This window comes from Squalius cephalus, assembly GCF_949319135.1.
Source record: "Squalius cephalus genome assembly, chromosome: 17".
Lineage (NCBI taxonomy): Eukaryota > Metazoa > Chordata > Actinopteri > Cypriniformes > Leuciscidae > Squalius > Squalius cephalus.
In genome coordinates, this window is record NC_137138.1 from 18,658,115 (window position 1) to 18,778,192 (window position 120,078).

The 120,078-nt window shown below is 38.2% G+C and overlaps 5 protein-coding genes across 36 annotated transcripts; 1 reads left to right on the forward strand and 4 right to left on the reverse strand.

Annotated features, from left to right (window-relative positions):
- Positions 1–398: 398 nt before the first annotated feature.
- Positions 399–64,083, reverse strand: slc8a4a (solute carrier family 8 member 4a). Of its 2 annotated transcripts, XM_079898264.1 has the most exons (10): positions 63,249–64,083; positions 62,894–62,983; positions 61,082–61,309; positions 40,543–41,902; positions 39,308–39,822; positions 11,638–11,744; positions 6,871–6,995; positions 6,347–6,446; positions 5,173–5,445; positions 399–3,154 (listed from the first exon to the last, which is right to left on the reverse strand). In XM_079898264.1, the coding sequence occupies exons 4-10, from the start codon at positions 41,842–41,844 to the stop codon at positions 2,775–2,777; spliced, it is 2,802 nt and encodes a 933-aa protein (XP_079754390.1). In that variant the 5' UTR covers positions 41,845–41,902; positions 61,082–61,309; positions 62,894–62,983; positions 63,249–64,083; the 3' UTR covers positions 399–2,774. The 2 variants fall into 2 exon arrangements, with proteins under 2 accessions (XP_079754390.1, XP_079754389.1); XM_079898263.1 differs by lacking the exon at positions 61,082–61,309 and having other exon boundaries at positions 63,249–64,082.
- A 2,447-nt stretch (positions 64,084–66,530) lies between these two features.
- bada (BCL2 associated agonist of cell death a) lies at positions 66,531–69,264 on the forward strand. The gene is made up of 4 exons (XM_079846725.1): positions 66,531–67,163; positions 67,336–67,476; positions 67,587–67,810; positions 67,918–69,264. The coding sequence occupies exons 2-4, from the start codon at positions 67,344–67,346 to the stop codon at positions 68,005–68,007; spliced, it is 447 nt and encodes a 148-aa protein (XP_079702851.1). The 5' UTR covers positions 66,531–67,163; positions 67,336–67,343; the 3' UTR covers positions 68,008–69,264.
- A 106-nt stretch (positions 69,265–69,370) lies between these two features.
- Positions 69,371–74,334, reverse strand: LOC307144388 (putative oxidoreductase YtbE). Of its 2 annotated transcripts, none has more exons than XM_079846723.1 (2): positions 73,037–74,334; positions 69,371–70,455 (listed from the first exon to the last, which is right to left on the reverse strand). In XM_079846723.1, the coding sequence occupies exon 2, from the start codon at positions 70,430–70,432 to the stop codon at positions 69,569–69,571; it is 864 nt and encodes a 287-aa protein (XP_079702849.1). In that variant the 5' UTR covers positions 70,433–70,455; positions 73,037–74,334; the 3' UTR covers positions 69,371–69,568. The 2 variants fall into 2 exon arrangements, with proteins under 2 accessions (XP_079702849.1, XP_079702850.1); XM_079846724.1 differs by having other exon boundaries at positions 73,041–74,174.
- A 1,740-nt stretch (positions 74,335–76,074) lies between these two features.
- LOC307144843 (uncharacterized protein) lies at positions 76,075–79,059 on the reverse strand. Its single transcript, XM_079847469.1, has 2 exons — positions 78,986–79,059; positions 76,075–77,834 (listed from the first exon to the last, which is right to left on the reverse strand). Exon 2 carries the CDS (start codon positions 77,751–77,753, stop codon positions 76,755–76,757), a length of 999 nt encoding a protein of 332 aa, XP_079703595.1. The 5' UTR covers positions 77,754–77,834; positions 78,986–79,059; the 3' UTR covers positions 76,075–76,754.
- Positions 79,060–80,868: 1,809 nt separating this feature from the next.
- On the reverse strand, positions 80,869–119,745 carry mark2a (MAP/microtubule affinity-regulating kinase 2a). Of its 30 annotated transcripts, XM_079847459.1 has the most exons (20): positions 119,566–119,745; positions 118,628–118,681; positions 105,156–105,311; positions 102,965–103,018; positions 102,545–102,593; positions 102,174–102,239; positions 101,379–101,449; positions 101,021–101,077; positions 100,655–100,891; positions 100,459–100,578; positions 97,725–97,863; positions 97,002–97,114; positions 95,933–96,053; positions 95,718–95,845; positions 95,531–95,619; positions 91,497–91,634; positions 89,368–89,622; positions 88,568–88,594; positions 85,063–85,101; positions 80,869–82,533 (listed from the first exon to the last, which is right to left on the reverse strand). In XM_079847459.1, exons 2-20 carry the CDS (start codon positions 118,676–118,678, stop codon positions 82,098–82,100), a joined length of 2,346 nt encoding a protein of 781 aa, XP_079703585.1. In that variant the 5' UTR covers positions 118,679–118,681; positions 119,566–119,745; the 3' UTR covers positions 80,869–82,097. The 30 variants fall into 30 exon arrangements, with proteins under 30 accessions (XP_079703585.1, XP_079703590.1, XP_079703588.1 ...); XM_079847464.1 differs by lacking the exon at positions 119,566–119,745 and having other exon boundaries at positions 85,063–85,098; positions 97,761–97,860; positions 118,628–118,825; XM_079847462.1 differs by lacking the exon at positions 119,566–119,745 and having other exon boundaries at positions 97,761–97,860; positions 118,628–118,825.
- Positions 119,746–120,078: the final 333 nt, after the last annotated feature.

A 120,078-nucleotide genomic window follows, 5' to 3' on the forward strand; every position in this document is an offset into this window, starting at 1 on the left:
GATACAAGGGCATATTTAATGAGCATCATTACTCGACACCAGAGTAAACTCGCTGAGCAAATTCAACTCGTGCTCTCGCGAGAACTCTGGATTTCCAGGGTACCTGAGGCATGCAAGTCCAAGCGATTGCCTATAATCTTTTAACAAGAATAAACACATATGAACAATAAAATTATTATTGTATTATTAATTATTTTTTAACTATCTTGAAACTATCCAAGCAGCTTTTCGCGCTCAGATGTGATAGCGGAATTAATACATTACCAAAATGTGATTATAAAATATATTTAAATTATCCATCAAATTGTCATTTTCTCCTTAAAGTAATGCCTGACCAGTAAATTACTTGGTGAACAAAGAAAACATTTTGTTTTCTAAAGTCATTAGTTAATGCCTAAAAATGTAAGTTTTACCTTATAAATAGAATTTAGTTTAATTAATTTTAAAGTGAATGGGAACATGAAAATATTTGAAAATATGTAAGTGGTTCTTAAGTCAATACTTTTTTAATGGCTTGTTAACTTTCCATTCCTCCACTGCATGATTCTAGCCACCACCGGATTGTTGTCAGCGTGAAACACATTTTTGAGCATGTGAATGCTGATTCTAGTCAGTGCTGGATTCTAGTCAGGTCTATGACAAAAGAAACGATACATAGCTTACATGTCGCATTAAACTGGCAGATTTTAGAATGTTGTAGGCAATAACTTTGCAAGTAATTACGTTTAATCTTGTCTTGCCTGGATCTTTGGTGTAAACTCGTGAACGCCCCCCATGAACACCTGAACGCCCCCCTTTCAAAAATCTTGCTTCCAACACCCGCCGTTGTTCTCTGAACGCCCCCGTTGAGAACCACTAGCCTAGAGATATTGTACTGTTGATATCAAGGCACCCATGTTGTGTTCACACACAACCACATGACGCAATGCCTTTGATAACGAATAAAGCTTAAAAGCTTGACACAGTGACGCTGTAGAACATAGTTCGGCACGACAGGACAGTCTGCTCTCTCACTGCATGATTTAGGACCAACATTATGAGAACGAATGTACCACATGGTCATGGAAGCTGCACCCATTTGTAGATTAATGGATGATGGGAAAAGATTTCGAAGCTCACATGATGAGAGCCTGAAACTCCTGAGTGTGGCAGTGACACACAAAATTCATACGAAATTCAACGCTTTCATACGTTAAGACACTCATATTCATATACAAAGACTCTGAACACTGTTTGACAGATTAGCACACAACACTCATATATTTCATCTAATCCGTTGCACTCGTCCTTTCAAATACATGCTCTCATACACATACAGCCTACATTATTTCCCCACATAATACGTAGTTGATAATAATAAATATCAATAAATATCACATGAATAAACACTAACACCTTGGTTCTTATGTCAATGTCACCGTTAAACTATTTCTTTTGGTCTCCATTCAACTTCTACCACTAATGATGTGCCATGCAAAATGTGTACCTCTTCTGGTTTTGTTCATGTTCAACAAAAATAGCCAGAAAAGCTTGAAAAACAAATCTTTCTTTTCTTCCTGCATTCCTTCTCTTGACTTCATAATTAACTTTCAGTAGCATGATAAAAATAAATAAATAAATAAATAAATAAATAAAAACACCAGCTTTACAACACCAGTATTTGACATAAAAAAGTAGATGTTAGAGGGCGTGACATGTTCTGTCAGGGGTGGGGTCATTTCTAAAGAAGGTGCTCTATATATAATATTGGGGTGGGGCTAAAGATAAAGAAGTGTGACTAAAGAATTGTGGGCAGAATCGAACTTGAAAAGAGTGTGGTGTAGGTAGTGATGGGTCAGGATGAGAGGTAAAAATGTGTGGTATTGATAATGTAGGGGAGGGGTCAGGAGTGAAGAGGCTGTTTGTTTGTTGTGTTGGGAGAGGGGTCATATGCAAATAAGGTGTGGCATAGATAGTTTGGGGGTGGAGCAGAGATGGAGAAGGCATAGCACATATAGAGGGAAGGGTCATATGTAAAAAGGCAGGGTCAATGATGACAAATCTGCAGTATAGGAAACACTGAGGCAAGGTTAGTAGTCAGGAAGTTATTATTGGGGGAGAGGTCGAAGTCAAAGTAGGTATCACTGTGTGTGGGGCAGAGTCAGTTTGGGAAGGCTCAGCCCTCGCCGCATCACTTGAGCTGAAATTATAGTTGTGAGAAATGAAAAGCGCTAGTGTGGTGTGAAGGTCTATGTGGAGCTGCAGAAACAGGCGAGAGAAGACAGATGAAACAGAGTGTTCATGTCTTAAGGGTAGGTAGAGGTGTGAAGCATTCCCAAATCTCTGCAGTGGGAATGTGTCAATTGACTGCAACTGGGAGGGGAGCAAAAAATTATAGAAGAGGGATTTCTGAGAGAATATCGAAGTGAGGCGTAAAGGACCATCCTTGGAAAAAAACAGCACTGAAGCAAGAAAAGCGCTGAGGTGGCTCTCTGGAGAGTATTCTGGAGAGTGTTGCTGTCTGAATATCCAGGTGGTGGCAGACACCATGTAAGAGAAATCCATCTATAAAGAGAAAGCTGTGCATGAAACCACACAGCCTCTATCATCCTTCACTGACACTCATCTAGATATTCACATCAGTGTGAGCGAAAGGATGCAAGTTCAATTTCAACAATGATAAATACCAGTAAGAACAGATGTAAACACTAATTTTAGACTTCTCATATACACAAAAGCAGAGAGGAAGAATGATGGGGGTTGTACAGTGGAGTACATTTTTCTTATGATATTTCTCAGAAGCCAGGCACATGGCAGTAAGCCTCCAGCGAGGACAGCATGATGTAGATGAGCCACATCACGAAGAAAAGGAACGCGGTGAGCAGCTTGGCGGTTCGCGGGCCCCCCAGCTCGCCCCCAGATACAGTGGGCCGGCGGCGGTACAGTAGAGTCACAACACACAGCAGTGCCATGATGGTGAAGAGGGTGACGGAGAACGCCAGCGACCCGGGCGGGACCATAAATTTTTTGCCCTGACTGTTCCAGTACACGGCAGCGATGGTCCACGCCACTCCGATACCCAGGAAGACGTTAACTGCATTACTACCCGTCACATTTCCAATGGATGCATCGGCGTATTGGTCCTGGATGGCTGCCACCTTGCTGGCAAATGTGTCTGGAGAGAGCAAAAAAAAGATGATGAAAGAAGGATAGTGAGAACTGGAAGAGCCCCGAAGGGCCATTTTAATGAAAGATGCTGCTTTCATAGTTCAGGACAGTATTTATCAACCCTGTTCCTGGAAACACACCAACAGTAAACATTCCAAACACTTCCTAACACACCTGATTCAGCTCATCAGTAGAGACTTCAAGACCTGAAATGGATGGGTCAGATAAGAGAGACCTTCAAAATGTTTACTATTGGTGTTCCTTCAGGAACCGGGACGGGAATCACTGAAGGGTGGTCGCAATTATGTTTAATTGAAGTATCAACTTTGTCTCGAATTGTTCTCCTAAAAGCCCGAATGAGAAATAAAAATAAAAACAAATGAGATCATTGTTGACCTACTAAGAGTATAGATGTACTACATGATAAAATGAATGTTAGCAATCTGGTCTGGGAAGAACTTGATGAGAAATGTTTGAGTGAGTTCATATTAAAATATCTGACTTTTGATTGTAGACTTTGGTATTTTGGAAAATCTGAGCACAGTTATTTAAGGTCTTTGGTGTTTTATGCCCCCAACGTCGCCTTCCAGGCAGCGAGGGGATGGGTAGGTTTAAGGTTGAGGGTAGGGTTAGCTGCCTCTAAGGAGCCATTGGGGGCATAAAACACCATCGAGCGTTATTGAACTCTTCTGAAACTCTAGAGAGATAAATATGAGATTACAAGGGTTTTTTTATTAGAAGAAATATCTGACAAATATAATATTGGTTAAACCAAAATACCGTTAACAAAGGAGAAAGAAAAAGTGTTATGAATCTAAGTTTTCAGTCTAACTTTGTTGAGTAAGCTGCATAAAAAAAATGTTCACAGCGCAGCCAGTGTAATTTGATTGAAAACTTTTAGTTAATCATTCAAAAAGACCCACGTACCAAGGAGTTACCAGTTTTACTAAATGCTTTACCAAATGAACTCAGTAAATCCATCAGAGCGGTTACTGAATCAACATCTATAAAGGTAAAATGCCAACAATTTGTGAAAGTGTAAGTAAAATTGCAAATATCGGGTTTTTTTTTACACTTGTAACTTCATTTACACATTTACAAAATGTTTTTTTTATATCATTTTACCTCCATAAAACATATAATCAAATTATAACTACCAAGGCTCTACCCTAACTTTGAAAAACCGACCATTATTTATTTTTTATTTGTTTAAAAATCACTTTTGCATAACAATGTGTATATTGTGATTTATACATTGATATATATCATTAGCAACCAAAATATATAAGAATAATGTGATATTAATTTGTACTTATATCACCGACCTCTTATAAGTTTTAGTGGTATGAAAGTTAAGCACAGTTTGCTCTCTATTTAAAGGGATAGTTTACCCAAAAATGAAAATTACGTCATAATTTACTCACCTCATGTTGTTCTAAACCTGTATGAGTTTCTTTGTTCTGTTGAACATAAAATATATTTTGAAGAATATGGGTAACCAAACAGTTTTTTGGTGAACTATCCCTTTAATCTCACTGCTGTCTAGAAGAAACAACTGAGATATGAAAGATCTCATGGGAGATTTGTCTTTCAAGTGGATCTTTTCATTATGTGTGTTGGAGCTTGAGGATGGTTTGACATACAGAGTATGAGTATGTGCAGAATCATTCCATCCAGTCTATTGTGGCTAATGCCAAGACAAACAAACAGATCCCCTGTAGCTCCAGAGCAAATCATGTCCTCTAATTAGTCCACATAATTAAACAGTCTAAAAAACCACAGCACTCGCATAAAAGCTGACTAGGGCCATAATGGAAATAGAAAATAGAAAAGATTTTGGAAGCAGTAACAACATTTTAATAGTACATATACGTATGTAATGCTTGCATATTTGACCGAATACTCGATTCTGATTGGTTTATCATGGCATTCAGGTTTGTCATGGTTTATTTTTTGATAATGACCCGATGACTGTACGTTATCTCTTACTAATCAGGAGGACATCTGATACAAATAAACACTCACCAGGCACAGATGTGCCCAGGGCCACAAACACCACAGCTGTGACTGAGTCCTTCAGGCCAACTGTACAACCAAAGTGAGATGCCAGATCTCCAGTAAGAGCAGTTAGGGCCCCAATGAGCGTGATGGAGACAATGAAGCAGGCCCAGCCGTTCCAGTATTCCGTGGGTGGAACGAAGGCAAACAGAACCTTCCAGAAAACCGTCAGGAAGTGCATGATGTAATCAAAGCATGAGGGCAAGCGTTCCTCCCCACTCTCTTCCTCATCATCATCACCTATGGAGGTAACCAAAAGTATATAGTAGGGTTGCTCGATAATAGAAAAATTTGTTTTCGCCATTATCATTTTTTTCAGTAAATATATATATATATATATATATATATATATATATAATTTTTTTTTTTTTTTACAAAAACAAAAAAAATTAAAGTAAAAAATAGAATAAAAAAAATATACACACACTCACACATACATTTAAATAAATAATAAAAATTACAAATTAAAATAAATTAGACTGTTATAAGGGTGCACCAAATTTATAACAAAAGACAAATCAAGAGCATCATTGTGAAACGCAATGAGGCACAATATTTAGTTTTTATCTCAATTGTCTTGTTTTCATAATTGTTGGAAGCCAAAATCATAACTGAAAATAAAATTTGATTAATCGCCCAGCAGTCTGGAGCAAAGTAAAATAATTAGGGGGAAAAAGGCAATCAATTCATAAGAATTTAGGCAAATAAAAGTTTCAGATTTTGAAGACAATTTTATGTCTCGCTCCACATAACTGTATACTGAAAAAAAATTGAAGGATTTACTTTTAATTTCAGGAATAATTACAAAGAAACAGCAAGCACTAAAATAAATGTGAAATTTTTACGTAAGAAGAATAAAATTAAACTAATAATCCAATGATAATTGAATCCAATAAAACAAATAATCTAATCCAATAATATTTGTTTTATTTACAACTTCAAAAAAAGTGTACATTTATCATTAAATATCTCCTGCTTGGCTGAGATTGAGTCACGTCGCACAGAATATTCACATTCAGTGTGGACAGACAAATTGGTTGTTGCTGGCAAGGATTTATACAAATCATTTGATTGAATATAAATCAGTTGTGTGGTCCACAGGCTTCTATTTGAGCATGTATGAGCACAGAGAGACACTGACCTGCACTGACAGTCACCGCGCTGACAAACTGTTCTCTCCAGCTACTGCTGCCCACCACCAGCGCCAGGTTAGTCTTCTTTATTAGCTTGTCGACGGTATTCTGCAAAAACACACAAATACACATACAACACCAAGAAGATCAATCAAACCTAAACTCACAAAAATGTGTCCTTGTAGTAGACAAGATTTAATATGACTCTGTCTCGTAGGCCAGTGAGCACAGAGGTCTCAACTAAACTGATTTCAGTGAGGTAGTGGGCGTCTATGCACAACCCCATCCGAATTTCATTTTCTCCAATGTCATACTGTCCTAGCCATTTGCTTGTTTTGCATTCAGCAGGCTGCGGATAATCTAAAAGGGAGTAACACAGTGTTTCCACCCCAAATCTCTTCTAAATCCCTGAGCTACCTGACCCCAGTGACCTCCAGTATTGAGGCTGTCACCATGGGAAGGCGGAGGTAAGGATTCAGATAAATTGAATGTGAGAAATTGAGCAGTATTGCTGTATTGTTTTTTTTCTTACCTTAAACTCATAGGATTCCTCTATGACCACCTCCAGTTTGGTGTGCTCTCCCAGACTTGGGCACCCCATCTTGGCCACCTCCTCTTCCTCAGCCACCACCGCCGGTTTGTTATCATTAGAGTCGCCTGTCAGCAGAAGACACATTGAACATCTACTGAGCTGTGTAGAGTTTGCAAATGTATTACAGAGCTGAAACAGTAGAACTTCACTAAAGGAATTTCGCAAATAAAGTAATGGTGCAAATGAGGCCAAAAAAAAATCAGTTTTAAACACAGTTTTCATGCTCATTTTTCCATCTTGCAAGCCGTAGAGGATGCAGCAGACTGCAGTGATCTGGCATACTTGGTTGTGACTGTACAAGTTTCCAAAATAAATCATTAACTTTTACTAAACTAAAGCCAAAATAAATTGTATGAATGTGTAATGCTTTAGTCTAGATGATGATAAAGATTCAAAAGGTTCCAAAACAAAGGTATTTATTATAAAAACAAACTCAAGTAATCCAGAGATGATGAACAGGTAACGTGACAGCGTGTAACACATGACAATACCGGACCATGAACTGCAAACGAAGAGGAACTTAAATATACAATGATAACGCACTAAATGATGAACAACAGGTGTGCAGATAATGAGTGTCCATAGAAACTGATAACTGGCGGGTCCATGAAAATGAAACTAAACCAAACAGAACGTGACTATTTTTTTGCCCCAAAAATCTATATTCTGATTAGATTTTTATTTCTTACTGTTATAAACTAGGGCTGTCAATCAGTGTTGTTTTATCATTATTATTAATATATTATTATCGTTTGTATTAATATTTTAAATGAGCTTTTATTTTTATATTTTCGTTTTTTATTTTTAAGTCTTCATTTTTATTAGCTTTACGGCCCTATTTTAACAATCTAACCGCATGGTCTAAAGCCTGGCTCAAGTGCACTTAGGGCGTGTCCTAATCCACTTTTGCTAGTTTAACAACAGGGAAAAATGATATGCATGTCCAGCGCATGGTCTAAAAGGGTTGTCTGTGTTTTGGGCGTAACGTGCAATAAACCAATCAGAGTCTCATCTCCCATTCCCTTTAAAAGCTAGTTGCGCTCGCACCATGGTGGATTGCTATTAACATGACGGAATTTGCAAGCGGAAAGACTGAACGCGTCTCCAGAGAACAAACGGAACTGCTCGTGCGCAACGTTAGACAAGCTACGGGACAAGCCGGATTCCCCCATATCTTTATGTACACAATATTAATCTTTTACATTGTAATCCTTTTATTTTTTTATATTTAGCTAGTTTGTGTGCTGCTGCGCGTCCCTGTGTGTGTAATAAGCAGAGTGTACGTGCGTTGTGGACTCGCCTAAAGGCTAGGGTTGGGTATTGGTTAGGTTTTATCCGATACCAGTACCTACTCGGTATTTTTCAAACGGTTCCGGTGCTTAAACGGTTCTTGAAACGGTACTTAAGAAAACTAAACCGCACACACTTTATCAAAAAAATAATACCTCTGTGTGTGTGTGTGTGTGTGTGTGTGATTTTCTGAAAAAGATTTTCTGATTTCTGATTAAATGAAAAATTGTGCCCTTTAAAAGGCTACTGATGTAGCACAAAACACTTGAGTTAAGATCAAAATTTTGTCTTCTCATATTATGACTTTTACAAAACAGAGAAATATCTGACACTGAGCAGAAATATTTAACACACAGTATAGCCATATAAATATACTTGATATTGATATACTTCATACTTGATATTCAAGATTTGCAGTTGGCATTAAAATACTAGACTTACCCGAAGAGGAACACTGGCAGCTGAACTTGAACTTTAGTCAAGCGTGTCAGATTTTGGGTTCTAATCTGCATTCGTAGTTTTTTATTTATTTATTTATTTATTTATTTTAAACCGATTATGCTCATCAGTGGTTGTATATCAAGCAGGGACACTTTGTGTCCATTATATTTTGAGATTTCACCAGAACGAATAGGAGATATGAGGCGCCCTCTAGGGCTTAAATCAAACTTCATTCATGCACATATGAAACCCTTGCATACACGTGTACTAGGTAGTCACACATACATGTATACTACTGAATGCTCAAACTAATGAAATGCACAACTTCTAAAGTCGCTCACGCACACACACGCAAACTCTACACACACGAGACGCGCAGAACTCTCCGCGCACATACTCATCTGAGACGCGAGCACACACACACACACACACACACACAAACTCTCCGCGCACATACTCATCTGAGACGCGAGCACGCACACACAAATTCTCCGCGCACATAATCATATAGACGGCGCCTCATAAATAGATCGATCTCCGCAACGTATTGAAGCGCGCGTCCAAGTGAAGACAGTGCGGGAGCCAAGAGAAAACACTGTATCCGCGCCACTGATCGCAGTGGCAACGAGCACTTTGATCACTTGATTTAAAAAACACATTTCAGCTAGATCTCTTATTTAACAAACGAACTAAATGAATGCTGGATCATTCGTGCAGGGGCGATTCCAGGATTTTATAAATGGGGGGGCACAGGGGGGACCAATAACCAGTGAGGGGGGACCCATGGGAAATCAGAAAATTCAACTGGAAAAACTTCTAAAGTAGAACAGTCTTTTTTTTTTTTTTTTCAATTAATGATTATGCAGTCTTTACTTACATACATCATTGTTTATTCTTTCAAGCAGATATATTTATTTGTATGAATGAAATATAATTAATCTTTATTAAAGCTATTATTAAAGAGCAGTGAATGCTTTTCTCTTTTTATTTTGTTGTTTGAACAATATTAAGTGTACAGAAGGCATTAGGTTTATTACGCACTGTCACTTTAAGACCGAGTGTGCAGATCCAATTGCACTGCTAATGCACATCCGATATTCTCACAACTGTACGTTCTGTAAAGACATAACCGACTGTGTTTACGTGAATACTCTCAAAAACGGACATGTTGTGTGTATTTGTCCATTCAGACGCGAAAGAGAGCTCAATTCAGTCCTTTGCGCGCAGCGCGTCTATGTGCAGGGCTGCACTCTTCGGGTCGCGTGTGTGTGTGTTCGCACAGAAAAACATACCGAATTTTCGTCTATTTTTTATTCGTTGACGAAAATGTCAATACATTTTCGTCATAGTTGTCGTCATTTAAAACTGTTTTTGATATAGTTATCGTCTCGTGTTTGTCTGTGAAAAAATGTCGTTGACGAAAATAATGGCGAACATTTTTCGTCAACGAAATTAACAATATAATATACTGTAATTGAGTGTGCATACCATAAACAGTGACATGTCGAGGTGTCTCTCTCCTGACTCCTGTTTGAAAAACGCGGACCAGAGATTCTGCTTTGCGAATCGCAAATCAAGCAGTGATTGACAGCGCTCTGATCCAATGGCATTGGGCATTGTCATGGCGACAGTAAATCTAGCCCAATGATGTTGGGGGGGCACCAGGGGGGGCCAATCATATTCCAGGGGGGGCCGGTGCCACCCCGTGCCCCCCCTCTAGACACGCCCCTGCATTCGTGCCGCGAGATGTTTTATAGGGGGCGGTAAAAAACGTCAGGCACCGAAATCAGGCACCGAAAGTTTCGTTCTTATTCGGTCTGGTTACTACCGTTTACGTCGGAACCGGTTCCCTATTGGAACCGAGTTTCGGTACCCAACCCTACTAAAGGCGCATATTACTAACGTGCTCTTTAAATAACAGAAAAAAATGATGCGCCATTGACTTTAGTCAGTCTATTTCAGTTGCCTTAAAATAGCAATGTGCCAACAATACGCCTGAACACACCTCGTTTTCAGACCAGCACGCCCATGGGCGCACAAATGGGCGCAAATGCATTTGCTATTTAAACAACGGGGCGCAGGACGTAAAAATGATAACTGCGTAGAGCTGAAACTAGCAAAAAACACTTGCATCGCACCTGGTGTATGATAGGGCCCCCAGTAATTTTAATATTTAAACTTCAATTTTAAGTCTTTCATCTAATATTTGTATTGTAATATAAATATTCAAATGTTTAAAATGTTTTCAAAAATTACTGCGTTAAACATATTTCATTTCAATTACCTTTGAAAGACCTAAAAAGGCATTTTGAGAGAAAAAAATATTTAAATAAATATCGCAAATTTTCTGTGGTCCACAGACTGCATTGTGAAAAAACAACAACACTGAACTAGATTGTGGATGAATAGTGAACAAGAATACTGCATATAAATGACAAATGTTTAGTGAATTCATTCCTTTGTGTTTATTATAATCAGTTGCAATGTATCATGTTGTAGTAGCGCTATATATAAGCAGGAAACAAACACATCACTTTGTGTGTTCTAGAGAAGCGTTGAGGAGACTGAATGTCAAAAATCATCAAAAAATGCTTATTCATAATTGGATCCCATAACAGTGCAACAATTTGAAGAGCATGGGGATGAACATTAAATTAGAGCAGTTAGTACATAATTAACGTGCAGAAATGGCCTAAAGATATTGCTTCAAAATGGCCGCTTACACTGCGACCAGTTAGTGCCTGTTCCTACTCTCCCGTTATAACAATCACTCATTCAATCACTCAAGACCACAGTCCACTGTCTCCCATTATTCGCTCAATTCGCACAAAGAAACCTTTCAATCAAATCTGTTCCTGAATTATTCAGGGATAGATGTGATAGCTATTAATACAATATTAAACAGAGACCCCAATCTGTATTCTAATTCAAAACCACAGAACTCTGCAGATGGATGTCAAAAGGAGATCCACTGACCGTGTTTCTGCCCGATCTCCAACAGCACCGGCTCCCCAAGGTGGATGGTGAAGGTTTTGTTCTTCTCATACTCCTCATCGTCAATGACCTTCACCTCAAGGATCTTCCTGTGTTGGACAAAGACAGAACATTTTGATGGCTCAAAGAAACTTTACAAACAAAGTGTGTTACAAACTCCCAAGTGAGTAAGTCAAAGTTGGCAGTGGCAGGAAAAACTACCTAAAATTGATAAAGCAGATTATTAAGAAACATTGGTATAGCTATACATTGGTAAGCAGCCATTGACAAAGACTTGGAGAAAGAGCTGAGGAAAGGCAGTGGAAGAAAGGGGCTCATTCATGAAACACAAGCAGAATGGTTTTCTGTGTAAATCGTTCGTAAAACCGTTCTTATGTAGATTGTCGCTTTCAGTTCAGTGCAACAATTGATGTAGGAATGGATTTATGAATGATTTACGCCTAAATTCATTCTGCTTGTTTTTACGCATGAACCCCAAAGAGTGTATGCAACATTCCCTAATATTCATTGAATGAGAAAATTATTGAAAAATGGTAATGAAAACTTTATGCAGTGGGCATTTTTGAGTTTCCTGCATTATAGAGAAGTGCAAAAGCAGAAGAGCTGATTCCCTCAGAGAGGCAGGAACATGCAGCAGACGGGGCTGCGGTACAATGGAAGCAGGTGGTTAGCCACGGCAAATCGCCATTTGTCATTATTAGCAATTAGAACAGTCAGAACATGGTTGATAAACACTGTCTACAGGAAAGCTTTACAACTGCAACAAGGGGAGAATTTAATTAATTTAGCAAAAAAGATGGTGGCACACAATCACCACAGTATATCATTGTAATCATGGCTGTACGCAGGGTTTTACAAATACTGAGGTCCAAAAACTGAGCTTGCCTTGAGGGTTTGAGCGCCCCAGAAAAAATGTTGATTTCCTTGATCTACAAATGTCTTTAAACCATGTCAGTCTTTTTTCATTTTTGTCTGTGTCAGTGAAATTTCATAATTTCATGAAAAAAATTGCATTTGGGTTTGGAATGACAACATTTTAATTGGTAAATGTTAACAGAATGAAAAGGTGAACTATCCCCTAGACGCTTATAGAAAGTAAAAAAGGAGACGCAAATATTAAGACTGTAGATTTCTCAGCTGAGTTAGACATTATTTTGCATTACTGTGCAGTAGCAGAAACTGAAAAAAAAAGAAAAGAAAATGAGTTTTGTCTGCGTGTATCCAGTCTAATCCTGGATATGAGGACATAAAGGAATAGAAGTGAACTGAACTCAAGACTGTTTGGGACAGAGCTCATGGATAATGACAAAGGTAAGGGACAAAGGTTCGTTAGGCATGCTCAGGTATATCTGCATTTGCAGTGTAAACACACGTTCCCACTGCTGTTTTGTACTGTAATCCCTCTATTACATGTTAGCACTAATCTTCTCTCTGCCCACTTCTCTGTGCTTTGCAGCCTTCATTGGCCAGACGTGTGTGTAATTAAATTCATTAGGACTTGTTCTTTATTAATTAGCCCACCGTGCTTATCTTACATGATTGTAACACGTGCATGCCTTAGCACATCCCATCCCCCATTTTTGTCTTTTTTCTCTGTATCTGCAGTTCTCCTGACTACATCCCAATCACCATGTAAACATCTTGTCTACACTATAGTGTGTGGCAGTGTCATACAATAAGCTCAAAAATACAAGGAATAGAAAATTGTGTAGGAAATAAGCAGTCGCATCATAATTTATTTATATAAAAAGCAGAAAGTTCAAGATTTCTGCCAGTTTGTGCCACTGAATCTATAAACATGTCCCCTTTCCAAAAAACAAAAGTGTGGTAAAATGTAAAAATTACCGACAGCTCCATTAATAATATATTATATCAATATAATATACAGACACAGTAATAATTATATATAAAAATATTCAAAAATACACAAATCAAAAATGAAAGTAATATAGTAATATTTCAAATAAATACAGCTCTTTTGAACTTTCTATTCATTGAAGAATCCTGCAATATCAGAAAGATTTCTGAAGGATCATGTGACACTGAAGACTGGTGAAAATTCAGCTTTACCACACAAAAAAAATTACAATTTTAAAAATATATTAAAATAGAAAACAATTACTTTAAATTGTAATAATATTTCACAATATTTTTGATCAAATAAATGCAGCCTTCCCAGACAGCAACATAATGTTGGCCCATTTCCATCTGGTACCTGTGGAATCCGCAAAACAATAGAAAATGGAGTCTTCAAGCAAGGATGAATTTCTCTCTTCTTAAAAAGAGAAAAAAATAGAGGAAATATTGGGTCCATCCAATCCTGAGATTGCTTAGAGAGGAAGGAGAGTTCCACCTCCTTATCAAGGAGCAGCGGGATTATCCAGAGCGATTCAAAGTTTACTTCATGCTTTGCTAGCGATACTGGAGCCACATATTAAAAAAAGACCATCAATTTCCATGAACCAATTGATCCTGAACAGTTCTGAATTTTGGCGTTCGCTTGTACGGTGGCTCTGAATTGTCAAAACAACTCTAAAAATGCTTGCTACGGATGCGAAAAACGCAGAAAATCTAACCCGATCTGAATTTTTTTTATGACGGACGAAATTTTCAGAGGCAACGTGTAAATGTGATAGACACAACGTAAGGTCGTATCTATTTTTTAACGTGCAAAATTTTCAGATGAGAATTTCGGAAACAGTGTGCAAGGACTACTGACCCCAAATCGTTGAAAGGCAGTATACATAAAATAAAATGTGGTCAGAATCAATTCAGATGTAGTTTGATTAATACTTCACTGCGTTTACAGCTGCAATTATAAGTGTAAAGATGGTTCTTGTGAGATGAAACTGTTTTTTATATTCTGGTTGCTTTGGCCTGGATGTTGGAGATAAGAAGATCCACACAAACAGCAGGATATGGACGGATGAGGATAACGGAATGCAGGAAGCAATTAACCATGACGCCAGGCATCCACATTAGCGTCATCTCTGTGACCAGGTAACTATGCTAGCTCTCAGCTGTAATTAGATCCATTACTCACTGATGCAAACACTCCCCACCAAAGAAAGAGACAGATGTGCATAAACAAAAAAATCAACAAGGGACCTTAATGCGGTCTGAAACTCACACAGCTGCTCACTTCCAAAACCTATCCACTTCACACTCACATGCACAGCCTGTACGTATGCTAACAGGCATGCATACACGCACTGCAGCCATTCAGCAAGCACTGAAGTTGTCATGGGTGAAATTCAGAAATTTACACACAGCCACACACATGGTGTCAACTCAATAATAAGTGAGCACATTAACAGTGTTTGCAATAAAAATATTCGCTCCATGCACTGGGATCTCTCAAGCTGAAGAGGGTCTTTATGGAGCGCGTGTGGGCTGCGGAGATGACAGGGCGAGCACAGGAGGCGGAACATTAAAAGCTCGGTTCTAAATGAGTCATTAAAAGCACCTTCAGCAGCGCGGCGCAGGTAAGATTCTCATGCATTCACACGGTAAGGCGAGCGCATTAGGCAGGTGTACACACTGCATTGTGTAGGACACTAAATTATGGGGTTGGCATGGCAACAGGTAGCTAGAGTGCGGGGAATGATAAAAGTATAGGCCTTAGGCAAAGGAAAGACAGAGACGGAGTCAGGGAGGAGGAGGGAGAAGTAGCGAGTTGGTGGCAAAGTTAAAAGGGAGGAGGACTTGCATTTAGAAACAGAAATAGAAAGGTGAGGCTGATAAAACAGCGACCTGTTTTCTTAAATGAACGTTAATGCATTCCTGTTCTGAAAGTTACAGACGCAGGGGTAAATACAGCAGCCAAACTATCAAAGGAAGCCCTGTAAGCATAAATGAGAAAGATCAATCTCACTTTCATTCTCTCTGAAAAATATATACACACACATTCACACAGACAGAATGCTTCACAAATTCATGAGACTGCATGGGGCGAAGGAAAGAGACAGAATAAAACACAAGGGAAAGCTCTATCATGCGTTCAGACAGATGTAGATGAAGAGAGACATAAGTGCAACTGGAGAAAGATAAAGGAAAGCAAGAGGAAAACACATTACAGGGGATAGTTCCATCTGATGCCGTTCCATAAGTGAACGGTGAACAAAAAATGAGCAGTTTTGGTTGCCTTTTCCCATGCAAATGCAATGTATAGGGACTTTCAGGTTTCGTAAAAGTGGTTCATAGGACACCTGCACTACATTCAAGGGTGTAAGCTCAGATTTTAACTTGCCAGCGTTCATATTTCTAACAGTCTTTGACATGGAAAAGCGCTACGTCAGGGTCTAAGCAGAAAAGCGCATTTTTCTTTGTGGCAGAATGAAGTAACCTACTGTAGTAATTTGCAATCTTGAAATTTGAAAGTAATTCTTGTCGCTCACCATTCTAAAGTAAAGGATTTGGACGTTGACTGGTTCTTTTTTATATGTAAATGACTTTAAAGGGATGGTTTGGAGTAAAATCAACCTACGGTCCTTTGCACCATGACCTCGAGCCAAACACCCCCCCCAGAAGCCTTTTTTCCCTTGGTTGAACATTATTAAAGTTAGAGCTTATTTAGAGATATCAGCCGTATGGCTTAGTGCAGGTGCTAATGGATCCAAGGTTGTATCTCGTAAATTACCCCACTAATAATGCCCAGAATGGTACCAAACTTCTACAGTAGTGCAAATAGGTTCTGTACTCATAAAACGAGTCATTGGAAAGTTTGTAAGTACATCAGGAGTTTATTTAAATAACACTTGCCTGATGGCTAATGCTATTGCTACCGCTAACCCGGACGTCGAGGTCACTTCAGTGATTAGGGAATTTTGTTGGAAGTACCAGTTTGCAACAATCATTAGTTAAAACAACACTTGTCAACACTTCGGAGTTTTTTTTTTATAAAAAATGTTGAATATACTGGCTTTCTGCCAGGACTTTTACGTGCTTTTCCCTAATCACTGAAGTGACCTCGACGTGCGGATTAGCGGTAGCATTAGCCATCAGGCAAGTGTTATTGAAATAAACTCCTGATGTACTTACAAACTTTCCAATGCCTCGTTTTACAGAACCTATTTGTACTACTGTAGAAGTTTGGTAGAGATACAGCCTTGGATCCATTAGCGCCTGCACTAAGCCATACTGCTGATATCTCTAAATAAGCTCTAACTTTAATAATGTTCGACCAAGGGAAAAAAGGCTTCTGGGGGGGGGGGTTGGCTCGAGGTCATGGTGCAAAGGACCCTAGGTTGATTTTACTCCGAACCATCCCTTTAATTAGGCTGCATTTACAAGGTGGAGATCTGAAACCATTTAACTGCGTGTAACCGGTTCTACTCGACCCACTCCGCGCGGGATCCGAACCGCAGCCTCCGTCGTGGGAGGCGGCAACTCTAACAAGGAGGCTAAAGACCGCAGCCTCTAGCGTCAGTCTCTAGAGCGCCTCTTTGAGATCAGGGTAGTGAGGTTTACAAGCACAACTCTTACTGGCCTACGACAGTTACACTCACCTCCCTAAACCTCACCCCCATCCGGGTTAACCAAACCAAATGTAACCGGTTCTACTCGACCTGCTCCGAGCGGATTAAATACATTTTTGTATCATTTTCAAATTTCCTATAAATTTCAGTTTGCTTCAATGTTCGCTTCATTAATGGTTTTATTAGTTTTTATTTTGTGAACATTTATATTTCGTTTTTAAATATTTAGATCAGTTTTAGTAATTATAGTTTAGCAGAGTTAACAGAACACTTCCAGGTAAAGACATTTAATTTCAGCAAAGTTTAATGTTTACAGTTAACTTTTGTGCAAACCTCTTAATAATAAAAAATAAAATAATTGTTTGAGATTGAACAAAGAACCAAACAATTGCAACTGAAAAGTATAAATGTAAAAATTATTAATTCATGCTCATTCACATTAAAGATGAAATCTTGTTAAATGTGTTGCATAAGAAAAAACACAGTCTTTTATGGTTATTTCTATGATTAATCCTTTCAAATTATTCTTGAATTGATCCACTTATGCTTTATGTTTATTGTATATTTTAATATCATATACTCATAGTTATACTCATATTCATGTGTTCTATTCAGACCAAACATTTAGTTTACTTCTACTCTGAAAATGTATGTCTATTTGTGGGCTAAACATGCTATTTGTCTTTTCCGTTTTCTCATCAGTGTGGTATCCTGTTTCATATGTGTTGTATCTTGTTGATTATTAAGTTTCACATGAGATGGTTATCTTACCTGGAATTAGTGCACGACTGTAGTACAGTTGTTGGACCCCATTGATTTCCATCATAGAAAAAAAAATACTATGGAAGCCAATGGGGTCAATCAACTGTCTGGTTACCAACATTCTTCAAAATATGTTTTGTGGTCAACAGCAGAAAAAAACTTGTACAGGTTTGGCACAACTTGAGGGTGAGTAAATGATGACAGAATGTTCATTTTGGGGTGAACAATCAATTTAAGCTTTTTGTTAATAAATTAACTCAAGATATATTCTCTTATTATCTTCTTACCTTACAATTATGCTTCTCTGGTAAATTTCTCTTGTTTTAAGGAATTTATTTTTTTTGCAGTGCAGAGAGATGGGAGCTAAAATTATTGAGAGAAATCGAGATAAGGACAAACAGACAGATGAACAGATACCATAAGGTAGAGGTGATTAAATGGCTCGTAGAGGAAGTGGTTTCTGCTGTGGGGCGGCAGACAGCTGCACTGGACACATGCTGGATGAAAGCAGATTGTTGTTTAGCTTCAGGCTGAAACACAAGCACCCATAACATCATCAATCCTCACAAACGGCAACACACAGGAGTCTTCATGCTGATAAAGGCTGGTTAGTGCTGGTTTGGTGCTGGCTAACCAGAATAACCATCCTGTTCACCAGGAAAATATAAATCTGAGTCTTTCAATAAAGCTAGTTATGTAGTCAGGTTGGGATTGAAGCAAAATTTCCACTTTTATGGTCCACCCCCCCCCCCCCCCCCCCAAAAAAAAGAAAGAAAAAAAAGAAGAAAAGATTTTTAGATTAACTAATCCTTTTAAAATTCAATTTCTCACACAAATACACAACAAAACAGCGTTTCCAGTACTTCAACCGCCTTCAACACCAATAGGAGATTAAACGTAGGGTAGGCAATGTTTTTCATAAACACTTTTTGTTATATTGGTTGAAACTCTTTTCACATCCTGATAGCAATCAATAATAGAAGTGGTCTTAAATACAAAATATTTTACATTTATCTGCTATGGAAATCTCAGGACCAAAAAAATATTCTACCTAATAGTCCTACCTGCCTGTCAACATATGTATTTCCATACATCCATACTCAGACATCACACGTCATCAGCATTTCATGCTATGCAGAGTTGTAGACAGACGTCAGTCACCGAGCGCCGCAAACAAACAGCAGCCACCTTTTACAGTTCCTCCTGAACCAAAACAACCAGCTTATGCAACGTTCACAGTAATTAACAGATTATTGGCGTAAGATTAAAAGATGGCAACCCGTGACGTTCTACTCGGAGAGGCTGAAGTTTCTATGGCAACACTATCAATGCAGAAATGAATCTGCATGTCAGGTGGTACTATGTTCATTATTTTTGTAATGTTATGTGTTTTGAGACATGAGGCAATTTATTGCTGTCTCTCGTCTCGTGATGCTTTGCAGACACTTCTCTGGCTGTGTTAGTTCATGTGTTTTGGAGGAGGTGTGGATTTGGAGACCCTCTGAAGGGAGGGTGGGATCTTATGCTTTCAAAGCTAGTTTGCTATCACTAGCCTCTCCGAAATTGCCCACCCTACCTTTATCAGTTTCCTTTTCACTTCCTTCATAAATTCTCCTCCATTTTCTTTCTTACAGAAGACTTTCTGGTCTGTGTGTAAGAGACAAAGGCCAGCATGGACTGAAGCACTGCTTTTTGATGCAAATAGAGGAGCTCCTGAAGGTGAGGCTAGCAGTAGGCTTGACCTGTAAATCCATTAGCATTTGACAGATAAAATAAAGTACAGACAGTGAGCACTCTCACAGAGCGGCTGGTCAAACATAATATGATGAAGCTTAAAAGTATTTATTTTTTTGGGGTCGTAAAAAGTTAAGAGCAATACAACAATTTGTAAATCCCTTGGTTTCTATTACATTTTTCAATGCAGAAGTAAACTATTTCCTGTTAATATGCGTGACTTTCAATTCATTAGCAAATAGGTAAATAAATGACTAAAATAATTTTGTGCTACAATTGCGTGCAACACCAAGCAGCATAACAGACTGTTTTTTTTGTGTGTGTGCAGCTAAAATAACTGAAATCGAATGACACCTGAAGCCTCACACATTCAAGTAACAAATGGCTGCACCCGAACTTATGTTAAAAACAAGGTGAATTTGTGCAGCATTGTGCTGCTTAATCCCACCCACTACAAAATCTTAGTGGTTCAAAATCCTTAACTTGACATTGGCCTAATTGGTTGAGACTATGCCACATTGCATGTTGTGTACAGATAAATGGCTTCTCACTGGCCGTATTTCAAGTGTGACCATAAATACATAACACCATGATTTTCCTGCTGGTAATTTACAACACAAAGCTCTATGAACTCATTTCTCACCAAGGCCTGCATAGCGAGAGCCGCTCAGAAAGTGTGCCAGACACTAATGAGAGGTTAAAAATGAATGATTTTACTAAAAAAACACACTCAGCAAATGTTTTGTCAGCACCTAACAAAGGCACTGGGGTGTCATGGCTTTCTGCTTTCATAAATACTTGACTGGTCTGATCAGACCCTTGAGAAATTCTGTCTGTCTCTCTCTCTCTGATCCCCCTTCTCCCCTCCTCCTTTGCGTCACAGTTCGATGTCTTTGATGTGCGCTTTAATGAAGCGCAGCTGGATTAGCCACCGCTCCAGAAGCTAGCTGCTATATATTAGCATGCTTATCTCTCCTTTCCTATCTCTCATATCTGTGAAACATTCACGTTCACACTGCTGATGAAAGTATGCCTCTCTGGTCTCATGAAATGATCAATTACAGGGAATGAAAGTCAAGATGGAACGTTTTCATCCTTTCCCTCATGCTACATCTCCTTTTTTCGTTTTCCATCACTCTACAGGTCTGATTAGGTCATCTGTTCCACTCATTCATTAACAATTGATTGTGTTCATCCCTGATCTTAATCTTCAGCACACTAGCTTTGCTTTTTGGCCTTGGTTTTGTTGTGAGAAGGCAGTGGAAAGTCTTTAATGAATATAAGTGACTGGTGTTGTAGATGAGCTTATTATGTCTGTGCGACGCCAGCATGGTTGATTTACCTCTGAGAAACAAAATGGAGAATTTCAGAGGTTCTCAAGGGATTCTATCTTTAAGGCAGCTTGGCGCAGAAGGCTAAGATGCTGTAGTCATACCACAGCTAAATATCACTGTGGATTCTTTCGAGGGGAGCTTTTTGAGAGGAATTTGAGGAAAATGTATCCTGTTTAGATGGTTAGAGCTGTTTCTACCTATAACCAGTGCTTAATTTGAGCTGGATCCTGTTCCGGAAAATGTCACATTTGGGATTTTTGTGTTAAGTTATTAAATGATCCGGCATGAGCAAGTGCATTACATTATGACAGTACGTGCAGTGAGACAGAGCGAGCACAAGTTTATCCAGATGTATTTGGAGGTTATGTTTTGCTATTGGCCCTCAACATATGTATTTTCGACCAATCAGATATCTTAATTTCAGAATCACTCTTGGGTTGGTGCTCACTGCTTATTGTTTTGCGCAAAGTGAGTTCTGATCAAAAAAGAATCCAGAGAAGCCGGAACTGCAACCCTGCTGGACGACTAATACTAATCAGGATAGCGGGAGACACAAGCAATGGGTGTTAGATCAGTTATAATTAAACGTAATGAAAGAGGCAATGACATTGTCGGTGAGAGAATATCACTGACCAACTAAATGATATTTGGACTTAATGTAGACAGAATACGTGACTGAATAATACACTAGGGTGTTGGGTCGTGCAGAAACTTGTGAATGAAGCTCTTATAGTGCCATCACCGTTTAGTCACATAATCGTATGTTCCGGGAAAACTGAAGTTGTATGGTCAGTTTTGGATGACAGGTCCCAGCGCAGAATTGTTGTTTTGGATAATTTACAAATTAAGCACTGCCTATAACCATATTCACTCTGAAAGAAAGACCAAGTTATGAACAGAGAGACGTCCCTCAGGGCCACAGTTCTCTGTGTTAGACAAATCTCAGTGTCAGTGGTGAGATTTCTTTCTTTTTTTAGTTCTGCTTTTTCAGTTCACATTCACCTCAAACAACCTCCTTGTATTGGCAGTCTGTAACTTGGGCAAAAGATGGAATCAAACATGCTCTATTGACAAAAATGGAATATTGAAATTCAAGCTGATGCAAAATACTAATAATTATTTTCATGTTGTGACCCATAACCGAAACAAGGCAGAAATTAGAAATCTACACTACCATTCAAATGTTTGGGTTCTGTACGATTTTTTGTTTTTGAAAGAAGTCTCCTATGCTCACAAAGGCTTAATTTATTTAATCAAAAATACAAAAAAACAGTAATATTGTGAAACATTTTTACAGTTTAAAATAAGTTTTCTATTTTATCATGTTTTAAAATGTAATTTATTCCTGTGATGGCAAAGCTGAATTTTCAGCATCATTACTCAAGTCTTCAGTGTCACATGATCCTTCAGAAATCATTCTAATATGCTGATTTGCTGGTCAAGAAACATTATTATTATCAATGTTGAAAACAGTTGTGCTGCTAAATATTTTTGTGGAAACCATGGTAATTTTTTTTTTAGGGTTCTTTGATAGAAATTTGAAACAACCTGAAACTTTTGAACAGTAGCGTATTTGTTACACTAAAAACAAAACACAATAAAAGTGAATTTAGGCATCACAACACGATAATGGACAGTATAAATTATGAATATATTCCTTTTGCAATGTGCTATTAAAAGTCTATACTCTTGGTATGAGAAAAAATAAGTGCTCATAGAGGAATAGAGGAAATACTTCTGGGATGCTAGACAGTCCCTGAAAAACTGGTTAGAGAATAGAGCTCAGAGAGTTTGTGTGTGTGGTCTGAGTTTGCTACCTAACAGTAATATTAATGAAGGTTGTTTTACTTTTTTAATAACTCAATAAAATATTAACGTACAAACAAACAGCCCTGCCATCCTTACAGAAACTCACATCTACATGCTCTTAAATAGAAAGCTTCCAAAGAGATAGTGCTCTTAAAAGAGCACTTAGAAGCAATAATCTAAATCTTAAAATAGTTAAAAATAATTCAATATGTACAGTAATATGACCAGATAACTAATAATAGTAAACAAAATAAAGCAAACGAAAAAAGGTAACACTTTAGCTTAGGGTCCCATTCTCACTATTAACTAGTTGCATATTAGTATGCATATTACTAGAATATTGGCTGTTTATTAATACTTAAAAAACACATATTAATGCCTTATTTTGCATGACCATATTCTACATTCCTTAATCCTACCCAATAAACCTAAACTTAACAACTACCTTACTATTAATAAGCGGTAATTGAGTTTATTGAGGCAAAAGTCGTAGTTAATAGTTAGTTAGAATTGGACACTAAACTAAAGTGTGTCAAAAAAAAAAAAAACTTTCCAGCCAATAACTGATGTTTTTATTTGTGTTAAATTTTCTACACTGAATAAGTTCTAGACATGGGGTGAATATACAACAATTCAATATAATTATCACATGTCAGTGAGAAAGAAAAAGGAAATTCTTTTTAATTATATTTGGGTCTAAAACCCTGTGAAATGGTTGCAGAAGAACAGATCCCTTTTCATCATTTGGTTTTAAAGTAGCATAGAGAACATTTGAGAATTGTATAACAATATTGCATGCTGCTTATTAAGAACTAAGAGAGGAGTAGTAAAAGAGGGAAGAGAGAGGGGGGGGGGGGGGGGCTTTAGGGATCATCTCAGTTACAGAGGCAAGACTCATAATTACAGGAGGAGTGTGTGTGAGAGAGAGATCTGAGATCTGATAAGATGAAGAATGTAATTAATTTTAGCACAGTTCTCTCTCTTTCACTGGAATCATATACTCCTGTAATCCCTAATTGTTTAACTTAAACCATGTGGGCGAAAGCCAGACGGGTTACAGAAAGAGCATGAATATAAAAAAAGAAGGGGGTAGAAGATGGGGTAGATGCTAGAGTTAATGTCTATCCATCTATCATTGTTTTCCTTCTTGCCTAGTATTACAGGAAAATGTAAATCACACGCATCTGTGCATGAGCGAGGCCTCATTACGGTGTCTAAGATTCTATAAGGTGCTGGAAATGGGGACTATATAAATAACCGTATGAGGTGGGCAAACCTATTATCACTGGGCAGTCTCACCACAGAATTGCACTTTATTGGTGGATTGTATGCAAATACATGCAGCACGTTAGCAAGAGATTCTTTCTGTTTCGGATTCAGCATAAATCTGCCTTAATCTCTTCCTTGCTTTCTTGTCTCCTGAAAATGTTCCTGCATCACAGAGGCCTGGAAGAACAGAAGCTTCAGAGTTCATGCTGACAGGCTCAAAAGAACCTGTGATGAAATAAAGATGATATGTGATGGAATAGTCTATATTTGACACATGACATGTTCTCGCATTCTACAAGACACAGCAGAGAAGAATGGAACAAAACACAGATGTGTTTTGAAAATTTGCGGTTTTTAATATTGATGAAATGGTGCTCTGGTGACCAGATTTATTACGCATTAAACTGGAAGGTATATACTCTGAGATTATATAGTACATGCACTACCATTCAAATGTTTGGGGTCAGTAAGATATAAGCCAGAATTGAATTTTGGCCAATAGTTAATTGAATAAGCCAGCAGCCATATCACCCTGTAGCCCAAGACTGGTTGCCCACTGAAGCTAAGCAGGGTTGAGCCTGGCCAGTACCTGGATGGGAGACCTCCTGAGAAAAACCAGGTTGCTGCTGGAAGAGGTGTTAGTGAGGCCAGCAGGGGGTGCTCACCCTGTGGTCTGTGTGGGTCCTAATGCCCCAGTGTAGTGACGGGGACACTATACTGCCAAAAGAGCACCGTCCTTCGGATGAGACGTTAAACCGAGGTCCTGACTCTCTGTGATCATTAAAAATCCCAGGATGTCCTTCGAAAAAGAGTAGGGGTGTAACCCCGGCATCCTGGCCAAATTTGCCCCTTGGCCCCTGTCCATCATGGCCTCCTAATCATCCCCATATACTGATTGGCTTCATCGCTGTCTCCTCTCCACCAGTAAGCTGGTGTGTGGTGGGCGTTCTGGCGCAATATGGCTGCCGTCGCATCATCCAAGTGGATGCTGCACATTGGTGGTGGTTGAGGAGATTCCCCCATCTATGTAAAGTGCGCTTTGAGGTCTCAGAAAAAGCGCTATATAAATGTAACGAATTATTATTATTATTATATGCATTTTTTAAAATTAATACTTTTATTCAGCAAGGATGCATTAAATTCATCAAGTTTAAAAGTGAAAATATTTACAATCTTGCAGACAAAATGCTGTTATTTTGAACTTTCTATTCATCAAAGAATCCTATGTTTTCACAAAAACAGCACAACTGTATTCAACATTGATATTAGTAAGAAATATTTCTTGAGCATCAAATTCACAAATTCAATGCCAATTCACTCTTGTTCCTTATGGCTACAAATGGCGCTGCTGGTTTCTTGTGATAGCAAAAGCCAAAATTAGAGCATTGTCAGTTTAAAATGTTTATTTCTAGCAGATCTAACGAAAACCCAAACCATCGCAACATTCTACTCAAAAAAAATGTGCGACTGCACATCTGTTCACCCATGCAAGAATGTGCTTTGTACAAACAAAACAACATTTAGTCAAATACGGTAATAATCCCTATTTGTGTGCAAAAGCATTTCATAACATAACAGCACTATGGCTCCGAGCTGAGAGGTATTAACCTAATTAAAGTATTTGTGTCTTATGTTTGTGTATGTCAGTGCCTGTCTGTCTTTGCAGCTTAAAGCAGCACCAGTGGCCTGAGACGGACGCTAGTCCCCAGTCGCTCATTACAAGCTTCTGTGAACCGCATCACAGCACACCGCACCGCGTTTCATTTCTGCACCGCAGGTTTATGCGCACATGGAGGGCTGCCACCAGGGAAAAACAAATAATGCTGGATAAACAACTGCGCCGAAGAGTGAAGGATACACAACAGTGTGACTCTGTTTCACACGTTGGCACGTACCGGCTGTGTCATAGAGGCCCAGCCAACGCACTGACACAAAAAGCATTTCTGTGCGTTAAATAGATGCGTGGGTGTCGGGATGTGTTTTGAAGCGAGAGTGGGCTACGGGCCTGTGGGCGAACATGCGAACGCGTGGGACGGTAATTTACGCCTGCAGTTTAGCCACACCCAGACAGAAAACAAGTGTGGTAAAATATGGTAAGAGCGGAAGATGAAGTACATAAGCAAAAAAGATGCCCTACGGTTACAAAGTCTCATGTACAGTGTCACAGTCTGTCCAATGCTCCCCTGTAGTCACGTTCCCTCTCTCTTTCTCTCCCTAATGAACCGTGGGAGGATGTCTATTTCTATCCGCACGCTGACACGGACACACACACGCAAAGCTTTGACTGACAAAAAGCACAAATCCATTTCCAGCTTGGTTGAATGTCATTCTCTTTGCTTGCACACATAATAGGATCATGCCCAGAAAAAAGAAAAAGAACGAGGGAGAGAGAGAAAGAAAGAGAGAAACTGGCATGTCTCTTGGTTTCTAAATGATTAATTTAAATTTTCAACTCACACGCATGCAGTCGTAAAGAAATGCTCCAGATACACAGACCTGGCATTAAAAATGTCTGTGAGACAAATCTGGCGATGACGAGCGGCAAAGAAGAGCTAAAAAATAAAAATGTCACGTAAGAAGATGAAGCAGAAGACTTGGATAAATTGAGAGAGGATGACAAGTGTGTGTTGGAGGAGTGGGACCATTTCTAGCTCCCAAACATTTCACCAAATTTAACATGCAGAATGCTAGAGTTTAGAAAATAGAAATATCAGTTTTCATAGATACTAACTGGCAGCAGAACCACATTTGAGGAGGACAGTGGTCTTACAGATGCCAGATGGCTGCTAAATAAACATATATAGCACTTACATTTCAGAAACTGCTTGAACAGACCATCACACTTTTATATAAGGAAATCCACACACTCACATTCAGGACACTCTATAATGCATGTCGGTAATACACAGGCAATGGAAGAGTGTAGCCACCTATTCACTCCAACAAACAACAAAGCGCTATTCATTCATTTCCAATGGAAAGTAATACAGGAGCTACATGGAATTTCAATCATGTGCATATGCACTATTTTCAGATCCGATTTTAGCTTTACGTGTGTTGAAATTTTAGTTTTAATTTTTACTTTTGCGGCTAGACTGTATGCAACCACAGAGAGCGATAAGTGAGAAATATAAATATTTTTCCACTAAAATGTTCTTCTTTAACACTATTTCTGTACAATGGGTGGTTATGAATATTTATGTCAGAAATAATTGTTTTATGATTGTTAAATGAATTTTAAACTTTCCCTGTAAAAAAATGAACATGCTCAAATCTATAAGCTTGATTTCATAAGATAATGGTGCTTCAAAGCACTGCAAAATCAAATTATATTTATGTCTGGGAAAATTGCTCGGCTTCAAATCTAAAATAAGACTCTAAAGTAATAGGCCAATTGAGGTAAGCCATACGATTATCTTCACTTCAAAAAATAGAGAGAGGAAAACAGAAGGATGATAACGTTAAATCTGAAACACTTACGCCATGCCCTTGATAAATTAAAATAGAAACTAAGCTCTCGCTGCATTGTTCTGCCCCCATCTTCAAAGTACTGGCATGGATATCATAATTGTGCCGTGCTGTTCATGATTCATAATTCAGAGCTGGGGTTGGTGGGAATGATGGATGGAGATAGGAGGGGGAAGGCAGAGAAAGGGAGGAAGAGAAGAAAGATTCAAAGGCAGGCATGATGGCATCGCTGTCATTGCCAGCTGGAATGTGGTCATTACTTAAAATGAGTCCTTTTCCTCAACAAGATATCCCCATCATATAAACCATCCAGCCAATCAAAGTGCTTTGTTCGCAGTGACACATATAGTTGCAGATGAACAGTCCTCAAACCAAACTGATGTCATAGTAAATATCCAGAACATCAGATGGTCACACTCGGGTGTGAACAAGGGTGAAAATGACAGCCGTAATGTTTCGGGAGAGGTGGCGGAAGAGACTCCATATGTGTGGGGCGCTAACTCAGGGTTTTGAGGGGACACAAGAGCAGCTGGGCTTAATAACTGGATCTCACTTCTTTGATCACTAACTCTCTCTCTCTTTTCACAGGAAACTGTGGGGTTATGGGCAGTTGCAAGTCGTTCTGTACAAGCTGCTCTTCTCTACCAGTGTTATCTTATGGTCACACGCACAAACAGATTCATAGAATTCAGATTCCTTCCTTTTATTTTTGGCCTTTTACAAAAAACAAAAAAAAATACAGTAGATACATAAGAAAGAAAGCTGGACTCAAACATGTGAGCATCAGCAGCTATTTCACACCTTCAGCCCCACATATACACTATCGTTCAAAAGTTTGAGGTCAGTAAGAGGTTTTTTCTTGAAAGAAAAAAAGAGATGAATGCTTTTATTTAGCAAGGGTACATTAATTGATCTAAAGTCACAGTGAAGACATTTATAATGTTACAAAAGATTTATATTCCAAATAAATGCTTTTATTTTAAACTTTGAAAAAAGGTAGGTTTCCACTAAAATATTAAACTGCACGTTTTCAACATTGATAATAATAAGAAATGTTTCTTAAGCATCAAATCAGTATTAGAATGCTTTCTGAAGAATCATGTGACACTCTGAAGACTGGAGTAATGATGCTGAAAATTCAGCTTTGTCATCACAGAAATAAATTATATTTTCAAATAAATTAAAAAATAAAACAGTTATTTTAAATTGCAATAACATTTCACAATATTACAGATTTGATCATATTATTGATCAAATAAATGCAGCCTTGGTGAAAATAAGAGACTCTGATTAAGCACTTAAGCAGGTCACGTGATCTCAACATGGCGGCCTCCATTGGGGAAATAAACTTTTAGGCAACCAATATGACTGGCATTTTGGGAGAGCGAACATGATTTTAACACATCTTTCAAGTACTCTTCTTTTATTTAAAGGTAAATCTTTTTTAATGATGAAAAATGACTGAGTGCCTCTTTAAAGATTATGATGTTCACCTTCAACAGTGATCTTTCTGAACAACACATTCATTCTCAAACATTCATTCACCTCGGCCCTCCATTTCCATTGATCTGATTCCCGCTTTGTTTATATCCTAGTCTATTTGTAGAGGCAGTGTGAAATTAAACAGCTCTCTCGTTCACTTTCTGATACCCATGGAGATGGAAGGAGTGATGAAAATATGCTATGGGAAGCATGAAAGAAAGGGGTAGGGGTGAATAACTGGAGGAAAATGCTTAGCGTGACCCTTTAAGATGACCTGAAATAGGGATCTAATGAAAGTACTGGAATTGGTTCCCCTAATAATAATCGCTATATTGTAATTCATTTTTATGCTAATGTTGCCATATAATACTTTGATGCTGACATTTCTTGCACTTTGCACATTCCTCAAATATGTCTCCTTCGGATCTATGAAACCACAGAAGACTTGGAATATATTTTCATCTTATTGGCTGCCCTTTGCTGATGGCCAGTTTCCATTAAAAATCCAGTCTCTGATTGCATATTAAATATTTTAAGTGAAAAATTTAAGGTGAATAACAAGACATTACAGGATTAAAGGGATATAATTTCATGTAGATGCACTAATCTGATGGTGAATTGCTGCGCCTGAAGGCTTTCTGAATTAGAGTGAATTTAAAGCCATAGCTTATGGTGGCAGCATTAGCAGAAACATTCAAACATTATGAGCTTGGCAGGGCTTCACCAATTTGTATGTGTGTTTGTGAAGAGAAGTGAGGTTGATGAAGTGGTACAAGAACTTGTTTTTCAACAAGAAAACAAGCAGCAAAATGCTAATCAGTGCTGTCACTATCTGGAGAAAAGATATGCTCCATTTAATCTCTATTTCCCCATCTTATAAAAAAAATGACACAAAGATGCTTTGTCTCCAGTTGAGCTTTCAGAGAAAAAGCTTGCATGCTTCATCCAATGGCAACAGAAATCGTCAATTATTAAACCGCAAACATGTCTGTTCGCATGAATACGCTGATGCATGTTCTTGCATGTGAGCATGCATGCACTTCATGTTCAATCACGTATAGAAATCTTCTGTGCAACCAGTTAACCCAAAAATGTTGCCATTTACTCACACTCATGTCATTATAAACCTGTATGAATTCTCTCTTGCATACACAAAATGCACAAGTAGTTCATGCGTATGCAAACAGACTCTTGCATACACAAATTTGACAAAATTTGCAAGTAGTTACAAAGCATTTTGAAAGTGACACACTTCCAGCTGCCAGTTGGTGGCATTATGACTCACAAAGGTTACATCCATGTGATCGGCCTCTTACAACAAACATACAGACAAACTTACAACAAACTACATCAATGTATGCAGAAGTTATAACACACTTCTTGTTCTTTGCCATAAATTTGTTGCCTCGTCACGGCTTAACCGTTCGAAATATCAAAAATCTAGCATCCTTTCAATTTAGCATCCTCAATGTCTTGGCTTCATGTTGATCGAGTTCGGTAGCAATCAGATGAATCCCCTGGGAGAAGTATATCAAATTCCAAAGCATGCGTTTTTCAAACAACCCATAATAGCCGACTTCCTGTTGGGTTTAGGGCTGTCAACAAATACTCTAAATTCGAATATATATTCGAATAGTTTTAAAAAACAGAATTTCGAAGGTGAAAATTAATATTCGAATGTGGAAAAACACGCCTGCGGTAGCAGAGGCGCGGCTGTTTGCTTTGCGAGTGGGCGCGCTGCCTGAGGGGTCAGGGACGGGTCATTTTATTTAACGTTAAACAGAAACATTACTAAAGTGTAGGCTACTGTACTGACTGAATAGATATTGCATGAATAAGGTAGGTTAGATACAGCAGTTTCATGCTCTGCAGGCTTCCACTGGTTTGATTATTTACCATTTCATGTCAAGGAAAAGTTCCATGTTTACCACAGCACAGCTCGCTCGCTCCGAGTTCAATGTCGGTTCTATACTGTAAAACTTCAATTAATGTTAATAATATTTGTTTCAATCATTGAATGAAGCCTGCTATATTTGGGACAAGATTTGTGACCTTACATTGCTTGCACAAAACTCTTGATCAGCACTCAACATTTGTTTATTGTTGTTGTTCATTTAAACCATTATGCACAGAGAGCGTGAGAGTGAGGGCGAGAGAGAGAAAGAGTGCCTGCGAGTGCGAGTGAGCGAGGGTGAGGTCTGCGGTCTTAGCCATTAGTTGATTTACTTGTTTTTGTGTAGGTAATACATTGTCAAATATGTTTAAACTTAAATAAACTACCTAAAGTAGTTATGTCTCTTTGTATTAATTTGTCCTGTTATTGACATAATGCCTGTTATTGTCCTGTTATTGACGCATTGACAAAATGCGCAACTAGATGTTCAAATAGTTCGAATATATGTGTTTTTGTTTTACAGGGAATATTCGAACGTCATTTTTGAGCAATTTTGACAGCCCTAGTTGGGTTGGTGTGCAAAAGTAGTGTGGTGGATTTTTAATAGATAAAATAGTAAACTGTATATTAAACTAAGCATGTTTCTAGCATCTAACCTTACTTCTCTTTTTGGGCCAAACATGATAACACTTTGAAACACAATGCACTAAGACGTTCTGTCCTGTGTTTTTGAATGTTGTATGTTGTGTTGCCATACCCCTTTGACTTTGGTTGTGTGGGTGTATAAATAACACATTTGGGAATTGGAACTAGACAGATGACTAAATTTGAACCTTGTGATTAACAATGAAGTAATCATTAAAACAAAGTTTGCTTTACCTGGTAACAGAAGGGTTTGTCTATGAAAACCAATCAAATTGTGGGGAAATTATGTAATGCAGTATGACATTTTTGCCATACCTCCTTATTCTATAAAAACTGTTGTATTATTTTAGTTGGTGGGATTCTCAATGGAATTTGTCTGAGATCCTCCGGCCTTGGTTCTTCTTGGGGGAGATTCTCTGAGAACTGCTCGAGAGAGCCTCCGTCCGTGACTAAAGCATTTAAAGGACATTTGCTAAGGTCTGTTTGTCGATTATTCCTGCGCAGGAAGAAAGCTAGTTAGGGAAGCAAGTTAGTTAGGTAGACTATATATTAAGCCGTCGATTGGAGACGGCCCAGGGGGATCGTCGATTGGAGACGGCCCAGGTATTTATTAAGCGTCGATTGGAGACGTTAGGGATTGTCGATTGGAGAAGACTTAGGTACTTAGTTAGGTTTAGGGAAAAATCTACGACAGTAGTTTGGCCCAATGAGATCTATAAGTGTATGAAGTTTGGTTACTGTAGGTGAAAAGGGTTGCACTACAGAGCCACTCAAATACAACCATATAAAAGGTTGTGACCCACCATTAATCCCACAATCTAGACACACCCCTTTTGCTCATGACCCTTGACTTTCATTAAATGGAAAAGAGCAGCTTGGACATTCAGATAACTATCTTCTTATTTGTTCAACAGAACAAATAAAGTTGGGCAGGGTATTCATTTTAGGGTAAGCTGTCTTTAAGCATTTTATAAATTATTATTAAAATGACCTAAGATAAATAAATGCAAATCTATAAAACCCATAAAAAGATTTAGCAGTCAATCTTTTAGGATGAAGATACATTACAGAATGTGTTTTTAAATATAGTCCTAAGGCTTTCCCACATGTTTAAATGAGTGGGAATGTTCAGCATGCAGATTGTTTGTGTCAGGAGGCTGGGTCACTATCGATTCGTCACACCCCACAAACTCTCAGAGCTGACAGATCCCGCTCATATCGATTCGCTCTTTTCTTTACTCATGCAGATCATCATGTAAGCCTCTGCAGCGTACATGTTTTCAGCTTTCTCTGAGAGCAACGCTTACATAAGCGCACTCATAGCCCACTTCACACCGCTTCAACTCAATTTTCTTTGGCATGATTCTCATCTTCTTTTGAGAACAGAAGAACAAACAGGAAAATAACACAAGCAGTCACATAAACATACAGTGGGTGCGGGGGAGAGGGTGAACTGGGAGTGTTTATAATTCTCTCTATATGTCATTCTTCTCTAATGGGAATGAACGCACACCAAAATGCACTCTTGAATTTCAGCCCAGTCCTTACTGATCCTCATTAGCAGCTTGAAACGCTGGACCCCTTTACTATCTCTCATACACACACATGTACCAAGAATCCCCTGGTCTGCTGCTGTCAGGTGTCAGCTCTCTAGAATTATGACTGGAGTGGGAATAAGAGTTAAGCTTCTGTTGTGCTGTTAGGCAGAGGCGGTTCAGCTGTCTGGTCAGCAGAAATCCACTGATAAACACACTCATATCCATATGCAAATGCACACAAATGCAAACATACAAATATAAACCAATTCAAAGCAAACGAAAAAGCAATAGATGAACTTCCAAGCTGCTAAAAACAGACGCTCACATGCATTTTTTTGCCCACACATGTGCAAACAAGCTTTGAGCATGAACGCAAGCAACCGAAATATATATGTACAAACTAAGAGACTCATATGTGCAGTCAGATCCACCCACACAGACTCACAATACACAATTCCACACCACCTCCAACATGCTCTCATGAGTGATCACACTCATCTAGGGATGGGAATTGTAAGGAATTTAACGACTCTCGTTATGATTCTGAACAATTCTGGTTTCTTAAAAGTTACATTAATGATTGAGCATTTCATTTTACATTCATTTACACAAAATAGTATAGAACTTTGACATCGACCATTTATCGGTTATTGGCCATACAGAGTTACAGACTGCAACTAAAATGGCTGCAAATGCACAACAAAATTTCAATTCAAGGTCTAACATATAGCGACAGATCCTTTCTTCTGTATTGTGACGTACATCTGAGTGAAATAGATCAGTCTATTTGCTGACTTTCTGTTCACATGACTGTGTAAATAAGGATACATAAATGCACATTTTGCTGTATAAACGAACAATGTTTTTTAATTCAAATTATTTTTCTTTTTTATAATTTTTTTTTTTATTGGTTACTGTTCTACATTTAAGGTAAAATTGATAGGTTTAATCAAGGTTGAAGTGAAACTTTGGGTGACATACGTATATACTATAATATAATTAATAATTATCAGTTTATCTGTATTTTAATATTGTTGCATCCCTAGTTATCATGAAAATCATTTGGTCCCAGTTTTTTCCAGTTCTGGTTCTCAGATTCCAACTCTGAACACATGCAAAAGTTTGTATACGGTACACGGTCATTCACCCACCTCCAAAAATACTCACACACACTCTTCAGAATCAACATACACTCACACAGGTCAGATCTTTCCATGATAGACAACGCTTTCAGTATGACACATTCATGTAAAACACACACACACTCCCACACGGTGCTTGACTTCTGTAACCCTCTCTAGTTGCCCAACACACTGAACAGCATGAGTGAACTGTTCAAACAAATCACCCTCATTCTACCTTCCCTTCCGCCCGCGCACCTGCCTCTCACCTCCTCTCTTCCTCGTTTTTATCTCTTTCTCCTCTGCGAATTATAGCTTGTGCTTTATCATCACATCATGGTTTAATTCTGTCCATCCCATGATGCCTTGCACATTATTTTGCCTCTCTTCATTTCGTGCTCTCTCACTTTTCAACTAATATCTTCGATCGAAGCTTCTATCCATCCCTTCTCTCATTTCTCATTCATTGTGCTCCGCTTCCATCATGTCATATTGTTCCCAGTCCAATCTTACAAACCAGAGGAATCAGGTGCGTCATGAACATATTGTTTTGGAGGGAGCACCAGTGGCAGTCTTAACTCACTTTGTGCCTTTGGCGAGATAATTTAGCATGCAAACGGAAACATGATGAAATATCAATCTAATGTTCAGATTTGGCCAAAAAGCAAGAATACACTTCTTATTCTGCAACACTTCTTTCTGGAAAGAGTTAAAAAATGGCCAAACAAAACAAAACAAAACAAAAATCTGTGAAATTTTGACACTTTAGCTGACATTTTTGCAGTACAAATACTCCTACAATGGCCTGGAAAATATTACTGGCACCCTTAACAAGTAGAGCAGCAGTTAAATTGGAAATGGTGTGTTATGATTCTTGGTTTTGCCGTGAGCAAATATGGGTGCATTTAGTTGCCATTCTAGAGCCATTCAAGTCAATTTATCCCCTGTTTATAGGAAATAATTCTATTAAAATGACACTTAAAGCAGACTATTGTCCTCTAATTAGCATAACCAGATAACCAGATGCCCCTGGGCTACAACATTACGGTCAAAGTAGGTCAACTTATGTTTACCACAGGCTTTATTACACACATACATTAAAAAAAAAACAAATTATTAAACCACATAGGAAAATCTCAAAGGAACCAGCGCTAAACTAGTCTTCTGGGTTCTGACGTCATACCTGCACTAGACATTATACAGAAGTAAGATGAAAAAAAAAGTGGCAACGAAACTTTCCTGGTCGAAATGTGACGTGTGTACAGGTATGCTATAAACACCATAAATTAAACATAAAGTAGTCATAATTCATTAGCAGTAGATCAAAGCAATCGCTTGGTATGAATGTGAATATGAACGTTTTTACTTTGAAACATGCAGTGCTCACGTTTATTTAGTCTGGTTAAATCATAGCCTTTTGAAGTTTATGTAACACTTTATTTCGATAGTCCACTTTAGACATTCTACTAACTATAAGTAACTTTGCAACTACATGTCAACTAACTGTCATTAGAGTATTAGTAGACTGTCTGCTTAATATCTGCTAACACTTTATTTTGTTGGTCCCTCAACAGACATTCTACTGACTAAGTAACTTGACAACTACAAGTCAAATTATTCTACTAACCCGAACCCTAACACCTAACCATAACCTACCAATCTACTGACAGTCTACTACAGCCTACTAATACTCAAATGAGTGTTAGTTGACATGTAGTTGAAAAGTTACTTATAGTTAGTAGAATGTCTAAAGTGGACTATCAAAATAAAGTGTAACCGAAGTTTATCACGTTAAACCATATCGCGATTCCTGTTTTTCCGTCAACAAGTTCGGTTTTGAGTCCTGAAAATGTACAGGTGTGTGAGTTTGTTTATAAAATGCAGATGTCACTGCTGTAAACTCCCATAAATATAAAAAAAATATTATTTTTGTGCAGCTAGTTGTCCCCTCCCCCGTGTAGGTCCATCAGGTTAATGCGCCGTGCTAATTAGATTAAAAATTAATTTTTTTACTCATTCAGTTTGTTAAAATGGTGAGAATTGCTACTTGTTTTTGTGACAAGAGTGGAAAGGTACCAATATTTTAGTGGATATTTATTTGACATATTTCTGTATACATAAATGTTATAGATTGATACTTTAATTAATCAAGGATGTATTCAATTGATCAAATATTATGGTAAAGGCATTTTAAATGCCTAAACTAAGTACTAAATAACTATTGTTCTTCAAACCTTCCACACTTCATTAAGCAGCACAACAAATCTCAACCAATTATAATAGTGATGAGAAATGTTTTTACCAAATCATCATATTATGGATCTATGTGGATCCAAAATTATTTGTATCTTTGAAATGTGAGTTCTGGATTCTAAGAAAAAAAAAGAAGAATAAAAAAATGTCTGGAACCCAGTTCCCTTTCACACTAAATATACCACCACTTTATCCTATCTTACACTTTTTTTGGAAGTTGCATTCAGTGAATATGTCAGTTTGGCTTGCCGCTTATTAAGATTGGAAATTCTCCATGTTGGAATGCATGAGCTTTTGTCTAATGTCAATGCAGTCCATCCATGACTCACAATGCCCCATTCACCCCAACATCTATTTAAGTTGTTTACCTATAACCTGACAAGCGGTTTACAACAACTGCCTCCCTCTCTCTGCTGCCAGCATGTTCTTTTCTACAGTTGACCTGCTCACCTCAGATCTGCAGCAGCGCAGTGTGCTTGATGTGCAGGTCAGTATCGATTTGGAGGATTGAGAGAAAACTCAGCAGCTCTATCATTCTCAATCTCCTCCTCTCTGGCTTTCTTCCAGACTTCACACATCTCTTCAACTTTATCCCTTGTTCATCCGTTTTCATGTGAGGCTTATAGATTTCTTTCTGCCTTGCTCTTATCTATTTGTGTTCCTTTTTTAGTCTCAGGGCCTGTAATCCATGCATACTGTGATCATACCAGGTCAACAGGGTACATCTTACTTTAACTACAGTCAAACACAGATGTACATGCAATCTACAAATAAAAATATTAAGCTATGGTCTGCATCCCATTTAGCATTTTTCATAGATACTGTGATGGACTTGAAATGAGGAGCCACAGTCCCCAAAGTTTGGGTTTTTAATGTAAATTCATGTTCCAGTTTCATTTAATGTTTACATGGTTTCTGTGTTAATAAAACACCATTAAAGGTGCAGTATGTAATATTGACAGCTAGTGGTTGAAATGGGTACTGCAGTCCAAATTCAAAACATTGGAGTGGGTTGTTTCTCCCGCCCCCTTCTCGACGCTCCAGTTTGAGAACACGCAACAAGAACAAGCGCAAAAATAGAAGGCGACGAGCCTTACACGGTAAAGCCGGGTGCACACTGTGCGATTCTGAGACAAATTTAGCAAATCCTAAAAGAATCCTCTGATCCTAGGCTAAAATATGAAGTCTTTGAACGTTAATTTGACATGTTCACCAACAGCCGATTAATGACCATTGCGATAAAATGTTATCCCCGACGAAATTCTGGCAGTGTCAGAAGATTTGACTCACAGTCCTGCAGTGTGGGTTCTCCTAAGACGACCGTCAAATTGTCTTCATTTTTCAAGACAAGCCGTGACCAAAATTAACATTAGAGATTTCTTTGTAGTCACCATTACTATCCCGCGTGTAACGCAGCTCACATCAGCGAATGTGTTATTGATTGATGATTGATTGAAATCTGGACAGGTTTTCTTGCGTGCGTCCGTTTTTAACGCGTCTTGACTTCTGAATGAAAGGGCCCTTCACAATAGATAATGCTTACAATGAATTACATATGGCAATTTATCTGTTAAATAAAAATACCTTACTCGCCTGTTGAGTGATAAAAACGCCATCTCCACGTTGCTTTTACAATATTTAAAATTTCCACCAGTTTGACCCCTTCAGGTTGATTTGCTGTTGTGAATAGGGATGTTGATTTACATAAATTCCCATAATCGATCATTTAAATTAACGATCAATTAATCGATTAACGACCAACACAAAATAGGTGTTGTTTTAAAGCTTAGAAGCATGGCTTTACAGTGAATATGGGAACATGACCATCACTTAACAAGAACATAACGCTATAGTCTGGTCTCTAACTGAAACAAATATGCCTAAGTATTTGTATTAAAAAGTGTTGCAGATGCACATGTAAATATTATGTATACACAATTTGTGCCACGTTTTTGTTTGTAACTTCGCAAAACATTAGTAAACATAGTAGATCGCATACCATTTCTTAGAGTCTCAAACAAGCCCAAACACAAGATAAGACAATGCGTAGATCACAGAGTGACATGACATGCTACTGACACGCTGGAGGTATGCTCCAATCGGACACTGTTTTACAGCTGGAGTGCGCTTGGATTGGTTTGATTGCTCAGTTTTCAGTCTTGATATCTTGATCATCACTTTTCAACCAGGATAATATTAGCCTATTTGTTGTTTATTCTATACTTTTATTGTGGTGTTTACAGATGTTGTTCGTATGTTCAGTAAAATAACTTGTTTGGGGTTTTTTTTGGACCCTTGGTTAATTATGTTTTTAAATAAATGCTAGCCTACCTAATCCATTGCATGGTTTGAAGACATTAATATATTTAGGATACATGCTCGCTTCATATTTCCTTGTGTGTCTGCTGCACGTGTTTTACACACTCTAATGGTGGCCTTGCTAAATCTTACATTTTCTTTAAATTCTTATCTACAATTAATCAACCTTTTATTAATCGTTAGCATCCCTAGTTGCGAACATAATGGGTGGGCATCACTGCTCATTTAGACTACTCTTAGTCTCCTCTAAGGTGACTTTTCACCTGTATTTCATTATTGAATGCCAAAACATAATTTTAAGATGTAGTTTGTCCCATCTCTAGTGATTAGAAGTATGCAAATTTGGATGCAGCCATGAGCTGACAAGGATGACTTGATTCAGTCTTGCCTATTAGAGGACACAAACATACGCTCTCTGCAAACATCTGGTTCAATCAGTGACAGTGACAAAGAGCATCTTGTCTCCTTGAAATCCTCCTGTGCACACTTGATTAATTATTAGTTAAACATATTCAGAGTTGGAAGTCCTGAAAAATATTTAACTTACATGGTCTCATCATTGAGGAACTCCAGTTTGCCAGCCACCTCTTCATAGTCTTCTCCAGCTTTGGCGGTACCCTCTGTAGTGTGGAACGGTACTGCCACCTTCCCCCTCGCTCCAGATGTTCTGTGCACCTTCACCTGCATGATGCCCACGCTTTCACTCACTCGTGTGGCATTGTTCTCGAACGTAAAGATACCCGCGTGGTCATCATCGTAAATGGTCACCGTGGCAGTGTGCGCGTTACCCAAGGCAGCTTTGGGAGGAACGTGGCTGGACCCTGTAATGCTGTTGCCTGGAGACACCGCATTAGGGTCAAGGATGGAGACCTCGGCACGGTGGACAACTCGAGGGTTGCTGAGATGTACGTAGAAATGCTCATCTTCTTCGAATATGTCATCGTCAATCACGCCGACGGTCAGCTCCTTCACCGTCTCACCCGGTTTAAAGACCAGAGTTCCCTCAGCGAATTCATAGTCTGATCCTGCGTTAGCAGTGCCATCCTCTGTGCGATAGTCAACCTAGATAGAGGAACAGTTGTCATACAGCTTTATTTTTTTTATATTAAGAAGAGTGACAATATATAGTGAGTAACAATAATTCTCATACATACAGTCTGTTAAAATGTAACTTTTAAGAGAGGATGTGATCATTAAATTCCACAAACAACAACAAAAAGGTTTTAAGCCAGTTATTTATATCTTTAGCTATAGTGTATCAATAGGAAATATCAGTTAACATTCCTTTTGCCATTAATTGTAATAATCCAGTGAGTCTTATTATTAATCATATCACATAATAATAACAACATGATATACATTTTTATCATTATGTTGTGTGTTATTATATTTAATAATAATAATAATAATAAATGTTGTTATTATTAGTCAAATAAAATAACATAATCATAATTTTTTTTATTTATAATTATTATGTGTTGTTAATATTAATATTATAGTATATTTTGAACTCTTATCAAAATCATGCAAAATAATTGAATATAACTTGAACTTCACAGTTTATATAATAAAAGGGGCTAATCTGAAGTCTGTTAAAATAGTGTCATTAAATTGCTTGTCTCCTAAGTGCTGTAATTATTTAAAATAGCTCTGAGAGTACATCCTCGCTGCTGGGACTCGTGTAGGTTTCTGGCCTCAAAATTATATCACATCCATATAATTAAAGTACAATAACAGCAATATAATCACAGTACTGTTGTGTATAGACAGTGGAACCATTACCTTAACAGTGCAGCCACTGTCTCCACCATGTCGGGTCACGGAGAGCTTTAAGGAGCCGCAGTTCTCAAAGCATTGATAATGGAAGGGCTCAAACTCCAGGTAGATGGTGTGAGGGTCCTCTTCCTGGGGATTAGCCTCATGGCAGCTCACCACCTTCCTGGCTTGGTCTGCAGCATGCTTCTTCAGAATGTTCCCCGCTCCGATCATCATGCGAGTGGCCTGGATGCGATAGAAAGCTCGACTCTTCTGCTGTTGCACCAGCACTTGATAGTTTGCCATCTCGATCAGCTGCTCCATGTCCTTCTCCGGGTGTCTCTGCTTGAGATCCTTCAGCGTACGAGCCATCTCCCTCCTGGCCTCCTCTTCCTCCCCTCCACCTCCTCCTTCCTCCACACCAGCCAGCATGCCATCAAGTGACTCTTTGTGGTGGGAATTGGCACCTTGACCGTCCATCTCCATATCCATCTTGCTGAACATGCCGTCACCCTCCGTCTCAATGATGATGCCACGGTTCTTGTCAGCACGGTAGCGCTTGTGGACGTATTTGTAAAAGAGCAAGCGACGGTCTGCGATCCAGGCCTGAAGCACACAGATCGGAAAGAAGAGAAACGTAAGGACGGCCTCCCAGACTTCCACCACACCAGGAGAGAAGACGGACAGGATCAAGTACAGCCAAATGTAGGCGAAAATGCTCCAGGCTGCCGTCACAAAGAAGACCCTCAAGTGCTTGATTTTTCGCACCTCACCGTCTGGGACCACGTAAACACAGATGGCGATGATGATGAACATGTTGAAGGCAGCGCTGCCCACAATTGTGCTCGGGCCCAGGTTACCAGCCTCAAACTTATGTCCGCAGACCTCAATCACGGATAACAGGATCTCAGGTGCAGACGATCCCAAAGCCATGAGGGTCAAGTTGGAGACGGTCTCGTTCCAGATGCGCACGGTTGCTGTGGTGGTCTCGCCGTTGGGTTTCTTGATTGTTATCTCTTTCTCTTGAGACGTAATCACCTCGATGGATGACATGAACCGGTCTGCGATGATGGACATGCCTAAGAACATGTAGATGAGGGCCACAAAGTAGACAATGGCACGTGCCACCTTGTCGCCCACTGAGGGATTCTGGGGGTTCCACACCGGCAGGACGACGCCCTCAGAGCAGCTGTCCTCCCCTGAACAGTTTCCTGTGCTGCTGTGGGATGTGTCGCCACTGGCCTGAGAGAGATGAGTGAGGCCCGAGAGGAAGATCAGGAGGAGGAGAGAGGAAAGGCAAGGAGTTGACGGAAGGCGCAAATGAAGCATGGTGGAAGTGTAGTGGTAACTGTGTCCACCAGTCGCAGAGTTGACGATCAATAAACCTCTGAAACACACAAAAGAAACAGAATATTCACTTTCCATGAGAATGATCATTTAAAAAATGACCTGTTAAGTGTCTCTAAATGTGACATATTAATAAAAGTTGATTCAAGCATCACCTGAAACACAGATATAGTTCAGGATCATGCAGGGAGAATGAAGTTTGCTGTTTGTTTCAAACAGAGTTTCTGACAGCACAAGACAGCTTGCATCATGGTGAACTCTTAGAGAGTGTACGTCTTAGAGAGCACAAGCTAGCCAACTCTATAAACAATAATTCCTGACAAATTGTACACATCTGTTTTGGATGTGTTTAGCAACGCATTTTCTTGATTATTACAAGAAAGGAAAACATTACAAAAACACACCTCATCCATTTTGCTCACTCAGTCTTTGAGTTTTGTAGATGAGAGTCACATGTGAATAATGCGAGAATAATCAGTTTCCAAGGTAAATATAAAATAAATGTTGTTGGCCTGTTTTATCAAATAATTCACAATTATATTTTGAATGAACGTTTTTATTTTTTTCCGATTTAAATCTGGTCTGCTTTTACTATTTTCTGCTTTCTCGCATGTGCCACCACTTCAGTGATCATATATAGACCTTCCACACATTAAGACATATACAAGCAAAAAACTGTTTGACTGCTTTATTGACAAAAAGGCATTTGACGGTTTGCACGACAAAAATGGCATCAGCGTGATGTAGGCGGCCGTGCGCGTTGAGTGCGCGAGACCCCATTTCGTGTGGCGGTGTGCACGTATTTTTGTAACTTTGCGTGCGGCTCTTCTTCCAAAGATGCACAACCTCATATTGAGAGATTGTAGTTTTATACATGTTCTTATAATCCATATATTGTCAGGGTTCTGTCACTTCTATCTAGTTTATTCTTGGTTTTGTGACAGAGCCCTAACACTACTGTCTTGTCTTGTCTTCTGTCCATGAGAATTGTATTGTGTGCGGGGCATGGTGTTCGGATCCCGGCACTTCTGTCTAGTTTGGTTTCGGTTCTAAGTCGGGATTCGGACATTCATGCTTCATGTGTTTTGTCTTTTGTTGTGAGCGCACGAGAACGAGCATGAATGTCCGAATCCCGACACAGAACAGAAACCAAACTAGACAGAAGTGCCGGGACCGAACACCATGCCTTGTCTTGTTGTGTGAGTGTGCGATTTCGAGTTCGCTTAGGCCGTACGCTCTTCTGTCCATGTGTGTTTTGTGTAGCATGCGGTTTATGTTTACATTCATTTTATTTAAAGTCCGCGTGAACCGGAAGTTGCAAACGACTTTTCTCCAGTGTTGTGACGCATTTCCCAGTGAAACGGAATATTGAACAGAGGGCAGGGTTTTACTCTAGCGCTCCTCCTCTCCAACGGTTTGAGGGGAGTGGTTAAGCGTTGCCCAAACCAATTCCTCAAACCTACGTCACCAGAGAAGGTCCTCCAATGCAGAGGGGAGGGGCATTTTCAGATTTTGATTAAAGATTACGAAGCCAAAAAAAATTTTTGTGTGGATTGACTTGCATGGATGAATTGTTCACCACAAAACGATCAATTTAGGCAAACAAAGTAAATATGGTCAATTTTGATTTCATGTGGACTTTAAGGGTGCCTTTCAAGACACTCAATGACACCTAACAAACAATAAAATAGATGAACAATGAATATAAACATGAACAAAAAATAAAATAAATAAATAAATGTCAATCAGAATAAGCTAATCTAAAAAAATGAGTTTAAAGACTAGAACTATTTTGTATGTCTTGAGGTAAGGTATTCCAAAGACTCGGAGAAGTAAACTAAAAGATCTACATCCCATGGTGGTCAAACTTACAACTAGAGTCATAGTAGAAGAAGACCTAAGAGATTGAGTAGGTGAATACACATGAAGTAGTTCACACAAATATGAAGGTGCTATATTATGAAAAGCCTTATAAGTGAAAAGTAAAATTTGCATTAAATTAATGCAATATGTTTTCTTTGATCACGCTGGTAATGAGTTCTCATTAGCTGTGTGTTCATGTCTGGTTTTGTGTGAGCACATGGCTTGTGATTGTTTTCACTGGCCATGTGCTTGTGTTTTAGTCATGCTTGTCATTTATGTTTCCTTGTGCCATGTGCTCTCATGTCTATTGTCTAACCCAGCCCATCTTGTTACCTGATTATTGATTCATTTGCCCCACCTGTCCTCCCTCGTTACCTGCCTTGTTTGCTCCCTATTTATTCTCCTTGTGTTTGCAGTCCTGTGTCAATTGTGCTTGTATGTACACCATCTCCAGTCCAGTCCAGTCCAGTCCAGTCCAGTCCAGTCCAGTCCAGTCCAGTCCAGTCCAGTCCAGTCCAGTCCAGTCCAGTCCAGTCCAGTCCAGTCCAGTCCAGTCCAGTCCAGTCCAGTCCTCTGGGTAGTTTGTTTTATTATTATTTATTTCATTATTTCATTATTATTATTATCATTAAAAAGCCCATCACTTCTACATGTTGAGTCCTCGCTTCATCCCGTCACCCTACTCTGACATATATTTTGTTCTAATGTCACAAAGAATAATCTCAAGATTAACACATTTCTTATTTGGTATCGTGGGTTTGGAGAAGTGTAATAAAAACAAACTTTGTCACGTGTGTACATTAATTCTTACAGCTGCTTCCTGATGGTTTAGAGAAGTGGTTCTCAATCCTGGTCCTGGGGACCCACAGCTCTGCACATTTTATATGTCTCCTTTATCTGACACACCCAGTACAGTTCATAGAACTCTTTCCTAACGAGATGATGATCTGAATCAGGTGTGTTAAATGAGGGAGACATACAAACTGTGCAGAGCTGTGGGTCCCCAGGACCAGGATTGAGAACCACTGGTTTAGAGGACAATTACTCCGAGTTGCCCCCTGTTGTTTCAAAAAATAGTACAACTGTGAGCGCGTCAAGTATAAACGCCTCGCCCGTTTGGGGAGGAGACCGCGCAGTCAGCAGAGGTTCGTGGTGTGGAGCTGGCAAAAATATCAACAAGGCTTAAGTTACACATTCACACACATTCGTATCTCTGGCTGCTTTGAGATATATGAGATCATCTTCCGCTAAGAGGATGTGTGATGATGCCTGGGTTGTCACGCAAAGTCTAGGTCACATCCAGGTCATTAATGTGACAGGATAATGTGACATAGGATCATCTTTGTTAGCTTATATGTGAGGAAGGTCAGACCCCACATTGCCCCTTTGAAAATGCAGATATGCACATGATACAGACGTGCATGTCTCAAACTATTAACTATAAGTTAATTTAGTGAAATATTAAAAAATTAACGGAATGAATCATGCCCCCTGACAAATAAAAATTACAAATATATTGAAATAGAAAAAAAATACTTTAAATGATATGGTAATATTTCACAATATTACTGTTTTTACTGTTTTTTGATAAATAAATGCAGTGTAGATGCATCCTTTTTGACATCTTTCAAAAACATTATAAAATCTTAACAACCTCAAACTTTTGACCGCCAGTGTAAACTTTTATGACACAAATATGTTCAAAATGAATATATTATACACAAAAGGTGTTTACATTTCTAAAGCTATGCATATGTAAATACACTTAATTTGCTGCCAATACATCCATATTTTATATTCAGAGCATATCCAAACATACAAAAATATAAACATTTAATTCAAATACCTATGAATACAAATGAGAACAAGCTGTAAAAACAGATTAAAACAAATTAAAACACAACAACCAAAGATGTCCATTTAGAGCATGTTTAATTAGCAACAATTAAAAAAAATAAGCACAGACAGAATCTGCACTGTGTGACTAGCCCCTAAGTCTAAGACTTATGGAAATAAGACAAATAATATAATATTTAAGATAAATACATAATAAGAGAGTTCTAAAGCCACTATGCAATTTCTGTTTAATGTATTCCTCTACCACAATATTGTAACATAATTTATTTATCTTTATTTAAGGCCTTTCTCAACAAATATTGCTATATGTGATTAACTAAGATTTATTCATTGCCATATGACACATTCAACTGACATTTTTAATCATCTGACAGCCCCGACACTGACACTCAAACATAATATGACACGTCTCAGCACTGCCTTAACGCTTTGATGACATTAGCGTGTTCACCTACCCTACCCCTTATGCACTTTCCTGGGCACAAATCATGCACTTGGCATCAAGCACGCTCCCCCACTATTGCCACACACGATGCCAGGCCTATAAATAGCACTGAGGCTGTTTCCTGAGTCTTTAGCATGAGCTCTCAGCCAACGGTGCCTATCAAGAGTCAGGGCTTATCTCGCACACCATTTGGACTGTATCTTATTAATTTCCCATGAGAGAGCATACAAGCAAGCAAATGTGAGAGGAAGAACAGAACAGAGCACTGCATGGCAGTGTATACCATCCTGCAGGCAGAGTGTTAGAGGGATCTACAATTGATGGACACATCAATCAAGAGGCTGATTGCATTAATTGGAATATGCAGAGCATCCACACCACAGCAGCATAGCTAGCGCGGGCCGCAAGGCTAAAGGAGCAGTGAGCAGCACAACAAAGCCCTCAGTTATATGAGCAAGCCTGAGGATAAGGAACACATAACCCAGTATGAGCTACTGTTGACAGCCTAGAGGATTCATGCACACTCAGAGGAAAAGAGCACACATGGATTACGATAGCATGATAATGTATGGATTCTGATGCCTCAAAAGATTGCCTCATTTAATCAGGTTTCCGGTTTCAAAGTATGTTTTGTTTTGGGTGCTGGTCCCCAAACTGACTTTCCTGGTCAGCCGGATTTATAAGAAAAAGCATACTGATCATAGTTTTGTTTGTGAACAGCATGGCTATTCCAACCTGGTCTCCTGAAAACTGGGCTGTAGAACGTACAACCTAAACCCAACCATGATTGTCATAGGATTTTTTTTTTTAGTTTCACATTTTCCCCCAATTCAAGTCGTACAATACAGTGTGGTTTCTTGAGTTATTACAAGTTGTCATAAGAGTGTTGATTCTTTTGCAGACTTACAAAAACAGACACATCTAATAGTTCTTGGCAACAAAAAAAACACCTCATGTACATGCAACAGTCTGAAACATTTCAAAGACATCTGTCAGTGTGTGTGTGTGTAGCCCAGTCTGATCTAAAAATGCAGTGTTTAGCTCTCTAGCTTTTATGATCTGCTGTGCGCAGTCTACTGGGGATTCATTCAACCTGTGAATCTAGCTGTGGTCAATTCCCATAATAACAAGACAGCTCTCCATATTTTTGCCCTGACACTCTATCTGCACACGCACTATGAACACACTATGTCACACTTGTGGACAGTTATAAATGATTAAACAAGCTCATCGGGGTCTTTCAGCTTATGGTTTATCAATATGGCATGTGCAAGACTACTGTCCTGAATGTCAACACTGCTGGGATTCAGCTACAGGTAATCACTGATATTTTGACCACTTGTAAGATAGCAAGTGTGATACTGTTTTTCATACAACAATTCAATAAACAAGAAGTTAATATCGAGTAACTGACATTTCAGACACAATATTGTGCTGTGTCATTAATGATGTAAAATCCCATCAATGGCGGGGGAAAGAGTCAACGTTAACCTAATTAATACTATTAAAAAATCGTTGATCATATTTAGTTCATAAGACCCAATGCATTAACCAATGCTAACTTTATTGTGAGGCGTTACCAATAAAGCGTACTGTATAACCGTCCTCAGTATGATACAGTGTTGCCCAAAGAATCAGTGAGAATGAAAACTATTTTGTTAAGAGCTCAAGGCGCTTCATTTGTATCTTTATATTTCTAGACACCAAAAAATATGGTTTCCCCTCAGTCATTTCAAAACTCATTTTCTTAGCACACATCCTGTAAAATAAGGCATATCAAAGTCAACTATAAGTAGTTTCATAAAACAACACAAGTCCTCCAGCTAAGCCTGACTGTAATAGTTTCTCTACTAAGACAAAACAGCACACGTTTAAAAAAGATCAAATTTATGTAACCGATAGAGTTGTTTTAAATATGCTGAGTGATTTTAGCAGACTATTAAATCCTTAATCTCGCTTAAGGCTTTTAGTGGTGGTAAAATATGAATGCTTTAGACCCTTTGCCCAGAGAGTAAAAATGGTCTTTCACTTTGAGGGAGAGAAGACATGTTCAGTCTCCCGAGGTGAAGGGTGTAGAGAGAAAAAAAGCGATAAAGAAAAAGAGAAAGACTGTTTAGTTGAAATAGGAGAAGATGGTAGACAGACTGACAGGTAACAAAGCTGGAGTGTCAGAATGGAAAGGAGGAAGAAGACAGATGAAAAGGGAACAAAGGAATAACAGAGGCAAAAAGTTTGAATACAGTATTGGTTAAGGTAGAACAGGAGGTAAAAACCCTTTCTATCTAGTCTCAAATCAAGCAATGTCAAAACTTCAGTACTGATGGATTCACTATCCACTCACCCCAGATATCTGCATATCTAAGCCCACAATATGCTTCCATATTTCACCTGCCTCTAGCCCACCATTTGATTACTATTCCACACACTATAACACATTTAAAAAGACAATTCATACACTTATACAGTTTTTTTGTGATGGCTCATCTGATGAAAGAATGTTTAGAAGTTATGACGAGTATAACAATTTCACTCAGAATCAACTCAAAAAATCTTAAAGGAGAACTCCGGTCAATTTTAACATTGAGCTAATTTTTTTGTACATTTGGAGTGCTGTCAATACAGAGAACAACGACAAAAAACGGTGTTGCCTACACCGAGTTATTCTATTTTTAAAATTTGCACCCTGTTGACTTCAATAGGGCAAGTAGTAAGCCTGCTTTTTAGCCTCTTAACATCCTTTAAGTGTCATTACAAGTGCACAGAAAATGTGAGTGATTCCTTCCGAGTGAACACGGGTGGATCTGACTGCAGTAGATGTTAGAGATATTAATAAAAACGAAGTTAATTCAGCCAGCGCTCATACCTTTGTTTACATCCTGTTTTCGGTGGAAGGCCATAGTAATCGATTTTCGAGTTCACGCGCGTGATCATTGGTAACTAAACCTATGCGCGTGAACTCGACAATCGATTACTATGGCCTTCCACCGAAAACAGGATGTAAACAAAGGTATGAGCGCTGGCTGAATTAACTTCGTTTTTATTAATATCTCTAACATCTACTGCAGTCAGATCCATCCGTGTTCACTCGGAAGGAATCACTCACATTTTCTGTGCACTTGTAATGACACTTAAAGGATGTTAAGAGGCTAAAAAGCAGGCTTACTACTTGCCCTATTGAAGTCAACAGGGTGCAAATTTTAAAAATAGAATAACTCGGTGTAGGCAACACCGTTTTTTGTCGTTGTTCTCTGTATTGACAGCACTCCAAATGTACAAAAAAATGAGCTCAATGTTAAAATTGACCGGAGTTCTCCTTTAAAGGTCCTAAAATAGTCTTCTGTTTCTTTAAGAAAAAAATAATGTCCTGTGTTTTCCTTGTGATTTTATGATCAGGACATGTTGTTGGCAGGTTTAAGGTGAGATTCACCAATAAAGATTTCTCAGTTTGAGACGATTATTAACAAATTTGTCAATATTTGTCCCTCCATCCTCCTCCTTTTCCTTCCACAGCAGTCAATATTTACCAGCCATCCCTCGATCTTAATTTAGCTTCCTTACAGGAATCTCCCCCAAAAACCTTCCCATTTGAGTGCACAAATGGACAGTTTAACAGTAGTGGATGTGAGGCAGGGCTAAGCTTATATTAAACACAGTGTCACTGAGGACAGCTGCTCGAAGAATCATTATGGCTCCTCATTCAGACCTGTAAATCAATGTGCAGAGCAGTTTGGGGCTTTATCCAGCTGGAATGAAATCTTTTCTGATGTGATATAAAGCTGCAGAGCCACATACGTAAGAAAGAATGTGTTTTCTTTAAAATGCCAAATTCGCAAATGGCAGTATGTGCAGCCATAACAAAGACATAACAATGATGATCAATTAGGACCAGTGGTGGCAGGCGGTCATGTTGCACTTCAGAGATGTGTGAGAGAGCATGACACATACACACACACACACACGGCCCAGCATGGGGAATCTGTGTCTCACTAGCGCACCAGACCCAATTAGGAAACAAACTGAGAAAAGCAGCAGGTCAGCTCGATGTTTAACAACACAACCATCATTTGTTCATCATTATTACCTCCCATGACTCCGCGATCAGGCCTGAGAAAGTCTTTCATTTCCATGCTCTCCTCTTTCATCTGTTCCTTTTCTCCTCTGTTGCAGGCCCTTTCCCGCTTCTTCGACAGGGCATGTCATAATTGGCGGGAAATTAAGCCAGTCTTTTCTAAGGATGTTTTAATGTCACTGGTGTCACATTTCATTGTTAAGCGAGTGCTCGTTCGACTGGCTGCGGGCGGAACGCGGACGTCCTGTATTCCCACATCATCTTTCTTATCTCTTCAGGATGAAATGAGAAGGACTCCTACAATAACGGCATAAGCTAACAGCATGATTTCATAAAGAAAAAAACTGTGGAGACAACCTGTAGTGTAGAAACGAATAATGTGCAATTATGTAATATCAACAATAAAAAGATTGATTCAATTCCTGTTAGATTCCTGTCTAAATTCCTGTTAAAGTTATAAAGGTTGCAAATGGGATGACAAATTGTAGTTGAAAAGAAGTTGAAATTCGAAGAAATTCATGAATCCTAATTGTAATTTTATAAATAGGCCAACTGAACACCCGATGATAGATAGATAGATAGATAGATAGATAGATAGATAGATAGATAGATAGATAGATAGATAGATAGATAGATAGATAGATAGATAGATAGAGATAAATTGATAGATAGACAGATAGATAGATAGATAGATAGATAAATTGACTGACCGACAGATAGGCCGATAGATAAACAAACAGATAGACAGACCAACCTCATGATGACAGACAGACAGAAAATAGACAGACAGACGATTGATAGATTCACAGACAGACAAAAAAAAATCAATTTCTGTTTTAATTTTTCTATTATGGCTTCTGTTAAGATTTATGCTTCACACTTGTCACAAATATATCTTAAAGAGTCTGAAAGACTCATAAAAGCCACATAAAAGCCAGTGCAGTTTCTCAAATTAAACACTGAATGAACAAGATTAGCAAAAATAAATCCAGTTGAGTCATTTGGTTAAGAATTATGCTACTTCACAAGCGTCACTGCACACAGAGATTCATTGACTGTCTGTGGACTGATTCAAACACCACCTTCTTTCATTCTACGAACATCTCTATAATCAAAGGACATGTTGCTTTTTATATGAGGTGTGTAGTGAGATGAGAAGAATGGAAAATAGGACATAAAGAAGAGGAAGCAGAAAGGATAGAGAGAGAAAATGAGGAAGTGACACAATGTGAGATGGATGGAAAGAGATCTTAGTGAAATCTCAAGCTTTGAAGCTCCTCATACTGGAGGGCAGAGATGGGGGAGGGTGGGCAGTGCAGTCAAAGAATTTACGGCTGTAATGAAAGCAATAACTTCAGTATCCAAACACTTAAAAGAAAACGCACAGAGGGCTGTAATTATGAAATAACACGATTATACAAGACAAAAAGTGCACATATTCTCACAAAAACACACAACATTTACATAATCATGCAAACCCCACAGCTCTACCATTCCTTGCATATTATGAAGTCTAATTTTATAGTCTGTGCAATCATTCTCCATATGTTTGCTGGAAACAGATCTCATCAGTGCCTCAGAGTGCCCACGTTTCCTTTTCCTTGACATAGTCTAGTAGTTTTCCTGCTATCTCACCCTATTGTGAGGCACCACACGCGTCGAATCTGCCATTTAAATGGGTCAGCCTCTTCTCCTGTGGACTGCAAAAAAGCATGAAGATTCTCCCACCCTCAGATCCCTGCATATTAACAACTGTCATGTAGCGCTCTCTCAATATGCCGCCCACATGTCCACGTACGCATTAAATATTCATGAAACGAGCAACATTGCTCACACGCCCTCTGTAATCTTAACGATGGACAGTCAAATAAACACGGCATATGTGTGAGCGGACCTTTTTGCGCTGCAGGTTTATCCAGATCGCAGTAGTTCAAGTAGCCTCTCGCTCTCCATAAAGCATTCATCACTCTCCTGGTGGCTTTGACAGGAGGGAAGTCGACGGGCCTAAACCAGCAGGGAGTCATCCAGTGCTTTAAATACATAATAAGCAGGGCTATAGCAGAGTAAGCAGGAGCTCTGTAGGGTTTGTGAGAATGATTGACTGTGCACCTCGGTGTGGAACAGTTTAGATCTTTGGTTAATGGTATGGTGTGGTTAAAAGCAAATATGCTTTATAGCATAACTCTTTGCTATTGGTGAGACAAATGAGGCCTAAATTACTTAGCACATGACCAGACATTGTTAAGCCAATCACCTGAGCTGTAAATGTCATGTGACTGATCACATTGGAGCCGCAGGAGAATGACATCACAACAATGCTGATACGGTGTTGATGGCACCACAAGATCCCAAACAGTGCAATTTTCGTTATCAAAAACTGCAATGAAAACTAAATGAACTGAAACTTTCAATCTCAGGAACCTAACAATGATAAAGTGAAAACTAAAGGAAACTAAGAAAATGAATAATCTAAATATAATAACATAAAATTCCAAACAAAATAAACTGTGATGTGAAAAGCGACTGGGGAAAAATGGAATGTAACACTTTTAACAGCCGTTGAAATAAAAGGAAGACATATCTGTGATTTATATGCTTATTTTGCTACTTTCAAATGTCAGTCAATGGAAAAGGATGCATTTTGGGTCCAGATGGTGTGTATGGCATCTGACAGCAGAGGCTAACTGGTCCAATGCTAACCAGCCAAGCTTCAACCCCTTCAGGCGAGACGCATTAAACTTTAAGGTGGGCCAGATGAAGTTTCTAGTGATTTTTAATGACGTGTCTGTCATAGTCTATTCAGAGCCAGATCCGTCAACAAAGTAATAAATGGTCAATGTTGTCATGTATTATTGCTATTGACTAGCCATTGGCAAATCAATGTCTTCCTCAAGTTGGTCTTGCATGACCGATCTATCGCCTCAGAGTCAGTTCCTGTGGATGGCATTTTCTGCTGGGTGAATAGTTTAATTCTCGTTAAAACCAATTTCCTGCACCTGTCATCTTTCTCATTTCAACCATGGGCACTCTGGAAAGGTCGCCTACTGTGGACCCTCAACAGGCAACATATGGCATTTGCCAGCCAAAAATAATGCCTGTGTCTCTTTATTCCTCCAGTCTTAGCTCCTTTCCACATAGTGACATTTGCCCCAGGCACCCTCTCTGCTTGTCTCATGGTGTGACAGTGTAGATGAGGCCGTATACCCACAAGCCCCCACAAGGCGACCCTCTCTCCATTCACAATCAATCATTCATACATAGACCAACATGCCACGGTTTGCTGCCAAATCTCCCAATGATAACATTCACACAGTCTGGATCTGGTTCACTTTTTTTCTTTTAGTGTCTTAAGTTTAATTGTGCAATTACACATCACTAGAGCCAGTGTGAGCTCATTTACACATGGCCAAGCATTTCGACTGGCTCTATTTTCAGATACTTTGTAAGATTGCGTCAGGAAGAATTTGCTCATGTGTTAAGACAGACTGGCATTTTCTCATCTGCAGTGATGTATTTTATATACAACACTTCTCTAATTTGATTGGTCAGGTGGTGTGATATTTAGTCCAACAGCACTGGGACTTTTCACTGTTTTTATCACAACGTTTGTCTGTGTTTGTTCCAGACAGACTGCCAGTCTGTGCATTAGTGGTGGGGATTTTCTTTTTGCAGGTTACATTGTTACACCAGTAGGTGACTGATTTTATATGCGTGTATGAATCATTTACTCAACTGATTTGTTCAGACACACTTATACATTAAGGAATGAGGTAACAAAACAGTATGTGAAAAGAGTAGTATGTCTAAATTCATAGTATTCATAAAATAGTAGGCACAAAGTACCTGGATGAGAGATTCTGAAGTGCACATCCAATGGACACTTTTTGAAGTGAAGTGAAGCAAATGGTAGGTCACATGACAATGGCAATATGTTGAATGTATTACATCTGGATTACATTCATGCTATACACATTCATACTACATAGAGCATATACTTTTTTCACAGCCGCAAAGAACTTATTCCAAAGAAGTACCTAATCAGGGACCAAGCAATTTCAAACGCAGCCACAGTCTTTATTAGTAAATAATTGAATCAATCAACCGAATCGATTCATTCAAAAACTCATTCATTTTGGAGACAGGTAACAGCTAATTCTTCGTTTAGAAGTATTTTCATTAGTGGAGCAAAAACAGACAAATGACTGTAAGTGTCAATATTGTGTCTAAAATGTACGTCCCTTAATAAAAGGCAGTTATAAAAAGATACCGTGGTTAATAAGCAATAGTCACACCTGTGTTAGTGCTGTAATCTCTGCACATGTAAATACAGCATTCTTGTTCATATAATATTGCTTTATCGAAGTATTTTTATTTTATTTTTGATAATGAATCCTGATTAACCTTGTAGAATCTGATTTCACACCAGTGGTGCTTATTAATTTCTGAAACATGCACATCTACACTGGACAGAGTTTGTCCAAAAAAATCGTTTCTCAATAAAAGACAGTATGTGTCCATTGCTGTCATGTGAATTCTTCTGTCTGGTTATCAGGAATTGTGAGAAAACCCACTGAAGGTGTCAAGTCAAGTGTGAAAATTTTCCCATAATTCCAGCACCACTGTCCATGAAAGAAGAAAAGAAAAAGGGTCCAAAAACCTGTTCCACCTCCTAATTTACATTCATGCTGTGGAATAGACAGGGGAGCACAAAAGCCCCGTATTCCATCTGAAAAACCTTTAGCATGCCATGGGGATAGAGAGGAGGATAGAATGAAAATGAAGTGATAGAAAACAACATCACAGTGCTTATTCTTTGAAGAATTCAGATTTAATTTGCACTTATTAATCTGGAGGTAGGAATCATTGGGCTCCTCAATTCCCTTGTTCCAACGACCCAGTGTAAAATCCCGGGTTTGCAACCAGTATTTTGACTGACGTGTCTCATATGAGGTATTTACTTATCATTCAAACTGTTCCCCCATCAGCCTGTTGCAACAGTTACACAAAGCCCAAAAAAGCTTTGAGACCAAATCACCTTACACAACCTTCAATACAGAAGAGCAAACCCAAAATGTTGGCAAATCTGGAAGAATTTCCTTTGAGAAACTTGGTTACACTTTATTTTTAGGTGTCATTGTTACAGTGTAATTATATATTTAAGTACTGAGTAATATTAAGCAACTACATGTACTTAGTTGAGGGTTAGATGCATGTAATTATGCATGATTTACTGTTATTCCTATGGTAAGTACATGTAACATTATGTAACAAGGGCACTGTAAAATAAAGTGTTACCAGAGACTTGTTTTTACTCTTGAGCAACATAAACTAATTCTAATGAGAATTGTTTCAGAATCATTTCCTCATATTAAAGGGTTAGTTCACCCAAAAATTCTGTCATTAATTTCTCACCCTTGTGTTGTTCCAAACCCGTAAGACATTCGTTCATCTTCGCAACTTCAAAATTAAGATCTTTTTAATGAAATATGAGAGCTTTCTGTCCTACTTTTCTGTGTTTTTTTGAGCAAACAAAGCACTTGCGTTGCTTCATAAAACTGAGGATAAACCACTGGAGTCACATGGATTACTTTTATGATGTCTTTACTACCTTTCTGGGGCTTGAAAGTGGTAGTTGCACAGCTGTCACTGGAGGGACAGAAAGTTCTCGGATTTCATTAAAAAGATCTTCATTTGTGTTCCGAAGATGAACAAAAGACTTACGGGTTTGGATCAACATAAGGGTGAGTAATTAATTTTTGTTTGAACAAACCCTTTAATGTAGATTTAGCACCACGGACAGCGACCACAGCACCAGATCTTCTTTCAATTTGCCATGGTCACATATTACAAAGCATATTGTATATAATACTTTGTAATATGCATGTAACTGTAAACAAAACTATTCTAACCATACAGGAACATTTCTTTTTACCATTTCTCCTGATAGTGTAATGTAATTATGTATGTAAAACTGGCCAGCATAAATATAACAGGTTAGAAAGGTATTTAAAGACTCTAAAAGCTGAATAATAAAAGGGCAAATGCAGTAGATATAAATAGTGTTAACACTAGAGGAGCAAAAGTGTACTTTTTTTTTTTTTTTTTGTAAAATCCAATTGCGTAGCTAGTCTTTGATGAATGGGACACAATAACTAGTCCACAATTATAGGAGCGCTCTCTGGAATGTTTGTTTTGGGTTACTCCCAAAGTCCCAATGAGTCAAACTGTATTTGATTAATGTTATTATTTAATTACCCAGTTTTAGCATTCATTACAGGATGTACAAACACAAACGTCACAGTCAAGCAACCGAAAGTAGGTTTGCTTAAAATATGCATGATTATAAACAGAACGAGGGAAGGAAGGAAGGAAGGACAAAGGGAAAGCAGGAGAGAAAGGATAGAGAGAGGATAAGCCTCATGAAGCAACTTCAAAATGCAAATAATTAGCAGAAACCTATGAGAAGTTATCATCAGCATCTTTGCAGAGACACCCTACAAACCCCATTCCCTGCGTCACAAATGCTACAAGCAAAACAGCGTGCTGATATTAAATCTAAATTGAAGTTCCTGGATGAGGGCTGGCACCTTGAAAACAAAGAGGTGGATCAAAGGCATTTTCCTCACATCCAGAATTATCTGGCTACATTAGCCGAGACACTTACAAACAGCAATTATTAATAGTGATGGAGGTCTTGATATATATTGTATAAGGCTGATCATATCAGTGAACCAATTTGATGTTTCCTGGGCAGAGAATATATAAACACCATACAACCAACTACAGAGGTGATATGAGCATTTAAATTAATATAAATACAAATTCTTGAATTATATTACATTATTTGTATAATATTAAGTATATAAATATATATTAAAAATAAAATATATATATATTAAAAATAAAATATATAATAAATATAAAACAGCTGGTGAGACAAAGCATATAAATGAATGTAAATATATAATATAAAATTATGTTGCATTATATTTTATTTATATAATGTAGATTTATGTAAAGTATTAACATGTATATAAAGTAGATACATGTATAATATACCTGTATTAAAATAAAATATGTAAAAAAATAATAATAATAATTTAAATGCATTTAGTAATTAGTAGACCTACATTAATTTATTCTAAAATGTGAGTTCAACAATGTAGTGAAGTGTGCAATTTATGCACCAAACAGAGTTGCAATCTGTTTGCTTGAAAGCCCTGCCCCTGATTGGTCCATGGGTGCAAGTTTAGAATGGGACTACCTGTTTAATAAACAATAAAAGACAAAGAATATATATAAGAGTTCAGATGCAAAAGCCTCTAAGTGCCATCTGAAATTTTCTTCTAGAATGATTTTATCAGGCTTGTATATTTAAGTTCATTAATTTCACTTAAATGGCAATGAAAATTATCTATGAATTGTCATTTAAGTGAAATTACTGAACCTAAATATACAAGCTTGATAAAAATGATCATTCTAGAAGAAAATTTCAGATGGCACTTAGAAGCTTTTGCATCTGAACTCTTCATATATATATTTGTCCAATTAGCAGAGTAGAAATTATACACTTAAGCTTTATTTTAAACCTTATATACGCCTAATCCACTTTCTGTGGTTCAAGTTTCTCGGCATGAACAGACTCTACATGAACAGTTTTAAATAAATTTCCTAATTACATGCTGCCAGAATCTTAAAAGCTAGAAGTCCCATTTGGTACAGCCAATGTTATGTGACTGGAATGAGGTGCTTTTGTTGGAAGTATTTTGCTTTTGCCAAACATTTTGGCAAATTTGAGACAGGCAAGAGTGTTCTGTAGGAGAGCTGTGGATTCCTCCTTGTTTTTTGTCCCAAGTGACCTATCTGTGTCTTGTGCAGCTCCTTCTTTCTTTAGCAAAGGTGAAAGATGTATACAATCTGACCAGAAACATGAGTGTACTCATTCATTCTTGCCATACTGTTTTTTTGCAACCTCTTTGAGGATTGTTGCTGTAGTAATTTTACTTTGTGAATGGTGTTGTGTAATCTTCAGGTACACATTTTCTAACTGACCACGGGTCCTTAGCAATGTTTTTACTTTTTGTAGCTTCTTTAGCATCAACTCCTTCTCTAGGGTCTTCAGACATTTCTTTTGATCATGCCATGAGTCTTGCTATGAAAAGGCACTCCTGAATAGTGAAAGGAACATATATTGCATACATTGTGTAGGTATGTACAACGGTCTGTAGTCAACCTGCCATATGGCCAAATAACCCGGTGAGGTAATATGGCAACAGAGGAAGTATTTTACACATAGGCACGTGACGTGAATGTTGTTCCAAATGATAACTATCTTAATTATGCAACTTTGTATTAAGAGAGCTTTGTAATAATGTCAAATTAAACGGTATACTTTAAAGTACATATTGAATCATTATGCTTTAATAATCTTGTCATGCTTTAAAGAAGTGCACTTATTTTGATGTGTTGACTAACATACTAAAGCACATGTAAAGTACTTGATTATAATTGAACTGTAGTGTGTTATTCGCTATTACATTTAAAGTTAATATATTTTAAATGTATTAAATTGCAACTTCAGCATTACAAATGTGTAATTACAAACATTTTAAATACATAACATTCAAGTTTCAATAGAAATGACATTTAAGTTTACTTTAGTTTACCATATATGCATGTCAATAAATTTGGCAGAACACTTTAACCATATTTCAAAGACAACAGAAGTAATTATGAAATTACATTACTTAAGTGTGTCAAAAAAGCACTCTTAAGTTAAACTATACTCTACGAAAGTTGAATGGGTTTTTGACACTGGAAATAGTCACAGTGAACAAGCTCAAAACATTTTAAAACACGTTTACACCTGTATTTAGCATAGTCCCCTTGTGATGTAGCTCACTACATTTTATAACAGATTTTAAGCAAACGAAAGGCCCTGTTTACACCTGGTATTGCGTTTTGATCGATCGGACCAGGAGACACGTCCTCGTTTACACCTGGTGTCTCTTTTGTCCACTTTCAAACATTTCTGTCAAAGAAATCCTGATTTATGCGAGGGGAAGGCCTATGGAGGGTAAATAAATGTATGGGCTTTTCAGATTTTTAGATCTAATAGACAAATGACCTCACGCAATTTATATATGAACGCGCCAGGAGACGACTGAAAAACATACGGAGAGCAGCAGCTTTCGTTTCTGCTCTGACAGCCACAAGACCAAGCCGAAATCAGGAATGGTGAGAGAACATTGCGCTTGGTACTTTTTCATCTTCAAACTAAACTTGGGTCTTCAGTCGACAAAGTTTAAATCCCATCTGGCTAGCGCGCTTCCCATGATGTTTACGCATTAAGTCTAGGCGGAGGAGAGTAGGCGGTCTTTTGCGGAAGTTTGAATGCATTCAACAAAATAAAAAAAATAAGCGTCTACACCAAAATAGCAATCCGGTCAAATGCGTTTTTGACTACCTCTAGAAGTGGTCGAAAGTGGACAAGCGCACCTGTATTTAGCATTGTCTACTTCCCACTTGTGATCCGATTGACCAAAACGCATCTTAAAGGGTTAGTTCACCCAAAAATGAAAATTCTGTCATTAATTACTCACCCTCATGTCGTTCCAAACCCGTAAGAACTTTGTTCATCTTTGGAACACAAATTAAGATATTTTGGATGAAATCTGAGAGTTCTCTGACCCCTCCATAGACTGCAATTTAATTACTACTTTCAAGGACCAGAAAGGTATAAGACAACAAACAAAAATAACGAAGATCACGTGAACAGCGTTGGCCAATAATGAGCCAGAGTTCTGACGTGGAACTCGAAAGCGCTGCACTGTATTTACAATGTGAACAGCGTAGGAGACTGACACAGACGAGAAGAAATTGTTGAATAAAGTCGTTATTTTTGTTTGTTTTTATGTTTGTTTAAATTAAAAAGGACCATTTTAGCGATGTCTTTACTACCTTTCTGGGCCTTGAAAGTGGTAATTAAATTGCAGTCTATGGATGGGTCAGAGAGCTCTCCGATTTCATCAAAAATATCTTTATTTGTGTTCCGAAGATGAACAAAGGTCTTACGGGTTTGGAATGACATGAGGGTGAGTAATTAATAACAGAATTTTCATTTTTGGGTGAACTAAACCTTTAATACCAGGTGCAAACAGGGGTGTCCAAACCTGCTCCTGGAGGGCCACATTGTCCTGCAGAGTTTAGCTCCAGCTTGCCCAGGAAGTTTCTAGGGCTGTGTCCAAAATTTCCCCCATACCCTTAAATAGGGCACTATTTGATTGGACGGTCATTTGTAATGGTGTCCGAAAACATAGTGGACATTATCAAGTGCACTCATTCAATCTCACAATGCACTGCAATGACGAGTGTACAACCAATGCACGCTCAACAGCTAGAGAACACCTATAATGCACTGTGAGAGTCGAGCACCAATGAATTCCACGTCTGACCAGAAGATGGCGGCCGCAGCTGAATCATCCATCCATCTATTTTCCAAACCACTAGTCCAATGCATAATTTCATACAGTATAAATTCCTTTTTAATTGATTATTGAATTGTTTAATTAAGGTTTATACACAGTTTCCATGACTGGATCAGCCAATTTGCAAAGTTTCAAATAATTATTAGCAAACACGAACTATGCAAATGCAGCAGCCCTTCTGGCACACTCAGTGTGCGAATTCACTCGCTCGTTTTCATTCACTCCCTCAAATATAATAGTGGACTAATGTAAAGTATAGTGAATGAAGGTATAGGGTGCGATTTCAGATACAGCCTAGGATGTCTAAGACTTTGATTAGCTGGTTCAGGTGTATTTAACTGGGGTTGTAACTAAACTCTGCAGAACAGTGGTCCTCCAGGAGCAGGGTTGGACACCCCTGCTCTAAAAGGACTGAGGAAAAAGCTACAGACAAAAATATCTCATATTAAGGCTACATACTTATATTATCTATAACACAGCTTGACAGAGCTTGCTTACCTCAATTGCGCAGAGAGACTTGAGAAGGGCAAGATATTTTAATGGTTCACTTGGCTGGATTTTACAGTGCTAATCATTTGTGAGAGCAGGCGAGCTGTGGACTGGGGTGAAATATGAAGGCTTTAGTGATGGGCCCCTGGCTCTACTTTAATAATGGTGGTTGAGCTGCAGGTGGAAGCGAGAAGAACGCCGTTTGGAGGCTTTGGATTCTCACTGAGGAGGGTGATACTAAAGGGATAAAACATAGACGACCGGTAGATATAAACACAAATGCACTAAAAGAACCTCAGATTTAAAACAGAACTTTAAGCCTGCACAAAAAAAAAGGTTTAAACATCCAATTTTCTGGATGTGTTGCAGACAGTTATACACATAATTCTTGTGCCATATATGGAGCTTTCTGGACAGACTTGCAGGCTTTACAATCCAATGGAAACTCATGCTTGCGACTAAAATGAGCTTTGAAATCTTGGCCGACATAATTCACATCTTCCGGAGCTTTCCGAGCAAGAGGATGTACAAATATTCAGACACGCCACATAATGAAAGGAGCAGCAGCAGGAGAAACAAACCACTTTCTAAATTCCGCCTTTAGCAAGAGTAGGATTATTTTCAGTTCGCCAGAAACATTAAGATTAGCTCAAGCTGTGAGTAATGGTTCCAGGCATTAGGGGAAAAGAAATAATACCATTGAAACCAAGAGCTACAACAGGAGAACACATAGCGGTTTACAACTAGAGAGATTCAGCCAGACCTGACTGAAGCTAAATAAAAAAAAAAACATGATATATATAGTTAGGATCACATGATGTTTTTTTTTACCACATGCATTGCTATTGACACACTAAGATTCTGGCACAAAATGACATATTTCAGACAATTTCACATCGACCTAAGTGAAAATGGACAGGACTGATTTGAAACACAAGCTGCAGGAGTATAATTTGCCTACAGTCTGTTTTGTTGCGGTATAATTATATAACAAAGGAAATTAAAGGCGTAATTGATTTCCCTTGTGAGGATGGCATTTTGTGTGTCATATGAGAGCAGGTCTATCAAATGCGTATCAAATCCTCTGTTTGTCAAAATGACCATCTGTTATATTTGCTTCTATGTTACTTCACACAAAAATAAAAATACTGTCATCATTTACTCATCAAAACTCGCATGACTTTCTTCCTTCTTCTGAACACAAAATAAGAAATTGTGAAGAATGTCTGTTATCTCTGTTCTGCATAAGAAAGTCATAGAGGTTTGGAACAACATGAGAATGAGTAAAAGATGACAGAATTTAAATGTTTGAGTGAATTATCCCTTTAAGAATACTTCAAAGCAACAACAACAACAAAAAACAGCACACTCCTGTACAAAAAAAGAGGAAAAACATGCCAAAATCATCTAGAGGTGTCTTACGCATCGCGTAAACACTGTGGGAGAGAAATAAACCTGCCCAGAGTAGAGGGGAAAATTTTCATTTACATGTCTCATTTCTACCCCACATGGGTATATGATTTTTTTTTTTATCTCAGTCAATGCATTGCATGTGGAAACTGAGGGCTTCCCTACATACCACAGCATACTGGTATATCATATTCTATGTTTATCTGAAACAGGTGGGCTGCCTCTGTAGTGAGAGTCGGAGAGCGTTTCCATGAGAACTGTGCCTGCTATGTATTCACAGCCAGTATGAAAACTATGTTCTACTAGTTATGCGGGGTAACTAGAAAACATTTAAGAGAGAATGACAGCAACGTACGCAGATAATAGTAACTCAATTGAACCGGTTTAGTACAAGAGTAAAGTCAATCTTACCTGCTCTGACAGACAAATGTACGTTAACAGAGGTTCATTTTGTTGGGTGGCTCCTGTATGGGCTGTGAAATATGACACGCAACTTTGTACCTGAAAAAAAATTACGCAGGTTGAAATTGGAAATGTCCTGAATAAATATGAGATATTTGAACGTGGGAGTTTCGTTTCATAGAATCGTCTATTTCATTCTGACATCAAGTAACCTGAAAACATGGAGGAGGATGCACGTATATTACTCATTTGTTGCAATCAGTTCGCTTCCTTTGTGTATTAAACCTACAGTCAGGTTGGTAAGAGCAAATAATACTGTATTAGTTGCATTGTAATGTGGGGTGGTGAGTAAATTCGTACTTACGGTGACGGTGTGTGGATTCCTGTGGACACTCGCTGTTGACTTGCTGTAGTTCGGTTTAATTCACAGTGAATGAGCTCGGTGCGCGCGACTCATGTCTCCATGGAGCAGCGGTGATGCGCGCGCGCTGTACAGCGGTGCTGTTCTTGATTTGACAGTTCAAACAATACAAAAAACTAACATAAACACCCACAATCCAATCAAGTTGTAGACTCGAGGCGAGACTGATCTTAAGAAAAGAGCGTCTTAAATTCAAGATGAGACGTGAATTAAAACCTCAATTTGAATTAAAAAGTGATCGACGAAAGATCTTCGAGCACCAACTGCAGCCCATTCACATAATTCCAAACACAATAGAAAAATATCAATCGTATGCTTCCAGCAATGGCATTTTCGGGGTAAAAAATAAAAAGACAGCTAAAAAATAGTCTTTCTAAAAAAAGGCGGACACTATATTGTACATTGGGGGGGAAAGAGAGAGAGAAAAATAGAACAATTATCAGAGCCGCACATGGACGTGTGGCGCCAGAGGGAGTGAATGAGAAGATGTTAACTATTCGCTCGCATCAGCATCAGCCTCGCCATGAGGATGGAGGAGACGGGCGGAGTTTGTTGGAAAAGGTAATATGGAAATCAACACTCTGTTTTTCTTTTCGGCGAACGGATTCAGCAGAAAAGCGCTTTTTTTCAGCAGCGCGTGGACTGCAGAAAGAGGGGAGGTGACATTTTCCTTTACAGCGCGTGCAGGTTTGCCAGTGTCGCTGGCAGGCATGGCGAGCCAACACCGGACGATAATTCATCAAATTGGCAATGATGTAGCACAGACAGACTGACATATTAGAAATGCTAATTATCTTGGCTAGAGTGTAAAAACACGTGCATATCAGAAGGGCTTCATTTAATTTGAATCAACGTTGTAGGCTATGATCCCTCTACTGGTGACACGTGATTCAATAATGACACTTAGCAAACAATAACTATAGTGGTTCAAAGGTGAACAGCAGTTTTATTGAATCTCGTCAGGTGTAACAAAAGTTATTTTTAATTTATAATGTTTAATGCAAAAATATCCTCTCTATACATATATTAAAGAATGATAAGGATGATTTGAATAACTACTCCTTTGGTACTAGAAATCCAATATTGGCGTGCTGAAGGGCCCACCAAAAACATCTTAAACCAACCTAAACTGGTTTGCTGGTCTTAGACGGTTTCCCAATTTTAGGGCTGATTTTAGAACTTTTAAGTCACCAATGTAACAGAATGGCCAGTTCTGTCAGGACCACTCTCGTCAAATACAATTGACAATTAGCATACAGTTTGGATTGGCGGTATGGTTCTGTTCTGGGCAAGAACTCCCTGTGCATCCATGCAGCTTAGCATGGAAAAGAGCTGGGATAGCAGCAATAACCCACCTTAGGGTAAACAGAACCAACATGAATGTATCACAGATATCATTAATGTCAATATTTGAATGTACGACATAATTCGAGAATTTAGTCTGATTCAAAGGGGAATACCAAATCCTGACTGGACGAGAAGAGGAGCTGGGGATGGAGAAGGGTAATTAGCACATGAATGAGCTTATATATGTATAAAGTGATAGGTGTCGTATTCCTATAGGTAGATGGATCAGCTGAGAGTCAGCTGATGTGAGCTTGACTAGCGTGACCTGCCAGAACTAACGCTACACTTGATCTCTAACCTGCTAAGGCCAACAAACCTGGTTTAAGATGGTTGTATTTTATTATTTCTGCAGCCGGGTCACAACGATAAAAAAACCTAACAGTATAAACAATAAAATAATCAGTGGAAGGACCTTTTATTTATACTCTGCTGTACCTGTGTGCTACCCTGGTAATCCAGAGTTCTCGCGAGAGCACAAGTTGATTTTGCTCAGTTACTCTGGTGTCGAGTAATGATGCTCATTAAATATGCCCCTCTATCTGAGCTGCACCAATCACATCGGGTTATCTGATATAGGCGGGCCAGAGGCGAGATGACGACAGCGCTGCAACGTCGAAGTCATTAGTAAACATTGCAAGATGGCTATGGATGAACACCATTTGTTTGAAACGGCTTTGGCCGCTACAATGAAAGATTTAGACTTTTTCTCGAAAAGAGGAGCAGAAGACGGCGCTCGAATCGTTCCTTTGCAAGAAGGGCGTTTTTGATGTTTTGCCGACCAGATATGGTAAGAGTCTAGTCTACAAGTTAGCTCCGCTGGAAGCTAAGCGATAACTTGTTGTGATTGGTCGTAGTGTTATCCAATTGCGTGCAGTGAGATTTTCAAATGCATGCTTGGTGCTGCCCCTCGAGCTGGCCGATTTTCATTAGTCGACGCCAGACCATTAATCTTTTAGATTTAGGTCTGGATTTCCAGGCTACCTGTGTGTCTCCATGATGTTGTCAATGAGGAACTATGTTTCTATCTAACTCAGGGGTGTCAAACTCAGTTCCTGGAGGGCCACAGCCCTGCAGAGTTTAGCTTCAGCCCTAATTAAACACACCTGATCAGCTAATCAAGTCCTTCAGGCTTATTTGAAAACTGCAGGTGTGTGTGTGTGTGTGTGTTGAAGCAGGGTTGGAACAAAACTCTGTAGGGCTGTGGCCCTCCAGGAACTGAGTTTGACACCTGTGATCTAACTCTTTACCAGCACAACATTATCTTTTTTTTTTGTTTAGAGCAATATTGCATCTCTAAATTCAGTTATGGCTAAATTACATAGAGTTTTTACACATTTTATGTGTTAATAGTAGCTACAAAAATGAAAAGGAGAACAGCATGTACAACGAACACAGACATGCTGTGTTGTAGACCTAGCAAAAAATATATGAAAATATCTAACATATGCGGCAATCAACACAGCATCAGGTCCTATTAACCTATATATGTCTGTGTTCTGCAAGCATGAGTCATATAAGCAAAGAAATAACCAACTTCTTCCAATGACTCAACAACACAGGTCTCTCCTGCCATCTACAGTTCGAACTGAGAAAATGCACATTATATGACCACAACAGAAATAACAAAATAATGTTCTCTTAGCTACGAATTTTATTAGCATTATATCAGTACACTGTACTGCAAACCATTTAACGTAAAGGCCAAACATAGATACGTCAAAAACTCTCCATAATTTATTAATAATTGAGCAAGGCATAAACTCCCCGTGACTGATATTGCACTGAGAGCTGCACCACTAAAATCACTCAGTTTTTTCTAATGCCACTCTATGCAAATAAAGTTAAACGGTGCGTTTTTTTTGCAAATTCTCTCGCGACGGCTTCCTCAAGCGCAAGATATATCTTCCCACGCTTCCGCGAGACTGGGGCACGTATGAGGTAAACAAGTCACGGGACAGCAAAGGCTCGCGAACCCCTATCGCAACAGTGACGTTGCATCAGAGAGCGCCCAAAACACCCTAGCAGCGGGCTGTGATTGGCTGATCAAAGAGGGCGAACGCCGTCTGATTGGCTGAGAGCGGAGCACTACTGTAAACGACGACGGACAACAACAATATCGGAGCCGAAATGAGATCATCATACACACTGTAGCGATAACAACAGCCGGACTGGAAATTTGGCACGCTACTACTTGCGGCGAGAAGACAATCACTCCGACTAAATGTCACGAAAAACGGGATCTTTTTTCCATTATTTTTGGCCGACGACGTTTTCAGAGGAGCTTGACTTAACCTTAGAAATATGAAACTTATATAAGTAGCAATTACAGCTATTGTTGTTGTTTGGGTGTGTCACATGCCATGAGGCAATCAATATATGTTGAGAACTGGAGAAGCTACTCGTAATCGAACCGGAGAAAAGACGGAATAACATCTAGTGCCACTACCAACTGAGTTCCGGTGAGACGAACACATTCAGATCTATTGTTCTGGAATTCGTCCAGATCCACAGGTATGCATTTAGGAAAACCGGTGAATATTAATCTTAATGTCAAGAAATTCATCTAATCATTGAAAACCTTGTGCTACTAAATGTTCTTCATGTAATACAATAAGTATTAGGTAATTAATTGTTAACTCCTTGAAATTCCAATATTAATATCCTACTACTCTATGTTCACCAGCTCTCACAATGGATAACACATTGCATGACCATCAAGATGATTCCAGCGCCTTGGATGGCAAAAAGCAATCACATCTGGAAGAGACAATCAAGAACCATGGACAACATCAGGATCAAACCTTGCCAAACATTTCTCCTCAAGGTGAGAACTTCAGACAACCACACTCGCCATTAAGTATCAGGAAATGCGTCATATATTGACCTAGATTGAACAAAAAAATGATCTCATCATGTGATCACATGCTTTTGCAGGGCGTGTGCGGCTCTATTCAGAGTCTCAGGTGTATACAGTCAGCCGCTGGCAGGACGCAGAGCCCCAGGATGGAGCATCGGCGGAGGAGAATGGAGGAACGGGAGATGGACTTCCATTCAGAGGTCGTTCTCAATCTGCTCCTGCTGCGCTGTGGAAAGCAAAGAAGTACGGACGACAGCTGAGGAGAATGAGCGATGAATTTGACACGTGGCTTGACAAAGGGGTGAGCTAGCTATATGGTACACTGAATGCGTTTATATTTGATAGGTTGTCAGCTAGAGGCCTTAAATATGTGAAATCTTACGTTTTAAATTGTTTTGTTGTTTCTAGGATGCCAAAAGAGTGAACAGCCAGAAGCAGACCTACAGAGGATGGTTCTCATTCCTCTGGAGTTCCAAAGAAGAGGAGGGCAGAGAATGAAGGAGTCATGCTTTAACGTGGCTTTACACACTTAATAACAGTTACCCCGAGAGCTGCTCTCAGATGAAGGCTAGTCTGATCACCATCATGGCCTTTTTGTAATACATGTGCTCAAGCTACTGCAAAACCAATCTGAGAAAATGGTAAAAGTGCTGTATCACGTTTTACCACTGCAATAACGTACGTTTAATTAAAGGAATTGTCAGTGTTAATTCAATTTGACAATCTCAAAAGGGACAATCTATCCTAAAATATTACAATTCATTGGACAATCTTTCTATGTGTTGATTTCAAAAATAAAACCTCTATTTAAAACTATTTATTGATATGTATTAAGTTCATATTTGGCAAAGAAATGTGTTCTATGATGTATTTTATAGATTGATATATAGACGTGCGTTTTTGTTGTACTAAAGGCTGGAGCTTGCAAAATGTAAATATATTTCAAGGACTGTGACACCGGATAAAGTTGTAAGGTTAGTGACGGTAACAATAATACGGGTAAAGTTATTTGTTCATTTGTTGATATATGCTACATCTCAGGTTTGTTTGTTTGTTAATGCCAAACCATTGTGGTGAATAACTAGTAAGAGTGGATCAAATCAGTTGTTCTGCCATCTTTTATGATGAATATACATGGATATGTCACCAGGAAAACTGAACAATTTATTTAATTGATACTTTCATAGCTTTGCAATTCATCACTGCCTTTCATGTACATATTTCTTGATTGTAAAGTTGTCTGTTGTCTCTATTGGATTTTTTCATCTGCTGGTCTTGTATGTTAAACAACATTCAGTTTCTGGGGAAGCAAATATATGCAGATGGACAACACAAGTGCTATTTCTGTACTATCAGTCTTGCTGTGCTTTATGTGCTTCATCCCTTTTTTAAGATCCTTGTACATATTTATAGCTGTTTACATAGATTGAGTAATGGATGAACTGTTTAAATACTTTTTAAAACAATCAAGTTTTTATCTTTTTTTCTATAATTTTGTGGTCAAAATAAAAGATTTTCTGGCTGAAGGTAGTGTCATGTTTTTGGTCAAAAAGGAAAGATCCAGTTTTAAACTGTTCCAAGTTGTAGAAATGTACTCTTTGTAATCTTGGTTTCGGAAAACTTTTCCGACATTTCCAAGAAAAGTGGAAGTTTAAATAACTAATTTGGTGTAACCAAAATGTTTCCATACACCTTGAATATATGTGACTATACATCTTAATGTTCCTTAAAGTAAAATGTTTTCCCCCAAATATCAATTAAAAAAAAAAATTAGTAAGTCAAACCACATTTGCATCACAGCAAAAAGGTCAATTATATGACCTACATATAGTGCATCCAGTTGTATCACCCATACATTTTTGCCTTTCAGTACAAAAATAAAAATTTATTTTGTTTCCAAAATAAAAACATGATCATCATTGGTGTATCCAAGTCGTAGCCTGTATAGATACCATTTTTAATGTTTCTACTACAAAAAGCATCACGTCATTGACTATTTACAGTGATGATCTTTATTTTTTTAAATCATTTCTTATTCAGGAAATTGTCAAATCAGGGCTTAAGCTATTTTACTAGAGTCACGTTTACAAAACCTTGTTCCACAATTCAGGGCATCCAGCCTCATTATATCCATCTCACTTAGCTGGAAGTCAAACACCTGTGCATTCTCCTGCACTCTACTTGGTTGCGAGGACCGCGGCAGAACTGAGATGCCTTGCTGCACAGCCCACCTCAGGAGTACCTGGGCAGGTGTACGACCACAGCTCCTCACTATATCCACCACCTCTGGCTCCCTAAGGAGAGCTCCTTTACCCAGAGAAGAGTAGGCCTGGAAGTGAATGCCTGTCTCCATACATAAATCCCTCAATTCCCTCTGGATCAGCTTCGGTTGACACTCTATCTGAAGGACCGCTGGGGGCACGCGGCAACTCATGAGCAGCTCCCTAATGTGCTTTGAGGTGTAGTTTGAAACCCCTATGGCCTTAAATCGCCCACTGGCATAGAACTCCTCTAGGGTCGCCCAGCTCTGCGCCCGATACTCTGAATGGCGGGAATCCCTTGGGTCAAGACCCTCCATCCCAGGCCAGTGCACCAGATAGAGGTCGATGTATTCACAGTCTAGTTGCTTCAGACTCCTCAGGCAGCCTTCCTTTGCCCTCGGCCCATGGTCTAATGGGGCAAGCTTGCTGATGATGAACACATCTTCACGGCTTAGACCATACATGGGCAACAGCTCTTTGAGGACTTGCCCTAGATGTGCCTCATTTCCATAGACAGCACCTGTGTCAAAGGCTCGGTATCCTGCTTGAAGTGCAGAGCTGACAGACCTTTTCAGCTGCTCAAGGTCCTGTAGCTTGTATGTGCCCAAACCCAAAAGTGGCATCTGTACTCCTGACATCAGTGTTATTGACGGTACCATCATTTTTATATTGCAAAAATTCAGCCCTGAAAACATTGAAAATAGTGTTTATTTAAAGAAATTTGGCACCAGTTTTTTGTCTAGATGGTCAACACAACACTTAAAGGAGAAGTTCACTTTTAAAATGAAAATTCTGTCAAGTCACAATGTAGCAGAAACAGCGACACATCTTTTCTCCTGTATTGTGATGCACATCCGAGTGAAACGGATTATTGAAAAGAATGTAGGACGGGAACTTAAATCTGTCCATTTGGTTATTAGATGGAGGCAGATCAGTATGGGAGCATGCAGTCGATTGTAAAAGGGGCTGGGTATAGGTGGACTATTTGGAGAAATCCAGCAAACAGTGCTGGTCAGAATTATTTGCCCCCTTGGTAAATATGATCAAAGGTGGCTGTAAAAAATAAATCTGCATTGTTTATCCTTGCATTGCAATCACAATCCAAGAATGTGATTTCCCCCCCACTTTTAATTATTTAACTTCAATGAAAGGTTACTTTTTTTTCTTAAAAAAAAAAAAAAAAAAAAATATATATATAATAATAATAATATTTATATATATATATATATATATATATATATATATCAAAAGGATTAACAATGTAGATTTATTTTTTACAGCCATCTTTGATCATATTTTCCAGGGGGGCAATTTTTACAATGATTTTTCTCCTCAGAAATGCATAATATAAACTCACAATTCTGTCTTTTTCCTCAGAATTGGACTTTATAAATCGCAATTGCAACTTTATATCTCACAATTCTGAGAAAAGTCAGAATTGCGAGATATAAACTCGCAATTGCAAGACTATAACAAGTAATTCTGACTTAACATCTAGCAATTCTAACATTTTAACTTGCAATTTCTTAGTTTATATCTTGCAACATGTGAGAGAAAAAAAGTCAGTATTGTGAGATAAAAAGTTATATTCTGTGGTGGAAACAAGCTTCCACAGAGAGTCTCGTTTCAAAGAAATATCGAGTTGTAACATTTTAAATAAAAATTACAAGGCCAAAAAAATATGCAGGGATAAACTCTAACATGCATTTACAAAAATAGATGGGTTGATTTTTCATGTCATGCCAGCATTCTGAGGTAGATTTATTCCCTAGATCTTTGGCTTGCTGAAGAGCTTAAATTTGAGTTTAATATGAGTGTTGAAATTTGCTAACCTTTAAAGACTGACTATGTTGCTATAGTCATGAAGATTAATAACCAACCACATAATCATAACATTATGCTAAGAATGCAAATAACGAAGCTATTGCCATAAAGACCTACTACAGCAGCACCATTACCCAGCAAACACAGAACGTTGGCGCAACGTACCCAACCTTCTAACAACGTTTTATCAACATAGCCAAAAGGTTGCTATAACTACGTTGTGTGGTGAAGGTTGTTACAGCGTTGTCACAATGTTGACATTAAACCACCGTTCAGGGCCATTGCTTAAGGTTGTGCCTAGGGTGTCTGGACAACCACTGGACAACATATGTACTCGTCACTGCCCTGAAGCGCGAAAATCAGCCTTTTAAATTTCAACTGATCGTTGGGCCGTCTCTCATTCTTCATCGAGCAATCCATACGTGAGAATTGCGTTTAATTTACTTCAGCTAAATAAGATACGTAATTATTCAAACACAACCTACAACTTCCTTATCTGATGTGACTTTTTTTTATTTATTTTTTTATACATCTTCTGGTCATCAACTTTACGCCAAAAGTATGAAACCAAAAATGACTTTAATGATGAGTAATTGATTTCAGCACTCATTGAACAGGAAGCGACGCGTATAGCCTACTTGCTGCACGTTAATGTTTTTTACGTTTTTTTTTTTTTTGTTTGTTTGTTTTTTGGAAACGCACAGATAATTTTTTTTTTTTGTAACTTCTCGAACACCTGTTTATATTTTACTTTGATTTGTCGTCTCATTTGTTTCGTTTCATTTCGATTTTCGCATGTTTGCTCATGCTAGTTAACGTTAGTCCACTCCCTGCATAATATGTTTGTTTTTTTCTTCTCACAAATGTATGACTTTTGGAAGTGCAATTTGATTACCATATGGAGTTTTAATAAAGTTGAATTAGCTAACCTTCTATGTCATTTTTACTCTTCAAAGTGTACACTTGCAGGTGTTGATTATAATGAATTTACTGTTAGGCCCATACATAATAATAAGGATAAACAATATTTAAAATATATATAATTATATAACATATGACTACTTAAAAATTAACCACAAAACATAACATGCTACATAGGGGATATCTAAAGACCTATCTAGCATAAAAAAATTAATTGTCAGAACGTCGTCTCTCAGTTGCTGAATGTCGCGTAGCAACGTTGCTACAGCCTTGTCAATTCTACGTTGTTACAATGTTGCGAGCACGTAGACAGCGACGTTGCCATAGCAGAAATGCAACGTGCCACAGACGTTGCCACAATGTAAATGTGTTTGCTGGGTAGTTGCTAACTAGTAATAAAAAATGACAACGTATAATACGTAAAAGTAATATCAGAATCTTAGAAATGCGACCAATTACTTGTGTATATTGGTGTATATACAAGTATTTTTGTGTTTTAAGTTTTCGAGGTTTATACTCACGCACGTAAAGCAGAAGTCTGGAACGTCAGAACGCTGTTCAAATTCAAACAGAAAGCGCGCCAAATCGCCAAAGGATCCACGTGCTCCTACACCACGTGACATCAAACATTCACTGGAGCTGTTTCCTGAATGGGGTGCAGGGTGCAGCAGGGTTCGCTTTCAGGCATTTGTGACGCTGTGGTAATTTGAATGGTCAGTTATTGTTTTGTAGAAACTGGGGGCAGAGATGATTGCAGAACTGTGCAGAACAAGCTGTGCAATGAGGCAAACAAATCCACGACACAAGAAAATGATTAAATAACCACCATGCTGCCTTTATTCACCAACAGATATTCCCAAAAGATTTGAGAAATGGGCATTAGTGAGCATTAAAGAAAAATACTAAACATTTAATCAGTATCTGCATAAAAGCTACTACACACTGTATTTATTGCACTCATATTTACACTACAAAGATTGTGAAAGCCGTCACACAGCGATACAGTGAAATTGACAAACAATGAAGAGCTAAAGATTGTGCATTTCCTTTTGGATAGCTTTGCGTTCTTCTCAGGATTTCGTTTATAGAGGTTATATAGTTCTGAACTTAAGTTACTTCTTAACTAGTGTTCTTTTGTGTTATACAGACCAGACCCACATGTCCTAACCTTTCACAAGTGCACATTTGATCTGCTGTCACAGGATATCCTACTCAAACCCAATGATTCACTCTATTGTCTGCATGAAAATCATCATCAGAATGAAATAAAACAATAACCTTATGTTAGTTTTTATATGGGTCATTCTCAGGAAACAATGTGCACTATAATTTTTTTTATAGCCATCATATATTACAGTCCTGCACCACAACATTCTGATTAATGATTAATAAATACAGGGTTTCAGTTGCAGATTCTTTTGACTACTACCCTTGTTATAAACAGGTGTTTATAGTCCTGCAAAGCACCAGTTAAACTCTAAATCACTGCATAATTTCAGGCAAAAGTAATTTAAAAGTCTGGAATTTATGCAGTCCTACTTATAAAGTGATGGACGGCAGTAAAATCATTACTTTTAAACAATGGTAGAGGAAAGTAAAAGGGCCAAAGACAATTTCAGATTTTTTTTGTTTTTGTTAGTAAAAGATAAAAATCTACAGACAGTAAAACCATATTTAAATTTTTTAAAAAATAAGTATTTTCCTTATTCTACATAACTCATTAAAATATTCAAGATCAGTCAATATCTATTACATATGACCAAGTTCAGTACCCAATTAAACCAATATTAAATCACAAAATTAGTACACAAATGATTACCCTAATGTCTTCAGAGATGTGTTCATATTTTGTTATCTTTTACTTTAAATAATATTTATCTATTTTATTACCTTAAAATGTTGACTTTTTTTTTTGGAATCTGTTCATTAGTTCATAACCTCATTTTGGTCATCATGCCGAATAAAAGGCAACTAATAAAACTGAGGACTTGAAAGTTGCTTATTTGCACTAAATCTAATGGTAATAGATGAGTAAACTAATAATGGATGTTTTGTTTATCATTCCCATTAGAAACACTACTTTAAGAGGTTTTAAGCTGCTGACTGGAGTACTTGAAGTTCACATGAGGCCTGTATTGTGCAATGCATTTTGTATTAAATTAACCATAGAATCATGTTCCTCCTCTGGATAGAGCTGATTATAGAGAGAACTTCAGCTGTGTTCCTACTGAAAGGCTGTGAAGAGAAAGATTTTATATATATATATATATATATATATATATATATATATATATATATATATATATATATATATATATATATATATATATATATATATATATATATATATATATATATATATAAACTTTAAAACAACTTGACGGACATCACCTGCACCGACAATCAGAACAAGGTGTTTCACGGACAGACAATGACTGTTTCTAATAATATCATCAATGAAAAAAACAACAAGTCAAACAGGCTCTGCTAGCACATGAATACATTCATTAACGTGCAACATGACAAGGAGAACAAAAGTCCAAACAATCCAGCTTGAAATACTACTTACCTTAACTTAACTCACCCATCCTGATGAACCACACAAAGCTTCAAGTTACTCAAAACAGAGTATTGAACATTCATTCATCTTGGACAGGGGTCATTTTTGAACAAAAAAAGAAGACAAAAGACTAGAATTTACTGAGGTTTAAATTAATGCCTTTGGCCTTTTGTATGAAGGGTTCAAGCGGAAAGTGCAGTTTTATTACGAAGCTATTTGGCACTTTACTTCACCCATTAGAGATCAAGTCAAAGGACATTTGTATTACACGAATGATAACGTGTTCGAGTGAGACATGAGGTAGAAATTAAAGAGACTCAATTAAAAACGAGTGACATGAAAAGCGTTGCGTCTAAGTCAGTCGAAATTTTATTCAGGCGGCAAGATGACAGCGACTGGTAGAACATGAATCTGTTTTCATAGGGTTAAATCAAAACAAGCATAAGTTTCGAACCTGCTCGAGTGGACAATATCATAAAGAGAGCGGTTTCGGATAAACAGTCGAGAAAACAGGCTTTTTACAAACGTACATTTTAAACAGAAGTGTACGCTAACAATAGGCAAACAGCAGTAGTACAAGTAGGACAGGAAACAATGTTGAGAATTCAGTAATATTTTCAATCACAAGCACGTCCATTATAATGTGATGCCAAAATAAGTCTCTAATCTTTAAAAACTTTCTCTGAGTCTGCGGAGTCGGCAAATCAGCTATTTGTCTAATACAACGTGATCTCGAAATACAGTGTAGAATTGATTCAGCGTTGTTTTTAATTTATTAGGCGGTCGGCGGCTGGTCGGTCGTTCGTTTCCTTTGACCGATGGTCCTAGGATGCGGCGGCGGATCCGAAAGTTGAGCGGCTGGTGGATGCGATGTGCTCGGTTAGCCGGTAGGATGTGATTGGTTGATCAGTCAGTTAGCATACAGCTCCGCCCACAACCACCTCTTTACCCATTTCCTCTCTGTTCCTTCCCACTGGTCTCACTTACATCCAGCATTACTTCTAACAACATAGCAAGTTAATTTGCCAACATAAAGGTAGTCCAGAGATGAAATTCAATTAAAAAAAGAAAAACTAAAAAAAAAAAAAAGACAGAATTAATATAATTTAGTTACGAAGACCAATAATGAAAATTCAAAATCTCTCCAAAATAACTTGCCCGATTCATGCAAAAGACAATGACAACACTTGAATATTCCTAAATACTAAACAGAAAAAAACAGGTAAACATTTAACACGACAAATTTCCTGTTGGGTAGGCTATGCATGTTGAAATATCAATGCAAAAAATATATAGATATATTCAAGCGATCTTTTGTATTTAGTGCATGCCAGAGTAAAATGAACTAAAAATGTGATATGCCCAAAAAAAAAGAGAAAAAAAAAAAGAAGAAATTTAAGAAAATACTCAAACCGATATGGCTGGCAAATATAGTACAACATAACATGCTATAAAACTCTGAAACAGGTGTATTTAACTTCCTATTTGCCGTTCCTTCATCGGGCGGACGTAAATCTATTAGTTAAATGAATACAGTATTAACTGATTAACCCGTTATCTAAAATAGCTACAACGATCACAGAATATTACAAAAATTCACCCCTAACTCCCTGAAGTTACGCCCCTCTTAGATTACTTGGCTCCTCGATAATAAAAAAGGGACGGACAAACTTCAATGCTTAGTAGCTACGGCTGAAGCCATTGCTGTACTTGTCCTCCAAATAATCATCCTTATCAAAGCCTGAGCCGAGAGAGTAGCGATGATAGTGGGAGGAAGGAGCGGCGGAAGGGGGAGGGGGTGCTGAGCTAGCGCCATTGCGGGCGAAACCGCGGGCAAAGCCAGCAGAAGAGGGTGGAGGGGGAGGCGGAGGCAGGAGAGAGCGGCGACCGCCGAGAGGGCTGCGCTCACGGTAGTAGCGCCCGGCGAGAGGAGGTGTGACTGGTCGCTGAGGGGGCGGAAGGCGCCGTTCATATGGATCCCGTTCGTAAAAACGCGGGGATGGGGCAGCGTACGGGTCGTGGCGAGGGCCCCTCTCATACACATCACGCTCGTAGTAGGCGCGGGGTGGCGGCGGTGGGAGAGGAGGTGGTGGAAGTCGGCCACGAGGCGGATAGTAGTCACGGGGCGGCGGGCGTGGGGGGAGAAAGTGAGGATGATGGTGTGGGTGAGGTGGATAGTGATGCGGGGGGGGAGGAGGATAATAGTCCTCCTCTCGGCCGTTTCTGGATGGGTTACTGCGGGAGAGGGACACAAAGATCTTTTGGCCCTCCAATTTGGAGTGGTTAAGCTCTGAAATGGCCTCCAGAGCCTCGCTTTCCCTCTGCATGTGAACGAATGCGTAATTCTTCACGATATCGCACTCCACAACCTTGCCAAACGGCTGGAAGAGCTCCTTGATTTTGGCGGCGGTGACACCCTCTGGAACATTGCCCACGTAGATCTTGGTGGCGTTGCGTACCTTGGTGGTGGCATACTCAACGGTGATGCGAGAGCCGTTGACCTCGTGTTTGTGCAAAGCAGAGACGGCCTTTTGCGCCGCCTCTTCCTCATCCATGTGCACGAAGCCATAGTTTTTCAGAATATCACAGTCAGACACAGGACCATACTTCTCGAACAAAGCACGGAGCTCGTCTTCAGTGGTCGCTGAAGCTACATTGCCAACAAATATCTTCACCATTTTGGACAGGAAGAACAGCAGTGTGTTTTGAAATCAGTCTTTGGTTGATTTGCACGTGCAAGGTCTCAAACAATGAAGTTCCTAAGACAAAAAACAAAGTCACATAAACAGGCAAAAAACAAACTACAGTAAAAATAACTTTAGTTCAAGCAAAAAACACAACTTCCCTGCTGCCATCAAGCATTTTCCCATTGGTATTAACAATTAATGGTCACACATACTTGAATCATAGGAATACAAGTCGAGATATTATGTACCTACCCATTCTGTTAGGGTTTATATAAATATAGGAATTATTATAACAGAATGGATTTTTTTACAATAACGACTGTCTAATTCTACCTTAGTCATCCCATTTATTACATGGTTGTTTAAATGCATAGATATGAAATGTTAATTTGAGAGTAAATGAATTGTTGTTTTTCCATGTAGAGTAAAAACCAGAAAGAACATCAGCACAATGCAATTAGCGATGACTGGTTGCCTGTATTATATTATTACGTTTATAATCACACAGCTACTGAGTAAATTAAGTAGTGAAAGAACATGAAGTTAATTTATATAAACATTCGCATAATTACTACATAGCTCTGAGCTAAATGATACAGTTTAGTTGCCACGCTACAAAATTATTTTACCGCTGAATAGCTAAACACGACTGACCAATCAGAACAAAGTGTTTCAGAGCGTGCGTAATATGGGCAAAACGGTTTCACTTTCAGGCTATAGCGTATAGAATTAGTCGATTTCAAACACGGTTCCCACTCTATTTTTTATCTTGATTGTGTGGTCAGCGTGAATTTGACTGAATGACCGATGAAAACATTGTATCTTTAACCTCTTATTTAGTCAAACTGATCCACTGTATCTCAATCAAGCGATGACTAAAGCTATCGTGCTAACGCTAGTAGCAAGCTATATGCTAGCACCAGACTAAGGAAGTAACGTTAGCTACAAAAGTCCGGTGAGGCAAGATTGTATAGTCATTACGACAATCGCAGACAAATTAATCTCACATTGTAAAATAAATCAGTGCGATTAAATTACGATATTCTCGGTTCACATGAGGACGACGCTCAGGATAGGAGAGAATATCGGACAACAGAGTGAATACATTTTCTGAATTATGGTCAATTAAACGGTCTTCTCGTACTTCTTACGCACTCGACGAGTGAAATACAGAGGAAAACCATTTAAAATCTCTATTAAGAATTGTAATCTTTAAAACTCACCTTCAACAACGCGCAACTATACCGAAGACATGAGCTAGCTCACTGATAATGTGTGATGACGGAGTCAGTGCCTCGTTTGGGGTTGGAGCCTTGGGGGAGGGTCACATGCGCGGTGAGGCGTTTAGAGTTAGCGCCTCCTACTGATTGACCCCAGTTAGTGAAGGGAAGTCCGATTCATTTAAGCGAACCGGTTCTTTCGAACAGTTCATTAAAAAACTCCATCAAAATGATTCAATGACTATTTTACGTAATACGTCATTACATGCTCCCTGACGTATCTGCGTGATCCATTACGTACTGTAAAACGTTGAAACGACAAATAAAGCTTAAAAAAAAGTTTTTTTAAAAATATTTTCAAACCTGATGTAATGCATATTTTTGAGTCATGACCAATGTGTTTAAACAAGTTTCAGTTAACGTTTCAAAGTGTTTAAATTTATTTTTTGACTTTTTATGTCAGGGTATGTGTAGTTGTACCACATGACATGGAAAGTGTACCAACCTACCCATACTTTACACGAGCAGTTTTACCAGTATTTGAGAGAGATCTACAAACCTTTTCACTCAGGATCACTTGGATCATGTTTACTGTTATTACCTTGTCAATTCATAATAAATGAGCTATGTTTGCAGTTGTGCCACCCTGACATATGAGAATATAGCCTACTAATTTGATGGACAGAAGTTTTACAATGATCATAACAGCTTTAACACTACTGATCTTTTTTCAAACGTTTTTTTATGAAAGGTTTCAAACTTAAAATGATGCCATAGTAATTAGTTTTAAAATAATTAAGACGCCATTTTAAGTAGTTTTCTTAGTCTGTTCATTTGTTCAGACAGTTGCACCACCTGACATTTTGGGGTTTTAAGATAAACTATAAAATATGTATCATTTAAATGTTCTAAAAATGAATTCAAATTAAATAGGCATTATAGAATAAAGTGATATGTGTCATGAATTTATCAAGTTATTTTTAATAGAAATGCACTTGGACACAAAAATATGCACTTCATGTCATTGGCTCATTGACCCAATGATGTTTACTCAAGCAGTAAGCATATTTGATATTAATCTCAGTAGGCTACATTTTACTGCTATTCGGCTACTGGAGTTGAGTAACTTACCTTTCGCCCCTTCACTCGAAAACCGCTCGGACCGATTCAGTGAACGAATCGTACGTTTTCTTATCCGACTCGGAATAACGATTCGTTTCACGAAACGGATATCACTATCACAGATGTGCAGATGTCATGTGTTGCATCCGGTGTCATTTTTTCTTTCTTTCCTTCCTCGGATTGTTCAAATCAGTTTACAAACAAAATCCCAATTATTTGAACTAAACATAGCCAAAAACTTTGGTAATCAAAACCTCATTTTTTCAAGATTTATCATAAAACTTTGCTACTTTTCTAACCCCTTAGAGCACTGTCATTTTCACATTTTATATATTCGTTCATTCAATTCCTCACTCAAAGATTACTGCATATCAGATAGGATAAGCATTCCATTAATAAAAGAGACTAAACAATTTACTAATATGGATTAAATCTGCTGCTGGGTTAAGAAACAGTATATATATATATTTTCCTAACATGAAGAAACGTTTTTCAACAAATGAAATAGGCAAAAGTTGATATTTGGAACAGTATCATAAACCAAGAATAACAGTTATGGCTATATGTTTTAGCATCTGCAATTAACATACATTTAATTTAAAATGTAAAGATAATAATCATAAATAACATTATATACTAAAAGTACACTAACTAATTATGTTAAGCACTGTATAATGTTAAATATTAATAAAAGTGTTACCCTACAAAAAAAAAAAAAAAACACTTAAATTAGAGACTAGTTAGTTTCCAAGTGCTCTCAGGTGGAATGTTTTAGAAAGTAAATAGTTTTATTTGTATTGCACGCTCTTTAAATCAATTAAAGAACAAAAGCATATTTCAAATGTTGTTTGAAGGTGAAACAAAATAAAAATAAAAACAATACACTAAAATAAAAAGAATATTGTTCATAAACAGTTGAACACAAATCATCCAATGTCTGGTTTATTCATATAATAATATTAATAATTATCTTCTCCAGAGAAAGGCAACGAAACAGACTTATTCCAGTGCAGCAGATTGGATCCAACCAGCAAGTCTTAATTACACTACAATCCACCAATAATTACTTAATTGGCCCTTAATTAGTTTCAGATATATAACCCCTGCAATAGAGGAAAAAAACAAACAAACAACAAAAAACTAATTGTCTGGGCATAGAGTGCTAAGAGGTGATTCACCTCCAGTGCACCGAGGGTTCAAGTCAACACTTCCATTTCAGCTCAAATAAGACACTGTACTGTGATGTAGAAATGGGGCAGAAGTTACGGATTAGCAACCACACCATTGGCTAGATCAGAACCAATCAGAGCATGACTGAATATGAAAATTCAAATTCTGGCTCTACTGAATGTGCCTAGCCATTTGGGTCTCGATTTTTTTGTTGTACATTCAGAGCATAAAACAACCAATCTCTCCATCTCTGCTCATCACAGCTAACCTGGAATTGGAAGCAAGATCAAGTAATGTGGTTTAGTTTACCATTGTTTGTTTGGGGATGAACAAGGAATAAGGACCAGGGTATTGGGGGGAGTTAGCTACAGCTTTCCATGACAGTAGCTGGTTTGCATTTGTAGAAAAAAAAAAAAAAGATTCACTGGCAAACAATTCCAGTTTATTAACGCCAACCTCTTCTCGCTCTCTCTTAACTCTTTCTGAGCTGACGACAATTGTGAGGTCCAAGAAAAACCACAACATTTGAACGAAATTGCCAAAAATAAAGATGACAACACAAAGTATTCGAGGAGGGTGAGAAAGGAACAGAAAACCCAAACCAAGACAGAACACCTCCCCCAAAAAATAAACCCCTTGAAAAATGTCTATATGCACAAATGTCCCCCATGAACTTGTCTTACACCTTTACAGCCTCGAGACTCTTCATTGCTGCCGTAGAGCTCACAACTCCAATGATTTTCCTCACAGTGCCTCCTCATACCCAACATATGGGCTCCAGCCGTTCCTCAAGATCTTTTCACACAAAAACCGATCGACTTCCTCACAGTTTTAGCTCATTGGCAATCTTCGAGGCGATGTTCTTGAAGGCGATGGATGTTCCGGAGATCCTCTTGAAGCGCACCCCGTTGAGAGAGAGGCGAGGTAGCTTGCACACCTCCATCTCCCACTGGACGAAGTCGTCGTGCGCAGGGTTGCCCGAAACGCAGAGGAGCATGAAGCGCTCGCGCAACTCGTACTCGCAGCTGTTGGAGTCCAGAACTTTCCGGATCTCCTTCATCATTTCGTTGGGCTCCATGGAGGAGGTGGTCTTCATGCTCCAGGTGAAGCGAAGGGAGCGTGGCTTGGTGTCCTTGGAGGCCTGGGTGGATGAGGGTGTGCTGGACGCTGGAGAAGAGGAAGAAAAGGAGTCCTTGTTTTCGTCGCCGGGCAGTCCCTGGGTACCTTTCTCCATCTTGTCAGCTGGGCTCAACATGGGTCTTTGTTGAGAACGATGAGAGGAGAGAGGCACAAACAGGAAAATGAAGGTGAAGACAAGGAAATGCAAATGATAACAGACAAAGCTTGGTTGATTCAAGCTATAACGTCTACATAATAGATCTTCTGCTTCAACACATTCAAATTAAATCAACATGATGAAATGTTTTTATAAATCAACACAAAACACCAGCATGGTCCCATGGTGGAAGACTACAATGCAGTCAAAACAAAGTCATCCGCTAACTAATCGGACATCTGTAAGGTGCTTGAGGGAGTAAAAAGAAAAAACTTATGTAAATATAATAAAACACTACATGAGTAGAAGTGTTGACCTATTTTCAAATTCTTGTTTGTATATTAAAGAAATGCACTAGTAAAAGTTTGGTGTCAGTAAGATTTTTATACTTTTATCCAGCAAGGATACATTAAATTGTTCAAAGCTGACAAAGACATTTATAATGTTAGAAAAGATTTCTACTTAAAATAAACACTGTTTTTGAACTTTTGAACTTTCTATTCACCAAAGAAACCTTAAAAACAAAATTACGGTTTCCACAAAACTATTACGCAGCACAACTGCTTTTAAAGGAACACGTCAACTTTTTGGGACTTTAGCTTATTCACCGTATCCCCCAGAGTTAGATAAGTCCATACATACCCTTTTCATCTCTGTGCTTGCTGTAACTCTGTCTGACGCACCCACCGCTAGCCTAGCTTAGCACAAAGACTGGAGGTAAACGGCTACAGCTAGCATACTGCTTAGAGCCCTGCACAGGGCAAAAAATCCAGCCCTAACTGAGACCTGGCCCGTGGTGTTCAAGCCCTAATCTGTACCCAGCCCGAAAACGTCAGCAATTTTTCAGCCCGAACACCTTGCACGCGCGTCGCGTTACTTGCATGTTGCGTTGCATATTTATAATATTATCAATATAACAATATTTCATACAGTAGCCTGCGCTCTGCACGTATATTATGGGGACGATGAAAGGAGAGAAGCTAAATGAGCCAGAGCCCGACCAAAGCCCGCCTGAGAAGCCCCGTGGTGAGGAGCAGAGAGTTCGCTCAGAGTTGGAGTAAATCACTCCGCAGAAGTAGCAGTGCTTCGCCTTCTGAGACTATAGTTCCCAGTATGTATACGGTTAGAAGACGGCTGTGTCTCATGTGACCTTGTTATTCGTACACGCTATGACTATACAAATCACAACATGTAAATAGGAAAATGTTGGCGTTATTTTGTCGCTTATTGGGAGCAAGAATGCAAAGAACGGACTTGTGTTCTTGGGGAGAACGCTCTTGCTAGTTGTTCTTGGAAGAATGAACTCACAAGGTGACGAGCACACAGAACGCTGCTGACAGTTTGAGACGATGTGTTCTTGCTGGTATTGCGCAATAATACCCCCGCACAGACGCCATCTGCAGTACTCAAACATAACGAGAATTATTGACGATAACAGCCAGGCTTTATCGCCCAAGCCTACCCTCAGCTCAAGGGATTACTCTACAACTGTACACTACAATGTAATGTATATTCACAACAATAAAGCAACGCTTATGGAGATTCTCACTTCCAAAACGTTTGAGCACATTTTCGATTCGCCATAAATTTTCGTAAAAATGCCAATATTTGAAATCTACACAGTTGATTTCTCGCATCAAATGTTCTCAGAAGTGAATTTAGTGATGAAATAGCGTACGAAATTGTAGAAAAACAACTTAACTATTGACCTGCCTCTCCTTCCTCGAATGCCGAAATGAATGCCGTCAAGTTCACAGAAGTTACCAACCGATGCATCCTCAGTAAAATGGGTGTGTCAAGAACACTTCCAGGATTTTTAACCGTTCTTGCCAAAATGCAAACTTGTGTATTGGGACAGTACTTGGGCAGCGACTGATGACGTTTCACAAGTCCACAAGTACAGACAAGAACGCATATTGAGAAACTTTGTGCTAAGCTAGGCTAGCGGTGGGTGCGCCAGACAGAGTTACAGCACGCACAGAGATAAAAAAGGTATGGACTTATCTAACTCTGGGGGATACGGCGAATAAGCTAAAGTCCCAAAAAGTCGGCGTGTTCCTTTAACATTGATAATAAGAAAACAGCAAAATCAGCAGAATGATTTCTGAAGGATCATGTGACACTGAAGACTAGAGTAGAGTAATGATGCTCTAAATTCAGTTTTGCCATCATATGAATAGATTACATTTTATAATACATATAAAAATAGAAAGCATTTTATTGTTTAAAATTGTTCAAACATTTCAGAATGTTACCGTTTCACTGTTTTTGATCAAATAAATGCAGCCTTGGTGAGAATTAGATTTTCAAAAGCATTAAAAAAAAATCATACCGACTCTAAACTTTTGAACAGTGGTGTACATTTGATTGTCTCAAGTTGCAAGTCATCAAATTATTAAAAAGAAAAAAAGAACAAAATATTTTAATCTTTAAATGACTCCACGGTCTCATTAAGTAATGATTCAGTGATTTGAGCAGTACACTTTTGGAGATTTTTATTAGTTGTCCTCACCTGCTGGCCTCATCTCGACCCTCTCCCTCATACGGACTCCTCAAAGAAAACCAACAAGTTTAGTCCCTCAATTCAAGTTATTATTGGTGCTAGCTAAGTATTAGTCCTGTTTATGTAGATTTCATTATCAAATTTATCATCATCAATATCCTGTTTAAATCAGTAAAATGACCAAAAGAAATTTAGCAAAAGCCATAAAGCATCTTTTTACAGTCCCTTCACCAGCTTCTGGACAAAATTTTCCTTTTAAACTCTGAACCTTAGGATCAACACACACTCGCATAAGCCACTCTGTACTCAGCATAAAAGTGCACAAATGAGCAGACAAGAGCTAGAAGACCAACATAAGGATATACATATCCATATTCAAAATGGAGAGAATATCTGATGTGAAAAAAACTGTTAAAGTGCAAGTTCGGATTTCCTTTGTGTACTTTCTGGGGTCTGGTTATGTAAGAGCATCATTTAAAAGAAAACCCAAAGGAATGAAAAATGTTTATTAAAACCCAACTGCAAGATTCAGAGTAGTGCCTAGTGCAAAACTACCAGGAGTCCCACTAAACTTAAATCCCAAGATTGTCTGTCAAAGATGAACTGTAAAAATGAGTATCTGTGGCTGACATTTTATGTAAATAATAGCCCAATAATTTTGTCTACTCATGTGCAGCTGAACAAGTGACTTTAGGGAGGAGTGTGTTGAAAGATGAAGTCGAACGGGGAGACCAGCCACCTCCAAAACAGCGCAGCACGAGAACGAAGGGACAAAAGCAGCACGTTTGTTTTAGTGCAGCCATATAAGAATAAGCAGTAGACCGTAAGAGGAGAGAAGCAGGAGTCACCCTATACAACCCTCACCATGAAAACACAACTGTCATCCTCTATTTACACTGCCAGGCTCTCTGCAAACCATGAACTTACCCAACCTACTCAAAATCAAATGTCAAGCTTTTGGGTGAGTGTTTAGTTCCCATCAACAGAATATAAATCAAAAAGAATTTGGTGCCTAGTACTTCTAATAATTTAACATCTGTCTGAGGGGTCTACAAAACGGATAAGAAAAAGGAATTTAACAATTCTTGGTCCACTTACCTAAGGCATTGTAATAAATTGCATTATACCTTTAACAACACTTTATTAATACAATAATAAAAGTATTATTAAAGACACAGTATGTAAGTTTCTCCGCTAGAGGTCGCTTTTTCAAAACAATAACAACGCCGTAGCTTGATGACGTCGTGAATGAGCGTGCAATCATGGGAGTTGTCATCTTCACCTCCACAGCCGACGGAAAGCAATCCGACATAACTCAGGCAGAAATCATGTTCATAGGAGGGCTAATGTATTAAAGTTTTATTAACCTTACTGTGGTATGAAGCCAGGCAGGGCCGAGAGCCTGGGACATTTTACTTTGCTGTTTTTTTAGCATGCTAATATGCCACTGTCGCTCCTTTTGCTTTGTGGTTTATTTTACGATTAAAGTTATGTTTAATTTTCACGTTCTTCCCTGAACTTGAACTTTATTACAGTTACGTTTAATCACTAAAATTCACATAATTTTATTTCATTCTACTAAAACAGCTGCAAGTGCTGAATTACTATTCATACAGGTCACTTTATTTGACGAATTAAAATTGTGGGGTAACGCAGCGCTGTTTTACGTGGTCAAAACAATCATACTAAAATACATTTGAATGTGTAGAAAGTTAACGTTACTCTCTGCATTAGCTTTGTGGCTGGCGTCTTTGGTGTTTCCATGGTTTCTATGAGGGTAACACGAATATGACGTCATTGACAGGCAACGCAATGACACGGGCCGTTAAACTGGTTAAAATTGCTGATTTCTTTGGATTTAAGCATTGTTGAAATCATTGTTGGGATACTTTAATTCAAAAATCTTACATATTGTGCCTTTAATGAAGGAACCATTTATAACGACACTAGGTTTTTGAAACACTTTTTGATTTAAACAACCAGTCAGAAACTACACTGATTCAAATCTCACAACACTTAAAAGGATAGTTCACTAAAAAGTAGTAATCTACTCGCCCTCAAGTTCTTCCAAACACAAGAATCTTTAAAACACCAAAGATGATATTTTTTACTAAACCTGAGAATGTCCATTGAAGGTCCACGCAACCGAAAATTAAGGTTCATAAAGTGAACGTAAAAAGTAATCCATGTAAATCAAACGGTTAAATGCAAGTCTTAATCAAGACTATTTTATATGAAGAGATTTGATTTAGGCTTTTATTCATATTTAAACATTGATCAATGCTCATAAAGAACATCAAATATGGTAAAAAGAAGCTCAAACATATTTGCTTAACGCACAACCACCAATGAGGTTTGTTCTCGAAAGTCATGAAAACATTTTTGAGCTTCTGAAGCATCAACAAGGTCTGTTCTTGAGCAGCAAGCACATTAGAGCTTCCCTTTACCATACTCGTTCTCCATGTACACATATTGATCAATGTTTATATATGAATAAAAGTCTAAATTAAATAAGTTCATCATATAACACAAACGTGTCTCTTTAGAAGATTTGGACTAAATCGCTCATTTGAAATCTTTCAAGTTTCATTAAAATATCTTCATTTGTGTTTTGAAGATGAACTTCAGTCGTTATGGGTTTGGAACGACATGAGGGTGAGCTAGCTAGCGTTAGAGCAACCTATTTAAATAACAGTTCTCTGTTCATTTTGAGTTGAACATGACAAAACAACTTCAAGTCAAGAACAGCCGAGTCGATTTTAACGCATCAGTCTTTGACAGATTCATTCAAATCAATCAGTTCATGAGTCATTTGTTCATGAATCAGACTACAATTGTCACGCTGTATGTTTGGTGTGGACATGGCAATAGAAAGATGTGTTTTGTCTATTTATAGCAGCGCCCAGTCTTTCTCTTTCATCACATTAAATTTAGACTGCAAGCTTCCCATTTTTTTCCCCTAGGCACTGTAGATGTAGATATAGCTGTACATTTGAGTATTTTAAGTAGATGTTCAAAGAACCATTAAATTAACTGAGCATCAAAATCATTTAGTTTTAAGAGTTTTATCAAGAGTTCAGTCCTTGTCTAATGGTCTAATTTGAAAATCTACAAACACCTGACAAACTTGGAGTGTATCACACTGTCATTTAACTGCATTGTAGGAGTGTAGCCATGTTGCATGATTACAGTACAGACGAGGGCACAGGAAGACCATTCACAAGATCTGCGGAACAATGTACATGACCGGACTCCTTGAGTTCATATGAGAGAGGAACGGGGTGTAATGCAAATAAAAGAGGGATGTGTTATTCATCGAGGTAAAACAAGGAAGAAAAGAGGGCTGGCGGAGGAGTGAGTCAGGCAATGAACGCAGAGCATTAGTAAAAAAATAATATGAAAAGATATGCATATGGAACAATAATAAATGTTGACAAGACATCACAGAAGGAATAATAGAGCACAGGAAAAAGACATTGTCTTAAGAAAACGCAAGGGTAGTGTTATTGCCTACCTTCTGGGAAATCTGAATGAGAGATTTCTACAAAAAAAATTAGAGAAAAAAGGGAAAATAAAGTGTTTCTCACATGTGCATGAACCATTGAAAAAGCTCTCAATTAAATACTTCCTGTTTGGCTGATAGATGAAAAGTTTTTAAAAAGAGTTCTTTATGAACCCAATGAAAGGTTCTTCTGAGCTTTAGTGTTAGCTGGGGGGGCACTAAAAAGGGCACCGGTGATTAAAGTCAGATTAAAGAATGGGAATTGCAATTTATTAAGTTACAACAGGGCTATTTAGGATCGCTGAAGAAATTGTGAATTGTAAATGCATTGCATGAATGATGGATGTTAGATCAGGGTCAGGTTTGCAGGGTTCCCACACATTTTGGCGAATGTATTTCGAGGACTTTCCTAATCATTTCTGATTACCAGATAAAGAAGAAAAAAATATATAGATTGCTTAGGCAATTCAATTAGCATAACTACAAAAACAGAATAAGATGTAGTGAATCTCCATGACTTTTCTAGGCATGGAAATCGCTCCCAGATATTTCCTGACTGTGGGAACCCTGGATTTAATGTTAGTTATCCATCAGTTAGCATCTCTCACACTTAAAACCATCTCTGCTACAGCAGCCCTTTGTTTCAGAGTTCATGATCATAGCGATAAAAAATAGTGCCAGTCCAAATCATTTCGTCCTGAAAGAGGGGAGCACTGGTGAGAGTGATGAGAACGTGTGCATGTGTATTGCTGAACTCAATATTTCGCAATTGCAAGTAACAGTGTCGCCATGTGGACCAATCATAAACTCACCTGCGTACAAATTTGGAAGTAAACTTGCTGAAGATACCCGTCCCGGGACGGCGCACCTGGCTGTTGCCATGGGAAAGGGAGGGGGAGGCAGAGGGGTCGTTGTACGCTGAGGCTTGCTGGTCTCGTGTGGCTCTTTGCTGGCCAGCGTGGAAAGTGCTTCTGCTAGTCACCCCTCTGGGGAAGTTGGTACGGTCAGCCATTGAGGAAATGTTCTGAGCTGAGGGGGACACAACTGGTGCTCTCTGGTTGGCTGTGCTGTTTTTTTACAAAGAAGTTTGCAAAGGTGAAAAGAGAATTAAGGTTAAGGTTAACAGTGAATTTAAGCCACTTGTTTTCAACATGCAGCTTCAATAATCAGGCACTAAAAGAACAAACAGGCCATTTCATTATGCTAACAACTGTAGCTCTTGCTGCTAATGCACTGATGACAGACAAATTATCCTGGTGGAAATGAACCAACATTTAATTTGAGATTGATTTTAAAATGTGATTGAATAAAATCCAAGCATGCACATGCATGTGAAATCCAAGTATAATTCCACCATCAGCCCTTTCTGTACCATGCCAGACGTGACAATCCACAGGCTTAAATCACATTAGGACCACATTGTTTTTTTTTAATGTTACAAAACCATACAATATGTAATAGTTTAAAGGTAAAGTGTGTAACCTCTGCATCACTGTATCATATATTGGTCAATATTAAACACAATATCAGCCAATACAAGATATTTAACTGTGCCGCTCATTTGACCTATTTTTACATTTAGATTACATAGTAATCCAATGCTCCATTAAAGTTAAACTAAGTAAACAATTTGAATTTAATAACAGTTAAATGTAATCTTCAGAAAATTTCTAAATGAATACATTTTTCATAGTGTACATTACAATGTTGTGATTCAAAAATTTACTTGTAGCATCATAAATCACTACAGATCAAAGTTTGGGGTCAATAATATATTTTTTTAATTAATTAAAACTTATTTATGCATTAAAATTTCTCAAAAGTGACTAAAGACATTTATGATGTATTAAAATATTTCCATTTCAAATCGTTGCTGCTCTTTTGAACTTTTTATTCTAAGGATCTTGTAATCTTGAAAAATTTTAAATCAACATAAAACATTTGTTTTCAACTGTGATAAGTTTTCTTGAGTAGCAAATCAGCATATTAGATATGATTTCCGAAGGATCATGTGACACTGAAGACTGGAGTAATGATGCTGAAAACTCAGCTTTGCCATCACAAGAATAAATTAGATTTTAAAATATTAAAACAGAAAACAGTTATTTTAAATTGTAATATTTCACAATATTACTGTTTTTACTGTATTTTTCAAAGGTAGTTCAACGATAGTTCTTATCGGTATTGAACAGAATTTTTATATTAATAAATACCATGTCTTCAGAGTACAACGGTATTTAAAATTTAAGGAAAATCTACAAATGCTCAACTTAGTCCATCCACATTAAACTGGGAACAAGTATTTTAACACAGATTTTTTTTTTACACACGTCACCCCTAATTGTTATCATGCAGCTATTACCAACAAATAACAAGACTCAACAACAACAAAAAACTCTTTACGGAGGAAGACAAAACCCTTGCATGCATACAACTTTCTGTGACAGTTCCAAAATGGAACATGCAGTGAGACAGGTTTTAGAGGATATTAGTGCACTGTCTAGTTTGTCTGCAGAAAAGAAGGGGAGGAGAAGGATGGGGCGGCAGACCTAAAAGACTACAATATGACACCAAGCAATGTGACAATAGTGAAGGAGGATCTTGCATGAAAAGACAGACATCTAGTTAAAGCATGCATGTGAATTATGGGTTAGAAAGGAATGAGCTGGCAGGTATGTGACGTAGACAATGTGTGTTTACACGGAGGGGAAAGTGGGATGGCGAGTGAGACGGTTGTATTATTGTGGACAACGAGTGAGAGAAAAGTAGACAGGAAATTCAAAAAATTTAGGGCCTTCCCATCTCTTTGCTTGACGAATTCAGTCTGCGGATCTCATGTATTCCAAAACTCAAAAAAAAAGCAATCATACGACTTTACTCGTCACTAGTTCTTGAAGTCGCATCCCCCTTCGGAATAGTTTGGAGTTTGGCTGCCACTTGCCTGGGGCGATGTGCATGGAGGTCTGGGGGGCTGGGGTGGGCGGAGGTGGACAAGGACTTGTGGTGGCGGGTGCGGGATGAGGCGGCGAGCACCGCAGCCGCTGAGGCGGTGGAGGCGCGGGACCCTGGAGTGTTCAGGCTGGGGGAAAAATGAATAACAGCCCCCACGTACGGACATCCCCACGTACAGAGTGGAGGGAGGTATGGGTGAGGTTATAAAGCAGATTCAGCAAAGATGGGATGAGGGTTGAGAAAGTGATGGAATTAGACAAAAGCACACACACCAGGAGATAAAAATACAACACTGCGTTGCGATAATGCAGGTTTGGGCTCTATTTTAGTCTATTCTTAGATCTATACAGATCAAAGCTAGTCAAAGTTGAATCAAACTTGCATTATCACTGGAAAGCTCGCTCTGTTCATCGAGTGAGAATTTGAAATGAGATGCAGTGATGATGATCAAAAGCGTCTGACAGTATAAGCCTCATGGGCATGATGTGCTTTTAAAAGCTACTCACATAAGCTCAATTTACGCATTTTCATTTGCTTCTCTGCAACTGACCTTGCGCACACATAAACTCTTTCCGCGTCAGCATTCTGACTGTGCTGCCGCTTGTCACCTCAAGCTAAATTAAACATCCATATAACAAGGCTGCTGTTTTCGGTTTCCCACATCTCTTCTCTCGGTAACCTGATTATTTGGGTCAGGCAAAAATCACTAATTCCAGATTAAAGGATGAGATTGACTACATACCAATCAGTGGTAATACGCCAGTGTGTCTCAGTATCTAGAGTAAAATTCAATTGTCGACGTACCAATAGCAGTGATGTTTCAATTGAACACACTCCTTTATTTAAAGTTACATATTACAGGGTTCCTACTCAATCTAGGCAAATGTAATATTTTAGAGCAGAGAAAAACTAAAAAAGAAATAAACATTATAGATATTTCTATGAATTTTCAATACATTTAATGATTTTTTTCTCAACTCTACTCCATTACTGGAATGTAAACATCAATTTAAAAATTTCTCAGTATTTCCGGGTTTTACATGACTGTGGGAACCGTGACATTAACATAATAAATTCAATTGTAATTCTGTACACAAGCAGTCAAATTCAAAGTAGGTAGTAGAGTAATAAGTAGTTTTCTCTTTTCAATCTGCTAATCTAATAAATATGAACATAAGCAGCATGTCTCGATATCATAGTGAAACAGATCAGACTTTTTTAATTTTAGTATAAATTTGGTCAAATATATCCCAAATATGCAGTGCTCTGACTGCTGGAATTCACCATAGTAGATATTTATGGGAACCATTAGAGAAAATTTCGAGGTGGGGTAGGAGGTGGCATCTGTGGCACTCTGTTGATTACCACAGACAACAATTCTCACTTGTCCCTGAGTGTGTAAAAATTAACTAATGGAGTTACAATAGTTGGCATGCTGCCCAGAGGACATGTGCAGCTTATATTTCTGTAAAAAGCACTTACACTGTTTGCTTGAACTGTACAGTTATCCAAATCATTTTTCTAGGTGGATGGAAATCTAGTTATCAACATAATTCCGGTGGGTGGAGCAAAACTTGTGTGTTACTGAGAGAAAGTAACCAGATTTACTGTTTAGTTGGTCATATTATGGATTGAATGATATAAGGATGTAACTTTAGACAAGCAGGGTCTGTAAGAGATTCTAAGACACCAGTCTTATGCTAACGTACTACAGTTTAAGCTTGAGGTTTAAAAAATAATAATAAAAAAATAATAATAATATCAATAATTTATTTATAAATTGATCAAGCATCAGTAAAGACATTTATAATATATATTTAAAATTTTAAAAAATTCCATTTAAAATAAATGCTGTTCTTCTGAATTTTCTATTCAACGAAACCTAAAGAAAAATGTATCAAGATTTCCTACAAAAATATTAAGCAGCACAATTGTTTTAAATGTTGATAATAAACGTTTCTTGTAAAACAAATCAGCATATTAGAATGATTTCTGAAGGATCGTGTAACATTGAAGACGGGAGTAGTGATGCTGAAAATTCAGCTTTGCCATAACTGGAATAAATTGCAGAAAGTAGTTCATTTTAAACTGATAATATTTCACAATATTAACAATGTTTTAGTGTATTTTTGATTAATAAAAGTCTTAGTGAGCACAAGATACTTAAAAAAAAATCATAGTGACCACAAACCTATTAACATAAGTGTTATGGTTATACACTTATTATTGAGATATTTTATGCATTGATTCATTTTAAGTGTATAGCTGTAAGAGTTTCCCTGAATGACTAGTCAAACTTATTGCCTGTGCTAATCACCAGCATGCCACCGACAGACTAGCCTGGCTAACGTCAGACCACTTTCTCTTTGAGACGTGGTCTGGAAACCACATGTACATTTTCTCGTATTTGAGGCGTGGTTTACGAATGCCCAGAGCCGTTTATTGGGCGCTACGAATGTCTATCAAATGCGCCTGTACGCAGCTCATAGCCAATCATTTCAAATTATACCAGATGACGTATGTAGAGCGACAGATATTCAAAGAAGACGACGATGGGTCAGAGATTTATGTGTACACCAGAGAGTCCTGCACGGGTCCGATTTTGTAAATCCGCACCCGACCCGTTTTCCAACAGCAGCACTAATAAAAATCTGCACCGACCCGCTTAAAATAGAACCGACACCCGACCCGCACCCGAAATAAAATCAGTTTAGACTATCACATTATAGACACACTTACAAACATTTTTATTGCCAGGTCATACAGAATTTATTACACGACCATTAACACAAGGACAACTTCAGCCGAAGCTGTCAAAAGGCCGATACATGAAGAACATGGCTAACGTTACCACACAAATCGAACAGACGCGGCTACAACACTATATGCCACACAATTTCGTCTAGCCTACATCTGACAATTTTGGGTTCAAACACACCCTGCACACCACACATACTTAACAGTGTTAAATATGAAAAATACCGTTCGATAGAGCTGCTTTGTTACCAGTTATCTGCGTGCTTCCTCAGGGATGAAGTTCCACATTTGCGGCTATCCAACACGAAAATGTTTGCAGCAAAGCCTTTCACAATATTTTCTTCAGATAACTCCAAATTTCTCCCACACACTAGACTTGATTTTTGATGACGTATTGTCGACAACTTTACAATCTCCACTAGCTATTCTTTTCTTCAACTCCTCAGCATCTATCTCGACGACTGCAAGCAGAACGCGCGCGCGCGGTTGTGATGCATTTTTAAAAGTGGAAGTAGCCTTGGTAACGTTATAGATCCTGGGAGGGCGTGGCGCGTCGGCACAAATAAACTGATGTGGATTTTAAATTATTTTATCAACTTGAAATACAGGCATATTTTTGTAGATGTGTTCCTAAAAATATGCATATATTTTTACGTCTGTCATGTTGGATCCATAGATAAACAAACTGCTTCGGTGTGTCGCATATACTTCGTCATCGTCTTCCTGCTCCCTCCCCGTTCTGTGATTGGTTCCCTATTTCAGGGGAAAAATTAGTCCATGGTGTCCAGACTACCTTGCAGCGTGAATAAAATCGCGCTGCTCAAGGCAGTATGGGGAAACCCAGGCTACCGACAGACATTAAGTTGAAAATAACCTGGAATATTATTTTATTGTATTAAAAAGGAACTCAGGCTGTCAAGCCTTTTTAATCATTGCTCTCTTTTAATCTTTGGATTAATTCTAAGTTCCCGAAAGCGTTGCAAATCTAGCTGAACAGATTTCAGCTTCGTGCTGCGGTCAAATGTGTGCAATTGTCAATGTGTGAATGTATGTGTGTGAATAACAGGATTATGTTTCCCATGCTGGCAGGGCAACAGCCTGACAGAATGAGTCGAGAGCAGAGAAGCTTTCCAAGTCTAAATATACACATACACGCATACACTACTTTTAACACCAGTCCACTTTGCAGAAATGAGTTTGATAGGCTCTTCCATGTGATCCGTGGCTGGAAAGGAAGACTGTGCATAAAGAGGAATGTGGCAGTACCTGTCCTTGCCGTTCTGTACACCCAGAGTGGCTCTCTCAGTGATTGGAGAGTTCCTGCTGCGGCTGGTGCCTGAGGATAGGATGCTGTTCTATACGGTACAAGGAGAGCGGACATGGAAATCAGTGACGTGAGCTCACAACCCGGTTGCCTATCAGTCATCAGCTCCTCAGGGGGCTCTATACTCACAGTGGAAGGGGTAGGAGTTTTCTTATGGTCTCCGGAGATCAGCGGGCTGGGAGGGACTTTACTGGAGCTGCTTGAACTGGCGATGTGCTTACTGTCGCCCTGAGGTCGCTTGGTGGAAACAGAGGAACCTGTGGTAGAAAGAGAAAATGTTTGAGATCTACAAACCAAGAGAGCCAGTGTTTATTGTGGCTAATGACCAGCGGAATGATGCTTGCTTTGGTCTGTGGATCTGCGGGACTTCTGATTGGAGGTGCTGCGTTGTCCCTTCTGAGAAGGTGAATGGGCGTTGTTTGTGAGGTCAGTGCTTAGGCGGTGCTTTATTGATAGTTCATCCAGCTAGGAGGGAGAGATAAAAAAAAGGGTATAAAGACAACAAACTTTTAACATTTATGTGCTCATCGCTTCAAATCTGCATAATTACAATATAAAGGTTAATAACAATTGCCATTAAAAACAGGAACAATACAATTTGGTCTTGTTTACAACTTGTCTGTTCCATGGTTTATCTCATGTTTAATGAGGCCTCTCAAACAAAACCATATATATGAAGAACTGCATGATTAATCTTGATTCAAACACCCATACGATCTTATTCCTAAATGACAACGATTCGCCTGTGTTAGCGAACATTCATATCTGTGTTGGCACTGCCACTGAGCAAGATAGAGTAGCTGTCATGTATAGGTATGAAACAGCTTGACAAACAGCAATTACAGTCTTACTGTTCGGATATAAACACTGATATCTACAGTAGCGATCAAAAGTATATCACATTTTGAAATTTGACGCTTTCAAATAAAGATCAGTTACATCGTTATGCCAGTAGGTGCCAACAAGTGACTAAAAAAAATGTATTTGTCATTATCATTCATTCAAGAGATTCGTTCAAAAATGCTGATTCATCCAGTAGGCATAATGAAACAAATCAAGTCTTTCATTAAGTCTATTCAGAATCGTGGGAGAACAGTGGTCTGTTTTAAACAGAAAAATCACAATTTATCAAGAATCTGCACGCTCTAATATGAATCGTAAGGTGCCTATTTTAATTACTACTTACAGAAATTCTCTGCATCATTTGCTTAATATAGCAGTTTTAGTAGATAAAATGGACAAAACAAACATAACTGAACAAAAAAAAGAACCAATCAAAAACAAAGAACACAAAAAGAACAGAACAAAACAACAAACAAAAAATAGAACAAAACAAACAAATATTTAAAATATTACCGCCCTACAAATTACATGCAAAACACAGATATACATAAGATATTTAGAGTATCATACCTCTGAGTTCCTATAGTCCAGTAATAAGTAAGTTGCCATGACATCATTGTATTTTTGGTTGATAAGGGAGTCTTGTATCTCCTCTAAAGAGTATCCCATTCGTAGCATAATATCTGAGGACACAGACCAAAGGGTTAAATAAGTAGGGAAAAAAACAGCTTACAAGTTTCACAACATGCTGAATTAGTTTTATATATATTTTTCCTCAAGCAAAACTTCTTGTCACGATGTGCATTCTAAGTTGTATTGAATGTTTGGGTGGGTGCTTTATTACTGGATCAAGCCATAAGAGCCCATCACCTATGTCCCAATATTCTGGTCACTATATATGGCTGAGATTCCTTCAAAAATGCAATTCACTAGTCAAAAAATTATGACTGCTTAAAAATGCAATAAAATGTAGGGTATCATTTATGTCTGCAGTACCAATGGTGCAAGATTTATTAATACCACATTTTATAAGTATGATAATTATCAAAATAAACAATCATGCAAACCATTTTTAAACACAAACCATAAAGAGATGAGAAAAAAGGAAATTTGAAAGCGTTAGAAAGCAGGAAAATCATCAATCGTTGCTTTAACTCACAAATAAAGATGCTCAGATGAGCTGCTGTAAGGAATTTAGATCCAGTCCCATCACCAAGATTTATTACCCAATCATAACCCATCTCGGTCTCAAATCCCACCCACCACCAAAGCCCCGGGCCACGTCTGCCCCACCTCTCTTCCAACCAGCTGCACTGATGGAGTGCTGACCTGTCCTCTTAGGGTCCTTGTAGTCAGGTTGGGGTTCGATGTAGGGCTTCATCTCGTCATCCTCATGGCCCACGTTCATCCATCGGTCCTTCATGATCTGCTGCTGAGTGCAAGCAGAAAGAAAGGGTACAAAAGTGAAGACATCATATCAGGTGGGGAGTAACGTAATGCAAAAAGAGTTGGCCTTTATGAAGGGGATGCACAGTCAACTGAGGGCAGCACTTCAAAATCACATCACACAGTGCTGAAACGCTAAATCACTCCATCAAAAACATATCAATCTGCAAACAGTTGTTTATGCAGAGTCTAAGCCTCAGAATATACGCCCACAGACCCTTCATGAACAGTCTGATGCATATTGCACACAAAAATAGCAAAAGCTGGCTAAAAACACCAGACCTGATCGGCTGGCTTTTATGTAATTTCCAGGAATCAAGGTTTAAATCAGTCCATTGTGTTTACCAGGTAGCTGCACAAGAACAACTGGATTTACCACAGTTTGAGAGGTTCATAGGTATTTAATCTTACATACTATATTTAAAAGGCTCATTCATAAACAGTATTTTATGTATATGCAATGTGTCCTTTTTTAATTTTTTAGATTTTATTTAGGGCTGTCAAATGATTAATCGCGATTAATCGCATCCAAAATAAAAGTTTGTGTTTACATAATATATGTGTGTGCGGTGTATAATTATTTTCTATATATATATATATATATATATATATATATATATATATATATAAATACACACACATGCATGTATATATTTAAGAAAAATTTGCATGTATATACTGTGTATATATTTATATTATAGGGGTGTAATGGTACGTGTATTCGTACCGGACCGTTTCGGTACAGGGCTTTCGGTTCGGTGCACGTGTGTACCGAATGACTGAATGCAATATTTTGTGTGCGGAACATAGGTACATTTTCGTGTTTCCACACGAACATATTAAGTGGCGGAAGTCTCCGCGTTCAGCGCAAATCCCGCCCTGCAGCTGATTCTAAAGTTTTATCCTCGTCACTGTAACCTAAACCAATGAAATCAACTGCAGGGCGAAAAAAAGCTTTTCCGCTCCGTGTGCGCCGCCCACTGATCTATATAATGACATTCTATATAGATCAGTGGCGCCGCCGCACTCTCCGTTCCGCGCGCGCGTGCGTGCGTGCGTGTGTGTGTGTGTGTGTGTGTGTGTGTGTCGGCCCGCTGCACTCTCTGCTCAATGTTCGAGTCCGTGTTTGCGCTGCGCGTTCTGCTCTGTCGTTAACGGCCCAAACACTCCAATCATGTACCGATCACGCACTTGAAAAGCAAAGTCCGCTCAAATAAGGTGAAATTTCTCAGTAGTACACTTCTGTTTGCTGAGCTGGTATAGTCATGCTGGCAACAATGGTAAAATGACCTGCTCTGATCACATGCTCTGGTAATAATAGCTTTGTAGGCTACTATAGCTTTGGACTATATTTTATTTTGATAATTATTAAAAAAGTGGAAAAAAAATCTTAAATTGATTATGTTGATTGATTATTGAAAAATAATAATACATTGATATATTTATGCTTAATATTATTTTAATATAGGGCTATTTTCTGTTCCTTTTTTCCCCATGTTTCATTTAATTAGGTGATTATAAGTTTAATTATTGATGATTACAAGCTTGGAGGAATTGCAATTAATTACAGCAAATTGTGCAATTAATTAGTTTTTTTTTTTATCGATCCCCAGCCTTAATTTTTAAATATGAGCAGGCCTACAAGCTGGGATTGGTAATGCTGCACTGTAATCATAGTTATTTATTTATATTTTTCATTAAATTTATTATGTGATATTGGTTTGAGACTGAGAGTATATATATATATATAACTTTGCAGCAGTATTTTATTTCTTATTCTTTTTTTTTTCATTTTATATCTATTTTATTATATTTTATTAAAAAGTGTTTAAAAAAGTGCAAACAAATTGTTAAAAAAAGTTTATAGTAATAAACAACCTGCAGTTTAATGTTTGCATTTCTTCCCCTTACTGTACCGAAAATAAACCGAACCGTGACTTTAAAACCGAGGTACGTACCGAACCGTGATTTTTGTGTACCGTTACACCCCTATTATATTATATATAATTTATATTATATATAAATATTTTATATATAAATAATACATTTTATAATACACATATATTATGTAAACACAAACTTTTATTTTGGATGCGATTAATCGCGATTAATCGTTTGACAGCCCTAATTTTATTATTTTCATAAATTATTTTCACAGCCCTAATTTTATTATTTTCATAAATTATTTTCACAATGTTTTCGCATATGGACAAAGTTACAATCTGATTGGAAATCATGCATAATATTAAAATATTCTGTTCAAGAACTTTTCTTTGTCCTGTCTAATTTGGTTTATTAATTTGGTAACGGTTTATTATTTTACATTTTGTTACATTATTTTACATTTTGTTTTGTTTATTAGTTTTAAACAAAGAAATTAATTTTTTATAGATTTTCATATTTTAAGATTGAAAGTCTAGGCCTGCGCAAGGGGTAAAACAATAAAACCTATAAAAAATCAATCCCTAAGAAACACAAATATATTCTTGCTCAGAATAAGCTGCAATGTAGACCAGACTCTACACCAATGAATAGTTAAAAATTAAGACAAGATTGCTTAAGTATTTATGCCTGTACAAACCTCAAGGCTCCCTCTCTTGGTTGGGTTGAGTATGAGGAATTTCTTCAGTAAGTTCTCACAGTCGGTCGACATATAGAAGGGAATCCTGTACTTGCCCCTCAAAACGCGTTCTCGCAGCTCCTAAGAACACCAGAACACAATTATTCAGAATATAATGCAAAGCTGTTGACCTTTACTCCCATTTCTCTGTGCTCACCTTTAGGTTCTGTCCATCGAACGGCAAAGAACCACTGACCAGTGTATACAGTATGACCCCAAGACTCCAGACATCCACCTCAGGCCCGTCGTACTTCTTCCCCTGAAAGAGCTCGGGTGCAGCATATGGAGGGCTGCCACAAAAAGTATCCAGCTTGTTGCCCAGTGTGAACTCGTTACTAAAACCGAAATCTGCAATTTTTATATTCATGTCTGCATCCAGGAGCAGGTTTTCAGCCTGTAAGTAAGGGAGGATCTTTAGCGATTATGTATTTAGAGATGAAACCAACTTGCATCAGTATAGAAGACTACACTCAGAGGCAGAGGTAAAGACATAAAATAGAGTGTGAAAATCTATCTTGTGTACCTTGAGGTCTCTGTGGACAATGCACTTCTGGTGACAGTACTGCACTGCTGACACAATCTGCCCGCACACACACAAAAATATATCATAAACAATAGCTTATACACAAACTGACTGCTAAAACCATTTGTTTGATGATTTTAAACAACAATACTGAATACTATCTACTCGTGAACGGTGTTAAGTTAAAACATTTGAAAAAGATTCTTTAAATTCAGACAAACCCAAATACCACTGATGTGTTTATAGCTCCTATGGTGCTTTGTATTCATGCAACAGTGATATCAAATATGCACAAGTGATATCAAATATGCACAAATGAGTGAATAAAATAAACAAACAAACATGCGCAGCCTCTCACCTGTCTAAATTTGGCTCGGGCCTCTTTCTCTTTCATTCTGCCGTGGGCTACGAGGTAATCAAACACCTCACCTGCAAACCAAGAAGGGGAACAACAGTCACGTTTAGAAAAACAGATTCAAAAATTGGAAAGCTAAGCTAGGGTCTGGCTTTGGTGCGTTTACAGCTGCTGGTACTTTATTATAAATCGATACCTTGGGAAACAAATAGGTGGCTGATTAAATTAAACTAGAGCCGTCATTAATTCAATATTGATAATTGATGACGTGGGATCTAAAATTTGTTTGCATGACGTGCAGTGTTTCCTAAGGAATGTTGTGTCTGCAGTGGGATGTTTTTGCAGCTGTCGTCTGATGATCTTAATGTTTGTAAAAAAAAAAGATAAGCCATATATATGGCATAGAAAGTACAAATTACTTACATTTTGTTAACATCCCAGTTATATTTGATTTAGATCCATTACAGAAGGCTTTTAAAGAATCTCACGCATAGATGCATTCATTTTTACACTTCAAATCACACTGCCTAAATCACTGAACTGTGCTGAACAGCAGCGCTTGTTAATTCGGGTCAGGCACTGACATTTCAAGAATGAAGATATAGTACCCTGGTAAATTTTGGTATTTAATGGGGACAGTGATCATAACTATAGACTGAGAGCCAAATCCTGTCTACAGTAACTAGAGGCATTTACATAATAGTTAAACATTCATAGCGCATCAGAGAGAAAAAACAGTACGGGATGTAACAGGGTTAAAAAAAAAAGAGGTTAAAATGGGTTTGGGAGAGCTCTGACCTCCGCTGGCATATTCCATCACCAGGTAGAGAGTCTTCTCGGTCTCAATCACTTCAAATAACTTCACTACATGAGGACAGAAGAGGGGAAAAAGGAATGTAAGAAAGGTTCAACTCACATACTCAATTTGTTTTGCTTTACTTGCAATATTCAGCATTCTGAATGAAGAGTAAAAATCATTTTGATTTGGGTTATTCCCAAGAGGTTTTACGCTCACCAAATCCAGTTGCACAGAAAAACACTGACATTTGGACAAGGATTAATGAACCCAAAAAAGGGGGAAAAAAAAAACAGTGGGTACTGCCAAAACTGAAAAACTGGAGACTCAAGCTGAGAGACTTAAGGGCGATTTGTCTGTCAGTTAAGCTCACCAATATTTGGGTGATTCAAGACCTTCATGATCCTCACTTCCCGAAATAGCTGAAAAAGGAGACAGAAGATGTCAATGTGTTGCAAACAGATGATGTGTTTGTCCTTCACAGAGCATAAATATTTCAAGCTTGTGCACATGAGTAAGATGTGGTTAAGAACCCCTCACCACCGAACTACCTCCCCCCCTTCCCCGTCCCCCTCTCCAAAGCCAACCAACCCTTTACTTCAGGAAGTATTTGAGCCTAATTTCCTATAATTAACTGCCATGGGCCCTACAGAGAAAAGGCTTCGCGTTTTGAAAGTCACAAGGCAACAGGAAGAGAGACAACTTAACAGGGGTGGGAGCGTTAAAAAAACAAAACAAATTTACCAGTAAACTTCTGAAATTAACTTTAACCTTGAGGAAGGGTCACACTCACCTTTTGAAGACTGGATGAATTGAGCTGAGTCTTGTCTATGATTTTCACCGCCACCTGATCGAGAGGGTAAAGAGTTCAGTTAGGACAAGCGCAAGGAAAAGCCTTGAGGCGGAAGGCACACATCAGCTTTGGTCTGCATTTATACAGATCACAATCTCACATCATCAGGAAACAATTCACGGCGCACTGAGATTACAGCGTGCCGAGTGCACACACACGCAAACCCACAGTTTTCATCTTTGTCCCCCTCTTCTCTATCAAGTGCGTTATCGGTGTCTCAGACACCATGCAGTCCCATATTAGCAGGCAAGGGGATCCAAAAACAAGCTGGATGTAAAGGGTGTTGTAGCATGCACCAAAGAACAGCTAGTGGAGGATTCGGAAACATTTAAAGTCATAAAACCCTAAACCAAATTTTCTGAAATTTTAACAGAGTTACGCGTGTTGAACATCATATAAGTAAATGTTACCATCCGTCAGTTTTGATTGTAGTAGAAAACTAGTTAATTTTAAACCTTTTTGCTCCATTTTCAACTTCCAGGTTTAAATTCGTCCTTGTGTACTATAGTATATTGATGACTCCTCGGTGTCTCATAATTATTCATGAGACTACGTGTCCTTATCCTATGAGAAGACCCCTTGCTTAATTATTCATGACAGCACACATTGATTTCCTCTGACAGGCACTTCAAACAGTGAGATCACTTACAGTAAGTTAGAGATGCAATAACGGATCAAAAACAAGTTTCTGCTTCGCATAAGTTCTCTTCAATAGATCCTGAGTCTTCGACACAAACGCGATTCATCCGCACTGTGAGTGTAACCGGTGTTTACGGCCCTTTAAGTGATCAAACGGCTCAAAATAAGTCTCAAAAGTTAAAGATGCAACAGCGTTTTCATATATATATTTTTGATACAGAGAACAAAAGCGAATCGCTGTGCATTAAATTATAGCTGTCACAGGATGTGTATGTATTTGTGTAATTTACAATGAGCTTACAAAACCATGTGTATATTGTGTTGTGTGTAATGGTAATTTGCAGCGTGCACTTGTGGGGAGCTTTGATGCTTTTAACTTAATAAAAGTGAAATAAAACTGTCAGAATCAGAAGCCGTTGCTGTGTTGTTGGTCCCTCTTCACCCTTCACTCCGCATCTCACCACTACCACTTTTGTAGCATTTTCAAAACTGCGGTGAAAACTGACTGGTGCTGAAAGTCACGTGATCAGCTCATTATGCAGGAATTGTAAATGAACAGCTGCATTCCAAACATGCATAGTATTTGTACGATATAAAAGATGCACCTATGTATTACTATTAAAACATTAAAGCTACTTTTCTGGATTTTAATTTCATGTTGAAAAAAAAGGAGTAATAAAGCACCTTGAATTTGGGATGTAACGGAAGCAGCAACAGATCATTTCTTGTGAAAAGTGAAAAAATGTTAAATTATTGAAAAATAAACAAACATTGGGCGGGGACTTGGTTCAATTTGCTGGTAGTTGTTTGGATGGCGGCAGATGTGAATGTGAGCTTGCAGTTGGTTGTAAGCAGAGTTTAAGCAGACAACTATTGGAGAAGTCTGGCATAGGTAACCAAAGAGAAGACTGTTGAGTCCTGATATTTCAATAAAATATATATTTTTAAAACATGTATGGATGAATTCACAATAGATCAATAATATGCACTTAGAAAATAGGGTGATTTTCTATTACATGCTGACTTTATCAAAATAAATGTCAGAAAACGTATTTTATAGGATTTCTTCACTTTTTCCAAGTTGTGTAATTAATTAGCATTGTGTTAAATTCAAATATTTTACAGTGTTTGTAAATTAAACCCGATAACCTGTGTGCAATAACCAATACCAACAATAATACAATTTAATGTTATTATTAGGAAATATTGCCATTTCTACATTTCTCAAAAGTACATTCTCATCACCAGTGAAGTGCACACTATGTGCAATTTTTTTCAGGTGGATGGCTGCGGCTGTTACTTTAAGATCTGAGAGGCGTCAGATTTGAGCTAACAACTGAGCTGCACATTTATCATCATCTGCATTTTGGAGATCAGACAAATCATTCAAAGACATTCCACTCATCTGACAAATAGCATGCCAATTAAACAGCCAACGGTTTTTGCCTTGTCATATTTTTCTTTGGGGGTTAAACTCAAACTCAATCCTCACCTCTTTGCCAGTGAGGACATGCTTGGCCAGTTTGACCTTGGCGAAGTTGCCTTTGCCGATGGTTTTCAGGAGCCTGTAGCAGCCGATGTGGGGCTGCTCCTCTGCTGTGGAGAGGGGCATGATGCAGCGCCCTCCGGGCTTTGAGTCGGAGTGAGACTACAAAGGGAGAGAGAGAAAAAATTGTTTAGACCAGTGTTTTTTTTTGTTGTTTTTTTGTGACTATTCCAGACCACAGTTCTTCACCTGGGAACGGTTTTGAAAGTTGAACTTAAACGCACAGATGGGATGTTTGCAGAGCACTGCATTAATAATATCCTTATCAGAGCTCAAGTGATTCTGATTGGATAGGACTGTCGCCAGTCACCATCTGATTCTCACACCAAGCAGACATGCAGAGAGAGGCAGAGATGAAGAGTGAGGTAGAAAAAGGAAGAGACTGTGAAAGAGAGCAGAGATTAGGGATGCACAACAATTTAAGTCTTTAACTCTTTAATTTTTGTTTTTTGCCTGAGAGAAAACGGGCAGAAATTTTTGGCCAAAAATGAGAACGGAAACCCTTTGACATCCAATAACAGCTTCACTGACATTAAAAAAGCAGATTAAATGGTTCAGGTTTACTCAAGTAAACAGCGGCTGTTGATGGATGATACATAGTTGGGAAAGGAGAATTTTTTTGTAAATTTGGAGTGCTGTCAGTACAGAGAACAACGACACATTAATGACACATCAAGGATGTTAAGAGGCTAAAAGCAGGTTTAAAACTTGCCCCATTGAAGTCAACAGGGTGCAAATTTTAAAAAGAGGATAACACGGTGTAGGCAACACCGATTTTTGTCGTTGTTCTCTGTACTGACAGCACTCCAAATTTACAAAAAAATGAGCTCAATGTTAAAATTGACCGGAGTTCTCCTTTAAACACCTCTTCAGACAAGCACAATGTCTAAAAGCCTAAGGAAGCAGACTGCAGTCAATATTTAAATGTAACTGCATATTCAGTTTATTTTTGCATTTTCTAGCTGTTTTAAAGCCCAAATGGCAAACTTAACCTACTTTGTTCAACCTTTTGGTTATTAACACAATGCAATGATTGCACAAAGCATACAAGTCTATCTTATGTAGCACATCAGATGAATTCTTTGTCATACAAGAGAAACATCTGAAAATATACATTTCTGTACAAATATCACAGACCATTCTGAGCAATGATATACATTACTGCTCGAAAGTTTGGGGTCAGTAAGATTTATTAATGCTTTTGAAAGAAGTCTCTTATGCTCACCAAAGCTGTATTTGTTTGATACAGAAAAACTAAAAAAAGAATAATTAAAAAATACTCTAAAAATAGAGAAAAACATTCAGTAATACTGTCAAATATTATTACAATTTAAAATAACAGTTTTCAAATATATTATGTTTTCAAATGTAATTTATTGTAATATCTTAGACGCCATCTTAGGCCATCTGTGTGACCGCTTTGGGTGTGTGAAAAATATATTGCGATAATTATCATTATCGTTTTATCACCCAGCCCTATACTGAAATGAGTATTCGTTTGTGTTCATGCGCTTGAACTGATTTATTTGACAACACTTGTCCCAAGCGTCTTTCACACTGGCCTTGGGCAATCGGACAGTTCTTATTGTCGAGCCCTGACTACATAACATCTAGGCTCCAACAAAATAAATTAAAGAGAACTTCCGTTATTCCAAGCAAAGGCTAATTTAAAATTAGCACATTCAGTTTGGTTTTCAGACCAGAATTTTCAGTTTCAGGCATTTTCATTTCAGTGCATGACCAGCAGAAATAACAAAAGAGAGAGAGGTCACAGGACAGACAGCAGTCAAGGGAAAAAAGAAGAAGAGGAAACTGATGGGGAGTGAGTGAGAGAGAGTAGTGTTTGACCATGGGAATTTCTCTTGACTGGTGTGAGGTACACTCGGTTCTTTCTGCGTTAATTGGGGAACAGAGCATCAATTGTGGTCTGTCCCTGTGTATGAGCTCACATTAGAGCTGGCTTTTGAGGACAGGCTGTTGACCAGTGAGGTGAGTACATCAATTCAAACAGATACTCTATTGTCTATCGTCGCACATTTTCAAAACACAGTTACTGCCACCACGTTTATATTAGTCTTTCCCTGAAGTCTGGCTTGTGTCCGTAGTACGTCAGAGTGCTAAGGGTGCCCTTTGTCTATGGATGAACATCTAAAGAAACAATTTCAAATCACATAAAAATGCACCGGATGAGGTCTGTGATATAGTTGACGCATCTTCCTGATAACACCCTCGTAGAGCCAGATTAATTCACTTCTGCTAAACACACCCGCCATCACTGGTGGTGAGTCATTCAGGAGTTACTAAGCACATCACTGATAGACTCTTAAGTGCTATTTAAACATTACACAATGGTCATAACACACACACACAAAAACTCCATTATTTGGTGTAAATAGTCAATGCTACACAGGCAGAAAAATCTGCAAAGATAGTCTTAGATAATTTTTTTTTTAAATCATTCAATAAATTGAATATACTGTATACAAAAAAAAGCAGACTTAAATTATTTCAAGTTAGTATTTTTATAATATAACTAAAATAACTTTATACATAACAGTACTTTTGAATAATTCACAAAATGTATAATGTAAACAAATTTTTAAAATAATTCAAAATGTTTAAATTGCAAAAAGAACAAATGTAAAGTTCAATAATAAAGAATCAGAACATTTATGACCCGTGCTGGCAAAATGAGACGGAAATGTAATTACGGGTTAATTACGAGCTGCAAGCAAAACAAGTGAAAAAACATCAATTTCGGACAAATTTGAGGTTTTCACAAAAATGTGTTCATCAAGCCCTCGTCTAGCAATCCTAATGCTCCAAATAATAATTAAACATCTAAAATTATCTTTATTTGTACATTTTCTGAGAGTTGTACCTTTGTGTTTTAATAATCCATGAAAAAGTGCAGTTTGTCTCTGCTCGCTTCTCGACGACTGGCCCTTCCTCTCAGCACAAGTTTGGTGTCGTTGTAAAGCACTGCATTCCAACTTTGTGAATATTCAGAGCGAATTCTCGATGGCATGAGTCTGAACTTATGAAATGTGATTTTCAAACTCATGCTGATGTAACAAACAATCTTACTTGCACTGACTGACCGATCAGAATCGTGCGCACAAAGACACTTCAGACAGCGCGCGATGCCAATATGTACACACGCAATATGTATGTACATGTACACATATGTTTCACGCAAACATTATCTGTTATGTCTTAAAGGGTTAGTTCACCCAAAAATGAAAATTCTGTCAATAATTACTCACCCCCATGTTGTTCCAACCCCCTAAGACTTTCGTTCGTCTTCGAAACACAATTTAAGATATTTTTGATGAAATCTGAGAGCTGGCTCACTCCTTCATAGGCTTCTATGTAATTTCATTCTGCAGGCCCAGAAAAGTTAGTAAAAACATCGTTAAAATAGTCCAAGTGACTACAGTGGCTCAACCTTAAGTTTATCAAGTGACGAGAATACTTTGTGCGCAAAAAATATATAAATAACGACTTTATTCAACTATTAATTTTCTTCTGTACGGGCCTCTGACGCGAGTTCACGAGAGCACCACGACACATGCGCGAGAACTGAGAAGATGACGCAAATGGGTCTCGATGTAGTGTTTAAAATGGTTCTAAATGTGCATTTCCTGGATGTCCGAATCGTGAGAAACCAACGAGAAAACGTAAAAACGCCTTACCAATGCCGCAAAATGAATGGCTTACCTTTCACACTTTCCCATCAAATGATCGTGAGTGTCATCTTCTCAGTTCTCGCGCATGCGTCGTGGTGCTCTCGTGAACTCACGTTGGAGCCAACTTTTCTTGTGATTTTGGGTCAGTAGTGGTGTACGTCTTGGAGTTCTGACATGCGTTTAGTGCACGCGCCTTACTATGCAAGCTGAAACCTCAGGTAGTGTAACCAATGTTCCTTAAACTTTGAACTTGCGAACTATGCTTCCAACAGTGTCTCTAGGAATATTTAGTGCCTTCGCTACACTGTAAAAAGTAATCAGTTGCCTTAATTTTTAAGTAAATAAACTTCATGCTTAATCGAAAAAATTAAGTAATGTGGAATTGTCAAGTTCAAATAACTTAATTTTTTAAGTTTATTTACTTAATTTTAAGGCAACGGGTTTACTCTATTTTTTTTCCCCAAGTAAGTGAACTGAACACTTTTTCCAGTGTATCTTTTTGTATCCTGTTCCTTGTTTGTGAAGGGCAATGATATCTTCTCAACTTTTTGGATCAATCTTTTGACTTGTTTCTAACATTCAGTCAAACATCAAACTCATCAAATCAATTTCATGTGTTCTAGCTCAAGCAAACCTGGTGCAACTAATGAAGCCCTTGATCAGTTGCATCAGGTGTGCTTGAGACAAGACCTGTTTTGCAGATTTGTACTGTGAGGGATTATATTCAGGGGGTTGAATAATTTTGACTGCAGAAGTCAAAGTGTGCATGTGTGTGTGTAAATATACAAAAATATCTATTCTATATATTGTAAGATTATTTTGTAAGATTTTTTTTCCATTTCAGTGTGAAATATGACCCAGACATTTTTTTTTTTGTGCGATTCACCCACATATAGACAATCAACTTCACACAAACAAGTTTGCCTCCTTTTCCTGACAAAAGGGAAGTGTAATGATACTGCAGCGAGTGAACATCACAATGAGATGATGTACTATAAGGGTCTGCAGTGAGATTAACACTCAATGCACACACAAACACAGAGCCCTGACCTTCAGTACAGCAGCATTGCTGCTCAGACACTGATTTACACATCCATCACCTAACCAAATCTATATCGCTTCAACACAGATGCAGCCAGGGAAAACCAACAGAAGTCAAACAGAAATCTTTCTGCACACCTGACCACAATAAATATAACACCTAAGAGAGAAAAGGCTAGACCTAACAACAAAGATAACACACATGCAACACAAAGGATTCAAAAAGAGAAGTTCAAAATTCAAAGGATTCAAAAAGGGTCTCAAGAGATATTTTCAGAGATTAACCACTTTTAACTTGAAATAACGTACTAAAAAATGCTGAGATGCTGGAAAAAAGCAACAAACATTGACCAACAATAAAAAAAAAATATGTTTTTGATTTTGTTTATGCCTTGAAAAATAAAGAGAATATAAAAAATGCCCCTACTTTTGGCAAATAATCTAGATGAATGTCCAAATACAACATAAAACAGTGCATAAATCTTGGAAAAAATCCTCACAGAATGACAGGTCATGCTAACTTGGCTAAAACACTTGGCTATAACTCTTTCTGGGTCACACAACATGCTGTCCGTGCTTGTACGCACACTGACACGAGAATGTAAGGTCTTACATGCACATTACAAAAACAAATGGCAGAAGAATTTATACTATAAACCACCTGTACTTTAATGACCACCTGTAATTTAATTTCAGTGTCTATACTAATTTAATTCAGTCATCAAAACAATGTACCTCTAGTTTTTAGCTTCTGGGTCCATAAAAATACCTTCTGCGAAGAGTTTAATCTAAAGGCTCATGACAGATACTCCAGGATGGTTTCTAAACAAAAAAAACAGCGTTGATAGCAGTAGACGAATAACCCTGAAGACTTCAGGGGCCAGGAGGTCTCTGCCTAAAATAAGACCCACATGCTGATCACTCTGGGGGTCCGAGCTGGGAAAAGCAGCTTCCTCACACACTGCGGCATAACAGGAAGTCAAGCTAATTCCCGGAAGTACAGTGATAGAGGAGAGTGAGAGAGAGAGAGAAAAACGCCAAAATGATTTGGGTTCCAGGTCATACACAGGAAGCGACGTGTCTGGGTTTGTCAGGAGGAGTGGCTGGTGGAGCAAGACAAGGCTTCAAGAAGCCCTCTGGAAACGAAAGCTGACATGCCCGGACAGCTGGGAAACAAGACAATGGAACGGATTGGAGGAAGACTAACTGCAGACTGAGCCCTTCTGAAGGTTTCTCCAGTTAATCTGATCCACTAGAAATGAGTCAAACATACAAGAACGCTAGATGAATGATGTCATTGCAGCCTTACTTATGTAGAAGAGGGACTACATTTTAAAGGAATTGAAGAGATTAAGGAGCTTACTGTAAAAAAAAGTGGATGTTAGATTCAATTATTTCAGGGATGAGCAATGACTACAAAACTACAATCAGAACATTGAATTATATTAATCACTACAGTAAATACCACTGGAGAATTAGGTTGGCAACAAATTATGACTAAAGCTTTACTCTACAGACAAATAATAATGAGAAAAAAAACCCACAAAAACTGAACCTAAGGAAATTAAAAGTAGAAACCTAATAATTTAAATAAAGTCTTGTAAGTTGGTAAGATAAACATTTTAAACTATTGGAATTTAGAATAATTGAAGAGCATGCATTACATAAAGTTAGTATAAAAAATTTAATCAGAGAATAGGCCTCTAAGATCATTAGAAATGTTTTATTTGGTTATTAATCCATATTTTTCAGCTTAAAAAATATTTTAAATAAAATTGTCAAAATTATCACTTAAATTTTATGTTATTCATTTAATCTTGACTTACCAATCATTATTATTATTATTATTATTAACTACTAATAATAATTATTTTAAACCCGTATGAATGAAAATAAGGTAAAATAAGGTAGATAAAGCCTTTTAAGCTGGTTATATAAACAATTAATTTTTGACATGCTCAAAAATAAAATCAGAAGAATAGAGAAAAGACCTCTAAGATCGTCTGAAAAGGTTTTTCTTAATTTACTCTCTATTTTTCTTAGCAGTGTATAAAACGATACCTTTTTTAAAATGGAAAAAATTTAAACTAGGCTACCGGTCACTTTAATTGTGTCTTATTTTTATCTAATTGACATGATTGACTTACTAATTATTACTCATAATTCAACCACTGATAATTATTTTAAACCGTTTAGGACTCATTTTCACATTTAAGTAAACTTCTTACATCAAGGTTAAATTTGGCATGTTAGGAGATCAGGGTAATATATTTCTGTCCTGTGTGATGAGGTACTCCAAAACTCTTCTGGACACAAACTTTCTGGACTCTCCAACCATGATCACAGTGTAATACAGGAAATTTTGTGAGTCAGCCATGAGTGTAGTAATTGTTTTAGTCAAAGATCAATGAACGACTCTCCCAATAATTTTTACAAGATCAAATCTTGGACATGAACACACATTTACAGCTTCAAATCGATTTCAATTTGTTGCCTCTGAGCTGAAACAACCTGCATCCGGTCTATGCATGAGCACGGTCCATCCATTTATATTGGGTCTCTGGAAGAAAGTAAATGGTAGAATTTGATGTGTTATAACAAAACAAAAACAGAGTTCTGCTGTGATTTCATGACAGCATCTGCCAAAATCAGTGCAGTTCAGTGCCACACCCATCAGTAAACATCCATAAAATACTCATTATTTCTGCCACAGAATAGCCCAGACCAGGTGGAATCCTGCTCATTCAAAGACAAAATAAACCCTAAGAAATGGACAGACGCTTATCAATTAAAACCATCTTTACAACCAAAGAAAGAAGGCAGCATACAAACTATGTGCTTCCATTGTGCTACTATGAACTAGCTCTACCTGTCTCCTAGAAAAACCAGTTATGCCCAACACCTTTATTTCCTTTAGCACCAGTGGGAAAACCAACCAGATGATCCAGCTCCACATCTAAAACACACAACCCTTCATTTAAGCCATTCCACTACTAGACTTATAGTTCATCAGGACTTGAGACTCCTTATTATGTCATCAGTCAAACCGGTTGGAGTTCTCCAATTCCTCAATGAACAATCTGAGGGTGTTCTAAGCAAGATTAGTTTCAGCGTTTGTCACCACTGACGTTTATGGCCTAGTTACAGAGGGCCGATCACAGACGTCAGAGCTGACAAACGTTCAGGAGGGGTTTGTTTTATTAGGACAGTATGTGACACACACAAACCAACTAGAAACCATTATTTCAGAAAATGACTGAGGTGTCACGGTAGTGCTGCTAAGATTCGACTGCATTCACCTTCATGGCGTAACTCTGAAGTTTCATGTTGCTATGGAGATCTCCTGCTCAAAATGTTCTTTTCATTGTATATGCTCACCTCAGCCTTCGGTCTCTCTTCTAATAGAGACCTGCAGTTGACATCTCACACACACACACAAGGAAAAGTGGGGTAAGACGTGTCAGTGGGTAAGCCGTTTCATCTCCTTAACAGTGCATAATTTGTTTTACTTGTAAATAAAGAGATAATCACATACATTCTACATGGCAGATAAAATAAAACAAAATTTCAAAGCAAAATCTATATTTTTTATACAGCAATACACCAATTATATGCATTTAATGTTTACAATAAAACATTTCTATGAGAAATAATTACAAAAATAAATGTTATGAATGTAAAATATATATATATATATATACATATATATATATATAAATATTTTTTTTTTTTTTTTTTTCCAAATGGTGAAAGTGGGGTAATGTGTGTTAGAAGCTTTGGGGTTAGCAGTGCAAATAGCACAACTAATAGTATTTCATGACAGTATTACCTAGGGCAGGACCTAGCACGCTATATTTTGGTTTTGATTCTTCATTCGTGCTCAATTTTATTTAACATAAATTGCTAACATATTAACAAATGACTTAATTAAACCATGTACAACACAGCTTAAGAGTTGTCTCACATTTTTAAAGTCACATTTCTATGGCCCTACACTACAGACGTGTTAATCTAATTTCAGATGAGAGCAAACATCCTGAAATTTCTCATTCTTTCCCTAGAAGACAACATCAGTAAAAAGTGGCACATCTTACCCCACACTCCCCTATGTAAACAGAACCAAACAAGTTGGCTTGGAGGCAACTTTGTCACGGTAGTGTCAGGAAGGTCCCATTGGTTAAAGACCAGCTACACATGGCGCACACATCCTATTGAATTGCTGGTTTTTAATTACAAAAGCTTGAAGGAAGAAATTTCAGGTCTGCGTGAATGACTAATATCTGACTAGGATATGAAAACCACCCCGAAGATGCAACGCAGACCCGAAAGAGGACACCGATTGCGGGAATGTTGCTGAGCGACAGCTCACAACCACGTTCAACATCGGCGCTCTGTGCATTAGAAGGTCAAGGAGAAGCAGTGGCTCCGAATGAGGGTAACTGTCTGAGACGCTGGGGAAAACAGCAGGGTAGACTGGCACAAGGGGGAGGGGGAAATAAAGGAGGGGTGTGAGCCAGCTTGTCATTTATCAGTATTTTTATCACAACATGACTATTTCAAGAGGAGGGAGGTAGCAGCCAGTACACAAATAGACAGCAGCTGAACATCCCCCCATTGGTGAAATGCTACATCGCTTCAGACTTAGAGAGACTGAGATGCCCGTGTCAAGCTCAAACTACAGGTGATCTGCTACAGCACATGACTGAAAACATTTAAAGTCAAATGAGAAAATGTTTTTTTTTTTTCAGTGGCAAAGCAGACTAATGAGACTAAAACTACTGAAGCAGGGTTCGACAATAAGGACTGCCCAGTGAAAGAGACCGGGGCCAGTTGATGGAACTGTCACTTGCCGATCGGGCCAGTGCTGCATCTTCACGAAAGTTGATCAATTGTGCGTTTTTAAGCCTTGCCAACTTATATATTCAAGCGCAAGCAGACGCGAAAGTACCCGCGTCTCTCAGTTCGGTACTCCACAAGACTGGCATTTTGACATAATTGTATGCGTTTATGTCCGTTCAAGCTCAGGGAGATGTGAAAGAGTATTCGCGGGCTGAGAGAGGCGGCGCCCAGAAAGTCATGTCTCACATCGTGCGAATAACTGTAATAATAAGGGTTCTCAGATTCTCCCCTTAGGTGATTCTAATGGGGGGGAGGGGGGTGGCATTTCCAGACATTTTGTTTTTATTACATTTAACTCACCTAAATGTTTGCTCACTTGTGTTTTTACAATGGGGTAATTTTGTTGCTCAAGAGTTTACACAACCCAGTGAAGCTGGATTTCAATCTTTGAATTAAATTGAAAAAAGTAGCACAAATAAATACAATAGAATAAATGTACAAATGAAATTGAGATTGAGAGAAATAAAGAGAAACGTTTTTTTGGTAGGTCTAACACTAGTATTCAGAAATACTACAGAAACTGAATAAAGTAATCAAATGTAAAATAACACTGGATAGTATTTTAGTCCTGTATAAATTAAATACTATTATTAATCCTAATTCTAACAATTAAAGCAATCTTTAGTTGTTTTATCAACATTAATGACAGACACGTATTAGGCTGCTGTCGCTTTAAGAGCTATTGCACAGATCCATTATACTGTTTTCATTACATGCATTTCTCAACTGTTTATGTTTAAGACATAACTAACTGTGTTTACGAGGTCGCGGCTTTATTGTGCGCAGAGAAAACCATCGCTTAGAGAGCACGGGAGTACTGAATGGTTTAAAATCAAATATCGCTTGAATGTTTAAATTGGTAAGACTTAAAAAGATGTGCAAATGATAAACATTAATGACGATGCAATGTTGGCCCAATTGTACAAGTGAGAATTCAGCCAACTGTCTCGACTCACAAAACGAGAGTCTGGTATCGCCGCGTGCAGCGCACTTGACGCTTACCTTGTGCAACCCATTTTGAGATTCAGCAGCACCGCTGAATCACTTAAGCGGTTTTGTGAAATTGTGTCTTGCAGAAAGTTTTAAAATGACTGATTTGATCTTATAATCTGTGTGGATTCATTTACTCATACAACCTACATGATAAAGGGAATGAATGTTTCTGCATCATAAGAGCAAGGCCTGCGGGAATGATTCAAATTATGCGCAATACCCATAACCCGTGCCGAATTTCGAGCCTTTATTATTAATTAATTACTTTTTTCTGTCGGAGTCCATGAAAATGTTGGCAGGGCAAGTAAAAATTTGAACCACTGGCCTGGCTGGACCAGTAGAAAAAATCCTTAGCGTTGAGCCCTGTGAAGGATGACAATTCAAAATCATGATTGTTTTGTAGGAAATATTACACAAAATTGTGATTTTCTCCCATGACCTTCCAGACCCATAAGTATCTGGTTAGGTAAGGCTTTAAAAACACATTGTGCATGAGATTAACTTAACATTCAAAATAAAAACACACCTCCAATGACACTCCCCAAACCATGCCCGACTGGAAATGCCAGTCCAGACTGACAGGGCTGCGGGTCACAAATCTTTGCCCACATAAACAGAGCCACAACTCCTAGCATTGCTTAAGGAGTAAATAAAATAAGTCTTTATCTGACCTAAAAAAAAATTATTTGCATGGAGAGCAGCCTGAGATGATTAAAATCATTACACTACATGCAGGCCAAACAGATTATACTCGATTCCCCCAAACCACAAGAAAGGTTCTTGAGGGAAAAGTGCTGACCAAACTTTTCAGACTGCAAATCACAGGACGAGTGGGTATGAATTAGCAAGACACACATTTCATCTCCACTATAAACAAACCTTACACTCAAACTGACTTCAACTCAGTCTCATGAGATTTCAACTGCAAGCTGCTTACTGTTGGTACAATTCTGCCAGTGAGTCACTGAAAGAGGATCAGTCTTTTTGGTTAAAACTGACCTCAGAAACAAGCTATTAGTGTTCCTTCCATGGGTTTAAGACCATTCAAATTATTTCAAGTTTCAAGATCTGTGAGCTCAGTTTAAAAACACACCACTTACATATATTTAGTATAAACTTGTGACAACACCAATATTACCAATAACACAGGGGGGGGGGTTCTCTTTTGAATGCTTGCTAGCTTTTAACTTTCGCTTTTAAATTTGTGACCTTACAAGGCCTATAATTTGCGGGCATCATCAATATGCGGGGTATTTAAATCGCTTTTGAATGCACGCTCACTTTTTACTTTCTTTCAAATTCGTGATCACGCGTAGGCTCATCTGTGTATATGGAGAGGGGGTACTGACCACACATTTTAAGATAAGATATTTGTCAATGATGTTGCAGGATGTTGCGCACCAAATCCTCCGCCACCGTCTTGTCAGTCATCTCTCCTTACACTCGTCACGTGATAAGCGAAATCTGACTCCGACTCTGCAGTTCGTGCTGTATATGGAGCAGAGCATCTGTTTTCCAACTGAACTAAATTATTTTTATTTCTATGAAAAAAAGAAAAACGACAGTGTGTGCGGTGCCGCAGTGGGCAATTAATGTAATCGGTGTATGGCCGAACAAAGAGTAATGCCAGTAACACTTTTACAGTGACTACCACGGCAAGACTAGTACCTACAACCTTGAAAAATAAGCTGGAAAACTGATGTACAATTGGTTTACATTTAAACACATAATTTAAAAAAATTACTGACCCAACTATAACTCCAACCTACAACTACTATAAGTATATCCCACTGTTACTGCACATATATAAAGTTGGATACATGCGTACATCCAACTTCATCCGCATACATAGAGCATACTTTGTGTAAAGGGTGTTGATCATGGAAATCATTCCAATCAACCAATCAGATTTGAGGGACAAATTTACAGTTTATGTCAAGAGTAGGCTTAAACCAAAGGTTAGGTGCTTCTACATCAGTGTTATTCATCCATCATTTCCCTCTGATTTTATGGGTAGGGTTAAGTTTAGGAGTAGGAATACATGTTTTGTTGCAGGATCAACTAAATATGTTGATCCAGGAACAAGTCTTACTTGGCAAACGTCAGTGACCTGTGTAAAGCAAAATAAACTATATCTCAACTGTTTGATTGTTTATATATATTGTCGCAAAATGTATACTACTGTAGGCTATATTATCATAATTTTCTTTAAAAATCTGCATTGAAACAATGTGTATTCAGCAAAGCGCTATACAGATACATTTGACTTCAAGTAAAAAGCAGAACAAAGCAACACATCTAGGCTATTATGGAATTTACACTGAAGTCCCAACCACTGAACTTGCAATGGAACAGAAAGTAAACTGATGATTTAGCCTAGGCTATATCTTCTCAAACACTAACAAAAGAAATCATGACAACATATCAAAATAATATCTAGAATGAACTCATGCCATTTTAAAACAAGCCTCTTGGTAAAGATGAAAACTATTAGTCAAGAGTGTTGTGTGGTTTCCTGTCTGTACAACAATAATAAAACAGGATTTTCTTATTACATCGTTATACAGTCAAAATTAAGCAGCTAAAGAGGTTTTTCCCAGTGCTGATAGCTAAACTAGAGAATCATAAGCTCCTGTATTTTATTCTAGCTAACCAGGCCAAGATCTGACATGACAATATAGTAATGAAAGAAAACAAAGCTTGTTGTTATACAAAGTAGGCTAAGTAATGTGTAAACGAACAAAACTTAACTAGTAAATGGGTTCATGTTCTTGAAAGCAGATGGATTAGACTCACCTGGCCAGTGGAGTGGTCAATCATGGGTAACAGTGGTGTCCTCGTCGACATATTCTGAGGTTGAATTTGACAGTTTATTTTCTGAAACTGAACGTGTTCACAGCTCTCACAATTCAATCAAATGTGGCATCGGCACAGCACGATGAGAAATGTCCAAAGTCCAACTTGTAAAGAGATCCTGAGCTCGGTGTGAGACCCCCCAAACCAGCACAGATTAGTAAAAAAGTCCTGTCATTAAGTCATAGTTTGTTTAATTTCGACAGGAAGACGAATTTTACTGAAAACTTTCGACAAACCCTATCGGCGGGTGTCAGCATTGAATGCCAACTTCCTATGTGATTTTCTGAAATTAAACTAGTGAGTTTTCGTGGGAATTACAGCATTAAAACATAGTCAGATTAATTTGAACCCGTCAGCTAATGAAATACAACAATATTGTTCCCAGCACAAATGTGCAAAATCGAGTCCGAGGACTCACAAGTTTTATTAGGCCGGCTGGCAAAAGGGTCCTTAATGTATCCCTAACTATAAATGTTCGGCTGTATATTATTGTGCATCTGTAAAGTCAAAACTTAAGTCCTGTTTTTCGGAAAGACACATGGAAGTCCCACTTAGAACACACAAAAACTTTAGGGCAAGTTATTGAGCTGCTCCTTCCAGTTAGCCAACTCAGCAGCGCTCAGATCAGCGTTACTCCGAGCAATGATCCGTCATACAGGTGTCAACACGTCCATTTCAAAACCAAATCAAACACTTGATATCGTCTCAATGTGACAAACTAACGATCCAAGCACAAAAACATCGCGGAGCTGGCTCCGATACTGGCTCTCTGCGCCTCTGAAAATCACATCTAACCTGCTAACGCGCGTTAGCTGGCCGAGTGACTTCGAAAAAGTCGCTGATATATTGACAGTATGATTGTAAGAATATGTCCTAACCGTGGCCCGGTTGTGAATGGGTGTAAATTGGTCGGTTCCAGTCCGTGGTACGCGACGAATTACATCTGTGAGCCGTGAAAAGCTGAGCAGTCGGGCGGTCACGACTGGTACCGCAGCAGCGCCCGGACGCCAGTGTTGTTTGCGTTCAAGAGAAATGTGAAACCAGCCTGTGGGTCGACTTCCTTTGCCTAACTCACACGGAGCTTTAAAATAAAAGTCTTTTATTCATTCATGGTTTTAAAATTAAAGTATAATATGTATATTCGACAAGCAAAAAACGTTTTTTATTATAATAACGTTTGAGGACATAATCATATGCCAGTTGTTTTGTGTTAAGTTAATGAAAGAAACAGAAAAAAAGCTAACTCTGAATTGCACCTCATTTTGTGTGTGTGTGTGTGTGTGTGTGTGGTCCTGTTAAACCCTACATTGTGGGGTCAAAATATAATTTTTGGTTCCCATGAGGAAAACAGCTTATAAATCAAAAAAGTGATGTATTTTTTTAAATGTAAA

Excerpts from the sequence above, each read along its gene's own strand:
- LOC307144388 (XM_079846723.1), bottom strand. The coding sequence starts at position 70,432 with ATGATGGTACCGTCAATAACACTGATGTCAGGAGTACAGATGCCACTT.
- bada (XM_079846725.1), top strand. The coding sequence starts at position 67,344 with ATGGATAACACATTGCATGACCATCAAGATGATTCCAGCGCCTTGGAT. Across the intron at positions 67,477-67,586 it reads GCCAAACATTTCTCCTCAAG|GGCGTGTGCGGCTCTATTCA; the intron begins GTGAGAACTTCA and ends ATGCTTTTGCAG. Across the intron at positions 67,811-67,917 it reads ACACGTGGCTTGACAAAGGG|GATGCCAAAAGAGTGAACAG; the intron begins GTGAGCTAGCTA and ends TGTTGTTTCTAG.
- slc8a4a (XM_079898264.1), bottom strand. The coding sequence starts at position 41,844 with ATGCTTCATTTGCGCCTTCCGTCAACTCCTTGCCTTTCCTCTCTCCTC. Across the intron at positions 6,996-11,637 it reads GGAGATCGGGCAGAAACACG|GCGACTCTAATGATAACAAA; the intron begins GTCAGTGGATCT and ends TTCTGCTGACAG. Across the intron at positions 3,155-5,172 it reads CCTGGGCACATCTGTGCCTG|ACACATTTGCCAGCAAGGTG; the intron begins GTGAGTGTTTAT and ends TGCTCTCTCCAG.
- mark2a (XM_079847459.1), bottom strand. The coding sequence starts at position 118,678 with ATGTCGACGAGGACACCACTGTTACCCATGATTGACCACTCCACTGGC. Across the intron at positions 102,240-102,544 it reads CTTGAATCACCCAAATATTG|TGAAGTTATTTGAAGTGATT; the intron begins GTGAGCTTAACT and ends GTCCTCATGTAG. Across the intron at positions 101,450-102,173 it reads GATGGAATATGCCAGCGGAG|GTGAGGTGTTTGATTACCTC; the intron begins GTCAGAGCTCTC and ends CTTGGTTTGCAG.
- LOC307144843 (XM_079847469.1), bottom strand. The coding sequence starts at position 77,753 with ATGGTGAAGATATTTGTTGGCAATGTAGCTTCAGCGACCACTGAAGAC.